This window comes from Phaenicophaeus curvirostris, chromosome 3 (assembly GCF_032191515.1).
Source record: "Phaenicophaeus curvirostris isolate KB17595 chromosome 3, BPBGC_Pcur_1.0, whole genome shotgun sequence".
In the NCBI taxonomy this organism is placed as follows: Eukaryota; Metazoa; Chordata; class Aves; order Cuculiformes; family Cuculidae; genus Phaenicophaeus; species Phaenicophaeus curvirostris.
Genome location: NC_091394.1, coordinates 74,635,074 through 74,778,299, shown reverse-complemented (window position 1 = coordinate 74,778,299; position 143,226 = coordinate 74,635,074). Strand labels below are relative to the sequence as shown.

General features: G+C 43.1%; 4 protein-coding genes across 10 annotated transcripts; 2 read left to right on the top strand and 2 right to left on the bottom strand.

The window, feature by feature from the left end:
• Positions 1–11,511: 11,511 nt before the first annotated feature.
• On the top strand, positions 11,512–21,563 carry TP53INP1 (tumor protein p53 inducible nuclear protein 1). 4 transcript variants are annotated; one of them, XM_069854398.1, is made up of 5 exons: positions 11,512–11,579; positions 14,221–14,527; positions 14,985–15,336; positions 17,432–17,465; positions 19,885–20,046. In XM_069854398.1, the coding sequence occupies exons 2-5, from the start codon at positions 14,416–14,418 to the stop codon at positions 19,900–19,902; spliced, it is 516 nt and encodes a 171-aa protein (XP_069710499.1). In that variant the 5' UTR covers positions 11,512–11,579; positions 14,221–14,415; the 3' UTR covers positions 19,903–20,046. The 4 variants fall into 4 exon arrangements, with proteins under 4 accessions (XP_069710499.1, XP_069710498.1, XP_069710496.1 ...); XM_069854397.1 differs by lacking the exon at positions 17,432–17,465 and having other exon boundaries at positions 14,988–15,336; positions 19,885–21,563; XM_069854395.1 differs by lacking the exon at positions 17,432–17,465 and having other exon boundaries at positions 19,885–21,563.
• Positions 21,564–38,721: 17,158 nt separating this feature from the next.
• Positions 38,722–51,015, top strand: CCNE2 (cyclin E2). 2 transcript variants are annotated; one of them, XM_069854388.1, is made up of 11 exons: positions 38,722–38,857; positions 38,963–39,068; positions 39,251–39,310; positions 41,248–41,399; positions 43,415–43,550; positions 45,837–45,983; positions 47,245–47,340; positions 48,046–48,180; positions 49,315–49,426; positions 49,929–50,083; positions 50,421–51,015. In XM_069854388.1, the coding sequence occupies exons 1-11, from the start codon at positions 38,784–38,786 to the stop codon at positions 50,520–50,522; spliced, it is 1,275 nt and encodes a 424-aa protein (XP_069710489.1). In that variant the 5' UTR covers positions 38,722–38,783; the 3' UTR covers positions 50,523–51,015. The 2 variants fall into 2 exon arrangements, with proteins under 2 accessions (XP_069710489.1, XP_069710490.1); XM_069854389.1 differs by having other exon boundaries at positions 38,800–38,857; positions 38,966–39,068.
• A 609-nt stretch (positions 51,016–51,624) lies between these two features.
• INTS8 (integrator complex subunit 8) lies at positions 51,625–77,979 on the bottom strand. Its single transcript, XM_069854387.1, has 27 exons — positions 77,802–77,979; positions 76,497–76,671; positions 72,883–73,023; positions 72,393–72,464; positions 71,173–71,224; positions 70,003–70,185; positions 69,396–69,503; positions 68,584–68,733; positions 68,015–68,115; positions 67,129–67,270; positions 66,099–66,169; positions 65,785–65,960; positions 64,779–64,912; positions 64,078–64,188; positions 63,192–63,393; positions 62,415–62,536; positions 61,218–61,402; positions 59,723–59,756; positions 58,986–59,042; positions 58,840–58,901; positions 57,440–57,558; positions 55,089–55,192; positions 53,154–53,204; positions 52,390–52,463; positions 52,250–52,314; positions 52,102–52,145; positions 51,625–51,838 (listed from the first exon to the last, which is right to left on the bottom strand). The coding sequence occupies exons 1-27, from the start codon at positions 77,929–77,931 to the stop codon at positions 51,722–51,724; spliced, it is 2,982 nt and encodes a 993-aa protein (XP_069710488.1). The 5' UTR covers positions 77,932–77,979; the 3' UTR covers positions 51,625–51,721.
• A 2,303-nt stretch (positions 77,980–80,282) lies between these two features.
• LOC138719267 (neural-cadherin-like) lies at positions 80,283–136,810 on the bottom strand. Of its 3 annotated transcripts, none has more exons than XM_069854364.1 (33): positions 136,582–136,810; positions 121,731–121,925; positions 121,046–121,271; positions 119,530–119,734; positions 119,163–119,274; positions 115,019–115,268; positions 113,934–114,076; positions 113,413–113,585; positions 112,900–113,068; positions 111,655–111,825; positions 107,906–108,078; positions 107,613–107,780; positions 106,458–106,707; positions 104,253–104,380; positions 102,969–103,155; positions 102,666–102,809; positions 100,667–100,950; positions 98,066–99,683; positions 96,190–96,283; positions 95,257–95,441; positions 94,428–94,660; positions 93,170–93,447; positions 91,503–91,717; positions 91,085–91,216; positions 90,154–90,277; positions 89,870–90,002; positions 89,607–89,787; positions 86,197–86,363; positions 85,264–85,528; positions 84,269–84,449; positions 82,701–82,954; positions 81,670–81,824; positions 80,283–81,235 (listed from the first exon to the last, which is right to left on the bottom strand). In XM_069854364.1, exons 2-33 carry the CDS (start codon positions 121,858–121,860, stop codon positions 80,834–80,836), a joined length of 7,530 nt encoding a protein of 2,509 aa, XP_069710465.1. In that variant the 5' UTR covers positions 121,861–121,925; positions 136,582–136,810; the 3' UTR covers positions 80,283–80,833. The 3 variants fall into 3 exon arrangements, with proteins under 3 accessions (XP_069710465.1, XP_069710468.1, XP_069710466.1); XM_069854365.1 differs by lacking the exon at positions 80,283–81,235 and adding an exon at positions 82,049–82,106 and having other exon boundaries at positions 81,686–81,824; positions 136,582–136,678; XM_069854367.1 differs by lacking the exons at positions 121,731–121,925; positions 136,582–136,810 and having other exon boundaries at positions 80,287–81,235; positions 119,530–119,703; positions 121,046–121,139.
• Between the last annotated feature and the right edge of the window lie 6,416 nt (positions 136,811–143,226).

The window sequence follows — 143,226 nt, the reverse complement described above, 5'->3', positions numbered from 1 at the left end:
GAGATGTATTTCCGAAGCCACCTGGTGTGCTCCTTGCCATTGGAGGCACAAGCAAGCCCACCCAGCTCAGTGAGCCACTGCACTGCTTCCTGCTCGCCCTGGCTAACACAATTACACCAGAAGGAGTTTCTAATAATTTGGTTAGCATTTGGAGCATGAGGTTTATCTTCGGCTGGACCTCAGACCACGTTTTCCACAGTGTTTGGATCACTGAAATACTCTTATATAAGCCTAATTGACACAATTAGAAGAATGACTCCATACAGATGTGTGTTGCTGTAGCAACACGGGGGGGAGGGCAGCCAAAGTGCCTTCCATACTTAGCAAAACAGTATTAATCATAATATGTAGAAGTACTTTATCTTTTTCATAAGGCACTTGCTCAGGAACCAAGTGCCTTAGCACGTCGCAACAAGGATCACTGTAATGGAGCTGAAATAATTGGAAGGCAAGCTAAAATCCTCTCAGTAATAACCAAAATTATATGGAGACACAAACAGTCAAATGTTGTCCAAATCTCCGAGAACACAGGCAGTCAGGTTAGCGGTTCAAAGCTTTGATTTTGCTGCCACAGGAATACTGAGGGAAGAAAAACACCAAGGTATCCATGGAAGCTGGACAAGGCCTAAATTGCTGAACTTGTCCCAAGCTTATCCTGCCAACGGACTTGGTCATCCAGTGAGAGCACCATGGGCAGACTTTAAATGCACCTGCCACCACGTTTGTGTGTTAGAGGGACTCCAAATGGCTCTGTGTTGTTGGCAGCAGGCATGGATATGTATGCGAGCATCAACGGGAACCAGCAGTGTGGTGAAATGGTAACAGGTCTCCTGCTTCCCCTGCAGCACACCAGCTGCTTTGCAGATTGGCCCTAATGGGTTTATTCCTGACTCTGTCCTGCCTGCCCCAATAAACATGCACATTTCATCCAGAAAGTACAGGCTTTTTGAAATGGCAAAGGGAACATGCAAATCACCCAAGACTCACAGCTGAAGATTTCTTTTCATGAAATCTTTTGACTTGAAGCCCATTTGAATTATTTTGACTGGTGTGATTGTTGCTTCAAAGTTATTGGTTTAATTAACACCAATTTAAACTTTGGCTTGCTGTCTTTCCAACTTGAACAGTTACATTGTGTTGCTACAAAGTGCAAGAAAAACCTCAGCTCAGTGCTGGCTGGTACTGAACAACGGGATTTCCATTTCCAAGATGAAGAAGCAAGTCAAGAACATGAATAAACAAGCAAATCTAGAAAAAAACCCACCGCTTATCTTATGGATGATTGTGGAAAATGCAGATGAAAAGAGATCTCAAGAAGTCATCTATTCCATCCCACTCTCTACAGAATTTATCTCTGCCGTTTCTGACTCAGTTTTATCTGATCTCTTTTAAAAAAGATTAACAATCCCCAGGCAATCTTAATGCATCACTAGCCTTATTTTTAGAAAATTTTTCCTAATGTCTAACCAAAGTCTATTTCTGCTGCAATGGAATGTCTTATTAATCTGCAATGTCTTTATTTTTGAAGACTGCTCTCATATTTCTGTCAGATTTCTCTTCACTAGGGCCAGCACCCCCTATTTCTCCAATCCTCCCATGTAAGTTGTGTTTTTCTAGAGCTCTGATCACACACGTTTCTCTCCTCTGTAGCCAATGAGTGTTTTATCTGTCTCAAGCATGGTACCCGAAGCCAGGCTTGCTGAGCTCCAGCTGAGTTTTGCCAATACCGAGAAAAGTGAAATAATTACTTCATCTATTTTATAGCCTTTATTTATATTTGTACCTCTCAGTATAGTTTGCTTTTTTTTTTGAAAGAGTATGCAACCTCCAGAATATGTCTTCAGGGCTGCTCCCTGCTCATTTGCTCCTCAGTCTGTGTTTTTTCAATGGATTGTTCTTGACCAGACATAAAACCTTGGATTTCCTGTTATTAAATAGCATCTTTCCCCCCCCCACTAACAATCACGGTTGTGCAGTTAATTAATATGACATTGCTCTGTTGAATAGCAAACTTGTATTCCTTCCAGCTTACTTTCAAAATTATTTAAGCTTTATCATGCTGTTTTGTGCCTGGGATCTATAAACCTTCAGCTTTGTTCTAATTACAGTTGCAAAGCTCAGGTACAATATGTTCATGTGCAGCCTGCACGTGGCCCCTTCACGTATCCTATTCCAGGTACAGTGTATGATTAGAGCTGTTTGACCTGTTGCACCACTGGAAGCTCAGCATGTCCTGATAATAGCACAGTTATGTTTACTGTCCTTGCAGCTCTGGCAATTACATCTCATTACACCACCTTAATTATTCAAGCACTGACATTTAAGTGATAACATGTCTAAAATTCAGGCACAGAGGAAAACAGTTCTTTCAACTTCAGTGTCTTTTATTTAGCTCTTCTTTTGAACTGCCTGTTTTCTCACAATACATTCCTCAGTCTGTCACAACTGGTCATGACATTTTTCCAAAAACCCTGGAATACATTCTAATTCCTTGCTTCTGCCACGAATTTAGCTATAAAGAACATTTGTAACACTTGATCACTTTCACCACAGCAGGATGAAAGATGTATCTTTAATATAAATTCAGTAGCATGCTTTGAAGGAGTGGCACAGGTGAGGCGAATGGTTCTTTGCACATCGGTTGTTGGAGAAGAACCCTGGGGGATGCGAGGTGGTTGGAGGCTGAGGGAATGACTGTCTAGTTGCCACATTCTGTCACACTGTCACTCATGGCCAGTAAGTGATGGTTTGGTGAATAAGTTTAAGAATTGAAGCACACTAACTTACTTTCTCTAGATATTGGACCTCACACCTACTGAACCACCATCTGGAATATTATCCCAGAAGCAGCTCTCTTTCATCTTAGCCAAAAAACCTTTCCAACAACTTGCAGCTATTTGAAAAGTTCTTAGACAGCCTATAGCAAAAAGGGTTAAGTGCAAACAACTCATTGCATCATACTGGTGGAGTGCCTGACTACCTGGCCACATCCTATGTATGAGGAACGTGGGCAGTTACCAACCCTGCCCAAAGCCACACAGGAGGTTAACAACTCAATCTGGACCTACAGGTCTCCTCCTGTGATGCCTGGATAAGATGTCGCTGGCAAATTTTACTTGAAATCACTGCTGTCATCTAAGGAGTTACACTGTTATGCAGGGAGGCTATACCTTACCTTGCTGTGAACACTAACTATTCCAGACTGGAAAGGCACGAGGCAGGATCTGTTTCTCGCCTGAAGGGATCATTAGCATAATTCTTGTAGAGGCTGAGACCTCATTGATTTGTTATTGCACAGAGCCAGTTTTAAAATGCTATCTGAAAAGAGCTCCTCAGCTGACTGTAATAGCAGATTCTGAGTTGCAACGATTCAGCGTGCAATGATGACTCTTGCACCTGGCTCCTATGAAATGCTTTGCCCAACAGACAAGACATCCCACCTTTTTTGTTCATTCCACAGAGCTCAGCTGGCACAGAGCACTGGTGTTCATCATGTCTCACCTAGATGAGAGAAATAACCTGTATTTATCAATGACCTGGATGAAGGCCTTGAGTGCACCCTTAGCAAGTTAGCAGATGACACTAAGCTGGGAGGTAGTATTGATCTGCTGGAGGGTAGGGAGGCTCTGCAAAGAGATCTGAACAGGCTGGACCGCTGGGCTGAGACCATGAGGTTCAACAAGGCCAAAAGTCATGTCCTGCACTTGGGGCACAACAACCCTGTGCAGGGCTACAGACTAGGGGAAGAGTGGCTAGAAAGCAGCCCGGAGGAGAAGGACCTGGGGGTGTTGGTTGACAGCCGACTGAATGTGAGCCAGCAGTGTGCCCAGGTGGCCAAGAAGGCCAATGGCGTCTTGGCTTGTGTCACAAATGGTGTGACCAGCAGGTCCAGGGAGGTGATTCTGCCCCTGTACTCGTCATTGGTGAGACCACACCTCGAATCCTGTGTTCGGTTCTGGGCCCCTCACCACAAGAAGGGTGTTGAGGCTCTGGAGCGAGTCCAGAGAAGAGCAACAAAGCTCGTGAAGGGGCTGGAGAACAGGCCTTATGAGGAATGGCTGAGAGAGCTGGGGTTGTTTAGCCTTGTGAAGAGGAGGCTGAGGGGAGACCTCATTGCTCTCTATAACTACCTGAAAGGAGGTTGTAGAGAGGAGGGAGCTAGCCTCTTCACCCAAATGACAGGTGATAGGACAAGGGGGAATGGCCTTAAGCTGCACCAGGGGAGGTTCAGACTGGATATTAGGAAAAAAGATTTCACAGAAAGGGTCATTGGGCACTGGCAGAGGCTGCCCAGGGAGGTGGTTGAGTCCCCATCCCTGGAGGTATTTAAAAGATGGGTAGACAAGGTGCTCAGGGACATGGTTTAGTGGCAGATAGAAATGGTTGGACTCAATGACCCAAGAGGTCTTTTCCAGCCTGGTGATTCTATGATTCTAAGTGCATGGGATTCCAAGTCAATTCCTCCATGTGTACACATACATACATGTGTACTGTGACACACTGTATAAATCATTTACGAAATACGTGAAGACACACATATATATTTGCATATATGCCATGCTAAAATTAGGTTTGAACACACAAGTTAAGGACATCTTGAAGTATTGATTGTCTTTGTTACCAATGCAGTGTCTGAGACCTGGGAACAGGAAAAGTCATGTCCTATCTATCCACCCTGGTCACCTCAGGCTCCATTGCAGTAGACATTATTTGATCCTCTCTCAGAAATGCCCAGCCTTTTTTTTAATCTATCGGGGCTGGTCTGAGCTACTGAGAAATGTTGGGCTTGCTATTTGCAAGGAACACCCATGTCTGAAAAGAATAACAATGCAGAATCACAGTGTGTGGCTTTATACCCTGAAAAGACTAAGAGATCTTTCAAAAATAATGGTAATTTGCAGTTGGTTGGAGTCTTACAGTTGAAATCCAAGTACATCCAAGCATATGATATGATTCATATTACTTGGTGCTAAACTGACATTGTTAATTCTTTTGTAACTCATCACAACAGAACAAAGATATTGCTCACTGTTTTAGGAAGCATATGAATCAGTGGGAGAGCTGAAAGGAAACAAATGGATCACTGGTGAGACTAAAAATGCCTCAGAGATATGAGCAGTGAGTATCTGCTGACTCTGTGGTTGTGCAGAAAAATTCAGGAAAGGGTTTTAAGCATGGTTAGCCACACAACAAAACACACTTTGGGCTGACAATTTAAGGAGGAAGCTCTCTTGCACTCTGTCTGTCATTCCCACGTGATCTAAAACACAGATATATTACAGAAAAACTTTCTTATTCTCTCACTGAACATTAACTGACATTCATTATGAAGATAAATCCAGCACAGGAAAATAAATCATGACATCAAGATAAGTTCCTCCTCAACTCAGCTTGTAGCAGTTGGTCAATCAGACTTGCCTATATGTTGACTGTGGGATGCTCATCATCCTAACAACACCACTGAAATAAAGAACAACAAAAAAAAGAAGGGTTAATAACCATGATAATAACTCATCAAACACCTGAAGTATGTAGGAATTTCATAAATGTAACAAATGCATGTTCAATGCCACAGACAAAAATTCACAGATCATTTCTCCTTTGGATGTTAAGAACACATCACTTGAACTTCTTGGGTGGGAGGTGTGCTTCTGGAAAGCCTCTCCAATCACAGAGCAAAGAAGAAAACAGTAGAAGAGCATGGCTCCTGATTGTACCCAGAGGAACAATACAGTCTTTTCTTACTGAATGCTGAAGGAGAGGACAGTTTCAGGCAAAAGCAGTGAAAAATGCTGGATGTTTTCTAGTACAAGAGACAAACATGAAAGAGGACAGACAATCCTGATGGAAAATGTTTGATGGATGCCTCTGGGCTCAGGAGAAAAATCATTCGCATAATGACACAAGAAGCATCTGCCTCTGGGACCCCGCTGGCTGGCACTGTGGCATTGCCACTACCTGCTGAGGTGCCCGACACACTCCAGCCCAAGCTAACAATTCAGATGCTGTCACTGAGGGTCTTCTAGAAATAAAACAGGGCTGTTTAGAACATAGAAATCTATAATGACTTCTGAGAGGATTTTTATTTTGATGGGATGGAGGAAAAGAGCTTGATGTGTAGCTAAAGCGTACCATAATTTTTTTTTAATCTGGCTATGATTTACAATGGCTTCCTGCCAATGGCAGTTTGAAGACAGAATTATACCCGGTTTTGCTCTTGGACAATATGAAAAGCAGGAACTGCATTTTGACAGTTTCTTAGGAAAAAGAGTTTTTTCTAAGCAAGGACTTCTTTCTGAAAAGGACAACAGGTTTAATGTTTTAAGGTAATAGTTCTTCCACAGAAAACCGAATCCTCCAACATTTTCAGTCTTGTTTACAGGATCATATCCAGTAATTTCTGCCTCCTTGGATCTTGCTCAGCCAAATCATGAGGCTCCTCATCATGTCAAAACTGGATTCTTTAATTTTGCTGAGTTTATGCTCTAGAAGTACAGAAACAGGACTCTAACACCTGTTTTGCATAAAAGTCTGGAAATGCCTGCTCTTTCTCAAAATTTTGACTTGCTGTTTGGGAAAAGAGCATTAGAAACTTACAACAGGAACAATCAATCTGGTATCTTTAAGCCAATGTTGCAGAAACCTTTGCACTAACTGAAGTCCAAGGAGGAAAAGCAGAAAAGGAAAGGCTCGTTTTAACTGAGATTGATGTTTAAATCCAGAAGCCCACTTTCAAAAAAGGGATTGACATTTGAGCAAGGACACAAATGTCAGACTGCTTTTTTTAAGCTTGGATATGTTCAGATTGCTCATGCTTTAAACAACAGGTTTGCAGTGTTTGGAACTAAATTTGGACAGAAAATCTCAGACTCTTGAACACCAGCTAGTATCATTTCCATAAGAAAACCAAAACAAAAACAAAAAAGAAAGAAAAAAGTATTCAATTGCAGTTAATCATAAACTGATGTGGTTTTTTAAAAATTATAATCCCCCATTATTTTTGCATATTGCATTCAGCAGGACAGGCCGTGACCTACTGACAGCGGTGATTTTGCAGAGTCACACAGAATCTCTTCCTCTAGAGCACAGGACTTTCTGCCACAGCCAAGCTATCTTCTGAGGAGCAGTAGGCATTAGACTTGGTTATAATCATGATGAGGTTTGAGGCATCAGCTTTTAATTGAACATTAATCTGAAATTTTGGGTTTGGTAGCTGGGCAGCCCTGACCTTTAACCAATGACACACATATCAGCAAACATAGATGGTGTGGAGGTTCCTGCACAGATACACCAGATTTGTAATGCATGTTTACGATAATTTTTGTTCATGCAAGTCACTCCGAGTGATATTAAGTGGTTTGTTACACATTGTTTGGAAAGCATTTTTCTCTTTGTCTGGAGGAGATACCTTTTTCAAAGTTTAGAAGGGAGCTTATTTTTTCAGTCTATGCAAGCTCTATTTGGCATCACTCTCCCCACTGCTCCTCAGCTTCTCTACCATGGAGATAGAGCTGCATTCTCACCTACCATTTAAACAGGCACGTCTGTGGTGTGGGGCCTCTCCAAGAGGCACAACACACGGCAGTGCTTTGTTGTAAGCTCAATGCCCTCATTGTAACTTGCAGGTCTTGTGGTAGGAAGGTCAGTGTTTCTGCACTCCATGGCTAGACATACATTGTGCCTGCTAAATACTGCTGTAGCATTTCATCGCAGCAGGAACCTTGGCAATAGATCATGCCTTGCAGTAATGCGTAGGATCATGAAAAATCAATACAGTTCAAATAACAGGGGACTGCTGCCCAGCCATTTACTATTTGTGTGAGACAGAGAGCACTCTGGATGCACAGGGGGATTTTTGCAGGCCATTAAGCTGCACCTGAGCACACAGAGAGTACAACGAACTCTCTGCTAACTCCTACCAACAGTCACGCAAAGGCATGTAATATTGGAAACACAAATGGTTCCTTTACTCCAGAGTTCTCTCCCCTTTATTTTTCTGTAATACATAAATAAAAGTCAAATTTCTCAAGGGAAAGCCAGTCCCTAAGCCAGCTTTTGTGTCCAGCAAGCTCCAGACCAAAGTGACTGTGTTTCTTTTGCTGTTTGAGGACCTGATCTGACAGCCATTAAAATTAGTAGAAACACTAATTGATATGAAAGACTTCGGCTAAAGCACATAAGGCCACAACCTACACCATTGCAATCACCAGAAAATTTATCAATGACCTCAGTGAGTGCATGATGAAATACCTGGGCTCTTGGTTAACAGGTATTTAAGTCCACATATGGAATTTATTTCACCTGAAACCATTCATATGCCTAAGCATTTGTCAGAAATGGAACAAAAGTGCACTGGTTGCCAGGATGAGAAGAGGGGCAGCTTTCAGGTCTGTGTCTCTCCTATCAACAGTGATGTGATTGGGAGGTAATAATGAGCAAGTCCATTGTTTCCACCATTTTGCGATGGGGAATGAAGAAATAATATAAATTAAATGAAGAGGAAAGAAATTGAGACTAACACTACAGAAAGAGGAGAGCTTCCATCCCCTTAATCACTTCTCAAGAGACTTTATAAACAATGGCCTTTTAACTTCATTATGAGTCTATATCTCAAATACAACCCCAGCCTTCTAAGGGCTTGTCTACACTGGAAAAATGCATTGTTAATTGATCAACACATAATGTGTAATATAACAGTCAATATAAATAAAGACTACTATATTTAATATTTTTTGTTGTTGTTGACCCAAGGTAACCCAGCTGCCAAGCATGACAGTTCTTGTCTACACTAAGTGTTTTATAAGGCCCTAATTAATGTGTTCTAATACAACGTAATTTTGCAATACAGATAAATCCTTCAGGGCATTTATTCTGTAAATTTAATTTTCTGTCTCGCCTATTTTGAATTCACAGACATGCGCTGCTTCTGCCATCTCCCCCTGGCTTCAGCCCTGGAGCCCCACTCTTTGAAAATCAAAGAGACTTTACAGGCTTTTTCCCAAGTTGCTTCAACTTATAAACCGAATGTTCAGTCAAATGTACAATCGGTTTATGCCCCTTGAAGTGCCAGTGTTATAAAAATAAAATTGATGCTATAATCCAGGAGACGTTAGTTCAGCCTAGAAAAGCAGCATTGAAAGCAAGAAAGACCCTGCCTACAGGAAAGCTGGAGAGGGTCTTTTTATCAGGGAGTGCAGCGACAGGATGAGCAGTAATGGTTTTAAGCTGCAAGAAGGGAGATTTAGATTAGATATTCTAAATACATTTTTTACTTTGAAGGTAGTGAGACAATGGAACAGGTTGCCCAGAGAAGTGCTGGATAGATGACCTATCCCCAGAGGTGTTCAAGGCCAGGTGAGTTGAGGATTTGAGCAACCTGATCCAGTGGGAAGTGTCCCTGTCCATGGCAGGGAAGTTGTAACTGCATGATCTTTAAGGTCCCTTCCAACCCAAACCATTCTATGATTCTGTGAATAATAGACATTTGAAGTTATTACAAAAACATTGCAAACCATATCAGTCAGGCAGTTTGCCACTCAAATCACACAGCCTGTGCCCAGCCACAGAAAGACAGTGTTTCTCCAAAATTTCCTTTCTTCATTTTGTTTTACACAGAAAAGCTTTGTCCTTAGAGGGAAAAAAAAAAGTGTAAAAAAAAAAGATTATTAAACACTGAGGTTAAAAGATCAAGACATTTATCTGGACTCCAGCAACTGTAAAACACGCACGTAACACATTTTGTGTTTTAGTAGATGTCCTTACTGCTTGTTACAAATTAAACTGCTACTAAAATCAGGAAAAATTCTGAAGTGTTAAGATGTGTTGCATGTAAAACAATTTTGCTAAACATCACCCATTTATTTTAGTATCTTCTGAATGATGTGTATATGTGTCCAGCTGGCATTCCCTCAGTCTGAAGCAACTGTAAACACTCTGCTATACTCTGAACTACATGAAGTGAACAAAGCATGGCTACACCAGCTCTCCTGAACCACAACTTCATTGCCTGGAATACCTTTTCTTTTAGCTGCTCATGGCTACAAACTGGAGAGAGGCAGATTTAGCCTAGACATAAAGAGGAATTTCCTCACGATGGTGGAACAGGTCGCCCAGGGAAGCTGTGGCTGCCCCATCCCTGGAGGTGTTCGAGGCCAGGTTGGATGGGGTCTTAGGCAGCCTGGTCTGGTGGGAGGCGTCCCTGCCCATGGCAGGGGGGTTGGAACTGGATGAACTAGGATCTTTTCCAACCCAAATTATTCTATGATTCTATGATCTCTCAGAAGAGCACTGCATTTATGTCCATTGCCTCTTCTTTTTGTCTTCCTTAAAGAAAAACAGGGAGTGGATGGGGTGAGTGACCTAATGCACAAGTTTTCTAGGGCACCATATATGTGACTTGGAAAATTTACAGCCCAGTTAAGGTGCTTCAGCCTAATTGTTGAGGGAAGCGATCCTCCCCTTCTACTCTGCTCCGGTGAGACTCCGCCTGAAGTTCTGCATCCAGCTCTGGGGTCCGCAGTACATGAAACACATGAATCTGTTGGGGTGGATCCAGAGGAGGGCCATGAAGGTGATCAAGGCTCTGGAGCACCTCTCCTTTGAGGAAAGAATTAGGCAGTTGATGTTGTTCCACCTGGAAGAGAGAGAGCTCCGGTGAGACCTTATTGCAACCTTCCAGTAATTAAAGGAGACTTACAAGAAAGAGGAGGACAGGTGTTTCAGGACGGCCTGCAGCTATAGGACGATGGGTAACGTTTTTAAACTAAAAGAGGGTAGATCCAGACTAGATATAAGGAAGAAGTATTTCACGATGAGGGTGGTGAGCCCCCAGAGCAGGCTGCCCCATCCCTGGCATCCTCCAAGGCCAGGCTGGTTGGGATTTTGGGCAACCTGACCTAGCGCAGGATGGGACCGGAGGCTCTTTGATGGCCCTGCCCACCTGCCTTATAAAGGTCCCTTCCAGCACAAAGCGCCCTATGAACCTAAACCCCACGAGCTGTCTGTGCATATTTAACGGTTCATTAAACACGTGTACTTCGTTGATAATCGATTTGCAGACTTAAATACGTTACTAATTACGACTGTCCATACTTCGTTACCTCTGTCCCTAACTACTCGCTTTGCCAGGTTAACCCTATGACGACCACTCAACGTAACCCGTTCAGGACCTTATTGACCCAAAATTAGGGGCGGGGGGGGCGGGGTGACTCCCTCCCAGTCACGTGCGTTAGCGACAGCCGCCGCGGGCGCTCATTGGCGAAGGGGAGGTAGTGGGCGTGGCTTCACCGGCAGGCCACGCCCACGGGTTGCGGCACCCCCCTTGGGGGCGTGGCCGAGGCGCCCCGAGCGTCTCCCATTGGTGAAGACGCGGCGGTGGGCGTGGCCGAGGAGTGTCCCGGGAGGCTCCCATTGGTGGAGGCGCGGCCGTGGGCGTGGCCTAGGCGGAGGTGGGGCCGCCCGGCGGTCACGTGCGTTGGCGACAGGCGGCGGCGGCGGCGCCCATTGGCCGGAGGGGCGGGCGCGGGGCGGCCCGGGCCGGGCAGCTGCGCCGCCGCTATAACAACAAAGGGCTCCGCAGGGTGGGGGGAAGGTGCGCGGCCGCGGAGCAGCGCGGGGCCGGTGAGTGCTGCTCGGCGGGGCCGGGGCTGGGCTCAGCGCCCGGGAGAGGCGGTGGGAGGCAGTGGCCGAGCTCCCGTTCTCCCCTTTCCCCCGCTAACCGCGTCCCTCCCGGCTGCTCGGAAAGCCCCGGGGCCGGTTTCCCGTGTTCCCGGCGGGGAGAGGCGTCGTGGAGCCTCCTGGCGGCGGCGGCGGCGCGGGGAAAGCGGTCAGGATGGGCTCCTTTTTCCCTTTTTCTTTTTAGTACGCGCCCCATCTGCTAGGGAGAAAAAGAAGGGGTTTATGCAACAATACAACACATCAACCGGTTTCTAAATGATTCAGATGGGGTTTGTTTGGAGGAGGGAGAAGGGGCAACCTGCTTTTGATCGCTCACAGGAGCTTCTCTTTCAGATTCCACCTCCTTTGGCTGCTCCTTGGTGACAGTGTCGCTTCTTGCTCCCCTTCTCACTCCCACGGTGCCATCCTTTGGGATAAGGACCTTTAAAAATGCCACACTCGCACAGGACTGTCCTCTGGGACAAGGGTCTTGAAAAATGCCGCAATCGCACGGTACCGTGCGATTGCGGCATTTTTCAAGACCCTTGTCCCAAAGGATGTCAAAACATCAACCATTCATATAGGGTTTTGGGGTCACTTTTAGTGGAGAAAGGGAAGGGGACAACCTGCTTTTGATCTACAGGAAAGTCACAAGTTGTAGCTTATGTTCTCTGGAACGGTGTTGCTCGTCAGAGGTTAATTATTTGGTGTTGCTGTGGATGCGTAATACAGGAGTGCACGCAGAACAAAGACAGCCCTTGCCTGAAAGTAATTCTCACTCCAGATCCAGCAAAGAGGCAGCGTGTGGTGGGGGGAGTATGGAGAAAGCCAGCACTGATCGTCAATTACACTATGGCTTGCTAGTTAGCCTAAATTAAAACTGAACTCTTTTGTTCCTAGGCCTTGTGCTAAATGAGGGTTAGGGATGGATGCGGAAGGTAACTGGAAAGCTACAAGCTTCACGCTTTCCCTTACAGTCTTTTTCTTCATCCTTGGCAAGGTCTGTCTATAATGGAAGTGATCAGATCCTGTGGGCATTCAGTGTTTTCTTGGGTAACCCGTCAAGGACTCGATAACCACTGAAAATTGAATTTTACTGCAATTAAAATACACCACTGCTTGCTATGAATGCAGAAGGAAGGAATAAGTGTTTGCCTATTTCTTCTACTGTTGTCAGTTTTTCCTTCCCTCTGTTAAGACTTTCCTTTGTTTACAGTTTTTTCATTTATCTTTAGAGTCCTGATCATTCTTGTAGTTGTCTTTAACAGAGCCCAGATGTGTCATTTTCGAGTGTGGTGCTAAAAAAACCAGACTTTTATCACTACTGCAGCTGGGCCATTTGTTTTTAGCCTTGTATTTTCCTGCAGCTGATGGTTCCCGGTGCAGTGTTGCGTGGAGGAGGTGCTTGTCCTTGCATTGAGCAAGCAGGTGATGAGGTCTGGTGTCCTGGGCTAAGATGAGGCCAGAAAGACCCTTTAGTGTGACCTGAGAGTTACAGGGTATGCTGGCCTTAAGTAATATTTTTTGAGTTGCATCTTCTTTTAATAGCTGGGTTTGTCTAGTCTAGTGTGTGTTACTCCCTTTCTCTTTCTGAATGCAGACACTCATACTCTCTTTACATGCGTATCTTCTTCCCTGTTTAATTATTAAACAGGTATTTAATCTGTGATAATTCTGACATGCTGTGATAATTCAAATCTGACTATGGTGAAATTAACTTGTAGTTGAACAGGTGAATATTTTTTATATGTAGTCTACTTATTCAGCTACTTCAGTTGCTTCTGTTTGTTAGCTCGTACCTAGATACCCAAAGGGTGTAAGCATGCTGATCTGGGGTGACAGAACATTCACCTTCTTGGTAGTAACAGGATTTTTTTAATCTTAACTGCTAAATGTACAGTTTGGGCATATGGTAACTAATTACACTAATTATGTTTAGGGAAGTGTAGTAAGAAATAAACATTTGTTTTACGTAAGTATACAAGTTACTTTTCCTTGTTACTTGCTATACCTGACTAGCTGGGCACTTTTAATGAAAGTGATCCCACCAGTAACTATGTAGTGCACTTTTAACCTGAGAAGGGACATATCTTCCTACCGTATTAACTCATCAGCATTGGACATGAACTGTATGTGATGGGAGAGAGAAACACTGCCTTGAGCACCCCTGGGAGTCTAGGAGAAGTGAGGCTATGTCAACAGACAAGATGTGGTGTCTGAAGCAGAAAATGCGCACTTGCCCTTCACGTATCTCTCTGACTAGGAGAAGGAAGACAGACAGGGAGCTGGGGGAGCACCTCGGTGAGCGTAGGCACAAGACTCCTGTACAAAAGCCCTCCCTTTGCATAGCGGATGGTGGGGAGTGACACCTGAATGCCTTTGCGAGCAGAGGAGGGTCTAGAGGAAGGTGCTGCTTCTGTGTGTATCTAGCTGAGAGGAATGGTGAATGCCAGTGAAGCTGCCTCTCCTCTTAGGGGAAGAGTGTTCACTGATGCCTCAGACTGCACTAATGAGAGGGTTTGTAACTTCTTGCTTAGGGATGTTACCTATTGTTTTATCACTAAGACCCCTGTGATAATTTTTTGCAGGTTTCACATAAGCTGTTTACAAGTCATGCCTCTGCATGTCCCGTACCTAAGCTGATAAAGCACCTATGCACTTTAATCTCAAGTCTATGCCACTCTACTAGTACAGTGTGAGCTGTGCCTTGAACCTTGAACATAAAGACCTACCAGCCAAAGTCTTGTTCCTGCCTTAGTAATGTTCCAGAGGTTAAATAACATGCTCATGGGAGAGATTAATAGCTTGTCCAGCCAAGAGCCAGAGTTCAGCGAGAAAGAAGACGACGAGTGGATTCTGGTTGACTTTATAGGTAAGACATCTGTCAAACTTAACTTTGGCATAGAAACTAGTAGCTTGGGAGAAACTTTAACAAAGTAAAATCAATGTGGATTAGAGTATAGGGTGTCTTTGAAAAAAATGTACCAAAACATGTTATGTAAACTTGAGAAAAATGATGTCAGGTTTAAGCCTGGCACAGGCTTCAGCAGAACCACTTGTTCAGATAGAATACGTTTGACTCATTGTGCAATTGTGTTGCTTTACTGATAACAGTTGTTTTACGTGTCTAGCATGGCTTGTCACAGAATTCCCTTTTCCCCTCCCCTTGCTTTTGAAATACCAGAAATTTGCATACATGCTGATAGGTATTTGTTTCTTTTTCTTTTTTTTTTTAATATCCCATTTCTGGCTGCATGTGACCTCATTGTTTTCAACCTCCTGCCATCAACAATGTACATGGGCTCCTCTCAACTAATGGCCACCTACAGCAGACACTTGCACTAATTGCTCTGTGGAGGAAGCAGACATCGCTGAAGAATCGGCTGGAGACAGCTCGCCTGTCTTCTCTTGTTTACCATCTCCCTTGGAACACTTGCCAGAGACCAGCGAGTCTTGCTTCATCCAGTTTGAGTCGTGTCCCATGGAGGAGAGCTGGTTTATCACCCCACCCCCGTGTTTTACTGCAGGTGGATTAACGACTATCAAAGTGGAAACCAGTCCAATGGAGAACCTCCTAATAGAGCATCCCAGCATGTCTGTGTATGCTGTCCATAATACCTGTCACAGCCTTAATGAGACTGGATGTGGAGATGAGGAGTTTTGCAGCCCAGGTAGTCCCAGGTACGTCTGACTTCTCTTCTCAAGGAGCTCTGTTGCTGAAAATATCTGGTTTCGACTTGATCAGCGTAGACACTTAATACTGAATTTTCCAGCTTATTTCAGAGCAAGTGAATAAGGCATGAATACTACACAAGGTGGGTAGGGTGGTCAGGGCTGCCTGCCTGCTTAGAAAAATGTTATACAAGATGACAGTGTCAGGAAGTAGTTGGGTATGGCTATTTTGACACTACAATGAATATTTATGGAGCCTAATTGTTCCCTCACAGCATATACCCCAGTCCTGTTGAAACCAGTGGCAGTTAACTGTATAGCTGATAACGTAGATTTGAAAGCACTTTGCCCTCTATGTGTATTTATCATAACTGCTAGTCACCTTGTGAGATGAAAAATATTTTCCTGTAACTATCCTGATGCCAAAGTCTATTTTGGTATTTTTTTGTTCTTCAACCTAGTGCTGGACTAGGACAGAATTAAGTCTTTCCACAAGTGGCTTGTAGAACAAAAGTGAACTGAAACATTGCATGGGATTTTTCCACCCCAAGGGAAAAAAATGCAGTGCAAACTTCTCGCGAGATAAGAAGATGTGCTGTTTGATTATTTCAGCAGGGAAAGTGTAGTAAAGATCCAGCCACATGGAATTATTGTAGGTGTTTGTTGTGCGCTGCTTCTTGGGTGGTCACTGCCCAGTGTATGCACCAATACTCATGTAGCGCTATGTGAAAAGTTATTTCAGTTGGACTAGATGATCACTGTACGTCCCTTCCAACTGCCTGACCTATACAGGGTTGACCAAACATTTGACTTTTCAAACGCTGACAGGCCTTGGGATGGAGACCACCTCACTAGGAAACCCGTTCCAGTGTTTGACCACCCTCTTGGTAATGAAATGTTTCTAATGTCCAGTCTGAACCTCCCCTGGCACAGCTTTGTGTTCTCATGTGTCCTATCACTGGATACCAGGGACAAGAGATCAGCATCTCCCTCTCTGCTTCCCCTCCTCAGGAAGCTGAAGAGAGCAATGAGGTGGTTGCCCCTCAGCCTTCTTTTCTCCAAACTGGACAGACCTGGAGTCCTTAGCCCCTCCTCATAAGACATTCCTTCCAGCCCTTTCACTAGTTTTGTTGCCCTTCTCTGGGCACATTCAGGGACCACATATGTAATCAAGTATACACAGATTTTTACAGGTAGAGTGTTTTTGCCACCATGACTCCACGCTTGCCCATGAGTCGATTGATCTGGAAATAATTGGATATTTTTTGAATCCTGGTTAATAACAAAGGCTGACTTATCATCCCATATGGTGCCTAAATTTAAAAAAAATTGGGAAAAAAATAATAATCATAGTATAGTGAGCTTTGTTACACAGGAAAAAATGTGTAATGGTAGAGTTGCTGTAGGTAGATGATCACTGACTTTTCTGATCATCTCCTTGCTGTGTTTAAAATTCTTAGCTCAAAGAAATGAGTGACACTGAGAACACACTGCTGTACTTTACTGAAGCACAGTGCTGATACCATTAATCTTGGAGAACAGGGAATTTGTGTAAATATTTGAGGAGGGCAGTTTGATGGAAGCATCAGGAGTCTGCCTAAGCTGGGGGGAAGCTATGAGCGCACAGCACCTTTTAAAATGAGGATCTGAATATGCAATGGAACTGTCAGCTCTGAGGCATACCTTACTATGTCGATCAGTTTACCTGATCTACGTACCTTAGATAGTAGATCAGTTTATCTAAAATACCATTTATAATGGGCTGTAAGATTGACTTCTCAGTGACTTGTGAACTAGGGATATTGGTATAAATTCTTCTGGAGAAGAATCTTGTGCTATGTTATGCTATACATTTAAGCTTCTTTAATGTGTTGGAAAGCTAGAGGTGTGATGATCCTTAAGTGGTGTGTAAGTTTCTTCACAATTCTGTGCAGTTGCTTTGTCAGAGGGTCTAGACTTTTGTGGGGGTTATTTTGGGTGGCAGAACTGGGAGCTGAGGTAAAGTACAGAAACTGGGGAAATCAATTACACTGATAATGCAGTAAGTTTCAAAAGCTGTTTTTAAGTCTTTAGTGGTTTAATGCTTGGCCATTTAACATTGTAGGGCCAAGAAAAGCTACTTAAGGCACGCTGGCACAGTAAGTACTACTGTTTTGGGACAGTGCTTTGTGTTTGATCAGGCTGCTAGCAATACTGCTTCCTCTAGAGCCTTGTCTGCCAAAACAATACTGGTTTTAGGACTAACCTTTGTGCCAAATGATGTTACTTGATCAAGCCTAACTACTTCTGCTTTAACAAACCAAAATGCTAAGTGCAGAGAAATTATGTAAATATTAATTGGGGTGGGGTCTGAAGCCTTTAATGTTTCTTGTGGGGTCTGGCTCTATAGCGCGACTAGCAGGACACTTGTGCTTTCTAGATAGAAGATAGATGCCAGGGTTGCAGCGGCAGATAGATGTAGTGGCAGCCTGGCTTTAAGCACAGCCCTTCTGAAATGACATTTTGACTGTTGGAGGCTCATCACTATTTTCTGTATCCAGGTCTCACCAGCATCAGGCTACCGAAGGCAGGTATTAAGATACCAAAATGCTATATTTTGGAAGAGTATGTGGCCTTTAGCTAATTTAAACTGCCTTTACTATCCCAGTTTCACCTCAAGTGGCAAGTAGAATAGTGTTGGTTTGCAAACCAGTATTTGAGAGGAGGGGGAGAAACCTTAAACATCTTCAACCAGCAATTTTGAACCATTTTTTCTCCTTTTGTGGAGAAAATCTATTTGCTCCTTTTCAATTCCTTTCAAAGCAAAAGGATGTTGTGTAAACTTCTCCCTGTTTGTCAGGTTAGTCGTATTTTTCTGTAACAAACTGCAAAACTTTGTATTAGCAGTTGATGCCCTTCGCAGGCTAATGACATGTAGCAAGGGCATGCTTAGGTAAAATGGGTTCTAATAACACAATTTGCTGTGGCTTCCCAGTCCCTTTCTGCTTTCCCTAGAAAGCCTTTGGTTGAAGTTCCACCTCTAGCACTGTTGAATGTATTAAGGCATTGCCCCGTATAGAAAAGACCATATTTGTAGGCACCCTAATGTAAATTAAAGTGGTGTCATCTGCGTGGAAAAAGCATTTACAAGGCACTGTGTATCGATTTGTGCTCTTCATTAATTTCTTGCTTTGTATTCCAAGTGCTAGGTTTAGGACAATAACCAGTGAGACAACAGTGGGGGGAAAAAAACCTATCACCCATGACTTCTGGAATCTGTAGGCTTCAGTCAGTCATCTCAAGCTAGCTGAGGAGCCAAAAGCAGGTGAACTTGGATATTTAGATGAAAAAAAAAAAAAAAAAAAAGATAGAGGAGAAAGGAGTACTCCCTTCCAGGCCAGGAGTACTTTCCTTCAGGATTGAGTAAGAGGAGGCAGAAGAACTCTTATTTCTACCAGGTACCTGTAAGACCCCAAGAGCAAGGCTACAAGGCTGTACTGTGGCACAGCAGACCAGACTTACATCTCCAGAGATGTCATAAAATAAATGCAATTTAAGCTCCTCTAGAAGAGATTTTGTTATAGAAGCATGCTAGTGCTGAAAAACAAACTTTGCAATGGACTTCTTGCTCATGCCTGAGCAAGCTCCTGGTTTTGCGCACACTGGGTTGACAACTTTATTGGGCCCTGGGAGAGGAGGGAAGAGACAAGCAGCTCCCATGCTGCTGGTCTCACAGCAGCTGTGGCACTCAGACTTGGTTTGCTTTGCTTTTTAAAGGGTCAGGCTATTTTTAGCCTTACTTTGGAAATTTCAGGAAACACCAGTGATTGTTCTGTGAAGTAGGGAAGTCCTTTTTCAACATGTCAGTCCCTGCTTGCATAGGCTGCTGGTTTGTTGAGGTGATTTTGTTTGGGTTTTGTTTTTTTGTTTTGGTTTGGGTTTTTTTCCACTAGTGCATGATGGAGTAAGGATTTGCCAAAACTGCTGACTCTCTGCTCATGAAACGTAGAGGGCTGGTTGAGGAACAGTCCTTCCAAGTTATTTCCCATATGTGTCGCAACTGGTCAATCTTTCCCGTTAATTTGCCTGAATGTTGTTTGGATTTACTTGTGTGGCTGGCAGTCCAAATGCACTTTGATCAGTGTGTTTCTGTTTTCAGGCAGAATCACCTGTGTTAGAGGGGTTTTTAAATGATACTTTTACCTGGTGGAGAACTCAAAGACTTCTAAATCTAGAGCAATGTGACATGCATTGCCTTATATGTCTGATCTATATGGCATCCTGGCCTTAGGGAGGTGGGGTGGGGAAGGAAGGGCACAATATTGTAATACATAAAAAGTCCAAAGTCTATTGTGGCGCCTTCATGCTAAAAGTGAGTCAGCAGCTCTATGCACTACTTAACAGTGTGGTTTTCCTAAACCAGATTGACCTCGCCTCCACCCAAATCTCTGCCCAGTAGAATAAAGATGTCCTTTTGAAATGCTGGATGTTGATGTCCTTGTTTTCCTGCCCTCTGTTACTTGTGTGTCTTTCCAATGTAACTCAGTAATGACTGATACCTGCCTGTTACATTTCTAGACTGGAGGCCCAAAATGAAATGGGACAGCGTGTTCACTGCTATGTCACAGCCCTTGCTACTCGTTTGGCTTTTCTGGAAAAAAACAAGAGCTTTCGTCCTACTCACTGGATAAAAGAACACAATGAAAGACACTATCTCAACAGGAACAGTCTCCGTCGCCAAAACCTTACCAGGGATTGCCATTCTCGGCAAATCAAGCACAACGGACTGTTTGTTCACCAGCCTTGCCAGCGTCAGTTCAATTACTGATGGCTCTTGTGGTTTTAATGTATAGTCTTAATTGTTTTTTTAGGTTGCTCTTGTTTTCCTGCATAGGTAAGTGTGGTCAATCTGAAGCTGATTGTCAATCTCTCAAACACAATCGTTAGCTAATGTTGAATTCGTTTGAAATGACACATAAATCTCCAAACATCTTGCAGTGAGTCCTAAACATTGATATTTAACGTCAACATCTAGGAAGCCTATCGGTATGATAGTTTGTGCTGGTTTTATAAACTATGATGTATAGGTGGGTTCTTAGTTGGTATTTTAAAGTAACTTAACTGAGATGGAAATCAGTTATGTTTTGCATTAATCAAAGTGGAGTTAGAAAATTTGAGGTTAGCTGTATGCTTTAATGACCAGTACTTGACAGCTTGTTTATCTGTCTGTATTCAGCATTTACGATTACTTTCTAACAAGGAAATACTACAGCTGCCAGTGGATATTATATAGCTATGCTGAACTGTTACAAGAAGGGCATCTAATCTAAATTGCCTAGTACCTACTTGTGTTAGCGGAGTCTGTGTAAGTATGTTGGATACTTAATATAGGTATCAGAAAAGGGTTGAATGTCCCCCAGTATTGTCACAGTATGATATGGCACTGGTGTTACAGATGTAGTACCTCACAGTGGAGTGGAAGGAAACGTGGACCTATGGGTTAAGTGCAGACGCACAACCTAGAGAGCTGAACTGTGTTTTACTCATTGCAGTTCAAGTTCTTACTCCCTTTCTCTAACTCTTCCTCTTTCTGTCTTTGAAAGATGTATTTCCCTACCCTATTTCATTTAGCCTCTAGTCTAGTTGAAGAAAAAAGATGGTGGATTGACCATTCTTTTAATCCTGTTAGTAGGTGACTGCTCTTTAAAGAAGTCAGGCTAATGGGATAGCTATTTCTGAGCTGCTAACTGCTGTTAGATTCTCATATTTACAGACTGAGAATAGCTGAAAAGTAGCTGGGATGGCTTTATCTAAAGTTCTCCTGATCTTTCTCTTTTTTTCTCTCTATGAAAATTAAGTCTGAGTTAATTGTGACTGGAAATGAAGGGCAGTGTGTGGCAGGGAGAGGAGTATGCTGAAAAACAGTCTTATAGAACTAAACACAGTGATAACAGGGTGTGTAAAAATAAAAAAATTGAGATGGGTGGGCAGTGGTTGTTCTAGCCCATGGGGGACAGAATCATATCCAGAAGAACTGGATAGCAATCCTGTGGGCCACCAGGGAAGAAAAGCCATTCAAAACTAACAAATAGTTTTCTTAAGAACACTGTGCAAGATGTTTTGGAAGTTGGCAGGCACTTTAAGTTCACCTGTTATTACACAGCAGCCGTATGGTGTGCTGAACCCTAGCACATCAATCTGGGAAGTAGGTTCAATGGCTATGGAGATGAGGAAGCAGAAATCTGCAGCAAAAGAAAGTGGGGGGGACGTATAAATAAGTTTATCCCCCTTTCTGTCAGTGCTTTAATGTGACCTACTGATTTTTAGCTTCTGTTTAGTGCCTAGGGCATTAAAATGTTAACATTACATTCAACCATGTCTTCCAGTAGTCTTTATACAGAAGTTGGTATAAGGACTCATGTGAGGAGTCTTTGAAATTGGGCAAGATCAATAATGTGAATTATGCCAGACCTATGAAGTATTTTAAAATCGGCCAAATGCTTCAGTTTCACTGAAGCAAAACCCCCGCAATTTGGATTGACCTTGATATAGTGGTACTGTTGCACATTCTGCAGCTGGAATTGTTGTGGAATGTATTTGGTGTACAGAAACCCGCATTTTTAACCTCTGTTTTACTGCAGATGTGCTGCTTCACTGGGATTAGTTAGGCAAAGGGATGTTGACAAATAGTTAAATGTATAAAAGCAAGTGGTGCTTTCCTGGATATGCTTTTTAAAGACACATTGGATTCACATAGACAGTGAAAGAAAACGAAGTTGGTCACATCATGAGTTTCCAAAACAGACTTTGTTACTACTTCTTTCAACAGTATGTGCCTGTGTCCATACAACAGATCTTTTGTGGTCCAAATACTCTGATTTATCTGCAAATCGCTGTAGTTTCACCAGTCTCTTATCTGTCAAATATTCTTACTTGCTTCAGGTTACCTACTTGTATCACTCCAACTTTTTGCCCGACTTAAACTTCCTTCTCCTCACTGCCAACTTTCTAGCTCAGGAAAATTCTTTGCTTTCTTGTATTATTCTTCTTTATATGAAAGTAACTACTTTCCTTCAGCTTTAATTTTCTTAAAAGTGAAATGAAGGAAGATGGGTCTCCACCTCCCCGTGTTGGAAGGAGAAAGTAACTCATTAACTCTTAATAGGGAGGTGGAGTAGAGAGTATAAGGCTCTCAGGCATTACAATGAGAGTCTTGGTCCGTTCTTCTCAGTAGGCAAGTAAATGCAACTTTAGACTGCTCCTAGAATTGGGAGATACTCATCTTTTTATACTGCATTACTAGGTGACTTTCTAGTGATGAAAACCTATATCTTTCAGGATATAAACTGGTTTGTTGCACAGAGCTGTGCTTCTCAATTTGTAATATTGGAAACCATGTTATTGTGTGAGATAGTACTGCATCAATGGCTTTTTGTTAACTTGTTTTACGTATTTATGTTGGTTTAGCCCTGTTTTGTGCCTGGAGCTATTGGGCAATTAGAATTGTTTTGGTTTTCTGTCTTTATAGTGAGCTGTTTGGCTTTTTATATGGTTTTTGAATTGTATTAGTGTGGGGGTTTTTTTCTTGTGAAAGTGGAGGCCTTGCACTGTCTCATACCAATTGATATTTGTGAATCTTGCTGAAACTGTATTTTCATATGTATTGGTCGATAGACAGATTCGCATTTTAAACTGTGCCTTCTACACAGCAAACTTGAATCTTCAAAAGGGACATTTCAGTTAGGATTAATACTGTACATCAGTCTATGCATATATGGCAGCTTCTCTCCAGAGCCACTTCTCTATTTGTAGCAGTCCTTTTGATACGGAAGAATGTCTGGCTCTTATTTTTAATAGTTTAACACAAGCTGAAAACCGACAAAATACAGCACTTTGCCAAAAAAAGTAGCATTGCTTAACCAGTGTGTATTTACTTAAAGTGATCTTCTGTATTTTGTTTCCATAGTGCATTCTGCACACCGTGGGGAGATGTGACCTTAGCTCTCAATAAAAAATGGCCTATTAAAAATTGCCAGTCTGTGTTCTTTTATGTTACAGGTCTGTTAAAATCCAAATGCCCAAGTATCTCATTCAGGTGTGGTAGGTACAAGATCTGAATGTCTCAGAATGTTTGTTCTAGTACAGAAGTTCCTCTGGGAAATGGTTTGCTTTGCCAACTAAGTGACGATGCCTGGGGTAAGGATGCTGTACATCTCTGCCCACTGCTGCGTTTCCGGATGAGGATGCAGAAGTGCCGCAGGTAAACTGGAGAGAGATAAAAACCATTGCAACTTTGAGCACGCACAGGGTAGGGAGAGGATCTAGATTGAACCTCTGGTTTCAACTCATATCCATTGCCTTTTATCCTTCTGCCATGCAGCACCATGAAGAATCTGTAGAGAAGGCTGTTGTTAGCGTTCAAGAGGTGGAAGCAGGGACAGGTAACCTGTGAGTGACACACAGACCCTGTGCAAATGGGGTTGGGAGAGCCAAAGCCAAACCATCTGTAGTTAAACCTGGCAAGGGATGTGGAAGTCAACAGGCCTTCCACAGGTGGAGTATCAGCCTCATAAAGAAGTTTAGAGAAAATGTGGGCCTGCTGCTAAATGGGGTGGGAGACCTCTTGATAAAGAACATGGAGAAAGCTGAGGAATGCCGTGCCACCTTTTGCTGTGGTCTCCGCTGGCAAAAATAGCCTTTGGGAATTGCAGGCTCCTGATGGGAGAGGCTAGAGCAAGGAGAATTGACCTTTGTTTTGAGTATTGAGTTAAGGAGAGCTTAAAGAGATGGGATCTATGGGACATACCCGTGACTGGTGAGCAGATGCTGTGAGAGCTGGCTGAACTGCTAGGAAATAAGGCAGAGAGGGAGGAGTGTGGCTGAGTCAAGACCTGCTGTTCAAACTCAAGAGCAAGAGGGAACTGCCCAGGCAGTGCAAGCAGGGATGGGTAACCTGGGAAGCGCTGCCTGGTTTTGTAGGGATAGGATCAGGAAGGCCAAGGTGCAGCTGGAGCTGAACTTGGTAAGGGGAGACTAACATGAAGGGCTTCTATGGGTACATCAATCAGAAGAGGAAGGTTAAAGAGAATTTACCCCCCACGGATGGTTGAAAATGTTGACCTCGTATCAACACATGGGAAGGCTGGAGTACTTAACAAGTATTTTGCCTCACTCTTCACTGACAGCCGCTCTCCTCAACCCTTCTGGGTCATGGAACAGCAAGATGGTGACCAGAGGGATAAACCCCCTCCCACTGTAGAGGAGGATGAGGTTCGTGGCCACCTGAGAAACCTGAACATTTGTAAGTCTATGGGACCTGATGAGGTGCATCCTGGAGTCCTGAGGGAATTGGCAGATGTGGTTGCCAAGCCACTCTCCATGACATTCGTAAAGTGATGGCAGTCAGGAGAAGTCCCTGGTGACTAGAAGAAGGGCAACATAGTGCCCATTTTTAAAAAGGGCAGAAAAAACAACCCTGAGAACTACTGACCTGTCAGCCTCACCTCTGTGCCTGGGAAGATCATGGAACAGATCCTCCTAGAAGGTGTGATAAAGCACATGGGGTGATGAGGTGATTAATGGCAGCCAGCATGGGCAAGTCCTGTATGACGAATATAGTGGCTTTCTGTGATGGGGTAATGACAGCAATGGACATGGGTAAACCAACAGATGTGATCTGTCTAGACTTCTGTAAAGCCTTTGGCATGGTCCCCCACAACATCCTTCTCTCTAAATTTGGGAGAATTGGATTTGATGGGTGGACTGTTTGGTGGATAAAAAATTAGTTGGATGGTTGTGTTCAGAGGGGAGTGGTCAGTGACAAGTGGTGTTCTTTAGGGGTCCATATGGGGACTAGTGCTGTTTAATATCTTCATCAGTGATATAGACAGCAAGATCAAGTGCACCCTCAGCAAGTTTGCAGATGACACCAAGCTGAGTGGTGCAGTTGGCACACTGGAAGCATGGGATGTCATCCAGAGGGACCTGGACAGGCTGGAGAAGTGGGCCTGTGAGAAGCTCGTGAGGTTCAACAAGGCCAAGTGCAAGGTCCTACACCTGAGTCGGGGCAATCCCAGATTTCAATACAGGATGGAGGATGATGTGATTGAGAGCAGCCCTGCAGAGAAGGACTTGGGGGTGCTGATGGATGAGAAGCTCAACATGAGCCGGCAATGAGAGCTCGCAGCCCAGAAGGCCAACCGTATCCTGGGCTGCATCAAAGGAAGCGTGGCTAGCAGGGCGAGGGAGGTGATTCTTCCCCTCTGTTCCTTTCTTGTGAGACCTCATCTGGAGTATTGTGTCCAATTCTGGAATCCTCAACATAAGAAGGATGTGGACCTGTTGGAACGGGTCCAGAGGTGGGCTGCAAGGATGATCAGAGGGATGGAGCACTTCCCATACAAGGACAGGCTGAGAGAGTTGGGGTTGTTCAGCCTGGAGAAGCGAAGGCTCCAAAGAGACCTTATAGTGACCTTCCAGTAGGTGAAGGGGCTACAAGAAAGCTGGGCAGGGACTTTTTACAAAGGCATGTAGTAATAGGATGAGGGGCAATGGGTATAAACTGGAGAGGGACAGATTTAGACTAGACACAAGGTAGAATTTCTTCACCATGAGAGCAGTGAGGCACTGGCACAGGTTGCCCAGGGAAGCTGTGGGTGCCCCATCCCCAGAGGTGTTCAAGGCCAGGTTGGATGTGTCTGGTGGGAGGTGTCCCTGCCCCTGGCAGGGTGGTTGGAACTGGATGATCATCAGGGTCCCTTCCAACCCAAACTATTATTCTATGATTCTTTGACTCAAAGGGTTGTGGTCAGTGGCACTAAGTCTGGTTGGAATACAGTTGCTGCTTGATACTGGGTCTTGGACTGTAAAACACATTCACCAGTTAGTGGGCTTGTGGAGGAGATTGCACAGTTGGGAAGCTTGCAGAAGACAGGAGGACCTATTTATACATCAGAGGGCTGTACTGCCATTCAGCAGGACCCCAGGAGACTGGAGAAATGGGCTGACAGGAGCCTCAGGAGAAAAATAACGCCTGGCACCAGTACAAGCTGAAGGCCAAATGGCTGGGAACCACTTAGGCAGAAAAGGCCCTGGGGGTCAAACTGACCGTGAGCCAGCAGTGCACCCTTGTGGCCTTGATAACTAAAAGCCTCCTGGGCAGCGTTAGGAAGTGTTGCCAGAAGGTGGAGGGAGGTGATCCTTCCTCTCCACTCAGCACTGGCAAGACACATCTGAATGCTGTCTCCGGTGCTCTGGTCCCCAGCGCAAGAGGGACATGGACATATTGGAGTAGATCCAGCAAGGGGCCAGGGAGATGATAGTGGTATTGAAGACTGTGAAATAACAGGAAGAGGCTGAGAGAGCTGTGATTGTTTAGGCTGGAGGAGGAAAGGGCCTGGGGGGATCTATCAAGGTGTATAGATGCCTGATGAGGGCAGTCAAGAAGACAGAGCCAAACTCTTTTCTAGGGATGCCCAGTGAAAGAACAAAAGACAACGGATGCAAGCTGGAATATGGGGAATTCCATTTAAATGTAAGAAAGGGGCTCATGGGTCTTCTCTAGGTTTTTCTTCTGGCTTTTTATGAAATTGTGTGTGAATACCTTTCTTTTTTTGTCCTCCAATCATCAGGGATCCTTGGTTTCCACGCCTTTTCAAAGATTGTAGGTAGTGGCCTTTCATGGGCATCAGCCAGCTCTCACCACGGCTGCAGGGCTCTGTGGACTTGAAAGGGCTGGGTTGTTACAGGTGGTCTCTGACTTGGTTCTCACTCACTGAGCAAAATGTGTGACAAAGCTACTTATTTCTATAGAAGAGGAGGCTGAGGAGAGACCTTGTTGCTCTCTACAACTACCTGAAAGGAGGTTGTGGAGAGGAGGATGCTGGCCTCGTCTTCCAAGTGACAGGGGACAGGACAAGAGGGAATGGCCTCAGGTTCCGCCAAGGCAGATTGAGGCTTGACATCAGGAAAAAAATATTTCACAGAAAGGGTCATTGGGCACTGGCAGAGGCTGCCCAGGGAGGTGGTTGAGTCCCCATCCCTGGAGGTGTTAAAAAGTCAGGTGGATGAGGTGCTGAGGGGCATGGTTTAGTGATTGATGGGAATGGTTGGGCTCGATGATCCTGTGGGTCCTTTCCAACCTGGTGATTCTATGATTCTATGATTTAACTGGCAGTGATGAAACAATTTGTGCAACGTAGCAGGAAGTACTGAATAAAACCCTTTTTTGTCAAATGTAGATTTTGTGACCCGTATGCTTCTCAAGGCAGAGAGCCTCTCCTGCAGAGAGCTATACAGCTATACAGCTCTCTGCAGGAGAAAGTTTGACTTATATCTATGTGGATATGATTATACATTATAACTTAATATAGCTATACTGATAGCGTTGCTTCTAAGGTTGTTTACTTCAGACTTAATGCAGCTTTTTAAATTTAGGCTGGAGACTTTCCAAAGCATCATAAGGAGGAATTCTAGGTGTAAGGAGGAATTTCTTCACTACGAGAGTGGTGAGGCACTGGCACAGGTTTCCCAGGGAAGCTGTGGCTGCCCCATCCCTGGAAGTGTTCAAGGCCAGGTTGGATGGGGCCTTGGGCAGCCTGGTCTGGTGGAAAGGTGTTCCTGCTCATGGCAAGGGGATTGGAACTAGATGATCTTTAAGGTTCCTTCCAATCCAAACTATGATCATGAACTAGTGTTACTTAAAAGTTATCTATAGCCAGAGCAAAAATGTTCATATAAAGGGTCATATTGATGTAACCACAGCAACTGAAGTTCTCACTTCACATTCTAGTTTTCCTTGTACATTGTAATTACTGTTTTCTGACATTTAACACTGATGGAGACACTCCATTTCCTCATCGAGTCATTCAGCATCTGTTTTCTTTGTCTCATCAACTTATTTTGGTGCATGTTTATAACCACAAAACTCTGTTACCTCCATTATTTGGTCATACTCACAAGATGGATTCAGGGGTTTTGACATGTGTAGAAATGACTCATCAGAAGAGCAGGCTGGTGCTGCTGCAGCACTTTTTCCAATGATGTGGTCATGATAGGTCAGTCTTAGAATAAATGGGTCTGAACTTAGACTTACAAAATTTGATGCACATCCTGCTATCTCAGCCAACCTTTTCCTTCATGAAAATACTGTCCTGTAGCTAGTGGTGTGTAACTAGTATTTCAGAAGTTAAAATCTCTTAACTTGTTTCACAGTTTTGTGTCAGATTTGATAGTTGAACACTCAAACAAGGCAGATAACTGTGTTGTAATTTCATGGGCAAGCTGAGGAAAAAGAATAATAGCCAAAAAAAGTAAACCTAGATAACAGAACTAGGCTAGTGGCCAGGAGAAGACTTCAGATCTCAGCTTGCAGACATAGGCTGTGCCATAAGTCCATGCTTTCTCCTAAAGTGCAGCCTTTGTGTTGTTGTGTATTCCAAGCCTGGCCTAGTCATTGTGTCCCAAAATTAGCCTATCTGACAGCTAAAAGAATGCCAGATTCCCTGGGTTCTGCAGAGTATTAGTAGAGGTAGAGAGGTAGGAATGAGGAAGGAGGCCTCAGGCTTTTGGGGTATGTGAGTAATGCCCAACATATGTCAATTTTTGCAATCTTTATAAAGATGATGAGATAATTATTAAAAAAGCAGGAGGAAGAGGCTTCCCACAAAGCCTGAGGTGCCCTTGCAGAACCACTTTACCACTCTGAGGACTGAAGAGGAAACACCCATCACATCTGGAGAGATGATGGAGCTGAGAAAGGCTGCCGGATCTGCTCCCAGGATAACAACCGGCACAATTAAGAAAAGGCAGTGAGTGATAGTAGTGGGAGACCATCTTCTGATAGGTATGGAGGCACCCGTTTGTGACCTGACCTGCTCTCTGGAGGGCTGTGCTGCTTGCATGAGGGGTGTCACCAAGAGGCTGCCAAGCCTAGTACAGCTCACTGACTTCTCTCTGCTCCTGTTGTTTCATGTGGGCACCAGTGATACAACCAGGGGCAGTCTGAGGGGGTGACAAGAGGGGTTACAAAGCTGTGGGAGCAGCAGTAAGGAACTCGAGAGCACAGGTATTTTTTTTAGCAGTCTTTCCAGTCAAAGGGATGTGGTTTGAAAGGGCCAGTTGAGTCTGGCAAATAAAAAAGACTAGTGCTGCAGCCAGGGTTTTAGCTATTTAAACCATGCGACTGGTTTTGAGAAACTTGGTATACTGGAGGCTAATGGCACCTTTCTGCTGGAGAAGGGGAAGACCATCCTGGGTCATAGGCTTGCCAACCTGGTGAAAAGGTCTTTAAAGTTGCTGGGGAAGGGGAACCCCAATCCATCCTACTCCTACCAGCTTGATGCCCATGCCAGCAATAGATGTCCAGAGCATGAGAAAGTAACACAATTCAGCAGGAGAGCACCCGAAGAACAACACAAAGGATTTCCAGCCAGTGAGTTAGCATTATCAGGGGCCCAAATTAAGTGCCTCTGTGCAAATGCGTGTATCATGGGGAATAAACAAGAGGGGTTAAATGTGCACACGCCTGCAGGGTGATCTAACTGACATCACTAAGATAAGGGGGGGGGCGGGGGGAGTGGGATCTTATGACTGGAGTGTTGGAATGGAAGGAAACAGGCTTTTTGGAAGGGGGGGCATGGAGGGAGTGTTGCCCTCTGTCAGTAACTTAATGGAGCACGTGGATCTCTACCTGCAGATAGATGAGGAGCCAACTAAGAGCTTATGGGTCAAGATGAAAGGGAAGGCAGGGACAAGTGACATTATAGTGGGGGACTGCTACAGACCACTGGACCAGGAAGAGCAAGTGGATGAGGTCCTCTATAGACAGATAGGATTGACTTTACGTTCACAAGCCCTGGTCCTCATGGGGTACTTCAACCACCCTGATATCTGTTGGAGGGGCAACACGGCAGAGCATAAACAATTCAGGAGGTCTCTGGAGTGTGTTGATGACAACTTACTTCTCCAAGTCATGGAGGTTCTGATGAGGAGAGGTGCTTTGCTGGACCTTGTTCTCACCAGCAAGGTGGGGCTGGTGGTGAATGTGAAGCTCAAGGGCAGCCTTGGCTGCAGTAACCATGAAATAGTGGAGTTCAAGACCCTCAGGGCAGCAAGGAGGATGCACAGCAAGCTCACAACCCTGGACATCAGGAGAGAAGAATTCAGTCTCTTCAGGGATCTTCTTGGTAGAGTATCATGGCGTAAAGCCATGGAGGAAAGAGGGGCCCAAGAAAAATGGTTAATATTCAAGGATCATCTTCTCCAAGCTAAGAGAAATGCATCCCAACACAGAAGAAAGCAGGCAAAAGGCCAGGAGGCCTGCACGGATGAAAAAGGAACTCCTGGACAATCATGAACACAAAAAGGAATCCTACAGAGGCTGGAAGCAAGGGCAGGTAGCCTGGGAGGAACACGGAGAATTTGTCTGAGCAGCCAATGACCAGCTTGGGAAGGCTAAAGCCAGAGAGAATTAAACCCAGCCAAGGATGTCAAGGACAACAAGAAAAGCTTCTATAGGTATGTCAGTGATGCAAGGAAGACTAGGAAGAATGTGGGCCCTCTACAGAAGGAAACTGGAGACCTGGTTACCCAGGAGATGGAGGAGGCTGAGGTACTTGAAGACTTTTAATTTTTGCCTCAGTCTTTACCAGCAAGTGCTCTAGCAACACCACTGCAGCAGAGGATCAGGTGTGAGACCATCTAACGAACCTGAAGGTATACAAGTCCATGGGACCTGATGAGATGCATCTGCGTGTCCTGAGGGACCTGGTGGATGAAAACACTCTTCACCGTGCATGCTTGGAAGAGAAAATCCAGAGCCCAGGGCCCAGCAGTCAGTGAGGTGAAACGAGTCATCTGAACAAGGAACTACATACACTCCTTAGTCAGAGGCTGAGCGAGGGAGAAGAGACCCTTCCCCTGCAGCCAGCTACCTGCTTTTCCTGGCAGCAGGAGGAAGTGGTGTCTCCTAACAGGCTGCCCACCCTAGGAGGTGAAGATGGAGGATAAGTTAATCTATATTGATTTTTAAAAAGGTACTGTAGTATTGTCCTGTTTACATTCTACATGGCTATTTTCTGTGACCTGAGATTCCTTCTTATCTCCTGGTCCAAAAGGAGGTAAGTTACACTTACAGCTCAGTCGTAAAGCAGCACTGGAAAACACGAGGAAGGTGGGTGTTATATTTTTGTGCTGTGGACAGGGGATCCAGCACAGAGGTTGGTGAAGATAGACCCAATGTTTGACTGTTATTTACAGGTGCTGCTTCTCATTGCAGAGATGGTGTCCTTACCAAGGTTTAACTGTGGTCTTTGTTCAAGACATCAGCCATAAGGATTGTACTTTAGAGGTGTTTCACCCTTGGTGTGTTCAAAATGAGAGTTTAAATGTTGAATGTACAGGAAAGGATATGGATCTCTGAGAGGACATGGATAAAACATCTCCTACATAAAAGGACTTGCAGGGCAAGATAATGCTTATTCCAAGCTTCTCACTGCTGAGACAAGTACATCATCTCAAGAAAAAAGAAAGAAAGAAGCTATTAATGAGAGCCGGACTGACAGAGTCCACTGGTTTGCTTTATGACTGCTGTGTAGTGATGGCATCTACTTCTGAATGTGGCTTTAAAAGGCTGGAAACTCACACTCTCTGCTCCCCACCCTCTTAAAAGCATGCCTGGAAAAAAATCAAGTCAAAGAGGAAATCCTTGTATCATGCTGTTGTAGGTCTCACCCAGCAAACTCTAAGGGAACGGCTAAATTGTTCTCAGTCTCTATTTGAGTTTTCTTCCCCTATTATAAAAATAACCCTTACTACTGGTCATCTTAAGCTGAACACGTTGTCATAGAGGCTTGTTATCGATAGCTGGTCATTGCCTACGGTCACTCTTGCTGCTATTGACCTTAGAAAGACATATTCACATGGTTATGAATAAAAGGCTTAGTCTGTGTTGTATTTTGGCTAACAGGTTCTTGATAACTGTAATATGGAATCTCTCCCCTCCAAATCAGATAAAAAAACAACGTAAGACAATCTTGAAAGGGCTTAAAAATATATAATATATATATATATAATATGCACCAAGGACTGGTGCATATTAAACTAGATTGTCCCTTGTTTAAAAAAATGGTCTTTGAAATTAAACAAGCAGCAAAGTAGTAGACTATTATGGTTCTAATAGAAAACAAGGGGTTTGAAACCTCAGGGTCTCAAGTTATCCCATGCTGTTCAACAGAAGGAAAAGATTTCGGTTTGGGAAGGGTGCAACTTCCTACTAAAGGATCCTTCTTTAGGAAGGATATAAAGCTTCAATGGTGTGTTTCTTAGGCTATGTAGCTGGAGCCATTCTCCCAGAAATAAGTTTAAAAGTCCTCTTAAAAACAGCGAAGTTCATCCATGCTTGCTGGAGCAAGCCTTTCCCTTAACTAAGTAATAGAATGTCTTTGACAACAAGCCTGTGACTCAAAAGGAAAAAGCCTAGCAGCACAAGTGAATGACCATAATAAAAGATTTACTGCAACAAGGTAGGAATACAGGGGTGGTTGTCTGTGTTTTGTGCTGGATCACAGTGGAACAGCATGCAAATGTTTATAATTAAATACTGCTCCCTTCCTTGGGAACAACCAGGTAGGTTCAGAAGTTCTAGAAGGGCAATATTCAGCACGCTTGGTAAATGGATTCAACCTCATAACTTTTTGTCTGTGCTTCATAGATCCCTAGTAGACTCTGGGCTCCTTCAAAGAGATCCATAATGGGATAACCAAGAAAAGCAGCTTCAACTGTGTAAGCTTGTAAGAAAGGTCCTGTAATTCCTGCCTTTCCTGTTGGGTTCACACTTACTGTGGAATATATCTAGAAGTGATAATTTTAATTAAAAAAACCCAAAAACAAACAACAAATACCACTGGACTAATCTAAGAGGACTTACCAGATCCTAGCACAAATACTGCTTAGCAGTTTTAATGTGGTTCTAGAAGATTAAAATACCTCCTCTCTTTTACACTCATCCCCCCTAAGGAGGCATCCACATAATGAAAGAAGACATACTGGTGTTAGCATGCTTGGAAATGTCCCAGTGTGGACTAAGTCACTTTGTTTTTATTGCCACATCAAAAGATCAATGTGTTAGCTTGCATTAAAATCATAATTTCATTGTCTGCAGCAGGATTTTATTACTTGCTAGCTTCTAAGGGTCTGTTTATGTACTGATGAAAATTCATGGGAAAAGGTGCTGGCAGAGTGGAGAGGGCTTATGGGACCTGGTACATTTGCCACTACTGAGGCAAAACCACAACTATGGTGGCACGCAACCTGCAGCAGCTCACATCAAAAGATGTGGAAAAATGAGCAGCATAGTCATTATAGTCTCTGTGCTGGCCAACCTGATCGGAGTTCTAGCTACTATTTACTCTGCTTTCACAATGTGCCATGGAATTTGTTCCTGATGGACCAAAATTGCTTCATTGCCTGGAGTCTGACTGTCTCCAAGCCCTAATTTGACATCTATGAGGCATGGAGGTTTTTTTAAGGAAAAATATTCTCTCCTTTCTTGCTAGTCCCTTCATGAAGTTCCAGTTCTTTTTAACAAGTCACCTGTGGTTGGGTTTAAACTTCAGCAAGTCAGTCAAAGGCCCAAGGTTAGAGCTAAGTCAGGTTTGCTCAAATTCAGGAGACCACCTGCTCTTTTTGGCTGGTGGAACAGGAGATGCACTTGGAGACAGCAGGATGTATCTTGCTCAAGGACTTTGGTGGAAATAACTAACAGAGGTACCTCCTGAAGGCTACGTCCAGTTTAGGCAACCTGAACTACGTTGTTGAACTAGGTATGTCAGTGACGAAAGGAAGAACTAGGGAGAATGTGGGCCCTCTACTGAAGGAAACAGGAGGCCTGACCTCAATGGTGAAGCAATGCTGGAAAACACAAGGAAGGTGGGTGTTGTTATATTTTTATGCTGCAGACAGGACATCCAGCACAGGGGTTGGTGAAGAAGGAAAATCAGTTAGACTTCTTGACATAAGCTAGTGCGATATTGACAGTTGACAAACATTGTTCCTAAATCCCAGTGGGCTTGAGCAGATTACAGTGGTTTGTGTTTTTTTATGTGCCTTTTGAGACACACCTAGCAGATTTCTTCATGATAAGGACTGGAAGGGGCATTTTTTTCAGAGCTGAGGAGGCTGAGTGACTACAACATCCATCTCACACACCTTTTATGCATGCTGCTTTACTTGAAGTCTGCGGGAATCATTGCTGTAGACACACACAGCTGAGACATGGCCTTTGCTGCCCAAAGCTCCTGACCTTCAAACTGCTCTTAGAGACCCTGGTGTAGCATCTCTGCCTTTGGTGGGCTGTGCTGCCTTTTATCTTGCCCTTTAAAATGTCAAAGCTCTAAGAAGGTGAACACTAAAACCGGGTTGTCACGCTTAATTACTATAATACATATTTGGAGTTGAAACTTGTGTTTACTCTTTAATAGCATTACACATGGGAAAAGAAAAAGCAGAAGCCAAAACAATGATGAGGTGGGTTTACTTGAAGGCAGCTGCAGCTTCTCTTTGCGCTGTTTTGTAGCTGGTGTGCTCTGTATTGCAGGAGAGGAGACGGAAAGGACCAATTCCCTCCTATCAGCAGAATGGCCGCAGATCCCCTGTGCTAAGGTGAGGGGCTGCCCCTGGCACGGGTGTTTTAAAGAACAGGGTGCACTCTGAGTATTTCTGTAACAAGCATGTAGTACTGAGGGGTCGGTTGCTTCTGGGGCAGTGTGGATTTTATTTCTTTTTTAAGGTTTCAATACAGAATGGGAGATGATGTGACTGAGAGCTGGCCAGCTGAGAAGGAGTTGGGGGTGCTGACTGATGAGAAGCTCGACATGAGCCTGCAATGAGAGCTTGCAGCCCAGAAGGCCAATCGTGTCCTGGGCTGCATCAAAAGAAGCATGGCCAGAAGGTCAAGGGACATGATGCTGCATCTCTATTCCTCTCTTGCGAGATCTCATCTGGAGCATTATGTCCAGTTCTGGAATCCTCAGCGTATGAAGGATATGGAGCTGTTGCAATGGCTCCAGAGGAGGGCTACAAGGATTATCAGAGGGCTGGAGCACCTCCCATACAAGGACAGGCTGAGGGAGTTGGGGTTGTTCAGCCTGGAGAAGAGAAGGCTCCAAGGAGACCTTAGAGTGACCTTCCAGTAGGTGAAGGGGCTACAAGAAAGCTGGGGAGGGACTGTTTACAAAGGCATGTAGTAATAGGATGAGGGGCAATGGGTATAAACTGGAGAGGGGCAGATTTAGACTAGACACAAGGTAGAATTTCTTCACCATGAGAGCAGTGAGGCCACTGGAACAAGTTTCCCAGGGAAGCCGTGGCTGCCCCATCCCTGGAGGTGTTCAAGGCCAGGCTGGATGGGGCCTTGGGCAGCCTGGGCTGGTGGGAGGTGTTGCTGCCCATGGCAGGGAGCGTGGAACTGGATGATCTTTAAGGTCCCTTTCACCCCAAACTGTTCTATGGTTCTGTGATACTTATTAATTAAGCTTCATGCAACCCTTGCTGTTCGGTGCTGTGCCTGGCAGGGAGTGCTCACGGCCTCCTGCCAGAGCAGTTTTTCTGCAGGGTGCTCATTCCCGCGGTGGGTCCGGCCCCCCCGGGGCTCCGCAGCCCCCGGGGGCGGTTGTGCCCGGCCGGCAGGCGAGGAAAGGTGCCGGTGCGGGGCCGCGGGAGCCTCGGAGGCTGCGCTCGAGCCGGGGAGGCCCCGCTGACAGGGCCGTGTTTACATTCGGCCGCCGCCGCACGCTGCCGGCGCGCCGCGCGCTCCCATTGGCCGCGGGGGCGGCCCCGCCCGGAGGGGAGGGATCCCGGCCGGCACGGGGGCTGCCGGCACCGGCGCCGCCGCTGCTGCTGCTGCTCATGCCGGCACTGACACCGGCACCGCTGCTGCTCATACCGGCACCGACACCGACACCGGCACCGCTGCTGCTCATACCGACACCGACACCGGCACCGCTGCTGCTCATACCGGCACCGACACCGGCACCGGCGCTGCTGCTGCTCATACCGGCACTGACACCGGCACCGGCGCTGCTGCTACCGACACTGACACCGGTACCGTTGCTGCTGCTGCTCATACCGACACTGACGCTGGCACCGGCGCTGCTGCTGCTGCTACTGACACCGGCACCGGCGCTGCTGCTGCTGCTGCTACTGACACTGGCACTGGCGCTGCTGCTGCCGACACCGGCACCGATACCGACACTGACACCGGCACGGGCGCTGCTGCTGATGCCGCTACCGCCGCTGCCGCTCTCGCTGCCGCTGCCGGGCCCGTGGCAGCCGGCGGGTGTCGGTGCGGGCGGCGGGATCCCGCGGGCGGGTGGGCGGCGCTGGGCGCGGGCGGGAGCGGGCGCTGCCGCCTCGCACATGCGCGGCGGGGCCGCTATATAGCGGGTTGGCGCCGGCGCCAGCTGAGCAGCGCGGCCCGGGCGGCGGAGGTGCGCGGGGCCGGGGCTGGCGGCGGGGTGGGGGGGACGCGGCGGGCGGCGCGGGGGGACTCGGCGGCGCTCGGTCTGAAGGGAGGCAGGGAGGGCGGCCGCCGCGGTTCGGTGTCCGGGCGCGGGGCGGCGTGCGGGGATCCCGCCATCACCGCCCGGTGCCGCGGGCGGGTGCGGGCTGCCGGGCTGCCGCGTTTTGGAGGGAGACGGGCGCGTGGGGGCGGGGAAGGCGCTTGGCGGGCTGACCCCGACCGGCGGCTCCCGCCAGCAGCGGCGGCGCTCAGCGGCTGCCCCCCTGGTGCGGGGGTCTTGTGTCCCCCCCCCCGCCTTGTCCCCTTGTGCTGGGATCCTGTGTCCCCTCCTTGTCCCCGTGTGCGGGGCTCCTGTCCTGTGTCCCCCCCACACCCCTCCCTTTGCCCTCATGTGCGGGGGTCCTGTCCTCTCCCCCTTGTCCCCTTGTGTGGGGATCCTCTGCCCCCCCCCCCCCCCGTCCCCTTGCGCTGGGATCCTATGTCCCCCCTTCTTGTCCCCGTGTGCGGGGATCCTGTCCTCTCTCCCCCCACCTCCCCGCCTTGTGTCCCCGTGTGCCGGGGTCCTGTGTCCCTGTCCCCTTATGCGGGGCTTCCATCTCCCCCCCTTGTCCCCTCGTGCACGGGTTCTGCCCCCCCTCCTCCCCCGTGTGGGGGGATCCTGTGTCCCCCTCTTTCTTCCCAGGGTCCTCTGTCGAGTGTGCCCCTCTTGTCCCCTTGCGCGGGGTTCCCTCCCCGTGTCCCCCCCGGGCAGGGCTGCCTGTCGCGGCTGCGGAGCCGCCGTCCCGCCAGGCTCCCTCCTCCCGCCTTCAGGTTTTGGAGGGAGCCCGGCGAGGCGGGAGCGCGGGGGAGGGTCCCGCGCCCCGCCACGGGGGTCGAGGAGGAGGAGGCGGCGGCGGAGGAGGAGGAGGAGGGGGTCTCGGTCCCTGGGGGCGGCGGGCGCCCCTTCCCGCCCATCCCGCTCCCCGCCCGCCGCGATTTGGCGCGGAACCGGCGCGGCGGGAGCGCGGCCCGGGGGGGGAGGGGGGGCGGTTGGGGGTCGCGGCCCCTCACGGCCTGAGCCCCGGCTCTGCTCCCGGCCGAACGCCGAGGGACCGTGGAAGGGGTCGGGTGGGAAGGGACCTTAAAGATCATCCAGTGCCGCCCCCCCTGCCGTGGGCAGGGACATCTCCCACCAGCCCAGGCTGCCCAAGGCCCCATCCAGCCCGGCCCCGAACACCTCCAGGGATGGGGCAGCCACAGCTTCCCTGGGCAACCTGTGCCAGTGCCTCACCACCTCCATCCTGAAGAAGTTCCTCCTTATGTCTAGTCTAAATCTTGCCCTCTCCAATTTATGTCATTCCTCCCTCATCCTGTCACCACAAGCCTTTGTAAAAAGTCCCTGCCCAGCTTTCTTGTAGCTCCTTCAGCTACTGGAAGGTCGCTCTAAGATCTCCTTGGAGCCTTCTCTTCTCCAGGCTGAAAAACCCGAACTCCCTCAGCCTGTCCTAGTATGGGAGGTGCTCCAGCCCTCTGATCATCCTTGTATCGCTCCTCTGGGCCCATGCCAACAGGTCCACATCCTTCTTATGTTGAGGATTCCAGAGCTGGACATAATGCTCCAGATGAGGTCTCACAAGAGAGGAATAAAGGGGCAAAATCATGTCCCTTGACCTGCCGGCCATGGTTCTTTTGATGCAGCCTAGGTTGTGGTTGGCCTTCTGGGCTGTGAGTGCACATTGCTGGCTCATGTTGAGCTTCTCACTAATGAGCACCCTCAAGTCCTTCTCTGCAGGGCTGCTCTCAATCACATCATCCCCTGTCCTGTATTGAAACCATGACATCCTTTGCTTGAGCGTTACTTGTACCAGCACCTCAACTCCCCAGCCCCCCCCCTCCCCGTTTCAGTTGTGTAAAGAAAACTCCTGCTTCTGATGCATCTTAGATTGTGAAGTATGGAACTTGGTCCCAGCTTCCTGAGAAGATGTTAACTAACCATGTGTTATTCCTTTGGTTCAGGTACAGATCCTGCAACCCAAAGAAGATGTCAAGACGCAGGTAAAGTGTTACCATTGTGTGCATTACCATAATGCACCAAGCTTATCCACATCCATCTAATAACTGCTGCTCTCCTAATATCTACATTTGTTTTGCTCTTCACAGCAGCCGATTGCAAGCCAAGCAGCAGCCACTGTCATGTCAAGGAGACTCTCCGAAAGAACTGCAGGCACCAGAACGTCTCCAGACCAGAAAAAGGAGAACAGCAGAGGTGATCAGTTTGGGCAGTTTGAACAGTTTAATAATATTGAAAGTTTTCCATTAAATTTGTATGGGAGAATCGTTATTCTGCTTCATTAGACAGCATGGCAAGAGTAGCAGTGATTCACTTTAGCTTTAGATGTGGGTGTGCTGACCGTTGTTGGTGTATTGATTGTGTGCTTCTGTTCCCAGGAGGAGACAAAGGAAAGAGAAGATGAGAAAATTGCTAGAAAGCACCAATATGAAATTAAGGTAATTCAATTCAATGATTACCAGTTCAAACTGGGTGAGGGAGTCCATCTTGTTTGTACAGTGGGTGAAAAATCATGTGTTCCACAACAGAAAGTATTAAAGAGGGTTGCTACTTCCAGATACTAAAAACTACAGGATCTCTGATCCTTAACATCTTCTTATACATTTTTGCTTCTTTACACATGGCTTTGTTGCAGATAAAGGGTCCTTCAGTGTAGAAACCACTGCAAGGTAAGGCTAGGTGTAAAAATGAAAATAAAATCAGATATTTCAGAATAATTCCGTGTGCAGAGCAGGTAAGGCCTAGAGGCAAGTCCAAACAAGATCATTGCACTTGTTTTAGCTTAAGGTGTGGTTTCATGGCCATTTAAATTAAGATGACTCATAACTGTGCAGGCCCACTTAACTTTGATTTAACAGTTCTTTTATATCAACCTAGGAATCTATTTTAACTAACATAGGCTCCTCCTAAACTAAATTCGGTGATTTACAGTTGTTTATTTTAAAGTGTGTTAGTAAAATAATGTCACTTTCTATTGCAAACAATGTTGTTTTCAGTTATTCTGTTTTTAAAGCGAATGAAACATTAACTATGGTGAAGCAAAACTCTTCTGATTGTGCAGTTGTCTTTGCAGAATGTCTGCATGTCAGCTGTATTTGGGGTGAAACTGGGTGCCACAACTTACTTTTGTTGAAAGGGGGGGTGAATCCTGCTCCTCTTTCTTTCCTTTCTTAGTAGCTGGCCACACACTCCATCCTCTGCCTTGCTTCTTTTTTGATACTCTTTAAATAAAGCAGTATCCATGTTCAGGTTGTTGTAATAATTTGGTACTACAGAATGGGTTAGTGTTCTCCTGGGTTAGTGAGTTTAATCAACCCAGCAGAGGGTCTCACAAGCATCAAACCCAATGAAAGAAGGAAGGCAGTGATGATTACATGAGCTGGTTCTCCCTTTTGTTGTGGCTCTGTCCTGTTAAGATCAGTTCTGCTGAAATACGTAAATTCACCCTTAGCGTACTTTAGTCTGGCTGTAGGTAGGTTTAGATATACTAAGAAAATCTTACATAGTTTACCTTGCAAAACAGCCGTATAGGAAAGGATACTGCATACAGGGGCAGGTGTTGCCATTCTTTTGGAACGGGATCTCCCCCAGCTCCACATAGTATAATTAAAGTTCTGTGTCACCATTTTGAAGGCTGTCAGCCATTACAGCACTGCATATGCTCCATGCATTTGGTATGTCCCTACTTGAAATGGTTATGTACAACCAAATAAGCGTTAGTGAAACAAGTTACAGAATTAAAGTAATCTAGAATTCTTTCTTTAAAGATTTCCGGTGAATAACTTTGGGTTCTTCTTCTTTTGAGTCATTGCATCCCATATTTGACACTGGCAGGCTGAGAGATAGTTCACAGCTGCTGCTGGCTGAGTGGGTATCTGGCTTTCTAGTGGAGATGGGTGGCTCCTCTCTGGAGTGCTTAATTGGAAAGATAACAAGTTGCTCAATTTCCACTGAGAGACAGTAGAACCTCCACCCTGTCCTTTCTTCCCCCCGCCTCCCCTAGTAGATAAGTAGATAGGACCAGCAACCTAATCTCCTGGGTTTCAGTAGCAGAGAGTACCTTTGCCTTATGTACTGCAGCTGAGCAGCTCAAACAATGGATATGTTACTTGTGGGTTTGTAAACTAAAGACAGTTTTCTTCCTCAAAGATGAGTTTCTGAAATATATCGGATTTGTTTATACATGTTCTGCCTTGACTACGAAGGGCTTCATTGGCATTAAATCTGTCTTTTCTTGGTTTCAGCACTTGAATTGATGCTGAGGTGTAAAAGACTAACATATGTTACCTATATTGTTGTTGTTACTGTAATCTTCTTGCCTTTCTTGCTCTCGTAGTAGAATCAGCATTTAAAAGTTACCTTGTTTATGTTGCAGAGCTGTTGGCCGCCCACAATAACAGGAGGCATCTCGCCTTGCATAATTATTGAAACGCCTCACAAAGAATCAGTAACCACTGACTTCTCAAGATTTAAAAAATACAGGTTCAGAAACCTCTTCATAAATCCGTCACCTTTGCCAGAGCTCAAGTAAGTTTACCACACATGGCAGCTGCTGATGTTCTATCAAATATGCTGAACTACTGTAGTTAAATCTGTTGTTGTGTTGTTTTGTTTGCATGATAGTGGGTGGTATTCGACCTGTACTTCAACTTGTCTTCTCATCCCACAGTCCAAAAAAAAGGCAGAAATTGTGTGGTTTCCCCCAGCCCCTCAACCTTATAAATGCACCAGACAGATAATTTTCACCTTTCAGAGTTGACTTTTTAAGAGGCATGTAATGCTTAAACTAAACTTCTTTCAGTGCTGCTGGAACTGAATGACCAAAATACTAAGCAAAGTTTTCTTTTAAGGACTTAAAAATGTACAAATAAACTTGTGGCGATGTCGCAGTGCAGGAAGCTTGCTTATCCAGTGCAGTATGCTTGGTGCAGTCAGAGCTCTAGATAAAATTTCCCTTCTGCAAAGGGATAGAGTAGCTGATTAAGTTGGATTTTTCAGCTTCTGAATTTCTTAGCCGTTCAGGTATGTTAGATAAGTGCACCGATTGTTTCTATTAGCCTGGTGCCTAATGAAAAGAGATGTTAAGTTTAGTGTAACGCATTAGGGAAAACTTAGGCTGAGGTGAATGAGAAGAGAAGCAGAACACAAAGTATTGCTCTCGGAGAACCTTACCCTCTAAACTGTTTCTTTTTTTTAGTTTTTCTGGCTAAAACTTGGTCAGGTCTGGGAGATGCTGCATGGTGGTGGTTTGCCTCAGTGCAAAACAATCGATATCTTACACTCCCTTTCACTGAATTTTAAACGCAACTGCTCTTCTCTTTCATTGTCACTCCCAAGCCTGCTGAATTCTTCTCTTCTCCGTTGCGTTTTTGTGTACATGTTGGAAAGCTTAGCGCAAAGTACTTTGTTTTCAGTATAATAAAAAAATGAAAGAGGATGATGAATAAGTGAATCTCACACACTCCTTTAGCATTTTTTTGGAAACTTCTGGACCCCAAAGATACATTCAGATATAGAATTCCATGTTAGGAGTTTAATTCTTGATATTCACCTCTTGTCAATAGGCACCTGGTAAAGCTGAGCTCCATCCTTTCCAATGAGGGTCATTTACACTCTCTCCCTTACTAATGTTTTCCTAACTGAGGCTCATAATAGGAGATTTATTGATGCCTGCCTGCTTAAATGGGGAGACTTGTGCATTAAACAAGCAAGTATCTCTCCAGCTTTTAACTTGTGATGGCTGCAGAATGGATCTGATCTAGGTTAGAATTTGCGGGTGATACCAGTGATCAGGCCTGTTTAGTCTCTGCTTCTGCTCAGGGAAAGGTAAATGTATAACTAAAAAAATTTCAGTAGGAAATCAGTGTTGTGTTGATTAACATGCTGTCCCCCTTAGGAACTGTAGGATGAGAAGTACGTCTAAGAAAAAAACACATCAATTCATAATAACAATAACTACAAATTAAAAGTTGTCCATATTAATGATATAAACATCTTCCCAGGCAGTCTTGAGTGCTAATAAACTATAAGTTGTCAATAAACAAGAACTCAGTTTGTCTCACAACAGACTGTTTCTGAGCCTCAAGGTAGGCATGGATGAGTGACTTTTAAACACCATCTGTAAATGTTTTTCTCAAACTGAACCGGACCACTTTGCGTGTGCTCTGAATTTCTCAGGGAGTGGGCTGGTTTCTTCCCTTTTTTTATGGGGAAGTTTTGATTTTTATCTTGGTCTCTGGATAGCCACATAACTCTGGCAAAATAGGAAACACTGTTTCCATGTGCAACTTTAGGGCGCCCACGTTCAGTTTTATTGATTGTTCTATGAAACTGGAATTGCTGGTCATCTTGGCCAAGTGCTGCTGCAGAGATAAAGTGTTCAAAATGTACCTGCAGTTTTCTAATTACCATAAGGATCTTTTAGTATGCGTGATGTTTCTTTTTGTTCCTCAATGTCTGTAAACAATAAATAATGTTTTTATGCTTCTTTTGTGGAGGTGTGTGTATATTTAACAATGCTTTGTGTAATTTCTTCTCTGTAGCTGGGGAAATTCCAAAGATGTCTGGCTGAACATCCTGAAGAAGGAGAACAGATACGTTCACTGCAAACATTTCACATCGCTACATTCTAGTTTGCAACCTCACATGAGATCAATACTGTTAGACTGGCTCTTAGAGGTGCGTTCCTTTATTTACTTTGCTATGTTATGACTATGAAGCAGGCAGATAAAAGTACAGCTGTAACATAAAGATCTAATAGCAGAATGTAAGGTATGGTAAATGCTAAAATAGGTTTCCAGCAAAGGAGTTATGAGCTAACTGTTTTTCATCCTCTTGATGGTCTTCCCTGGCAGGAGATGCTGAATCTTCCACACAGGACGGTGAGCAACAGTGCTTAATGTTTGCTCTTGCTGGGATAAGTCTTAGGAAGGGCAGAAATCTAGCTTTGAGAGACCGGTATTGAAGCTACTATAGACAAGTTAGTTACAAAACTCTGCCTTGACCATCTTAGACTGTATCTAAGCCATGAGACAACTACATCAGTGTTGAGAAGTTATCACACTGGCCCTTAGATGTCAGACCCTAACACTATTTTCTGACTTATTAGGGACTTTAATTCTGTCCTATCAAGAGAGCAGAAGAAAGTAGTGTGTTAGTGGTTGACATCTGAAGATTCATGTTATAGACAAGCACTTATTTGAAAAGGATTGCAAATAAATTGTATCTGTATTCCAGTCTAATTACTGTACTTCAGACTAGTCCAGTTGCCAAACAAAATGGAAGCTTTCTGTCTTGGCAGCCTGTGTGAAGGAATATTAGTGTTGCAAATAGAGAGCTTTACTCGGAAAGTGTTTCCAAGAGCTCCATATTGATTGTGTGCAAACACCACTGCCAAAAGCGGCCTCTGACTCATGCAATCCTTGACCATCTGCAGAAGAGACCTCAGGGGTTCACCAATTCCATATCAAGAGCTCCAGGGAAGCAGACATTAGTGGCACTCTTGCTGTCTTGGTGGAATAGTGCTAATAGCAGGAAAACGAAGGAGCATGTGGCACTCTTATGTAAAAAATACGGTCTGAATTGAAAAACTATTCCAGTTGTGTAGGTCACTACTTCCTGTGAGGTGTAATTTGCATACTGCTATTAGGTTGTGTTTTGTTGCTTCTTTTGGAAAATATTGAGCTCTTGGGAAATCATCCTATTTTGAAAAAAAAAATGTCAGCAAGGGCCTTGTTGTCCAGCTCAGTGGTTCTATACAGTGCAGTGGATTAAGATCCTAGCAACTTTCAGAGTCCACCAGTAGCTCCTAACATTGTCTGCGCTATCATTATAACTGGGATGTTAGCAGTTAATAATATCAGAGGAGCACATCACTTGGTAAATATTAGATCAGCTCTAAAAGAATGAGCTGCAGGGTCGTTGCCAACTACTTGCATTTCTGATGTTCAGGAAGGGTTTTAATTTGCAAATAGGCTTTTAATGCTGTCTCAGGAAACAGCCTGTAGTGAGATTTTATTGTGACTTTGTATCCAAGCGGAATAATGAAGCAGGGCAGGAAACTTGGATTTGTGGTCTGTTTCATGGATATTCTTTCCTGTTGACTGTACGTAGAATATAAGTTGTTTATAAATGCCTAACTAGTTTCTAGTTGTGGAAAGGAGACAGTTGGAGATAAGATGGAGCTGTAGGAGACCCACCTAAACTTAATTAGGGATTAGAGGAAAAATTAGGCCCCTACATAAGATCTCCAGGCCCTGGCAGTCTCCCTTCCTGTTTTGTTGAACTGACATTTGAACCACTTTGATACAATGCAAGTATTAAGAGTTCTCCCTGCCAGGGAAAGCCGCGACTATACGGAGCAGATGGCCGTTCCTGCAGTTTTGTTCCTGCTTAGTGAGGCTGTTGGTGTGCCTGAGGGGCTGCAGGCAGTGCTCCTGGCTTGCCAGCAGAGCCACCTTGGGCCAGAGCTTCTAAGCTTAATTGCTTCAAGTTCTCTAGCGATTCTAAAAAACCTGGGACAGCCCTGCTAGGAGTGCAGGGTGGATCTGCTCAATGACTTCAACTTGAGGTTTGAGCCCAGAGTATTCTTAAATCAAGCAAATTAATGGCTCTTTTTTGCTGCATTTTTTCTCCTGTATCTTTTTCTCCCCTCTCTTCATGAGGCTTCCTTTCAGCAGAAAAATGTTTGGACTTATTTTTAGGAGAACTGGATGCAACAGTACATTTCGCGAGTACATTAGTGCATCGTAGACAATCTGTGTTTAGGTGGGAGCATGGGGAATACTTTTCCCAGTCGCATACTAACCCCTGTGTCCTAACACATCGATGTACATGATGGTTTGTGTGTGCAAAAGATAAAGTTGTGCATACTGTGCTTTACTCATAAAGCTTGAATACTGCAATGTGTGTGCATAGAGTTTTATAGTGGAAAACTGAGTTGTCTGTGTGTTTTTCCTGTTGTAGGTATGCGAGGTGTATGCACTCCACAGGGAAACCTTCTACCTAGCTCAAGACTTTTTTGATAGATTCATGTTGACCCAGAAGAACATTAACAAGAGCATGCTTCAGCTCATAGGAATTACCTCATTATTCATTGCCTCCAAACTTGAGGTAAGACACTGTTATGGGGAGGAGGATGTAAAGTTTGGAATAACTAAACAGACTGATAACACTTCTATTTCTTCTGCCTGAACCTTTTTAAATTGGTGGAGTACATCCAACACTGAAGGTCAGAAGGGGAATTTTTTTTCTTTTCCTTTAATCCTGCCTGTGTCAATCTCTTGGAGTGTAGTCTTTGTCCTCCCTTTCCTCTGCAGGAAGGAGACCACATAACCTTAAAAAGTATGCAAATGTGCTAGGAGTAGTTTTGTTTTGTCTCTTTCCAAACTGGCAATTGGCAATCAGTCCCAGGAATGGATGTAGTACTGGAAAGAACCCAAGCTGAAGTCTCAAACTGCCTCTGCATCAAGTTGATATCCCTTTAAACCCATTTAGTGAAAGTTTTGAGTTTTTTTCTTTTCTTTTAAAAGTAACATAATCAATGCAGTGATGGTGATCTGTTACATTGCACACTACATCTGTGAGCCCAGAGTGTATTTTTGAATGCCTGCTTTATGTAGGTCACAGTAGGCTAGAGAATTGAGAGGAAGGTTTGGAATATTAAGTTTTTATATTTGGACACCTTCCCCCCCCAACACTCAGTCTAGCTGTTGTTCCAAAAGTCAAGGTAGCGCACTACAAGCAGCTGTCTTAAGGAAGCGCGTGGGGCATCAGGCCATGGAGCCAGCTGGTAGAGAAGCAGCTCTGCTGGCAAGTCCTCTTTTACTAACACACTCACCTACAAGTGTCCCCATCTTGCATAACTAGGTTGGCAAATGTCTTTTGTTGTCCATCTCTGTAGCGTGGATTTTGCTGCCTACAGTGGCTGTGGGATTTTCTCTCATCTTTTTCTAGGTTTTCAATTTAAATCGATGTGACTACATGGCACTGACATTAGCGCAGTCTGTGCACAGCAGGCCTTCTCTAGTACCACAGTGTGCTGTATGAGTGTAGGACAGTGTATGTTCGTACCCCAAGTGAAATAGCTGAGTATAAAGTGGGATAAATGAGACTGCTTGGTCAGGATTTAATTCCCCAAAAGCAAGAAATGTTGCAGTAAATTTTACAACAGATGTCATATAAACTACTTGTTTTTAGTTTCTCCTCACCCTGTAAGTTTCAAGTCACTTCCTATAACAAGAAAAACACAGTTCTGGTGTAAGAAATGTTAATATTACAATAGTACTCAAAAGTATTTGCCAGTACCTTCTCAAGCTTTCTTAGAATTGTAAGGCACTCTAATCTTTGCTTTCTCCCCTTCCTCTCTTTAAAGGAAATCTACGCTCCTAAAATACAGGAATTTGCTTATGTTACTGATGGTGCTTGCAGTGAAGATGATATTATAAGGATGGAACTCATTATGTTAAAGGTAATAACTTTGCTGTGTTTGATGCCTGTTCAGCTGAGCTTTGTATTTTATGTCATTTATCTGCTTAGAAAAGGATCATGTTTAGTATGTCCCTCTTTCTGCCAAACAACGAGGCCTTCGTAGATTGCTAAACCCCCAGCTGGAGTGAAATCTGTGTCTGTCAGAAAAAGACAGATTTCTCATGTTTGTGTGGAAGTAAAGATTCTGACCAGGTACGGCCAGGCATGAGACAGACCAGAAGGTCCTCGCTGTAACGTCATGCACTTACCAGCATCCTTTGCTGTCCAGGAGTGGAGCCCTCAAGGCCAGCCAGGCAAAGAACTGGCAGTACTTGGTGCTCCTCACCTTGGGAAGGGTCCATCTTTACCACCACAAAACTCTAGCCTGAAGGAAGCCTCAGGGAAATACTCTAATTTCCCAGCTTGTGAAGGGGGAAGATTCACAACATCCAGCTGCACAGGCATAGGAAAGTGCATTGAGATGATAGACACATATTTGTGCTGATTGCAATGCAGCCCGTTCAATAAGTAGTGAGAATGCAATCTAAAAAGAATATTTGTATTTGAAATAGTCCGTAGTCTTCACTGTCTTTTGAGGATCTGTGCAATAGGCTGAGCAAACTCAGGAGGTATGGGAAAAGAGATCAGAGCATAAAACTATCCTTGCACGGCTTGAGGTGCTTACCTATTTGTTTAACATTCACAGGCTTTAAAATGGGAACTCTGTCCGGTGACAATCATCTCTTGGCTAAATCTCTATCTTCAAGTGGATGCTCTGAAGGATGTTCCAAAAGTACTGCTACCTCAGTATTCTCAGGAAAAATTCATTCAGATCGCACAGGTAGGTACTAAACTGCATTGGAAAATGCTTTTTAGAGAGATTAAAGCGCAATTTTAATCTCCTGGGAGGAGGCTGAGGGGAGACCTCATTGCTCTCTACAACTACCTGAAAGGAGGTTGTAGGAGGGAGGGTGCTGGCCTCTTCTCCCAAGTGACGGGACAGGACAAGGGGGAATGGCCTCAAGCTCCGCCAGGGGAGATTTAGGCTGGACATTCAGAAAAATTTTTCACAGAAAGGGTCATTGAGCACTGGAACAGGCTGTCCGGAGGGGGTTGAGGTGTTTAAGGGACAGGTGGACTAGGTGCTGAGGGGCATCGTTTAGTGTTTGATAGGAATGGTTGGACTTGATCCGGTGGGTCTTTTCTAACCTTATGATTCTATGATTCTAACTGCACATTTGTGTCCCAAAAGCCATTAACGAATGCCTTCCCTTGTTTCACCTCTCCTGTTACTTTGTTAAGGAAAGTGTGATTTTGACTGCTACAGAACTTCATAGTCTGTTTTAAGGAGAAGCACCCATGTGTTTCTCGTCTCCCTGCTCTCACATATTTTAAGACTTATCTGTACATTGGAAAAATAGAAATACTTTTTTTTTTAATTGCTGCAGCGTTCTGCAAATAGCAAACAGTGGCAACAGCTCCAAGAGGAGGGTGGATAATTTAAGACAGTTTCATAGAGTTGTTTATTCCTGTATTGTCTGTAACAGTGTTTCCGTGGGTTCCCCTGGGAGGCACTAAGCGGTGTTCTGTCTTGAAACTACTGTTTCAATTTTATGGGCACGGTTGCGTCCAGCCTGAGCAGGGCTTGCAGAGCGGAGCTGCCCAAGTTACCGAGCTGCTAGGTAATATTTTAATGTAGGAAAATACCTTTTGTGCCAGGAGTTTAAAGGTGCACTTAAACTTGTGCAAGTGAAGTGTCTTGTGCATTACTGGTAAAAGTACAAATTGGTTGGCATCACAACTCCGAGAGATCCACTTTAACTGCAATTAGTGCCAAAAATAATAGTTGCATGTCAATCCATGCTAGAAAGCTGAGACACAGAGCACAGACTGTAGGCAGTGCAGTTTTTCAGAAAGGGTTATATGACAGTATCATCTTGTTGAGATTTGTAACTTCCACTCTTTGTTTCCTCAGGTTTTAGACCTGTGTATTCTGGATGTGAATTCTTTGGACTTCCAGTACCGAACACTAGCTGCTGCAGCGCTCTGCCACTATACCTCAATTGAAGTAGTCAAGAAAGCTTCAGGTAAGAAGCTCTGTTGGCTACACCTTATTTGGCTACTGTTTTCTTCTAAAATGTAGCCAGCCAGCCATCAGTCACCCTTAAGTTAGCCTTTGTGCCAATCCCTACAAGCCTGTCTCTTACAATGTGGAAAAAAAAAAAATCATTTAACTCAGCTCAGCACTTGGCACTCCACGGGCCTGTGAGCGCAGTGCATGTTTTTATCCTGTGAACCAAAGTCTTGTGCTCAAGCTGAGAAAGTCACTTCAGCCTCCCTAGGGAATCAACAAGAACCCTTGTGGCTGGAGAGCTGCTCTGCTCAGGAGCCCCTACTCACCATCCTCTGCCCCCCCCCCCCCCCCCCCCCTTTTAACTAACAAGCATAAGGAAAAGCTGGGAGTTTCTGGGAGGGTGTTCCTGAGTTTTTGTCTGCAGTGTTATTTGTTATTTAACATTTATGACTGTATTTGAACACTATGCAGCTCCTCCATGACTCCTCAATCCCTTGGTGTGTTTTACCCTCTAGGCCTAGAATGGGACAACATTTCAGAGTGTGTAGAATGGATGGTTCCCTTTGTGACTGTGGCCAAAAAATCCCCTGCAAAGCTGAAGAACTTCAAGAAAGTTGCAGTGGAAGATCGACACAACATCCAGACGCACACAAATTACTTGGACATGCTGGTAGGTGGTTTGGGGGTGTGCATTACACACTCAGCTCCTCTGAGGCAGCTACAAGGGGGCCAGATCTGTTCCTGCTTGCACCTGGCCTGGCTCACCTCAACCAGGGTGCTCAACTTGTTGTTTCTCACTCCTGCTTGATAATGCTAGAAACCAACGGTGTTTAACCACACCACGGGCAAACCAGGAGCAAACCTGGATTAGAGGTAGTGCTAAAGTGTTCAAACGATAATAATCTTTACACAGCCTTGTTTTTTTTATTTAGTATCTTAACTCTTACTGGTGAAACAAAAGCAGAGCTTGCCTGTTAATACCTGTGCCATCTTCTCCTAATACACAGGAAGAAGTTAACAGTGCAGTAGCATCTACTGCCCCAGGGCAGTTATCACCAGTGCCAACAGGAGGAATAATAACCCCTCCCAAAAGTACAGAGAAGAAATGAACTGTGGACAACCATGAAGAGTTTCAGCAATGGGAGCTTGGTGCTAAAGGCAACTCCTGCTTTACTGCTTCTCAAGACTTGGGCAGAAAAAGCATCAGAGCAGCAGATGGAAGAGGGACTAGCATCTTCCTACAGACTTGATAAAACAGACCACGCCTCCCTCCATGCTACCACAGGAGCCCAGGCTACTCTGGTCCATTCTCAAATATGACTTAATTCAACTCTGACCATTCCAACATTTCAAGAACTTCTTAAAGATGGGTGACTAGCAAAATCTGCACACTCAACTTGTATGTCAAATTTGCTTTAACTCGGGCCAGTCCTCCAGGGGAGTTTACAACAGCTTGTACATATTACCTCCTTGCTTCTCTTGTCTTGCCTTGTAAGGTCAGAGCTTAAGGCCCCTTGGTTAGAGACCCACAAGCTCAGGTGCAGTATTAGAGGTCAGTGGGTAAGCAGTTTACATTTGGGAAACCACTCTGCCCTTGCGTTATTACAGTGTTGCTAGCCCTGTATCCAATTCTAGCTCTATTTAAGGTGACTCTTGAGGGCTGCCACAAGCTTCAGTTCTAGTGTATTATCACCAACAAGGGTGCTACTTTACCAACCTTAACTGGAAGTACAGTCCGGGAAGGAAGAAGCCACCAACTTTCAACAAGAACAGGAGAGGGTATGGACACAAGTGAGCCACTAGGATGTTTGGAACAGCAGTTTAAGCTTTTGACTGTGCTTATAAACCAGTGCTTATAAACAGCATTAACTACTGTGTATTCCTTGGAATATTCACTACCTCTGCCAATGAGGTGCTTCACTCCTGTGATGAAGGGACACTCCGAGGACAGATGGGTATAGGTCCTCCTCCCTCTTTCCAGATGCTCCTAGCTGTGCCCTGCACCCAGGGACAAGTTCTACAGACACTGAGCATCAACTGCCCCCCACGTCCACATAAAACTCATGCTCTTTAGCAAACTTGAATTCACTTCTTCAAACAAGCCATGGTGGGACCAGCTGAAGTTGCTTCCAGCCTTCTGTATAGTTTGTAAAAATAAGGGGTTTATTATTAAAGATTTCACCTATTTCTAAAAAGAAAGATACTAGGCTGTAAATGTTGTATAAAAGTTTAAATGAGTTTAAAAAATAAAGTCTTGAAAGGTTTTTTTCACTTCTACACATATGACAGTAACTCTTTCAGCATTAGCCTAGAAGTAAAGTTTTGCCATTGCTTGCAGAAACTTCTTTTTCCTTCTCTGTGCAGCGAGCTGTAGGACTTCCTCGGGATTACTGGCATTCAGCTCTGTCTGGCCAATAGCTTTGATCTGCAAACAAAAGAGGAGACATTCCCAGCAAGGGTCACCCCTGCCAATCCCATTCAGTGCCACTGAACTAGGGCACTGCCAGCCCTAGTTCACAGGTGGGTTTTTCTGTAACACACTGTGCCACCCACCCCAGCACCAGCCTGGATCCATTAAGCGTTACATTACCCAACACCATTTAAATGGGAAGGGGCAATTCTTTCCAAAGATGGTTTCAGGGAGGGAAAGATACCAAGGGAATCTCCTTCCCCCCAGGGCTAACTTACTGCTATCTGCCGCTTGTCTGTCTCGCCTCGTTTGTGGTGCAGATCTGAGGGGGAGTCAAGAAAAGACACCTGGGTAAGAAATGGCCTTTTTCCAGCCTCCAAGGGCCAGCGTGAGGTTTCCGTAGGGGCAATTCCAGTGAAAGGATACATGTCAAATACTCCAAGATGGTGACATCCCAGATGTATTCATAATATGAATCCATGGCATCATGACTGGGAGAGAACACAGGTTAGAGCACCTAACACACGTTGTGTGTCCATATTTATACGCTTTGTTGTACCATTTACCTGTTCTGTTCCTGCAGGGCCTTAAACGCAGTTTTATAGTCTACTTCCCTTAGGAACTGGCACAAAATAGCTACCTGTAAGGGAAGACTCAGAGGTGACCAACAGCCTTGATTCCCCACAGCTGAAGTCTTCCACCCAAAGGCCTCAGTAATCCCACCCCATTTCTAGCCCCAACCAAGTGCTCCTTTCCCTAGGAAGGAAATTCTGAGCACCTGAACTTAGAGAGCATCTGCAACTTGTTTTGAAATACGACCAACAGGAGCTAAAGGGAAGGAAAAAGGTTTTTGACTCAAATCTGAAGGGACTGACCTGGCTTTCAGTTTTCCAAATACATTTCACAGCTCTAAAAGTCAGAGCCTAACATAAGCCTTGTTTCTTAGAGAATGAGCAACCCCACTGAGCACTACTGGCCACGTTCAGTCATCATGAAGAACAAGGCCAGGTTCCCAACACCACCCAACAGGTCCCTACACTCAAGTCTACAAAAAAAAAATATTATATATATAATCTAAGAGAAAAATGGGGCAAAGCCCCCACCCAAGATTATTTGTACCTTTTACAACATTTCCAAGTCTATATTTATTTACCCATTGATTTGGGTCCTTTTAGTGTCCTAGGAGCAATAAAAAAATCCATTTTATCACAGATTGCATTTACAAGGAAAGTTGGGTTCAGTTTTACTTTTTAGAAAGTTCTCCCTCTTCTTTTATCATCACAACATTTATAAATTAATGTTTCACCTAACACCATGCTTCACCTCTTACCTGGGTGTGACAGTTGAGTAAAGAACAACACTTGATCATTCTTTTTATCACCTGCAGAAGGGTTAAAAAACAAAACACCACTTTGGAAAATGAACAGCAATTTTTATTTTTAAATACAAGGGACCAGCTAACTGGCTACCTTCTTCTAAGCTCCCAGCGATTCCTGGGTTTTAACATATCCACAGATCAACTGAGCCCTCATCACTTCAGAAACTTCACACGCATCCAGTGTGCGCTGTGTTGCTGGCAAGAACCAGGCTGTGGCTTCAGAGCCAGCTTCGGAGGCTGAAGGGGAAACCCTGTCTCTCTCTGCAACTGCCTGAAAGGAGGTTGTAGTGAGGCGCGTGTTGGTGTCTTCACCCAAGTGACAGGAAGAAAGGGAATGACCTCAAACTGCACCAGGGCAGGTTCAGATTAGACATCAGGAAAAATTTCTTCACCAAAAGGGTTATCGGGCACTGGCAGAGGCTGCCCAGCAAGGTGGTTGAGTCACCATCCCTGGAGATGTTTAAAAGACGGGTAGATGAGGTGCTTAGAGATATGATTTAGTAGTGGACATATACGGTTGTGCTCCATGATCTCAAAGGTCTTTCCCAACCTAATGATTCTATTATTCACCTCTCTCGTGGCCTGGGTGGGAGTAGCACAGTGCACGGGCTCACAAGCAGAAGCTCTCACACCCAGGCAGACACACGCTTGGGAGCAGCAGTGCTGCTGTGCGGCAGTACTGAGGTCCCAACTGGCACTCCTGCACCATGGCACGAGGCACAGCTTAAAATAGGCTGTGAACATGAATGTATCCCAGACAATATCTGAAGCTTTCACTTGCGATATGAACAGGAACACGAAAGGAGCAGCATTTGGGCAGGGTACATAAATAACACCCTTCCCTGTGTCTAGACAGTCACGACAAGCAGCTACTTCCTATTGCCTATCAAAATGCAGTCTACAAGTAACACAGCGGTTTCCCAAAGAACAAGACAAATGCCTGGACAGAGGCTAAGGCGACCACAAGATTTCAGCGGAACATGCTCTGGCTGGGACTGAAAATTCCCACAACACGCAGTTATTCAGGGGTTCTCGCTCACAGGTCGCTTACCAGTGCTCAGGCACTTGTTACAGCAGCTTGCCAAGTACACAGCTACGAGCTGTTTCAGTGCCGTTCCTCGGGCACGCGCAGACAGAGGGTAAGTCACAATCCTACCCCTCTATGGACAACCTTGCACAGTGCTGCGAGGCAGCTCTGCTCGCTCTCAGAGTCTGGGAAGAATTACCAGTGTGGGCGTGAGAAGGGCCCACCGCTGTCTGGATCTCACTGCTGAGACCCACGCTCCCACCCCTCACACATGTTAGCTAGAGCAGATGTATTTCAGAAGCATTTAGGCAATATATTTATGCGCATCTGCACCACGGGTGGAAGCAAGCAGGCTCCATCCATGTGACACCAGTGGGAGCTGGGTGTTTCCAGTGGCCTCCAGCACAGCCAGCAAGGCAGCACAAGCGCTGCTGCACTGCCCTGAGCTGCTCTGCCCATCCCGCACTGCACAGCGTGGTGCAGCCCTGCAGGGGCGAGCCAGGGGGTCACCACACTGCATGGTGACCCACAGACCCTTGGCTTTTTCATCTGCTCACTACCATGCTGGGGTCCAACACTGCTGCTTTCCCAGCTGGTAGCTCTGCACACTCGGTCTCTATGAACTAGCAGAAAAGCTGTCTGTGCTTCAGCAAAGGAGAAGCTTCAGATTTTCTACAGCCTTCAAGCAACTAGCAAAGAAAAATGGATCTATGAATATTAATGTTCCTAAACGCATCAAAGATATAAAATCTTACAGGCTGCAAGAATATGTGTATGTTCAGCAGCTTTGTCTCTACAAAGAATTAGGATAACTGAATCCAAACAAATAGTTCTGTACATCTAAACCCATTTTAACTCACCTGGTCTGTGTACACGTCTGGTGGTACCATCTTATTGAAGAAGTCTGAACATACTGCCCCTGCCTGTAGATAATAGTGAAGGGCTGCTGAATACTGATTCGTTGCTGCAGTGGAGAAAAGCAAAATAAGGTCTTTAAAGTAAATAGCAGTTATTTCTAAGGCTCGGGATCAGGTGTTTATAGAATAACTCAGATACATATATCTCACAGCTGAATTCTACTGGGGAATCAACTTGCATATCGTTTAAAAAACACAGACACATGGGAGGGAGTAAAACAGCGATAGACAGAAAAATACACAATTAGGAAACCAGCGGTGCAGGCAAGGTTCTGCCTTTCGAGAATTACTTTTTGCTTTTCAGGTATCTGATCTTAAATCCATCAACCTTAGAGTGGAAAAGAAATTTGCCATCCCTGAGCCTAGCACGCAGGCCGTAGTGAAGGAGTTCAGTTGGTGAGAGTCAGAGGGCCAGCTGATGCCACCACATCTCATAGTTCAGCACTGGTTGTACTCCCAGTAAGTTTTTACTGAACTAATGTGAAGACAGCCTTCAGTGGCTCTGGGGTAAGACCAGTCTGCTTCACACAGTTTCTGAAATACAGACCTGACACGCTAGGAGTGCCCCAATCACTGCTCTTTCAGCTTCTGAGATTTCCTACATAAATATCCTCCTCCTGGGATGTTGTTCCACTTTGTACAAGCAGCAAACATGGCCAGTTTATAACCCTGAATCACTCCCATATCTGAGGTGACAGCCCTAAACACAGGATTAAGACCCTTCCTCTCATCCCAAGGGTTATCAAGCACCTTCTAGACAAATCTGTCTCCTTTGGAAGCAACAGGCTAGGATTTCTGCACTATGCCTTACTGCACACCACAGACATCCTTGCAGTCCAAAACTACAGATTTGGAAATGTGCACCTGATCTCCTGCAACAGCCCAAAGTACCAGCAAGCAGATGACAGAGGCACAGCAAATACCCTGTTTAGCGCCAGAAAAGAAAAATCTGGCTTAAATGCGAAATTTCACTGGTGTGGTCTCAACAGGTATTAAAGTGGAAGAAATGCCCAGCTACCTTTGAGGATGGTCATGGCCATGTCTGTCTCTAGCAAATACACCAAGTAATATCACGCTTGCCTGGCTGTCTTCTGAAAGCTCCCTCTTCAGCACCTACCTCTCTCCACTCTCTTTACACCCACTATAAAGGAGGCCCCAGAAACTGACCCTAGAGTGGGAAATAACAAAGCATAGTAACACATCAGCTGAGCAAGATTTCCCCAGGTAACTGCTGCCCTGGTACAGTCTGAGTGTGTGTCCTGGTGCCCTGAACTGGAAACGCTGTACGTCCTAAATCTGCTGGTTGCTCTCAGCTGAGGGGCAAGGATTAGTACCAAGAAAATGGTAGGTGAGGACAGAAGAACAGGAAAGAGCTTCACAACCAATATGCCAAGAGTTCACGTTTCTTTCAGATACTTCCCTATATATGACACAGATCCTCTCTACTTTGCTTGTCTTCTGCTCCAGTGAATCTCAGTTCCACATTAAAAACCAAGCACCATTCACACCTCTTTCCATTCACAGAGTCATAGAATGGTTTGAGTTGAAAGGGACCTTAAAGATCATCCAAGTTCCAACCCCCCTGCCATGGGCAGAAACACCTTCCCACTAGATCAGGCTGCTCAAGGCCTCATCCAACCTGGCCTTGAACACCTCCAGGGATGGGGCAGCCACAGCTTCCCTGGGCAACCTGTCCTAGTGCCTCACCACTCTCATGGTGAAGAATTTCCTCTTTATAGCCAGTTTAAACTTCCCCTCTTCTACTATAAAGCCACTCCCCCTAGTCCTATCACTGCATGGCCTTGTAAACAGTCCCTCCCCTGCTTTCTTGTAGCCCCTTCAGATACTGGAAGGTGGCTATAAGGTCTCCTCGTAGCCTCCTCTACTCCAGGCTGAAGAAGCCAAACTCCCTCAGCCTTTCCTCATACGGGAGGTGCTCCAGCCCTCTGACCACCTTTGTAGCCCTTCACTTAAAAGACTCAAATGTTAGGGGTCTGCGTAACGGTACCACTCAAGGATCTACTGAACCTGCTGAAAAAGTGAAGTCAATGACGACTCTTATAGTAAAGTTTCCTTTAACCTACAAGCAAGTACTCATTATCCATCAAAAGTTCGGTCTCTGTGGGCTTAGACAAACCTCCAAAATTCACCTACACTATTCATCTAAAGATTTTGAACACGTATCACTCAAGCTCCATTTCATTACAGGAAATACGAGGAGCGTTATGTCAGGCAAATCTCAGAAGCAAGGCACCCCTACATACATGCTAAATATAGACATCAGTTTCACTTACCAAAATAAATATCTGCCTGAATAATTAACCAGAAGTGGTTGTTTGCGTTGATAGTCAATGCATAGCTGACTAGCTCTTTGACTGTAATGGCCACAGCTTCAAAGTCCACTGACTGAAGACTAAAGGGAAAAAAAAGGAAGAAAAAATTCCTAAATGAGTTTTGGTTTTCCACACAGATTTACCATCTAATTTAAAGTCCAAGGCACCTTGCATGAAGCATCAAGCAGAAGTAATTACAGGAAAGACTTAGTGTTGAGCAAGACTACTGCTGAATTGTTTTGATCTGGTAAATCTGACAGAACAAACACACCCTTCACACACTTGGACGGAGACCTAGGATGCTCTGTGTCTGATACTTGAAAAGGGTTCTGTGTAGGAATTTATGTTCTCAGTTTCAAGAGGTTTGAAGACAACACCTGAAACTACTAGAGATATACCACACTATCTATATATATAATGGTCACAGCCAGCAACCTCTGGAAGCTTGTGGAACTAGCTTGGAAAGGAAGACTAGGAAAGGTTTGGGACATTCCTCGAGCAGCCTTTCCCAAAGCTCATGTGGAATTTCCATTTTTAAAAAGATTTCTCCTCAGCCTACAGGTAAGTTCTGATAAGAATGAAAACAACTTTCTGGAAGCTTGACAGATACACATTTAACTGTGTATGACTGTTCAATCAGAAGAATTAAAGACAGATTAACCACACTAAGCACATATATATGCACATATATATGCACTAAGCACATATATGTGCACACACGTATTCTCCATGTTTGCATCGAGAGAGGCAACTCGAGAGAGAATCTAGAACAGTGAGGTTCTAGAACAGTGAGGTTCTAGAACAGTGAGGTTCTAGAACAGTGAGGTTCTAGAACAGTGAGGTTCTAGAACAGTGAGGTTCTAGAACAGTGAGGTTCTAGAACAGTGAGGTTCTAGAACAGTGAGGTTCTAGAACAGTGAGCCTCTAAACATTATTGGAGAAATACAGTTCAACCCAACTAGAACAAAATCGATACACACCATGTGTCATTTGAATAATTGTCAAAATCCTAAACACACCTTAAAATTTTAAAAACACACCAGTTTGTATTAAGCCAGGCAACGCTGGCTCCTTCTCACACTATATAGCTCTATAGTTCACAGTAATACGGTTCACACAGCTATTCAGTTCAGTTACACACACCTCAGTAAAGCTCACGACCAAAACCCCCTCAGTTTCTTTTACTGGCATCTCCATCAGGATCATCAAATTAAGAACAAAAACCTCTACACAGAGCAGGAGAAGGTGATGCCCCCACATGGCAGAAATCACACTAAAACACAATAACTAATAAGTAACTGGAACCAATCCAATTACTTAAGCACATATTTTGAAAATTGTATTTTTAATTATTGTCTTACTTGGGGATGGATGAGGGCCAGATGGAAATGTGCTCTGCTGCAATATCATTCACAATGTCTTCCTAAGAGAAGAAAGATGGTAAGAAAAATTACAGAGAAACATTTCAAGAAAAAAAAAACCCAGGATGTTTATGATATATACTAACCCGAACATTGTGAAGCTTGACAAACAGGGACAATATAGTGGTCAAAACCAATGGTTCCTGTAAGAAAAAAAATAGTATTCCCATGAACTAACAGAACTTCACTTTCTCCCCTCAGCTCTAAAGCTACATAAGAAGTTCTGACATCACAATTTCCAATTAAAGCAGGTCAATACTTTAAGAATCCTGCAACACAGGAATACTGCGAGAATACTTTCCTATGGAAGTCTTTAATTACTTCAGATTTTCCTAATTAACTCCTTAGATACAAACTTTATTTAGGTTTTACACACCTTTGCTGTTTCTGTGGCTACTGCCTAGCCTTAAACTTCAGTGAGATTTAATGTAACTTTCCACGCATTTACAAACCCACAAGCTATAAAACAACTTCCTTTCCTCTTATTTCCGTGATTTAGTTACAATGCAAGTAGCAGCTTCCTTCTCCCTCCAAAAGGAATGCTTTGCTTTGCGATAACCAGAATAAAATTAACTTCATGATAGCTGTAATAAAATACACTTCTAATGTTAACAGATCTCCACTGTCAGAATTCAGGATCTTTTTTTTACAAGCCATTCCACATTGCTGTATGGCAGGTATAGCAGCAAAATGCAGAATTTCCTCAGCCCTATAAAAACCTGTATTCATTCAGAAAATCTGATAATTAACAGGAAAAGCTGGGAAAAAAATACGATACCCAAAGGAAGTTCTGATACACATTCTCAAGGCCACTACAACTTACCCGAAGCTTTTTGATGAAAGACAGCAATTCACTCCTACATTAGGGACACAAATACCCACATAAGTAATTGTCCACAGCAAAGAATACACGCAAACCTAACACACTGGAAACAAAAGTCAGTAAAGCAAACCCGCCAAAGTACTCCTTCACCTCTAAGATTACAAATGCAGGGTATATAAATGAAAACACTCAAGCAGGTCACTCACTTTTGATATAGTCACTGGCAAGTTTTATCTTTAAAATACCACTTAAATAAGTGGTATCTGGTATTCAAGCTATAAAAGGCAAGAAAAATCACTTTGTAGTAAGTCAGCCATTGTCTCTAAAAAGAAAAGCAATTGAACTGTTCTTTAATTCTCCAAAATGGAATTGCAACAAAGACTTACAGGTTTACAGAAGAGGATACACAGTGACCATTTATAACATACATCAATTTCCCTCTCATGCCACATCAGAAAGTGTCACCATAGGACAATACAGACAAGCACAGCCTGCTCAGGAAAGGTTTCACTTCCTTCCGTAAGAACAACAGGGTCATTGCCCTTCACTGTCTGAATCCAAGACATCAGAAAAGGTTCAGAATCCTGAAGTACACCTGTACCGCTTCCTTTTCCTTGCAGCATACACAACTGAAACCTACAGTGAGCACATAATCTCCTCTTCCATCCATCCCACAGCAGCAAAAACAGCTGACCTTTAGGTACACGTTAACCTCATTAGCTCAAGAATGGCAAAGAAACAGTCAATAGTTTGACAGGAACACCTTTTCCACTTTTTTAACATGGAAATCTGTTCAATATAACCATACATTACAGGATTCACTCTAATAAGCTACTTCAATTAGGCTTGGACTTAAGAATAGGCTGAAAACACTTCCTGAGTGGACAAACTAGAAGGCCCTGAATAAGTCAAACAGCTAAGGCTGACAGAATTTAGGTAACTGACAGTGAAATTACTCTAGTCAACAATACTGCCTTCCTTTCCTTCTCCTCTGTGGCTCACCTAGACCTAGAATTTAATTTCTAGATCAAGTAACATCTTGCTTTAGATTCAGAAACCTAAAGCTAAGCACAGACATCTATGCTGTGAGCTAGGTGTTCAGTACGGTTAACGGCTTTTATAATTGATACAGTCAATGGAATCAGCAGTGCATATCTATTCAATGTAGAACAGACACTATCCCATCAGCTAAACTGCCCTCTAGATGCCACAGACTTTACTGGAAGATCTACACTGATTGTAACTGGCACTCAGGTATACGTGCTTTGGTGTCTGCATGTTGACCTGAATCTCTCACAATCCTTTCCTCTGTGAAACAGAAAGTCACCACACCACCAGCAATACCCAACACCCCCAATACGCAGACTACTGACTTGGTAGAGAACTTTAGCCATTGTCTCCACTCTGATAATGAAATCCACGCAATTCTTGAAGGGAACATGGGGTCAGATATACAATTCAAACAATCTTCAAAAATAATGTAAGAAAAACACACCTGTACATAATTCCCAGCGTAGACTCCCTGTGTTTTATCAAACTCACTCTGCCATCGTTCCCCCGTTTGTGCTGGTTGGATACACTGCAGATTTGTACAACAACCTCCCAAAGATCTTTAGCTGTCCGCCTACTCTCTTTGGGACCTGGAAGTTCCTTGCAGGTAGCGGCCAGTAATTGTCCCAGCTATGCAACACAAGAGAAAAAATATAGTAACTACAGTTTCTCCAAGCATTGACTACAGCAAAGGAATTATTGGTATTTAAAATAGTAAAGCAAGTGATTTTAAGATACAAACAACACTGAAATGTGACTAAACTCTGTAGCAGAGGACACCAATGAGGAACCTGGAAGCCAGAAATCAAACAGAGGATTTTTCCCTTCATTAGCTCCCTTAGGGTATATTTCATTACTACAGTCTCCAGCAAACAAGCTTTGCACTCTACTTAAATATACTGCATAAAACCTAAACCCCATAAAATAGAGTTTTAAAGACTGGCTCCCTAGAACTCCCTTAGCTTTCATATAATAATTAATCTGAGCTGAACCTGGCACCCTCCACTATACAGAAAAAGCTGAAATCAGAGAACATCATAGGTAAGCAGAGCTGGCAAAAAATTGATCTGTCCTGTAATGTGATCTTCATTCAGCCCCACTGCCTGACTTTGGAGTAGGAATATTGCTGTAAAACCATTTAGAAAGCAAAGTTTAAAAAAAGGCAGTGCTTGAATTTCTCTAGAAATTCAACATTGGTGTTGGGCTCAAAAATTGAACCATTACAGTGTATTTTGAAAACAAGTGTCTTAGGAACAGGAAAGCAACCAGACAAAGCCCGAGATCTGCATAGCTCTCATCTCTCTTATGTGAATCTGGGCCAAGTTCCAGCTGAGAGAAGAGTCCATTATGGAAGCGCTATGGGTTTCAACCAGCTTATGGATGATAACCACACATGCTCAGTACTTAGACTGCCAGCTGAGATTGGTTCCACATGAGCTAAGATGCAATTTGTGTCCCTGTTCTTGCAGCGCAGCCTTCACATCTTTTGTCAACCTTCAAACACACGTATTGCCCTAATGCCTTCTATACTCTACTTCATTCACTCTAGCCACAAAACATGCAGAAGGGTACGTGCTTTTAAAAGTAAAAACAACATAGTTGATTACACACTGACAGGGCTTGAAGATCGAGACCTCATTACCTTCACATAAGGATTGGTTTGAACCAGAGGTAATGGAACTTGCATGGTCAAATACTCATTCTCACGCCAGTTTAACAGGAAGGCAACACATTCTTCAGCTATAACTTGTCGAAGAGGAATATCTGGAAGAAAAGGGGTTCTTTCCTTAAATAATTTTTTTGAGGTTTTTTTGAGAAAACTCAGCATTATATGAAAGTAAGAATAAAACCCATTCCTTCTAATTAGCTATTTCTCTTCCTTATCTTCTACCATAGAATCATAGAATAGTTTGGGTTGGAAGGGACCTTAAAGATCATCCAGTTTTAACCCCCCTGCCATAGGCAAGGGCACCTCCCCCTAGATCAGGCTGCCCAAGTAAAACAAAATGCTCAGCCCTACAAGAGACTTCACATCTGAAAACTAGGAGCTACAACAGCTTCCACCAATCTAAACAGTATCGAATTACTCCCTCAGTGTAAAACCATGTACGGTATTTTATTAAATAACAAAACTTTACAGGTAAAAATACAGACATGTTTACCCTGTTCAGGTCCTTTAAGTTGTGCTAAACAAACTGTGTTTACCAATATGTAGGCATGATGATGTCACTGTTCCCTTTTCCAGCTTCTAAGAACTGACCAAACTTCTAGAGAGTCACTAAAACTAGTGTCAAGCTTCATTGTCGTTTTTCCAGTTATACACCTAAATGGTAGGTCTACAACACAAAGATGCGTTTTTTTATATCTCTCTCAAGCTTTATGCTTTACTACATCCCAAGGAAGACAGTAATGTACTTACCAGGTACTCTCATTTCCAAATATCCTCGGACTCTGCTTATAAGATCAGAAGGAGGACGTTCTCCAGAAGCACCAGCTCCAGCTTCATGAGTGTAAATGTCCAAAAGTAGCATTTCATTCAGCATGACTTGACGGAGTTTTGGAGAAAACTCTGTCACAAGCTCCAAGCAAGCAGCAAAAAGCTGTTTTGCATGAACAAAATCCTGTAATAAAGAGGATGTGCATCAATGGTTCCCAATATATTTACATAAAGCAAAAGATTAAAGGTTAAAGCACTGTTTAGCTCTATCCTTGCTGAACAAGCCTTGCTATCCATTGTTAGCACTGCTTAAGCACCTCACTATTACTATTTACATTTGAGTCCTTTGTACTTGTTATTAAGCTTAAAAGTTCCAGCAATTCCAGATTTTTCAAACAGAACAAAAAGTTAGAGCAAAAACATATCAGAAGTAACTACTGGCATATTCAGTGCAGTTTGGTTTTACCTTGTAGCTTAGCAAACTACAGTATTGTCAATGACAAGTCAAATAAAACAGCATTCCAATAAATTCCTTATGTAAAGCAACTAGCCAAAAGAAGAAAACTTCATACCAGCAAGTCAAATCACTGCTGGCTTTAGATACAATGTGATTTAGTACACCAGAATCAAAACTTTGAATGAAATTATCTCCAGACCCAATTCGCTAGAAAGCCATCACCCTTGCTTTACTGATGGAACTTCGAGACAGAAATATTTAACCATTGTATGACACACAGCTTGTTACTAAATCTCCCTCAGCTCCCAATTTTTCAATTCTTTTACTCAAAAAGGGTTTTCCACATCTTCAGTTCTGTTAAAACTCAATTGTCCAAACTAACTTGCCAGGAGCTTCAGATGGTTTGCTCACCTCAATTGCACAGCAGTGTAATCCCTTCGCCATAAGGATGTAGACCAAATCCCTAGTCAGATTGTCTTTGATTCCTAAAATAACACTGCCGTAAACATTTGGAACTTCCCACTGGCAGAGAGATACATAGGACATTTGCACAGAAACAGGTTTTAGAATTCACATCAGTGCTTAAAACATTAAAATCAAAACTCAAACATTGAATATGATTGACATGTAAGTGCTAACTTTCATTTTTGCATGTAATCAAAAGTAGTGTACTGCTTATATGTAAGCACAATAAAAGTGTCACTACCTACTTTGTTCATACTTGAAACATACAATAATTGAGAGGGGGGAAAAAGCAAAAAAGACAAGAAATCCTTACAAGCTATTTCGGTGTTGCTAAGTATTTCCTGCTCTCAGCTTTTAATGACAGGAATTTAAACTAAAATAATATTGCTAACTAATCAGAACACTTAAAACCAAAGCTACAGAAATTTCTTTTCTCTCAAGGAAAGCTTATGATACAGCCAGTACCAACTTTTCGTAGAGAAGGAGATTTTAGGCATGCATCATCATTCTTGTTAAATCATCATTATGCAGGGAGTGAGGGGAATAAACCACACTGAAGACACAGGACAGAATTTTTATTGTTCATTGCAGCATGATACTTAACCAGCCCTCGAGAGCATAATTAATGAAGACATGAAACAACTTACCTTATTTGAAACTGTCCAGAATTGGCGTTCTGAAGTCATACCATGCAACTCAATTAAGATCTGGCGAATCCTCCAAGGATCTACCGACAATATGAGCTGATGCTCAAGCTGGCCAATATTGACACTGGCAGAGGCTGGAAGAAAAGCAATCAGGTCGCCAGTGCACTCCTTACATTTCTTTAGTATGTAAGATTTTAAACATATCACAGTAGGAACAGCAGATATATCAATCCCTTTGTAGGCCCCGTACATCTCTTTGTGCCCTTCTACAAACACTTCTGGTAGCCTCTCCCAGCTTCCCTGACTGAACGGGCTGCTTGCAATGCTCCTCTTCCTCACACCAGCAGCCCAGTATTCCCTTTTCCTTACTACAGTAAGGCAACAGGTTCAAGACCTGCACAAAAAGTGGCCCTATGCCTCCTTAGTGGAAATATGCATTTTCACAACAAGCTTAAGTCAACGGAAGACTGTATTAGAGCTGAAAAAGTAAGTTCTTTCCAGCTCCAACCGCCATCTGGCACCTCTTATGTTAGCTTCGACTTGTGCAGCTGCACAGCCAAACAACTATATCTGGGAAATGAACTGACTGAAGAGGTCTGGGTTTCACTTTGGTAGGTTTAAAACTTCATCCAGATGGTATGCCTGGTCCAGCTCACCACAAGCATTAGTACTGGTGTAAGTCCAGACACAGGGTGCCCTATCTGGGAATAGCTGCTACAGCCAGATTTGGTTCAACCCAACTGCTCCTCCTCTCTTTCACTTGGCCAGCTAGGGCACGCTCATTTGAGCACATCTGTAATACTCAGTTGAGATACAAACAAAATACAAGCAAATAGCAGAGAGCTCCTACAACAAGCAGTACATTTGCCAACTAAAAATGGAAAGTATTCTTTCCAAAAACATTCTGTCTGAACCTTTTCTGAGAACAGACTTGCACATGGTAACCTCAAGCATGGAAACAGGTAACTGCGTACGTATAAGTTAACAGAAATGCTGTGCAAATTACCTGGGATATCATAAAAAGAAGTCACGGGTTTTGTGCACAAGTTGATTCGAGGAGATCTCTTACGCATTTGATCAATGAGCAGCTTCCGTTCATCGTCTTTCAGCAGTTTTATGAACAGCTCATGAGATGAAATCATGAAGACAAGCTGAAGATCTTCCAAACCCAAACACAAGTTTCTAAAGAAACATAAAAGTTAATACATGAGCAGGAAGAAGCTGCATATTTTTTCAGTTTTAAGTTCTCAAAACATTTGTTGTGCTGTACAACATTGGTTAGGAAGTGTATATTCATGTTCTCTTAATATGGGTACATACTTGAGAAATGCTGCCATTTTTCTCTTCAGCATTTCAGAAGCATTTTCCAAGTCTATTGATCTTGAACAAACCTAGGAAAGAAAGCAGTAAATAATTAAGTAGCCCCTTAGAGCGCTTAAAATATTTAGTTACAGACAGCTTACTGTCTAGTTTTCTGCCTCACAATTAGTATCAGGCAGCAAACCTCTCTCTCAAGGGAGGCAACAAAGTTATCTGATAAACACTGTAGCCACCATAGATGGGTCACAGTTTCTTTCCACCTAAACACAAGACCTGCTGTTTCAAACAACTGATCTTCCCTCAAGACACAATTTATATTCCTGCGATACTTAGATGTGCTAACACCCAGTGACACAGTATCAGACTCGCAAAATTATTAAGCACATAAAGCCCTTTTACACGAGTTTAAAAAAGAACCAACATTTCTAACTTCAAAAGCATGATTCACTAGGACTAACAGTTTTTTACCAAAAAAAAGCAGTAGCTGAAAGAGCAATAGTGTAATTTAATTGCCAGCTTGCAAGAAAAACATATTCCTCAAAAAAAAAAGTGGGAGACCCAGTACAAACAGTTGATAAAACCTCTTTTACTTGCTGTAAAGTATTAAGTATTGTCAGTCAATTTTTGACACATGCTTGAAGAGATAAGCAAAAGACAATGCTTAAATTAAGAAAAGAAAATAGGAAAATAACAGCAAAGCAACAAAAGAAATAAGTTTAGTTTGGGCAATAACAGTTTCCTAAAAAAGCTTCACTGAGGGCAACAGTTTAAGTCTCACACATACAGTAACTCTCAATCATTTCATGACAATGCTAACTTTTACAATAAGACCATTAAGGGAAAGTGGCATCTTCAACAGATACTAGAAAAAAGTATCTCTCTTTGAGTGGTTGAGTTTGAGGGGTTACCTTATAAAGTATTCTCTCTGCTTCAGAAATGTGAGAGTTACTTGCAACAATAACATGGTTATACAGGGAAAGATAACCTCACTAAATACCATTTCCCCTTCTAATTTCAGATTATTTCTTACCTCAAGAAGAAAGTCTATCTTCTCTTTGTTGGGTTTCAGGAACAGTTGGCAAAACTGAATATCAATTGTTAGACCCTGTAATACATCACACACCGTGTTGCACACACAGACTTTGAAACAAACTTCATCCAGAGCATCATTCCTGTATGAACACAAAAGCAAGGACTGGAACACCAACTAGAGCAGTATGACTGAAACATAGGCGCATCGCTTCTTGGCAAGCATGCCCTGAGCATGGCCAACAGCCAGAAGACTGCAGGATTATTTATGCATCTCAGAATACAAGATTACTGGGCAAAAATAAAATAAAAACAAATAATCGGAATCTATCGCTTCCTTCTCTTAACTCTTCTCAGTATACCTTAACTAGACTGCAAAATCATACTAATTCTTCTGCCCTGGGATAGTTCAGCAGTGCACAAGGCTCCCAGCCACAGGCAAGTACACTGCCAGTGTTCCCAATGAAGTTCATGTCTCCTACAATATTACTGCTTAGTATGGTTCGCCTGATTGGCTTCAACTTCAAGTTTCAGAACACCTCTAAAGAGGCATTAACTTTTAATCAATATATAAACACATACATATATGTACATACATATACACAGACACATAAGCAGATGTGTATGTATATACACACAATCAATTATGACTTTTACCACTCTACTGATTTATTTATGCAAGTGTTAATAGTCACTGACTTTTTCCCCTACGTTGCTACAGTGAGATACATTACAACACAGCTCCTTAGCTGGATGATGTAGTTTAGACTATTGCTAACAGAAATAAGGGCTGAAGTTTCCTGGACGTAAATATTGTTATTTTTTGTAGACCTTCCATGAAAAATGCTTTTCACCATAACTGAACAGAGCATTATTTAATGTCTCACCCTTGCTGAGCTTTTTGGAAGAGCTCTCTCAGCACCGATTGCCTGAACTGAACAGGTAAACTGAGGGTTAGATTATCTTCAAGGAATATCTTCACCAAGTCCTATAATAAAAATGCAGCTGGAATAGTCAATAGGTAACGCATCAGACACAGATAAAATGATTTTTTTATGTGGTAAAAACAATCAGCCTAAACAGAAATAGTTTGCACCCACAAATAATAAAAAAATCATTAAACAAACCAGAAAAGGACCAAACAAAAAAGTTCTCTGATGCCAAAGAAAACACCCAAACTTGTGCAAGCAACATTTCCTGAAACCCAAAGAATTAGATTCTACCTGAAATTCCTACTAGCTGATGTATGGAATTTATTTACTTCGTATGGAATCCAAGGTATTTTAATCTAATCTGTATCAGATTATGTTATATGCCTAAATACCTGTGTTCTGTAGCGGTATGTTTAACGGTTAACTGTAAAATTTATTGAAATTCCTATCAGTTCAGATGGAGTCATCCACATAGAATGATAAAGAAACGCTCAGATATATGTGGGCTTATTTTAGCACCCTACCTGATAGTTGCCAGATTTCATACAGCTATGGATTTGACTATAAGGAGTTGCCTGTTGAGATGCATCGTCAGAGGTAAGAACTCCACAAGCCTGGCAGTACCCAGCTAGCCGTTCTTCATCGATGGTGAAATGGAGCGATGACGAACCATTCTGAAAAGTAAAATTTAATCCAATCTTAGGAGCCAAAATATTATGAAACATAAGCTTGTTTCAGAAACTGAGACTATTTCCCCAAGTAACAGCAAAAAAACCAAAAGAATGTGTGCACACACTTCTTTAATAGCAAACTTTTATACGTGCTCTTTACAGCTTAATCATGCTTTGTTTAAATAAAACCCCAAGTTTTGCAGTTTTGAGAACATAAATATGATGTAAAATAAAGGACATTAAAATATCAGTTTTAAAAGGCCAAGGCATAAACAATCTGACTTCCAAGCAAAGGAAAGAATAGGAAATGCTGTATGGTTACTTTCCTCAAAAACACATCACCACAATCAAAGTACCACAATGGTCACAGAATGTATTGCTCAGTCAAGTTAATATTAGACCTGGAAATGCGATATTTGCATTTCCTTCATCAAGACAATTTGTGTAAGAAAATATTCATTACCAAAACGTAGAATAAAGTAGCAATACATTACAGCCAATTAATATAATTTCAAATAAGGCACGATGTGAAAAAAAACTGAAAATTGCTACCAAACTCCCAAGAAGTTTCTTTAAAGACCATGTGAACCATTAACAGGTATTACATTAATTTAGACAAGTGTTTCAGAAAAGCTGAACGTAAATGCTAATAAAACACTCATTACCTTTGCAATCAACTCCTTTGTCTTGAAAAACTTTTCTTTAGCATTTTCATGAACAGCTGCATTTGTAGATCCTTGTTGAAAATAGATGGCACCCAAATCATAGCAAACCTGCAAATGGCACTGATATCAATCACATAATCTTGGAAATGTATATAACATTTAAAATCAAGATTAAGTATTTCAGCTCAAATCTTAGACATACTTCAAACCATTCCTAATATTATCTAATGTACCAATATACACAACATTTTTCCCCATCTACTTCAGTTGTTTCCTCTTTAACTGCGATCTCAGTCTGAGTAATTCTGCACAAACATTAAATTACAGTATGATTTTCACACAAGTGCTAAGAACAATGCAATAAGCTGCCCTCACTACACATAATGGTTTACTCCACAGAGAAGTGGGGGGGAAGGGATGATGTATACAGCATTGAAAAAAAAGCTCCAATAATGTAAAAATGAAGTCGATATCTCATTGTATTAAAAAAGTACACAGGAAATGTTAATAGAGAAAATCTGCAATTTATCATCTAAAAAATATTACTTAACACTTTGTCTAAAGAAAGAGATATAAACTGAAAGCTTTGATACAGAATGCAATCTACCTGGCACTGTATCTCCTCTGCACTGATTTTCAGTCCAGCTGTGGAACTCTCTGTTTCTCCATTAACCATACCAGGCTCCATGGCTAATAAATCCAGAGTTCTTATTGTGTGGACATAAAGATCTTTATTTAATTTAAGTGCTCCTTCCAAGACCAGGATGGAATCAGCAGCCTGCTCTTTCAACTGTAATAGTTCAAATACAGTTAAAAGAAATTAACCTCTTTGTTTTGAGTTTAGCTCTGGGTATACATTAACACTAGAAACGTAACAGTACAGTAAAAGGATAATAAAAAAAATGTCCTTACACACCTGTCTTGCTACGGAGAAACTGCTCCTGTATTTTTTGTACAAACGAGAAATTTGTGACTTCAGTTTCAGGTACTTGGAAAAACCACATCAAACCCTTACTTCTAATTGAAACAAAACATTTCTCTTTGTTTCGCCTACATCTTTTTGTCTATTTTTTGAGTATTAAGTTATGCAACAGTGAGACTGTAAATTAAGTTATTTTTTTCACAGCTGAAACAAAACCAATTTCTAAGTGAACAGCAAGATTTTTTTAAAGAATTTTGAAATCTTAAAATAGCAAAACATTCATGCTTATGTATTTGAAAAAACATAAGTAAAAATTGTAAAAAACATGTCATAAAAAGTTCTTTAACTGATTGCAAGTAGTAGAAGAGTAGGAAAATGAGATAGGCTACTTCTGAAAGCAGAGGGTTTATTCCTCCTCCTTGCTTCTCTCAAAGGGAAACACTTCAGGCACAAGCAGCATTCTGTGGAAAGCTATGTACAGGAAACATTCAGCTATTAAAATGTTTTTTAAAAAGGCTTTAAGTGCCAAATTTTGCTGCCATAGGATTTTGCAGCTCAAGCATGGCATGGTCTTTATTACAGATTTTCAACTGATTTTGTATAGGCTTTCTCCATTCCTATGGCTCCAAGGATGGGCTGATCAAAGAACACTTCAGTCACACAAATTCTGTTCTATGTGCAGTGCAGAGACAACACGGTCTAAAATGGATGCGGTAGAACTTGTAGCAAATACTAAAATCGGTAAATATAATATAAATGTACTAAATTCAACAAAACTGATACGACTGTTTATTTCCTGTCTGATCATATTTACATGTAACTTCAAGCAAAAATAGGAGGGGGGGAAAGTCTTACCACTTTCAAAATATTTTCAGTCAGTTCCTTTTCTTGCTGCATCTGATTCATCCTGGAAAATATAAATAACAGGTTAAGATCTCAATTATAAAGCAAATCTGCATGTGATTCTACTTCATGTTCTAGACCACAACATTTCATTCACAGTAAGTTTTGCTTAATTACATTCTGAATATCATTATATTCTTATCTAAATTCTTATCTATGTAAATCTGAAATACAGAATTATATAACAAAAATATTTTGGGTGAGAATGTGGTTCAATAAAATGGAAGTTACAAACTTCTCATTGCTTTTTTCTTTAAAAATCAGATTGTTAACATTAGCAAAACTATCATGAAGAAATCAGCACCCACAGCCTCAAGTGTTCTGAAGCTTCACTATTTAAATCTCCTCAGGCATGTGTCAGGGGCAGAAGTGTGTTCATGTGTTTCTATAAAAATTAAAATATTTAATTATTTCCTCACATAGAATTATTTTAATCAGGACCAGACTCCGATACATACAGGACAATACAAGATCTACAGTAAAATGAGGAGGAGTATTTTTGATCAACGTACCTCACAGACCCTCTCAAACAAGTATGGCCTAATACTAGAGCATGAAATTAACACAAAACACAATAACAATACCACTGAGACACTCCCAACCTTATCAGAGAAATTTGTAACATAAAAATCAATTCCAAGAACAGGTTGTAACTAAAGCCATGCAACTTCTGGAATGCAAAATGAATACTGACTTTACAAATCACAACTTGCTGCCTCACAAAGCAAATGAAAATACTTCAGTATTTCTCAAGTTATCTCACACAATGTGGCAAATTGCTGTAATAAAACAACTGTATTAAGCAAGCTCCTGTAAGTTAAAATAGGATGCAAGAAATGAACCCTGTTCAAACTAAAGAATAAGCATTCTGCCTAGACAAACTGCCACCTCCCTTTGTCCCATGTTTTTTTCATGCCTCTACAAAGTCACAGAGGTAACGTGAGTGGAACGACAGACAAGTACATATCTATCTATCTATATATATATATATATCTATCTCAAACGTGCCTGACAGGAAAATAAGAACATACTCGAAACTAATGCAAGTTTTCCATGCTACAACTAGCCATCTTAAGCAACTGTATGTTACTAATGTGATTTAATGCACTTTGAAACTAAATTTCTGATTACAAAATACACACACAAAAATCTGAATTATAATTGTAACTTACACATTTAACTGAGGTGGACCCGGTTTTGCTTGCTTTACAGGAAAACTACTTTGAACAATGGTCCTTATGGCCCTACATGGGGGGAGAAATTTCACAAAGAATGGTATTAGCCCCAGAAAAGTAATAAGCAGATTACATATCTCTTAAAAACATCAATTTATCATTTCAGATAAATTAGACCATTATAATACATCCTCTACTCAAGAGCACACCTAGTATTTAAGAAATACTCTTATGTCCATATGAAAAGCTAAAAGACAGCGAGATTTTTATCTTTATAAGGTGACAGTTAAAACCACTACCTTGATTTTTTTTTCAGGGAACAAAGCAACTGCAGAACAGCTTTTAAGACTCAGCTCCTCACTACAACCTATAGATCCCAAAGTTATTACTTTGAGATTCTTTCTCCCGCTATGTACAAGTATATAGAGAGAACAAAACATTGGTTGTTCTATCACAATTTTAAGATTATTGCCTTAGTGTAGTTTACCATCTGTTGTACAGAAGTATTGCCATTGCAGTAGTTGGTGGTAAGCTGGACAGGTCTACATCCACGTGTTTAGTTCCTGGGGGAACTTTGCTGATACACAGAAGTTCATTCAGCAGCATGTTCAGCACAGGGACAGACAAGCTATTAAAAAAAAAACAAAGAGAATCAGATACATCATATAGTAAATCTGTTTCTGGAATGTTTAAATAACAAACAGTACTATTGTTATTACTTAACACCCCATACTAGTAAAGGTAGCGTGTTTATCTAGCACAAGGAAGAAGTGCTCTGTATTGGACGGCACTTAAGATCAGGTGTTAAAGCAGTCACCAGTACTAGCAGAATAAGTTAAGCCCAAGTGAAAGATCATCCTGACAGCTGAACTACTACTATGTATCACTGCTTTAGTCCACACAGACACATCCCAAGAATAATCCAGTCACCTATCACAGCAGGTCCCAAACAATCAGGAATTCTTTTCAAACTAATCTCGGATCATACTTCCAAAATGGCATTTCCTTTGCAATGGAATTTCACTCATGCAAAGGGAACGTTTCTCTCTGTTCTCATGGCATATCTCCCTTTCTGCAGCATCCAGCAGCAAACAGTGAAATTAAGACTAGGAACTGGAAGAGAGCACTGTAGAGCATTGTAAACTGTATTATGCAAAATACACACTAGCTTGTGCAGAACCTTCCTGAATAAAATGAGAAGGCATGCAAGCTGTACTGCAACACTACAAGCTTTTGAGGAATAACTTAACACAACTGAAACAGTACTACTAATTTAGACATTGTTTGAAATTAGAAGTGATCAGCTACTACCAAAAAGTAGCTTTGATCTTGTGAAGAATTTTCACATTCTTTGCAACCAGCACTGAAAACAACCAGTGAAACTACACTTTTAGCAAGCAAAGGCAGAATTCATGTTTAACAAATTTTAGATCTTGAGTTATCACATTCCAGACCTCTTATCAAACTGTCATTTTAAAATAACAATGTCGGTTTTACTATGCAAGATGAAGGAATCTTGTTTTCATTGGCAAAGTAAAACATCATTTAACAGTTTATAATGGCAGAAGTTTTAGAAAAAAACTGGGCTCAAGCTGTTATTCCTTTTTAACTACCATGACTTAAAATTTGGGGACAATCAGTTTAAAAATAAAAGCACGTTTCATAATTAAGAACAATCTTACGCTTCAAGAGCTAACAGAACAAGAACTCCAACTACTATTACATACAGAGATGCTAAATTGGTAGTTGAAATGACTTCAGATTGGTTCTCAAAACAAGCACCAGAAATGGACAACACAATCCTATCAAATCCCAGAATCAGCCCAACAGGGTCGTACAGTAGGGCTGATTCTTGAATCACGATCATAACGGTACTTTAAGAAGTAAAGGTACTAATTGACAGAAAATACACCATGAATAAACATCAGTATACATTCCTCCCACAAGAAAGGAAGCGGTCAAAAGAAATAACAAAATCCTCTTGTACACATAGATACACATCTGGTTTCAAAACTAATGTATACACATAAAAAATCTACTGTATACCAGATACTTTTGTCCAATATTTTCACAACTAACCACAATAAATGTTCCCCTTAACTCTCTGAAGACATGCAGTACCTCACAAAAGTACACTGTCATGCAGTAATCCCACCTCAGATGCTTCATGAGGCAGACAAATATGACATAGTTTAACAGGTGACAAAAAATATTACTGGGGGAGAAAAAAAGCAAGAGAAAATCATAGGTAAAAATCAAAAACATGTCATTCCAAGCCCTTTTACTGCTCATTATAGCACATTACAAAAAAAAAAAAAAAAAAACCACAAACCCCAAAATATTATAAAGCAAAAGAGAAATACACATAAAAGCATACAGGAAGAAACAAGCCCTACCAGTAATTTGAAGGAAAATAGTTTTTCCAAAATCCTTCCAAAATTAAAAGAATTCTATATAGCATCATAAAGAATATATAATTTTCAGATCAGCTCAAGATAAATAGGAAAATAACACATGGTTTACTTCTTTTCTTTTTAAAGAAACTAATACACTGAGAGGCAACGTTGACTTTCTTCTTCCAAGTTGTCTGCAAGCCAAATGTTTTGTTTAGTATCTTCATCAGTAATCCGGATGAGGGAATCAGAGGTGCCCTCAGTAATTCTGCAGATGACACCAAGAGGGGCAGAAAGGCTCTGCAAAGTGCACACGCTGGATCGATGGGCTGAGGTCAATTGTATGAGATTCAAAAAGGTCAAGCGCTGGGTCCAACACCTGAGACACAAAAATCCTGTGCAGTCCTACAGGCTCGGGGAAGAGTGGCTGGAAAGCTGCTTGGCAGAGAAGGACCCAGGGGTGTTGATTGAGAGCCAGCTAAATAGGAGCCAGCAGTGTGCCCACGTGGCCAAGAAGGCCAATGGCATCTTGGCTTGTATCAAAAGTGGGGTGGCCAGCAGGAATAGCGAATTGATCGTACCCCTGTACTTAGCACTGGTAATGCCACACCTCGAATATTGTGTTCAGTTTTGGACCTCTCACTACAAGAAAGACATTGAGGTGACGCATTGTATGCAAAGAAGAGCAACAAAGCTGGAGAAGGGTCTGGAGCACAAGCGTTACAAGAAACATCTGAGGGAACAGGTGTATTTTAGTCTGGAGAAAAGGAGGCTGAGGGGTGACTTTATTGGTCTCCACAACTACCTGAGAGAAGGTTGTAACATGGCAGGTGTTGGGTGTCTTCTCCCAGGTAACAAATGATAGGACAAGAAGAAATGGCCTCAAAAATGCATTAGAGGAGGTTTGGACTGCATATTAGGAAGAACATCATCATCAAAAAAGTTACCAAGCATTGGAACAGTCTGCCCAGGGAAGTGGTTGAGTCACCACTCCACAGATATTTAAAAGCCGTGTAGATGTGGTGCTGACGGACAGGGTTCAGTGGTTGACTTGGTAGCACTAGGTCAATACTTGGACTCAATGATCTTATAGGTCTTTTCCAACCTAAATGATTCCATGCAAGTTAAAACTGGGGCAAGTATTTCCTCCCTAAGATTTTACACTGCTAAGGTGCAGTTCCCCAATACGTTCAACTGTTCTGCCTAATCAGGCCATTCAGCAACCGAATTTACTCAGGTTAAAAAAAATTCAAAGGAAAAATGCAAAGGTGGAGCTTGTCTGTTTACAACCACAGTCCGTTCAGTGATCTAGTTCACAGATCTATGGAGTGCTTTACATCAACAAAGCTGGAGCAAGACCTCCAACTTCAGGCACATCAGAATAGGACAACTTAAGCTAGTTTTGCCTCTGTAGAAAATGTAATCTAAAAATTATCTTCATACAGTTTAGATATGCTCATCTGAATGGCTAAGATCCACTATTTTTCCTCTCTGAATGATGAACACCATTGATTTCCTCGCAGTCATTGCCTTTACCAAAATCCTTTTCTAGCTCACAGAATAAATCAAACTCAGTTGCCACAACCAAAACTCATCTTAATGTAAGATACTGTTAGAAACAGGAGCAAGACAGATTTCAGTTTGTTAGAATAAAGATTTTGAGGCACTTCAATTTAGCAATTTCAGTGTGAAGATACATAGACTATACCTTTTCTCTAGTACATCCAAATCCCACTTCAGATGGGCAGCAACTTTAAGAGCAAGAAGTTTTAAAATGCGGTTTCTTTTGTTATCAGGTGGTGGCTGAACTTGGTTCTGTTCATTCACTGATGGTTTTGAAGCTTGTTCCAAGAACTGGACAATCAGCTGTACAGGTGGTGGATCTGCAAAAAAACAGTCATTCTTCAAATTCTTCATAAGTCCAGAAATTAATTTCTTGTTGCAGCTACAAATAGGGAGCTTATCTCCTTGTCAGTCACACAGTTGGCATTGTCACCTGATGGATTCTAATACCAAAAGGTATCTTGCTTATGCTGACTCAAACCAGACTACTAACATATATTTGTTTAATCTTCACTTTTACTTGACTAACGTAACCAAAGTCTCATACTTTTATTCATCTTCACTGCTTTGAATTATTTATATTTCAGTATTTACACCTACAGAAAATAAACGTTGCCTATGGAAATCACAAGTAAGCTGTTGTAAAAGTATAAGCCTACCTACAATTCTCCTCTGTATCTTAAGATGTATTTACTGCTGTTACCTCTGATTACATTTATAAGATATTTTTAGACTAATTAGAGAAAAAAAACTTATAATAAGACAGTCTCCTCGGTACCTTGAGCTATTTTGACAAATCAAAGCCAAATCATAGCTGTTACATTCTCACTGAACTTCACAAAAAATAAAACTTAAGATATGATTTTTAATTAAAAACCAGCAGTTTAAGATCTAAGCACAAAGACACAGCCCAACAACATTTAAATTTCCTTTTTATAAAGGCAGTACTGTCTCAAGTTTCCCTGTTTCCTCCGCCTGCTTGTAGAATTCAAGCACTGAAAAAGACATTGCCCACTTATGATCACCAAAAGATCAGCTATTTTTAAATATGGTCACTTTCTTAAAACGATATTAGACTAGGTTTCTGTTTACTCCAGGTCTAAGCAGACAAAACAACTTCGGCACTGAACCTTCAGGACCCCAGTTCTCGATGTGAGCAAGGCTTAATGGGAGGAAACCAGCTGCAAATTCTAATTACTTTTACAAACAGCACTTCACGTGGTAAAAATAACAGCTCTACAAACAAAATGCACATATGTGAAAGGAAAAGCGGTCTCCCTTGCACGAAAGATGGAGAAATTATTAAATAGGAAAGCCAATGTAAGAGAAGAACGCGTCCCTGTTTGCATAAACTAACGCTGCTGAGAGCGGCTGCAGACTCACTGCGCCTCCTCTCCAGCCCCGCAGGCACCACACCCCCCCGGGGAGGCGGCGGCCGCGGGGGACGCACCGGGCTGGGGCTTCTGCAGGTGCTGCTCCAGCAGCGACTCCTCCAGCAGGAACTCGAACCAGGACGTCTGCGGCGGCGTGCAGGGCCGGCTGGAGGTGGCGGCCTCGCGGTCCGCCGCTTCCGCGCTCATGGCTGCGGCCGAGCCCCGAGGGCGGCCCCGCCGGGAAGCGGAGGCGGCGAGAACAAGATGGCCGCCGGCCCCGCCCCCTCGCGCATGCGGTGGCCGCGCGCACCCCGCCCCTCGGCGCGGAGCCCCAATCAGAGTTGGCTCCGTCACTGAGGCCACGCCCACCGCGCAGCGAGGAGGCACGGCCACACCTTAGGCCCCGCCCCCGGCTCCGGGCTCCAATCGGGGGCGGTCCTGTGGGATAGGCCACGCCCGTCACACCGTGGGGGCGTGGTCACGTCTGCGGCCCCGCCCCCAGGCCCTGAGCGCCAATTGGGGAGTGGCCCGTGCTTAGGCCCCGCCCACCACACGAAGGGGCGACTAGTCCCAGCTGAAGGGGCGTGGCCCACGTGGCCCACGCCCCCTTTCCCTGGTGACCAATCAAGAACAGTTATGCGACGGGGCCCAGCCCACCCCGGCGAGGGGGCGGCTTCCAGTGCCCCCGCCCCTCGGCCGCAGCCCCTGGTTAATCAATGAACCTGGGAATCGTTTGGCTCGAAACAGATCTTTAAGGTCATTAATTGAACTATAAACCCAGCACTGCCAAGTTCACCACTAAACCACGTCGCTAAAGCCTCCCTAGCCTTACCTCTCCCTCGCCTTACCTCTCTTATATCTAGTCCAAATCTACCCCTCTCCACTTTATACCTATTGCCCCTAGTCCTACCACTACAGTCCCTCCCCACATTTCCTGTAGCTCCTTCAGGCACTAGAAGGTCACTGTAGGGTCTCCTTGGAGCCTTCTCTTCTCCAGGCTGAAGAACCCCAACTCTCTCAGCCTGCCCCCACAGCAGAGGTGCTCCAGCCCTCTGTTCATCTTTGTAGCCCTCCTCTGGACCTGTTCCAAGAGCTCCATATCCTCCTTATGTTGAGGATTCCAGAACCGGACACAATACTCCAGATGAGGTCTCACTAGAAAGGAATAGAGGGGTCAGAATCACCTCCCTCCACCTTCTGGCCATGCTTCTTTTGATGCAGCCCAGGATACAGTTGGCTTTCTGGGCTGCGAATGCACATTGCCGACTCACGTCAAGCTTGTCATCAACCAGCCCACTCAACTCCTTCTCTGCAGGGCAGCTCTCAATCACATCATTCCCCATCCTGTATTGAAATTGGGATGACTAGCAGGAGTTTGAGAAAATGTTTTAAGAGGTCAAGGCTCGGAACAGCCACCTTACTTAAGTTTTGGGGCTCAGCAGTTTTCATTTGCAGCAAATAGGCAATATCCCTGGATGGAAGAAGTTGTGTAGTTTTTACAAGACCATACATGTCCAGAAAGGAGGGGGAAAGTAAATTAAGCAAGATGTGGTGATATGTTAATATAGCTACAATATTTTTTATGACTTTGTATGAATAACCAATGCTGAGCCATGTGAGACTTTGGCATGAAGGAGTGGCTTACACTGACTCTTTGCTCTAAATCTCTTTAATAAATATTGCTGGGTTTGTGCCATTTATAGAAGTAGTTTTATGGAAATAATGTTTTATTTAGTTCACACAGTGATTTTGTTCAATCAATTTTCAGTGTAAATTGTACTTTTTCTAATAGTGTCAAAATCTTCCTCCTAGGTACAAAACTAATTTGCATTCTTTTATGTCAAGTAAAATAAAATGATGAAGAGTGATGAAAGACTCAATTTTAAACAATATTTGTATATTAAAGGAAGTGTCAAGACTTCAATAAAAAAAAAGTTGAGTATCCTGTTGTATTGGTAATTTAAAAATCCTTAGCTCTTCAGAGCTTTCTGTAAGCACCTATTAACACCCACACATCTCCCCAGGCATTGGGAGCTCCCTTTATTCCAGAGAGGCAAGAAAGAGAGAAAGGGAAAGAACAACCCATGTTCACAGAAGTGAGTGTTCAAGTCAAAGCTAGGTTTCAGAAGCTCCTGGCTCCTTTTCCACGCTCAAACCACAGTCCTTTCCTGGGGAGTGGGGGTAGAAGGAGACAAAGGGAAACACAGTAGGTTTCCCACACTTTCTGTTTTGAGGGTCCCAATTTTTACAATGACTTTCCCAGTTAAAAGTACAGTTTCAACTGTTGCCTGACTTCCCTTCTGGCTTCTCTTCACACCTGCTATCAGAATTTCTGTTTTCCATCGGCAGACTTTAAAGAAGGGTTCCATGAGGAAAGCAAGGTTGGAAATATAAGCTTACTTGAATATAAACTTTTCCCAGGTCTTACAACCACTTTTTTAAGAGTGTAAAATTGTCACACCAGCAAAGTGCTATTCACAGCTAGGATCTTCCCAGTGTTTTCCCTTCTTTACAGGTAATTAGAAAAAAGGTTAAACAGAAAAAGTCTCAGCTGCCTGTAATAGTGAGTGAGGCGGTGTGCGTGATGTCAAGGGAGATTGAAGATTAGGAGGATAAGACAAAAGCTGACAAGAAAACCAGAAATGTAAATGTTTTATATTTAATATTTGTAATAATTACTTCACAGTCTAAAATGAATGCAACTTAAAAAACCCCATACCCATGGCTCCCCACCTGATAGGAATCATACTATTACTAGGGAGAAAATAATTCAAGTTTTTGCATCCAGGACAATTCTAGTAAGTCACTGTCATCTGTACAAATAAAAAGGGATATTATAATGCTATTCAATACAAATGCTATGTTCCAAAGTTTTCAAGAAAATTCATGCTTTAAAAATCTTTGTACTTCTATAATTAAGTAACTGTGCAGTGCATATAAAAAACCCGTTCGGTTTGTCACTTCTGGGAGAAGTGAGTATATATCATACTACTGTAACTAAAAACTTGCAGCAAGTTAGTTACTTTATGTACCTGATGTATAAAAAGTGGCATTTTTTAAAAGTAGTGTCCATATGTCACGACAACGTGTCAAGTTCCTTTAACTCCACTCATAAATGTTTGTTTGAGATCTTATAGAGTTCTTTAAGCTTGTCAAACTTTGACCCCCACTCTTGGAGACAATCATAATTTATATCTTCAACACCACAAGCAGAGTCTAAGGAACTGAGGCTCTCTGCTAGAGAACATTGCCCTTCTAAGCAGTAAAAATGAATAGTGTCAGCTGGAACACACTGTAGGTCTTTGTCTGCATCCTGGATGATTTGAGAAACATATTCCTTGAAGTCTGGGACACTGGTAACAGCTGATGTCGATTGTTTCCGATGTGCATGTTTTGGGAGTGAGTCTCTTTTTGCGCCAGTGGGTGTCCTGAAGCGTGGGGCAGCTGCCCTCAAGGAGAAGCGGGGAATGGTACGGAGAGGTTTCTTCAGTTCATCTATATCATAAGCATTCTGGAAAAAAAAGAATGCAAATATCAGAGAGAAACAACGCAAAAGGAAGCAGGTTTGCATAAATGTTTTAAAACTCAGTGTAACACAAACTGGTTCTGTGAGTTTTCTACAAACTGAAGAAAAGAGAGGGCCTAGTTCAGAGGGTCAAGTGGGTCAAGTTCAGATTACACCAAAACCCTTTGCATAATGATATTCAGCTGAAGCAAGAAGGCTGCATCCAAAGTAGCCCCCTCAAAGGTGGCCACAGATGACTAGCATTATGAAAGGTACAGAGTGGGTTGAAATAGAAGCCTCCCACTCACAAGTCCTTAGGCTAAAAAAAAAAAACAAGCCAATTGGGTAAGGACAGCAAGTTTAATAGGAAGTCTGGGAAAGGAAGGTGAAGAAAGGTTGGATTTGCAAAGACAAAAGACATGATTGAAGCTGCATCATACCTGGTCACGTTCTCCACCTCCTTCTTCATTATAGTTGAAAACATTTTCTCTAACATCTTCCCAGCTTTCACGCTCTTCAGGAATGTGATAAATTCCTCCTTTACGAAACCCTGAACTTCCCCACTGACTCCACACCGTGTAAGAGACCAGGAGTGCTGCAAGAAATAAAGACACATATTAGTTATATGGCAAAGTATGATGCATGATAAACAAGCAGTTATATGATTCCTGAGATATTAAATCAACTCTTACTTTGACAACTAAGTTCCCAGGAAAGAAATGTGTAATTGTTAATATATAAACAACTTATATTCAGGGATGTAAAGAATCATCTATGTATATTACATTATAAACTTCATTAAAAGAGTATTTTACTTACCTAAAGGAATCCATCTAAATAGAAGGCATTTTGGCCAGTCTCTGGCCTTTCACCAATCCTGAGTAAATAAGATACCCAAAGTAAGTAAAACACTGTTTTAATGAAGGTTACAAGTGTAATATAATAATGGAGCCTTTACTATTCTGAAATGTGTATGCAGTTTCTTTATAAATATGTGAAACAATTTTATGGTGTTATTAACTTTTTAGCCAGAGTGTATCTGAAACTGGACGCACTGTGAACTCCTTCCGCCTCACAGTCTTACTGAGGCTTGATCATAAACTTTCTAGAGAAATAGCATGTACTAGCTGCAGGCCCTACATATTACAAATGCAAGAGCTCAGGACAGGGAGTTTCAGATGTATGTGACTGCACACATATTTGCATATGTAGATGGAAAGCTCTTATTTAAGAAGTATTGAAAATCAGTGATTATGAAAGACAAGTCCTAAATTTGCTTGAACTGGCTTCAAAGCAAGTAAACTGCAACTATGTGCTGACGCCTGTCTTTTAGCATCCTCAAATGAACTCCCAGCTGGTGATCTCAAGAAAAGTGAAACATCAATCACAACATACCAGAGTAAAACAGACTTGATTCAATGAAGCAACATACAAGATTAAAAGGAAAGACAAAAATTACTTGCTTTCCTACCTAGGAAGACAAGGAGGCACATGCTGATTGCCAGAATAGAGCCAGAACTGAGTCCAACAGGTCTTCCAGCTTTCACCTGGCTGATTTCACACCATCTCCCCTTGTAACCTTCAGGGCACTGGCAGATAGTCTTGTCTTGGGATTGAGCCACACAGGTACCCCCATTTCTACAGGTCCAGTGTCCACAAGGTGACGAGGTACAGTGTCTGAGCCCAGTAAGGTTGTCAGTCACTTCGACTTTCCCCGCTGGACACCTGAACAACAAAAGCAGAAGATATCTTTTAGGCCAGCAAAGCACCCGGAGCTGTATGTTGTTTTGTGCAAAGTTTGTTACTATTTCCTTTAAAAGCCAATAATTAAAGTCTTTTCAAACAAATCTTGAGTCCACATTGAGAGTATGAAACGTGTAAACTCTAACATAGTGAGATAGTAGGCTTATGAAAGCATCATCATATGTTCTGCTTTTGCTCTCCAGAAGACATGCAGAAGAGCTTTACTCCTTCTTTAAAAAGGGTATCTCACAGTTTCTGAACAAACTAATCCTTTTCCTACAGGTATGTTCAAAACCCCTAGAAGGAAATAGATAGCTGAGATCAACATGATTAACAAGTACTTTGTAATGCTCATTTGGGCCTTTGGAAAGAGATGCCATTGACCTCCTCAGAATCACCCAATCTGTCTTTTATTAGGACTTTAACCAGCAGAGAAAGCGATTTCTTCTGATATGTAATAGGAGAGACCACAAAGGAATGCTGTGAGGAGCACAGATCTGCAACCTGAAGAAGAAATACTAGTGAATAAATGGAAGAACCTTCATATTGTTCTTTCCCAAGAGGAATGAAAGAAGAAGTGTCCCAAGATACACTTAAGACTATCTCACAGCCCCTTTGGGAATGAATCAGCAGCCTCAGAAGTGCAATTTTTAGCAGAGCTGAAGGAAAGCAAGTGGTACCTTCTCCCAGTCCTGCATGTAAGTGTGTTTGGGTTTTTTAAGCAGAGATCTTGTATTTTGATTTGCATTTTTTTTAACATATGTTTTGAAAAATTTCTTTAAACAGTGGATCTTCTCCAAGAAACTAACTTTGTAGGATACCAGCTGATGGTCTTTGGTTCTGGTCCTGGGCAGCCAATTTTAGAATCCAGTTTTTTGACAGTCTAATTTTGAATGCCTCATTGCTTCACACAAAGTATGACTAATTTCACATTCTTTACAGAAAATGTATGTATGTATACATATAATATACTTGAAATATATATTTTATACAGATATATATATGCACAACGTATATAGGCTATATCGAAGCATATAATATTTTCACAAAGAGTAGTAGAGACCTTTTATGAAAGGGAATTTAATTTCCTCACTTTCCTGTGATCATCTCACCATGGGAAAAAGCAGTATAGTAAATAGGTTCCATATCGGACTTGCAAGAAAAGGCATGTTTGGCCCATGCTGGGATATGAGTTGGGGAGCAGGGATTTTCAGTGTTAAAGCAACCTGTATATCCTAGAGATGGAAAGAAAAAGCTTCCCAGCCACCCCTGACTGAAAACAAAAGCTTAATGTACCGGCATTCATATTTTCTCCACAGGTCTACACAAAGGAATGGGCTGTAACAGGGTTGGCTGCTGCAGGCACTGGAGTGGCATCCCATCGTGACACCTTGCCGCCTCAGAATTAAGCCAAACTCTGTGCTTTTGCCTTCCATGAGAAGTGGCTGACCATTCAGCTGGACATCACGCATACAACCTGCATCAAAGCAAGGGAACATACAGAGAAATACATTGAGTTATCAACTTCCCCACCTCAAACCCTGCCCCCAACACACATACAGGAGACTTTAGAGCATTGTAGAAAACTTCAAACATTTTTCAAAGAGATCCTTATACTACTTATCAGTTTTATTTTAAAGGAAGAGCTACAGGACATGGGCCTATGTGCCCTGGCCAACATACAGATCAATAATACTTCCCTAGACAGCTTGGTTCTACAATGCATGATTTAGCAGAACTGTGCTATGAATCAGAACAACTCCACTAAATAAAACTAGATTTAAAATGCATTTAATAAATTTAAATTAAAATAAATTTAAAGTGGGGCTGAACGAGAAGTAACAAGATGAAAAAAACTGTCTTCTCTTTAGACACAATCTCCAGTCCCAGCATCCCACCCCAGGAAATGGCAAGCACTCCATGGATTGTCTTGCAAATCCTTCTCCTCCTTCTAGGAGGTGTTGTGTCTGTTCCTTAAACCCTCCTGAGGCAAAAAGGGAGTGAGAGTCACAGCATCAATTCCCAGCTTCAGGCCTCTGGTATTGAAAATAAAAATCTGAAGTGCTATTTTTAACATCTACTGGAAATCTCATATTTTCATTAGGACTAGATACAATGGCCAATAGAGAGTTGAACATTGGCTCCTAATGTCCTTGTAGAGAAGGTGGGAATTCATGGGCACAGAAGTCTCCATGAGGATTCTTACCTGGGTTTTAGACTCACTAATACAGTCAAAGATGCCGCTTCCAGGCTTTAAATCCCTCCTTTAAGGAATCAGTCATATAACTTACCCTGGAAATCACTCTCTGAATGATTGGGAAGGCGGTTTCCTAGCACGACGCTTGTCCAATCCATTTCAAACCATCTGTCTGTACCCAAGACAGAAGTCACCTCTTGATCACCTTCACCACTGTTAATGCGCAGGGTAAACTCATTGTTGTAGCGCTCCATGGTCAGAAGAATCCATTGGCCATTGTTTATATGCAATGTCCTCAATCTGAGAGAGTAATTTCTGTCCCCCAAGCTGATGTTAACACTAAAAAAACCCTCGACCACCTAAAGGAAGATGATAAAGACCTTTAATACCAGAAATGCACTTCTAAACGTTTTTATGCAGTCCTGTCTCAAGAAATGAACGCAAGCATTTCAAATGAAAATGGCACTCTTGTTCTTAAGTGCTTCATTTCCAGATAAAAATTACCACAAAGAAACTGCAGGTCCAGGAGTTATCGACTCTTTTCTTTACAGGTCACTCTCCTACCTCAGACAAACCTTTTTTATCAGTCTTCTCCCTACTGATGTCTACCTGTAAGTTTTCCCAACTGATCCTCCTGTTACAATTGGAATAATTTGCCTCTGTCTAACTAATACAAAACAGCCAACTTTTTTCAATAGCAACAAAATGTAGAGACAAGTTTTACAGCCGGAGACAGATGGAAGCAAAGAGAAAATCCAAAGAAGATGAAAAAAAAGTCTTCCCCATTCATGTATATCACATGCACTCATCTGTACTTTTTGCAATGAAAAATCTAGAGATCTATGTTTTGAAAGGGTAATATTGAGGACAACACAAGTGACAGTAGTTTTTATTACATTAAGAATTTATTACTTTTTATTACATTAAGAATAGGTGTCCTTAATTGGAAACCGTATCTTTTTCTCTTATTGGGATACTCCATAACAAATTACGAGCACTGAAGTTGAACGGCTTTTGGGCTGCTCACCTCCAGCTGGATGTATCCATTCCCATCTGCAGAGGCCAAGCTGAGAAGGGTGCCATGGGACATACGGGTACGCACCATCAGCTTTATCTGAGTGCTGTGAGTGCTGAGGATGCTTCTTGGCTCAAAATGGATCCAACTGTCCCTTCCAAAGGCCCACTCTGGAAGAACTAAGCACAACATACACAAAATCAAAGTGAAAATATCAGAAATTACTACTCACTCAGATCTCCGCTGCTTAAGAATTAACCATTTGTGAATGTCAGAATGTTTAGTTCGTCAAAACTTTTGACAATATAATAAAGCATCACGGAAAGTATCCCCTTCCAGTGCCAAGGGAATTAAGAGACAAAGAACAGATCAAGGATACAAAGTCTAGTCAGGAAAAGGGCAATTAGATAATGTCTGTAATATTATGCCCGTCACAAGTTACACATTTTATCCAGTTATTCCTACACTGAGCCAAATAACTTTTTTTTTTAAGATCTGAAAATTTTTTTCCTATAAAGTAGTTGGTATTGACCTTATGACAGAAAAGGAGAATCTAATGTTTCTTTCAGTAGTTTAGTACTGCAGTTAGTAATCCTCATTGTTAGAAAATGTGCACTTTACTTCCCATTTCAGTTGGCACAAGAGAAAGCCTCAGGTCAGGCATAGTCAAAAGTCATAATACATAATTTCTTTTTTTTTTTTAATTACAAAGAGCTATGAAATCAGTGTTTATTATCTGAAATTGAGAAAATGCACTGAAATTAGTTCTTTCCCCATCACCCTGGGGAATCCATCTGAGAGCCACCCAGCAGAGCTGTACTGCACTTTTCTGGAAATGAAAACCCACTAAATCACCAGAACTGATGCTCTTATGCAGCAAGCAACCATTTCAGTCTCACTACCTGACAGCAATCCTTTATCTGCTTGTTCTGGGCACAGGTAGTGACTGGACAGGAGGAAGGCTGAGTCACCAAGAGCTGATCTATGGTCAGTGTCATGTAAATGTCACGTTGAATCACAGAATAATTTGGGTTGGAAGCGACCTTTAAAGGCCCATCTAGTTCAACACCCCCTACAATTAGAAGGGACATCTTGAACTACATCAGTTTGCTCAGAGCCCCATCCAACCCAAGCCTGAATGTTTCCAGGGATGGGGCATCTACCATGTCTCTGGGCAACCCATTCCAGGGTTTTACCACTTTCATTGTAAAAAATTTCTTCCTTTTATCTAGCCTATCTTTCCTGGACTTCAGTAAAGCCTTTGACAGAGTTTCTCACAGCATTCTGCTTGAGAAATTGTCAGCCTCTGGGCTGGACAGGCGCACACTCTCCTGGGTGGAAAACTGGTTGGATGGCCGGGCCCAGAGAGTGGTGGGAAATGGTGTGAAATCCAGCTGGAGGCCAGTGACAAGTGGGGTTCCCCAGGGCTCAGTGCTGGGTCCAGCCCTGTTCAATGTCTTTATCAATGACCTCGATGAAGGCATCGAGTGCACCCTTAGCAAGTTTGTGGACGACACTAAGCTGGGTGGAAGTGTTGATCTGCTGGAGGGTAGGGAGGCTCTGCAAAGGGATCTGAACAGGCTGGATCACTGGGCTGGGACCAATGGCATGAGGTTTAACAAGGCCAAATGCCGGGTCCTGCACTTGGGGCACAACAACCCTATGCAGTGCTACAGACTAGGAGAAGTCTGTCTGGAAAGCTGCCTGGAGGAGAGGGACCTGGGGGTGTTGGTTGACAGCTGACTGAATATGAGCCAGCAGTGTGCCCAGGTGGCCAAGAAGGCCAATGGCATCTTGGCTTGTATCAGAAACGGCGTGACCAGCAGGCCCAGGGAGGTTATTCTCCCTCTGTACTCGGCACTGGTGAGACCGCTCCTCGAATCCTGTGTTCAGTTCTGGGCCCCTCACCACAAGAAGGATGTTGAGGCTCTGGAGCGAGTCCAGAGAAGAGCAACAAAGCTGGTGAAGGGGCTGGAGAACAGGCCTTACGAGGAGCGGCTGAGAGAGCTGGGGTTGTTTAGCCTGGAGAAGAGGAGGCTGAGGGGAGACCTCATTGCTCTCTACAACTACCTGAAAGGATGTTGTAGAGAGGAGGGTGCTGGCCTCTTCTCCCAAGTGACAGGGGACAGGACAAGAGGGAATGGCCTCAAGCTCCGCCAGGGAAGGTTTAGGCTGGACATTAGGAAAAAATTCTTCACAGAAAGGGTCATTGGGCACTGGAACGGGCTGCCCAGGGAGGTGGTTGAGTCACCTTCCCTGGAGGTGTTTAAGGCACAGGTGGACGAGGTGCTAAGGGGCATGGTTTAGTGTTTGATAGGAATGGTTGGACTCGATGATCCGGTGGGTCTCTTCCAACCTGGTTGTTCTATGATTCTATGATTCTAAATCTACTCTCTTTCAGTTTAAAACCACCACCCCTTGTCCTAGCACAACAGGCCCTGCTAAAATGTCTGTCCCCATCTTTCTTATAAGCCCTCTTTAAGTACTGAAAGGCCACAATAAGGTCTTCCTGGAGCCTTTTCTTCTCCAAGCATAACAACTCCAACTCTCGCAGCCTTTCCTCACAAGAGAGGTGCTCCAGCCCCCTGATCATCTTTGTGGCCCTCCTGCGGACCTGCTTCAACGGGTCTGTATCTTTCCTGTGCTAAGAACTTCACAGCTGGATGCAGCAATGCATGTAAAGTCTCACCAGAATGGAGTAGAAGGGCAGAATCATCTCCTTTCACATGCTGGCCACGCTACAATATCTGTGGCGTTTTCATTATGCACTTTTGCATGTTTTATTCTCTGATAGATATTTCATGCTGATTTTGTACAAGATAATGCATTTTCTGGAGCCAGCCTGATATTATGTCTCCACACAAACCCACTGCTGTGGTCTAGGGGCATTCCACAAGCTTCAATTCATTCCACTGACAGAGGAAAGTGCAATTATCCTCACTTTATAGAAGGAAAATTGGGCCTGAAGACACGAGGGTTGTGCCCCTGGGTTTCAAAACAGAGAGGACATACCAAGCTAGAAACTTCATCACTCTTATAACTACTGCAAGGTGACAAACAGTATGATGTTCATTAAACTATTCTACATTTTATGATCAATATGATTAGAGGAAGAAGAGACAATGCAGAATGTTTTATCTTTCACCATCAAGAAATAAGATGTTGCGATAAAAAGGACAGAACGACCACCTGATCACTTGCCCCCTTGGAAAGCAGGTCCCACAAGACTCTCTTCTGTGACATTATCTTTATTAAACAAGAGTCAGAAGTATCTTTACATTGCTGCAGATCTCAATCATTCCTAGAGTAGAGCATGGTCTTATTAGGAAACTCAGTTCAAAGTCGTGGCAAATTTAAAGGAGCGCACTTGGTGGTGTTCCCACAGATCCTCACCATTTACTTCTCCCTAGAACTTGTGGTACCTTTTTCACACGCTGGTCCCGCATATCCTGGGGAACAGTCACAGCGAAAGAAATCCCAACCACCAACACACTTGCCATGGACACCACAGGGGGACACCCCACTGCTCTGACACATTTCATCTGTAAGGACACAGCCGGGAGCACTGTTCAAGGACTCTGCAGGGTGCTCTAAATCGTAGACCTGGAAAAGGACAGAAAAAGGTGTCACATCAGATGTCTACAGTTAACAACAGTAAACCCAGCAGTCATCTGAATAGCTCTACCTTACTATCAACGATGACATTGCGAATGCAGCCAACAAACCCTCTGAAGTGCCTTTGTGAATCATGGTAAGGCAAAGTCTTCTTAACACCACCCAGCTGCAGGGGCTGATGGCCACTGAAGAGCCTTGCCATGCTGAAGGGAGAGGAGGCAAAGAAACAATGAGTGGCACACAAAATACAGCAACTTGGCTCAATTTCAACCCCCTCTCCTCTTTTGTTTTCCCTTAGCTCTTTTGAGTAATTACGTTTCCAGTTTGTGGGTTTGGGTTGTGGGGTTTTTTTACCTCTGAAATCCCAGAGTCTCTTCAGAGGCTTCACAGGCAGACAGATCCATCTGGGAGATCTTCTTAATGCCACTGTCATTGTCTCTAACTGAGACATTTACACAGTGGTCAAGAATCAGCTTCACTTTCTAGAGAAAGACATTGTTTCAAATAACTGTACCCAGAGTCATGCATACATTTTAATTACACACTTTCTTTCACTTAGCAAAAGGGGGGATAGTAACTAGCAATTACAGTGCAGGAAACTTTATTAAAATAACAAAACCCTTCCACACACTAATCTGGAAGTTTACACATGGAGTGTAACCAAGAAGCCACACAAAAGAAAGATTTGACTCTATCATGACCATGCCATGTCACTGACATGGTAGAGGCAAGATGGGATTTTCTTGGAGTTTTCTGCCAAAATAGAATCCAGAGAGACAATTTAGCAGAGCAGGTGGTCTGCTGCCTTCCCCATCTCAGACCTGGATATGGCCCCCAGCTTGTCTATGGAGGAGGAAGGGGGAGCATAGCAAATGCCTTCACCAGTGTTACATCAGCAAGATGTTCCGAGATGCAAGATGTAACCTCACACAAAAGCATATCTATCTCCTTTGTGCTGCATATCTAAAATCACTTGGTAGGGCAGTTTCCCATTCAGAGAAATTAAGGATATTTTACTCCATCAGTCCAGGAAGCATTTAGCCCCTGGATAATCACAATTCTGTGGTCAAAGTGATAGACATGATCATTAAACAAAAAAAAAAATTGCATGGCCCATTTCAAAACTGGATTGGACTTCTCCAGGCCGTGTTCTGCTTCACTGCCTGCTGTTGCAGAGATGGTGGAAGACTGATTGAGGAAAGAGCTCTGCAGAAGGGAGGAAAGATTTGGGAGGGATGACTAGGTACAAGAATCAGTGCTTCCACAGCACTGTCCAAATTTACACTTGCCTTTCCATCATTTATAATTTTTATATTGTGCCAGCGACGATCTGCAACATTAACTTTTCGTGACAGCTGCAGAAAAAGTTCCCCAGAGCTGTGCCTGATGGTCAATGATGGGACGCCACCCGAGAGCTCTGCAAAGAAAGACTCTTATTGGATATACATGAACCGTGTTCGCTCTCACATCCAGTTGAACTGACTCTTACAGTTAGTTGGAGGAGTTCTTTACCCAGTTCCAAAAAATCCAACTTCTAACACAGGATACAAACTGGGCATGCTGGTGGGTTGTTTCACACTCTCCTTTTTCTCCAAAACTAACCTTCTGACTCTTTTCTAAAAAACCCATCAACTAGTACTTTCAACAAGTAGAATCTCACCTTTACACAAACACAAAGAATAAATACTCTTTACATTGCTAACCTAAGGCAATGAAATCTTCCCATTCTCCTGGCTGCCCTTGTGCCACTGGTCCATGGTACAACAGAAGGCCATCGGCAACTTCAGTGATAAACTCTAAGGAGATGCGGCTTTCAAAGCAAGGCTTAAGAGGAGGGAACCAGGCATAACCGTGGCCTCTGAAGGTGTGTTTTGTCTGCTGGCAGTCTGGTCCATGGAAGTTTGCAGAACATTTGCATCTATTAAAAAATAAAGAAAAGCAAAAATATACCACTCAAGCAGAAGCTGCAAAAGTCTTTTCCTAGAGCAGGACTCTCCACTTTAAACACAGGAGCCCATGGTGCCCAGGCCATTGTGTGTGTTAAGCACTAGCAAAACTGCCATCATAAAATGTTCCCTATTTACTTTTTTGTACAAACACAGATTAGTTTTGGTTCTAAATGATAACATGTCTATGCAAGAATATTCTGTAAATAAATGTCAGAGCTGCTGTAATATACAAAGCACATAAAACAGTCTAATCTTTTCAGCAAAAAAAACCCAAAACCCACTTTTCAGTAGGCTTAGTTATCAGCTTGTTTAAAGACTTTATAATGTTGACAGAGAAAGCAAAGGGAGGGTGTGGGAAGTTAATATCACCTAGAAAACGGGATAAGAAATGTGACAGTTGTAGATCTTGATATCTTCACTCTTATGGCAAGCTACTTTCTTGTTTATTTCCTTTAAGCTATCAGAAAGAGATGCTTGGGGGTCTTCCCTTAATACTCTGGGGATTCTGTATGAAAGAGTAATCACAGCATGACAATAACAAAACCTGTAAGGGAGAAATCAAAGGAGTAACAGAAATGGGCAGGAGGACAGGGGGGGAGATGAGCTTGGCCCCTATTTCTTAGCTTCGAGAAGGCTAGAACCTAATGAAAGCAGAATGACAGGAATAGGATGCAGAAAGAAATTATCCAAAAAAATACTGAAAATGGAGTAGAAGCAGAGAAACCTCTGAGCCAAGCAAATGACAGGCGATAGAGCCTACCAAGGGGTCCTAGGCAGCAAAATTTCCCTGGTTGATAACACTTTAGTAGCAAAGTCAGACTCAGATCTTTACTAAGACTAGGGCTTCTGCAGCTTCAGCCTGAGTCTTGTCACCCCTATCAAGGGTGCTCAGAAGAGTCTGGCCAGTTGTTTCTGCTTTCTTATGTAGGGAGGACCATTTCTAAGCGAACATGCTTAAGGCTTGCCTTCTGGAAGGGGACCAGGTTCATTCTGAGCTAGTATAGTCTCATCATTTCTTCTTTCATCTTTATACTCTCTTTATCTATGAGATGTCATTTTTGGAGAAAAATTGAAGCAAGGAATGCTAAGAAGAGGTTATTAAGTGACACAAGTGACATGATTTAAATGTTTAACATCATTAAGATAGGCTGCATAAAATAAGAACATTTTGCAGGATGACATTAAAGAAACCAGTGCAGCGTGCAAACTTCCCAAGGTTTTCCTGGAGACTATGCCAAACCTAAGTACATACCTGAAAACAGAGGCTTGTTTGCAAGACCTGTGTGTGAAGTATAACAAAACTCAGATCCGCTACAGTGAGAAGAGACACAGTGATGCCTCCTCAAACTTCTAGTTTTCCTCCTTACTGACTGACTGAGCTAGAAACATTTTGCTTGCACGGCAGACAAAGCTTTACCAACCTGTAGCCCAGATCGGTATCCACACAGGTGCCACCATTGAGACACGGGTTTGTCTGGTATGAGGAGCAGGAGAGATGAGGACTCTCCCGAGCTGCACAGCCACAGAGGGCAAGACTCAGGACTGTCACAGACAGCAGTGAAACACTTCCAGCCGTGGTTATTGTAGGCAGGTGACTCTGTTCATGCTTGCTGATGCATCCAGTGCTATGAGTGCAGTTTGCTGTCACACATTCATCAATGCCAATCTGGGTGATATTTATATCCAAGATGTCTTCCAGCTGTGGAAAACAATCAGTTGCATTCATCTGGCTTTTCCACAGAGAGGAAGCTCACTAATGACTGCTGCGATAAGCCCAAGTCTTATTTATACTCAAAACTGGTTTTGTGCTACTTACTTCCAATGTTTTCTTCACTCTATACAGCCAAAAGCAGCTCTGCCTAGCATCTGTTAAAGCTAAAGCCTTGGTATAAGTCAATTATAGTGTGAGCAAGCACTTAGAAGACAAAAATATTGTCATACTCATCATAAACTGAGAGGCAACATTGTAATCATTTATAGTTCTGACAGATTATTTGCATAGAATCTGAGCTGTATTTTTAATTTGGACTTCCGTCTTAAAAATATTGGGAAGGGTGGACAAGCATTGTACAATGAAGAAATCCCTTTTCTGGCAAGGGTGAGTGAGTACTGCAGCACTGACTCTAAACATAACTCTTGTTTCAGCCTCTGCATCAACAGACACATTGCCAACAGAGTGAGCCATTTAACTTTTATAGATACTTTTTTTGCAGGAGGAGCAGGAGCTTTACTAAATTGACAGTGCACATTTCCAACTTCGTTTTCTACTGAAAAATAGTTATTTTACTGTTGGAACTTTTGACTGGTTTGTGAGTTTCAGCTATAGAACCTTTCTGTTTAAAAGACTAAAAATTGAAACTTTAAGCCACCGTGTAGAAAGATAACAGCCAAACACATACACAGTTTTTCAATAGGAAAAAACATGTTCACACTCCTAAAAGCTCATTGTGTTTGGGTGACTTCATATGTATTTATAGGCTGGCTTTTGAAATATTCACATTGGAAAAGTTTAATATAAGTGCTAAAGGACTGTTTGACTTCACTGGTTAAAAGTATCCATTTTTCTCACACATCACTCCCTCAGTCATTCTAAGTACATGGATTCACTGGGCAATGGGCATTATCTGAACAGACACAATGAGAAGATGCTGTGGTTTCATACATGGTATGGATACTTACCCACAATCTGGAGGCTGCTACATTGCCATTAAGTTTTTCTGCTTTATAATAGGGTGGACCATAAACAGCAAACCAAATATCAACTCCTTGGGTTTGATTTGGGCTATTTAATACACTGAAAATGTGAACGTTTTCAAGTTGGACTGATATAATTTCTGAAAGCAGCTTCTTCATCTGGTAGTATTTACTCTGTTCGCCAGGTGATTGGGATATGAACTCCTCTGGAGTGATGCCTGTAACAGAGTTAAAAACCTGAGAAAGACTTATCTTGCAACTGTTGTAGCAATAAAAGAGAGGAGCACTACAGAATAAGTACTGCAGTTGCAGAAAATGCACTCAACTTCAAAATCAGGGATATTTTCATTTTAGGCTGTGAAATTTTCCACACTGGTTTCTGCTCAGGGTTTGTGTTCCAAGGCTTTTTGACTTTTCTATTTATTTTTTTATTATTATTCTTTTAAATCAGATACATATTTAAGAATATTTTACTTTTCCACAAAGGTGGAAAAAAATTAGTAAATTTCAGGCAGACACTTGTTCAAATAGTTTTTCTCTGAAATATAAATCGCTGTTTTGTCAAAAAGTTGGTGTAGAAGTCTTTCATCTTTGTCTTCGGCATCAGACAAGCATTTCTTGCTGTTTTTTCCTCCATAGATGATCTTCACATGTAGCATCAGAGGACAATGCAAAGAGATGCATTTTCAAACCTGGAAGACTATTAACTCACATCTCATGTCTAGGAGAATTAGAATTCCAAGCAACACAGCAGTAACATTTGAGATGTAGATTTCAGTGCTATGATCCTAAAATACTTGATCACATTGCTTACCTTTCAATCGTATAGAACCAGCATTACGGAGGGCATCATCTTTGATCTCTTTCACTATGACTTTTACGGTTGAGACAACATCTGGCCAGACTCCATCAATGACTCTAACTTTTATGTTGTATGTTCCTGGTGGAGTTCCTTCTTTAATAGTCAGCAAACCTGAGTTATCATTGAGGATAAAGTACCTGTAATGAGAGTTAAGCCAAAGAACAATCTATGAGAAATTCAAAAGCTAAGTAGTAATTATAATCACTGATGTATTTTTCTGATCCACTTTATTTTAGGAAAGCTATGAAAGAAAGCAGATGTTTTCTCCCATGAAGGGACAGGGCAGAACAGAACGTTCTTGCATTGCCATCTGTTGTAACCCAGTGACTCTTCACCAGTATATCAAAAAGGTTTCTTCCTGCTCCATGCCATATTAACTGTGCAGGAAGACTCAGGTTACTATAGCAGTGACACTGGAAACAGTGAAAACTCCTAGTTTAGACACATTGAGAGTGACACCTCTGTCAAAACCTCCACATGGTACATGTACATCTCAGCCCTGTCACAAACCTTGTTGTGAACACATCCAATACAAATAAGGTCCTAAAATCAGTGACAACACAGGAACAGCAATTCTCCAGGAGCCTGGATGAATGAAGATGAAAATTTGTAGGTATTTTTTCTGTAGCAGCTCATCAATACTGATTATAGGTATGACTGTGAACAGGAATTCAGAATGGTGTTCTAGCCCATCGGGTAACACAAAGCAGACTGGTTTGGCACGCAGTATTAATTACTGTGCCCTCACAGTCTGAAGAGCTACACACATGTGTCTAACCAACCAAATGCTTTTACACACTTGTTTTCAAAATAAGGCCATTTAAATACTTCTTATGTTTTTTGAGGGCAAGTTTTCCATACATTTCCCATTTGTCTCTCAAATACCTTGATGTTTTCCCTTCAAACTGGTAGATTTTGTGATCCCAGTCGTCATCATCAGGGGCAGGGACCTGGCCCAGCACAGTCGTGGGGAGGATACCTAAACCAACGTAGTATAAGTGACACAGTCAGACCCTTCACACGTACACAAACAGGTTTGCTATTCAAATTGTTGCCATGTATCTTAAGTCTAAAACTTCTAAAAAAATAGTTGTGATGGTTCCTTAGAGAAGATGTGCACCAGTCTTCAAATGCCACATGCTGCCCTTCTTATCAGGTGCTTGCTCAATGGCTATATAAACTTAATCCAACAGATGGCTACAACAAAAAGCAACTGGAAGGAAAAAAGGCAAGACACCTGTGAGAACAGTTTTAAGAGATATTCAGCAACAACAACAGAATTACTCATTTTCATTATTTTTGCTGCAGTACCCGATCAACTTACAGAGTTGTTTAGACTGGGATCAGGGTCTGGCAGGATAAACACTCAAAATGCTGAACCCAGTAGGAATTTGGAGGAAGTTACAGGAAGGTAGAGAGGATGTCCAAAATACAACAATCAAGCTTATATTGAGTAGATGGTAAGACTTCAGGATGAGATGGAAAGCAGCATATATTCTGGTGGTTTTGCACCCACTCAGCAAGGCTCACAAATTAGTATTTTTTTTGTTCGTTTTAGAAAAGCTAATTCTGAAGGACAGATCCACAGGTATGTGAATTCATATATCTACCGAGTAAAGAAACAAGGGAACGTGAAGAGGAGGAAAATATATGTGACTTCACCTTGTGAAAGGGAACAGCACAAACCCTGACAACTGAGGGACCGTATGAAAAAAAGGAGAGAAAAGTGTAACTCTTCTGCAACTGTGGCAACATTCATTGGATATTTTTGCAGAAGGCAGAATACAGGTACTCGATTTCCACCTTACATGATAGTAATATGCAACATGATAGTAGTCTTCTGATTGTCTCTCCTTAACCTTTTAAATAACCAAAGATCTGAAGACTTGAATGGTCCCTCTCAAAAATAAACAGTACAGATGAGTTTAACCTTTAAAGAGGCAACTAGAAGGGAATTCGGGCTTCAAGAAAAGATCTGGTACTCAGGCTACAAGCAGAGCTTCTCAGCAACCAAACTTGTTTTCAACTTCACAATAACTGAACTTAAGAGTGAATACACAATAGGCAGAACAACATTTCAGTACAAATAAACAGTTGACAGCACCTACACAGAAGTAGTTTCTAGTGTGCCCACAACAGACAATCTATTTAATGTTGTATCAAACCATAGCAAAGTAGAAGAGGAAGGAACAACCTGAGCCTACATGGATGCAAACAACCTAAAATATTTTTGTCTGTGTGCTTTACTTTACTGTTGGGCTTAATATGTGGGGACCTTGGATCACAAGAGAACTGCTAGCTAATTGCCAAAGCAAGAGGGAAAAGTAGCTGCTCTTGCACTGCCTGCAGTAAACATTCATAGAAATCTTCCCCATAACAGCACTTGTCAGCTGAAGGTTTATACGAACGTCTCAGGCAGTTTACACAAGTTCAGCTTAAAAGTAATCACTAAAACTGAATACAGTCTGGAGGAGGAAAAAGGTTTAAAGAGAAGAAAGAAGATACATTACTCAAGTTTTATAGAAACATGAATGGAATAGCAGTCAGCAATGCCCTTCCTTCAAGGCTGGTTCAGTTCCTTCCTCAAACCAGGTGGCCCAGAGTCCTGTGCCCCACACACCTACAGCTTAAGCAAATTTCAGTAGCACCTCTACTAGGACCTTAGCTTATGTGAAACAGGCCAGATTCCTCTTGTGAATCTCACAACTGCTCCTTTGGCCTTACTGTCACACTTGGAAGCAAGCATCAGAGAGTGATTTACCATCATAGCTGTAAATGAGACATTCCATGTAGCCAGCAGCATGCGGGTGGTCATTTTGGTCCCCAATATTCACAGTCAGTGTGTTGGTGGAGCTCATTGGTGGGATCCCACTGTCTGTGATCAGGATGGGCAGGTAGAACACCTTGTGCACTTCTCTGTCAAAGGTACGCAGCGCCGTGAGCAAGGCACTTCCATTGTGGAAGTCCTGCAACTTGAAGTTAGTCAGACTATCAAAATCACTGAGAAGGTGAAAGGAGAAAGGTGCTCCATTAGCAGCAGTGTCTCGGTCCTTAGCGTACAACAAAGTAGAGGTCTCATTCATTTGGATGATCTGTGGAGAAGCTGTGTTTTCCCAGACCACTGGGTTATAATGAGCCTCAAACTCTGGTCCATTGTCATTTACATCCTTCAGAGTCACTAAAACAGTGCCACTGCCAGTCAGAGGAGGCTGCCCCATATCAGTGGCAATGACAATGAGCTGGTACTGTGTCACTGTCTCATGATCCAGCAGTCCTGCAACCATCACCCACCCATCACCAGCTACAGAGAACTGGCCACCTGGGTCAGACTTGTTTAGCAAGTGGAAAGAAAACCTTCCGTTCAGGCCAGAATCCAAGTCAACAGCAGAAACCTGGACAACTTTGGTGCCAACAGGTGCATCTTCCCCCAGCGCAGACACTTCATAGAACTGGGGGTAGAAGACAGGAGCATGGTCATTGGAGTCCTCCACATAGATCACGCAGTGAGCGATGCTGAAGAAATCCATGTCCTCTGCTTTCACAGTCAAATTGAACACCCTTTCATGAGGCTTCTCAAAGTCAATCCGCTTTCGTAGCCGGATAAAGCCACAGTTGTTCACTTCATCTGTCTCTATAGAGAACTTGTGGTCACTGTCACCATCAAGGATGCTGAATGTCACCATGGCATTTTCTCCCTCATCTCTGTCCACAGCAGACACCACCGCGACCTCAGTGTTAATACTTGCATTCTCAGAGACAAATGCAGTGTAGATCCTTTGCAGGAAAACTGGAGCATGATCATTTACATCAGTCACCAAAATAGTGGCAGTGCCTGTCCCAGTCAGCCCTCCTCCATCTCTGGCCTCAACCACTACAATGTATTTGTCTTCCTTCTCCCGATCCAGGGACCCGAGCACTGTAGAGATGGTGCCGCTGACCGTGTCAATTGAGAACAAGTTCAGATTAATTTCATTTTGGACATTCTGAATGATGCTGTATGTTAGCACAGCATTCACCCCAGCCTTTGGGTCATCAAGGTCCACTGCTGTCACTTCCATGACAGAACTGTCTGCTGGAGAATCCTCAGGGATGTGGCCCATGAAACAGCCATCTAGCACACAGAGGAAAAGAGGTGCATTGTCGTTCACATCACTCACTTCTATGATCACATCTGCAAAGCCAGTCAGTCCCTCTCCACCTTCATCTGTTGCAAGAACCAGAAAGCGCCACGTTGATCGCTTCTCACGGTCTAATCTTTTATTTGCGCTGATCTCGCCTGTGTTCTCATTGATGCTGAACTCACTACCGGCCCCCTGTCCATGCAGGGAATAGTTAATGGCATTTTGATCAGCTGCTTGGTCGGGGTCTGTTGCAGAAACCTGGAATAAGCCACAGCAGGTAAATGTTTATGTAGAAGAAAAGGGGAAATCATTCTTCTTCTATTGATGGCAGTTGGTATTGTGCATGCTAAATTAATAGCACGCATTTCAACAGCAAACATCTATTGGTTTGAGTCACTCAGATCAAGTACTCTTTCAATAAACATCATGCACAGCCTAGGGAAACAAAAAGATCATGTTTAGACAGACTAACATATTTTACTTCCCAGTATGTTTTGGAAAGGGGAAATAACTGCAGGAAGAACCAAACGGAAGCAATAGCAGATCTGCTGAGCAAATGTTTCTTGTGAAATTCTTTGGAGCTGGAATACACAGGCAAAGAGGGGCAACTTTCTCCTGAGTGAGCAGAAGGTTGCTAAAACAGGGTGGCCATACATCCAAGCTGATTATCAGCACAGGCCAAAGAGAACTCCCAGCTCCTGATTTGCATCCAGGGACTGTTTAGGAGACTGCCTGTTGGGCCAGCCAGGCAATCCTCATGCCAGGGACTGCTCTGACAACAAAAAATTGAAAATTTTTAAGTTCCAGAGTCAAAGAACAAACCCTGGTAATGTTTATTAGGTAGTATAAATGTAGCCAAAGAGTCTGTGACTTAAAGACAGTAGGTACACATGCCAACCATGCTATGCTTATACAGTTACTCAAAATACACTAACTCTGCTTTGAAAAGGAAAGCCATCACATTTTTCAACATTTAGAATCATAAAATCATTTAGGTTGGAAAAGACCCTTAAGACCATCAAGCCCAACCATTATTCATACTGGTCAAGAGAGCAAGATAATCATGCAAATTCAACCAGGCTTTTTTCACTCTTTCACACTTCTAGGGAAAATTGCTAGCTAAGTCCTAAGACCAGGGCTCACCCACCCTACAGAAACTATCTTTTTGGATTTGTGTGAATGGATGGGATTGAGCTGAACAAAAAGTCAGGTCTTCCCCTGCTTTGTGCAAGTTGCTTTACCTTTAGGACAAGCACAGGCAGATCTGTGAGCTCCTCCAAGACACTGCCCTGATACTCGTTCTGGGTGAAGACTGGTGCTTCATCATTCATATTGACAACATTGATGATGATAAGAGTGTGGTTTTCCCATTTTCCATCAGAAGCTACAAGCCGGAGCTCAAAACGTTGTTCTTGTTCGTAATCCAGAGGCTGAGCAATGAAGACAGTTCCAGTCTCAGGTTCCACATCAAAAACTCCTTTCACATTTCCTGATGTGATCTGATACCTTAGTTTGGCATTTGCACCTACAAGAGAAAGTAAATGACTGGATGCTCAGTCCAGCTACACACAGTGGACGTGTATCCAAGAGAAATCTTAGGTGCCCAGACTCTTAAAGTGTGTGTGGGAGATAAAACATAGACATAGCCACGAACAGAATGATCCATGTATGTAATTTGAAAGATTTATGTATGGTAGATTGTAAATATAGATGCAGACCTACCCCCCAAATATAAATTGCAGTCACAGACAAGCACCTGTTTATTGATAATGAAGGAATTGTGTGATTCTAACTTATTGCACATTCATCTGCTAATAATAAAAAACCCCATACTATTAAAATATTAGAAGCTATTTTTGTTCAATGTTTCCTAAGCCTCCCATTTCAAATGCCAATATTCCTTAACTTTTCCTTTTGTTAACCACTGGATGGTGCTAAAATACAACAGAAATCCTCTATTTTGAGCAAGAATTCATCTCAGAAGAACATTTCAGCTGTACAACAGCAGTTGTTTGATTGCTGCAAAATGGTCAGGAACAAGAGAAATACAGTTATTTGGTGCTTCATGTTTCATTATATGAAAATGAAAAAAAAAAATACACAACTGCATTCCAGAACAGAAAATAATTTCCCAAATTAAACAGGTGAACTACTAGAGGTAGAATGAACATTCTGCATTTTTAGTTTTGAGTCAACTGCACATGAGAAGACTAGAGCAACATGAATGGCAAGAAAGAGAAAAGGCTGTTCTCGACACTAGTGCTTGGAACAGCTTGGCTGCCTTTGCAGCATGAGTTTGAGCATCACTTGCTAATTGCTTTTGCCAAGTTCTCTCAAGTGCAGCAGCTGGTTTTCAATTGCCTCTTTACTTCTCCATCCTGGGCACTGAGAGACAGGCATTACAGCACTGCTACCAAAAGGAATAATCAGCTCCCACCTGCTCCCAGCAACATGTTCCTCTGGTGCTCAGTTGCATTCTGTCACCAATGCGCCAGCTTCCTTTCTTTTTTTCAATAGGTTTGGTTTACTCCAGGAAGTTGAGCTAGACCAATTTATGAAAGAAGCAAAAAAAGCCACAGCAGAAGCAAAGACAGGAACTCACTGGTGGTGCACCCTGTTGGGCTGGCGTGGCCCATCTGGTCTAACACATGAAGGGGCGGTTTCATACCACCAGAGCTGATGTAAGTGTGAGCCCCAGAAGGAAGGTCTGGCTTTCCCTTTATTTTCCTTTATTATTCCTGCCTTCTCCCTGCCTTCACTTCTGGCCACTCATCCTATATTTTACACTATTTGTCAGATTCTTCCACAAGCACATTCAACCTGCTAACTCACCAAAGAAAAGGACAAAGGTTTGGTTTTCTGGCAATAGTAAAAGGTAAAACTGCCTCCCAGGGATATCTGGAAAGCACAAGAGTCAGAAAAAAGCAAGCACATGCTCAGGAGTGAGGGAGGTTTTATGCTTCTTCTTGTGAAGTTACACCAGGGTGGGCTACAGGTGATTTCATTCTTTCTCAAGTGGATTGTCAGCTAGCTTAATCTTTGCACTGAGAACCTGAGCACCTAATAAAAGAAAATGCTCCTGAGTGCCCAGAAATTCTCTCCTCACTTTTACAAAGGCTTGCAAAGTTTAATCATCTCCTGAATTCAGAGATTTGTTTGTCTGTCTGTGAAGGAAGTAGCCCCATACACAACACATAGTAACACCAAGAGGACTCAGAAAGACATGCAGGGTCCACTCACCCTCATCTTCATCATCTGCTGTTGCTGTCACAACAAGACTTCCAACATCCCTGTCCTCATCTATGCTGACCTCATACAATGACTGAGGAAATACGGGAGCATTGTCATTCACATCACTGACAAAAATCCTCACGTAGGCTGTGTCTAAGATGGAGATGCAAGAAGAACATGCAGAGTAGAAATGGCAGAGGTGGAACACCTTGTTGTATTACAAACAGCTCACAAATCTCCCAAATCTAGAAAAGCTAAGGAAGCCAATCCCTGGTATCTTTTATCCAATAAATAATTTCCTACTAGTTTTACCTGTGTTGGGCTGCCCACGAACACCAGGTCTAGCAGATTCTGAAGAGTCCTGAGACTGAACTTCAATCAAGTAAGAGGCTCTTTTTTCTCTGTCAAAAGATGCATAGGTGGAAATAATTCCTGTCTCAGGCTCAATGGTGAAGAACTGGTAATCCTTGCTAGCATCTTTCAATATGAAGTAGTGAACCTAAAAAGCAGATAGTTGAGAGGTTGCATTTTCCATTCTCATTTGTATGTCCAGGTGTTGTGATCTGCCTGCAAAGCAGCAACACTGAAGAAAGACAGTTCATCTGGACATAATTTTTCAGTCTTTTGCCCATTTTGGTAAAAAAAACCCAGATTTTTCAAACAGAAGAACGAGTGGCCCATCAAGCCCAGTATCTGATCTCCAACAGTGACCAATAAGAGCATTTAAGAAAGATTGTGAATAACAGATGGACAGACAGCACATGGAATGACATCTTCCCTAGTGCCTCCTCAGCTTTAGCAACCCACTCTCCTTCTGATTGCAAAAAAAGTGGGGCTGAGAGTTTGGGTCCTGTTCAACAGGTCTCAAAAAATTAAAACCTCTGCTGATGAAAGCTCTTCACATTTTATCCTTTAACAAAGGTTTGCCCTCCTCCTTGGAAGCAAATGTTTTCATCTCCATCCCCAAGTCATGACCACAGCTCTGCCAGGCAGTTCTGCCACACAGATTGCACTTCAGAAGTTGCAGAATGAACTTGAAGTTACAGAACAGCAGATCTCTACTAGCCAGGGTTCCATCCAAGAAGAGCTAGCAGGATTTTTGAAAAGGGCTCAGGAAAATGCACACAAAATGAGAAGTTTCCTTCATAACATTGTTTTTTCCTGGGGTTCACTAATGATGGTGAAAGGAAATGTTATGTAATTGACCATACTGAAAGGGCCATGTTTGACTGAACAAAATCACTGATGGTCAATTAAATAACGAGCTGAAGAGACAAGAGTTTGGAAACATGTTCTACACTCATCTCCACTTGTCTCATCATGGGAGCAATCATGAGAATCAAACAGCAATGCTTTGTCATGGTTGCTGGATCAGGATGAGCTGCTATGATGCAGGATCCCAAGACTATGAACAGCATCTTCTCTGCTTGCATCCCATATGCCTGCACATCAGGCATATGCCAGACAAGTGTTTGACAAGTGCCGTAAGAAGTGTTTGTGGCTCATTACCCTGTCACCTGCTGTCTGTGCACTCTCACTAATTACAATACTAAAACTCGCCTATTGGGAGCAAAAGAATTGGATATAAGGTCAAACCTCTCCATGTAGGCCAGAATCCAAGTCCATAGCTAACACCTGGACCACAGATGTGCCAACATCAGCTCCTTCTGGCACAGACACCTCGTAGTTAGAAGACACGAAGAATGGAACATTATCATTGACATCTGTAAAAGGAGGTGATGGGGACCACAGTGAGAAAACGTCTGAAGACTTTTTTACTATGTTTTTTCCCACAGTCTTAATTTTGCTTGGAGAAAGAACTCACGGTGTTCATAGGAAGAAGCAATCCTGCTTTGGGTTTTCCCATTTTCCTGGCAGCTGTCAGGAGGCATTTTATAGACACTGAGCAGTTTCTGGGAGACAGTGTCCTGATCTCAGCTAAGTTAGTAGCTAAGAACTTGACCAGCAATGATCTTACAGTAAGTCCATGAATGCCAGAACCAGGAGGCCCTTCATCCACAGACTGTAAAGAGCTGGTTATCTACAGCAGTAGCTGATTTCAGTATTTTATTAAGGCCTGATTAAAATAAATTGGAATGTCTGTAAACAGTCTTCCCTGGCCTTTGTAAGGTTACGTTAGGCTGTGGGACCTAATGATTACTTAAGATGCAGTTGGACATCAGCCTCCCATCATCTAACTACTGGCCAATGTCCAAAGGAAGCATGCTGATCATCCCACTCTTGTTATCCTGCTGTAAGCCATGGCATCCCCTCTCCTATGAGCTGGATCACACAGCCCCATGTCAACAGCACTTTTTTTGTTGTTCTGAGAGAGACTGACTCTCTGGAGAGAAAAGAGCTAGCTGTGATCTGACACACTCTGCAGCTGTGTAATTGCCAGATCCAACACAAGGGATATGGTAAGATTGTGCAGGTGACAGAAAGTAAGAGCTGCCCTGTAGTGGCTGTCTGCAGTCAGGTCAGATTAGGCAACACATAAATCCACATTAAGCTTGTACCCGTGCTAGTCTTGCTTGTCTTCCTTACCTGGCCTCTGTAGAGACCTAAACTCGGAAAAAATATGTCCAGTGTTTTGAAGGGCCAGTTTCTGACACATTTTTCTCCCTAAAATTGCCTTTTTTTCCCCAAGTTTCCAGTGTGGGCTTCCATCAATCCCACTTTCTTTCTTATATGCATATCAAGTTCAAAAACTTCTTTTCTAACAGGCTTTTTTTTTTTTGCATGTTTCATAGAAAAGAACATGTCTCGTTAGAGATAAGTTTCAGCAAATTCACTGTGTTCTTGTGCATAAATAAAGGACAATTCTGCATATGAAACTTTTTATTTGCTATTTCTCTCTTAAAGGTGTTTAACTTGCTTTTCTAAAACTAATGCATATGTGTGTGCAAAACTACTTTTTTTGTATTAAATACTAAGTTATTAAAAAAGGATTTTTGCTTGTGAGTAAAATTAAGTTTCTACCAAATTCTGATACCAATAACTACACTGTAGGAAAAAACTTCTGGGACACAGTCCATAATCTACAACGAGGCAGAGACACTGACTTGAAGCACTCCTGCTGTACAAACCTGAACGGGTTTTGCAGTGGTGGACTGTGGAAGATAGGACAACACTGTGGTAAAGTGAAGCAGGCAAGTTGGATTCCCACTGAAATTACCACTTGGTAGTAATTATTATTCATATTTTAATCTAAATGACTAGCTATCAAAAGTTACTCCACTAATGCTTCAAAACGCAGGGATTAAAATCAGATTTGTAGTTCTATGCGGATTTATAGTACCTTATATAGCCTTACAAAAAGATCCCACTATTAGGAGGGTTGGATCAAATCTTTGAAAACTGTACCTTCCATTTTCATTTTTAACTTCAATGTTAAACAGAAAATTCAGAATGTAACAATAAACCCCGAAACAGAGTGGGTTTCCGTTTGATATCTATCTGGGCTGTTTCTCTTTCTATAACATACAACATTTCCAGTAATACTCATTTCCTTTCAATAGCTTGGGGACAGTTACTAGATTTTTTCTTCTATCAAAAAAAACCCCTTTGCTATTAGCAAAAGCATTTACATAGCCCATTTTTGCATTATCACATTTTATAGTTGAACTCAGAAATTGTCTCGAACAGACCTTTTTAATGACAGTACAACTAACTTTTACAGTATAGAAACACACAATGCACTCTTAGATGGCTTGCCATTTCACGGATGGTACCTTAATACATGATGTTATACTAAAAATAACAAGAATTTTGAGGTGTTCTAACAGCAGCAAAGCTTACCTGTTATGTTCACACAAACAGTGGCAAAGGAAGCTAAAGGAGTCATTGCTACATTTTGTGCCCGGACTGTCAAGGTGAAAAACTTAGTTGTCTCAAAGTCAAGTGGTTCAGCGACTAGAAGAGAAGCAGATCCATCAGCTCTGTTTGGCTTCAGATAGAAACGAACTGGCATGTTAGTCTCTGGAACTTGACCCTCCTCCAGATTATATGTAACCCTGGGATCACCAAGAGGGGATGTGGCTTTGATAGTCTGAAGAAGAAAAGAGCCACCACATACGTTCATGAAGCACAGTGCGGGAAGTGTTAGATGTTCAGCTTGATGGCAAAACCATACATGCACACGTTATCCAAGAACATACATGCCTGTATGACTCACATCACAGACAAAAGAGAAACCATTCACAGAGCCGAGTTTCATTTTACAACACTTAGGTTTGATGCAGGTCTTTAATCAGCAGTAAATACACCTGCCTGCAAATAGGCCAAATAAGAACTGCATCACAGACTAAAGGAAATTCATCAATTCCTCCTCTCTCCCCCTTCTGGAGAAAAAAAAAAAAGCAATCCAAAAGGATACTGTTTCTCCACTGAGTGACGCTTTTTTACCAGGCAAGATACAGGCAAAACCTAAATTGTTTCTAAATGCTTGGATATTATATGCAGAAGGAGGAAGGCAGGAATTATCTCACAATTTACAAAGAGACTATCCTTAAAGAATAAATCTGTACAGGTTAAAAAGGAATTGATTTGGGTTAGAAGAGCCCACAGCAAACTACAGCCAATGAATTCAGCTAAACTGAGAAAAGCTGTAGGAAAGATGCAGGTGCACTGAGGATGGAGGAGTGAGGGGCTGGCGCTTGGTGGTAACACCCAAGGATTCCTCACATAAACAGGGCATGAGCCTTGCTTCTGTGGGAACACATCCTGACAGTTATTGGTGCAAGAAGTCACTGGGAAAACTGCTGCCAGCTGAATTGCTAGCCTATTCTGCAACAGGTACTCCCAACAAACACTAATGGGGTGCACAGCTGTGAAGGCTGGTAAGGAAACAGCACAGCGGGCATCCGCATACTTTTGACATGGAGACAGAGCACAACAGAAGAAGCAGCTGAAATGAAAAGAAGAGGAAGGGAAGTAATTGCACTTTTAACATACCACTATCTTAGTGTCACGAATGGTGTTTTCAGGGATGGTTACCCAGTATCTGCTCTGCTCCCACTGGGGCGGCTGGCTGAGGGCATTAGTGATGGTTACCATTAGCTCCACAGTGCTGCTTCTGTTCCCTCCATCTGTTGCTACAATATAACGACTAATGCGAGTAGTCTATGAAAGGAAGAAGATCAAGGATATTTGCAAACCATTTTGTACAAATCAAGGGATTGCAATTAACCCTCTGCAATAAATTTGAGAGGTTGGAGGTTGCTTTCTTCCAAGCAGAGTTGCATTACCTGGGATAACGGGCGGTTCACATATACCCAGCCTGTGCTGGGGTTGATCTGGAAGTATTCCAGTTGATGTTCTATCATTGAGTATGTGACAGCAGCATTCACACCTTGGTCACTGTCACGAGCAGCAACGCGGAGGAAACTCATCCCCACCGGAGTGTCTTCACTGAGAAAGTCTTTGAAAAGACAAAAGTATTGTCAGCAGGTCTCACTCTGGTTTACCAGGCTGTGTGTAATAGGAATCCTCACGTAAAACCTCTGTGCCCTTTATAGGAGATTAAATCTGTCTGTAATGAGGCAGGTTATAAAGTATCACCACTAACAGAGCATCTACAGTCCTCTTTTAGCTTCCCCTTCCCTTTTCCCTGACATGCTGGGTTGTTAAGCCAGCTGCCAGTGAAGCAGGTCTACTGACTACACCACTGCCAGCACTCACGCTTCTCCACGGTGGCGTTGGCAAACCCTGCAGCTGCCTGCACACGTGCTGCTTCAGATCACAGCCCAGGCTGCTGGGCTCAGCTGCTAATAAGAGCAGGTTGGCATCAAAAAGAATTCCATGTAGATTGAATTAATCCTGATTGTGAGTAATGGCAGCAGCATCGTCAGCAAAAGGCAGTAGGTAATCACCAAGCATGAAGACTCAGGTCATAGTGAAGATCCCTCCCAGCATCCCAGGGTTTTGGAGAAGCTGCCCAGGGTAAGGGTACAATCATCTTTTTATATGTGTTCTTTTCCTTAGGTCTCACTCCCTGAACCCAGCAAACCACCTGAGAGAGAGGCCGTGTCTTTGTGTCTGAAGTCCTAGACGGACTTTGAACCTGCTTTTATAAACATCATCTAAAAATCTGATGGGAAAGAGTCATACAGTTGAAGTACCCGTTGCACAGAAGAGTAATTCATTTTGTCTTCTGAAAGCCTGAATCCTGGCCGGGACACCAATAAGATTACGCAAAACGTTGAGCAGTCATTTCCTACTCCCCTCCTCCCTGCATGATTATGTATAAAGCGATCAGTATTCCTGCCACCTGCCTCTCTTCCACATCCCAGTCTTTAGATTGCTCTGATCTGACATTGGTCCTGTTCCTCCCTCCATCCTCAGCCATCCAGTCCCAATTCCTCCTCCAAGCAGCCACTAGTGCTTGCCTGGTCAGGTTTTTGAGCCGTTTCCATGCACCAAGACTCCATCAACTCAGTGTATTGAAACAGCCCCTGGCAGTGGGAAGGCTGTTGCAGTTAGGTTTAGACAATCCAGTCAGTCTAGTTAATGACCCCTTGTCCAGAAACTGTCCAGAAATGTTTTTTTATATTTTATGTCCCTTGTATGTGTCTCCTTTAGCATTTCTGAGGTGGGACAATCAGATTTACATGCCATAATGTGAAGTGGCCACGTTTTCTGTTTTGATTTTGTTCCTTAATACCTACAGTCTGTGGCAGTGGGGCACTAAAATCTTAAACCACCAAAACCACTTGCTCCATGAACACAAATTTGAGCTTTAATTAGCTTACATCATCCTCCAGGGTATTTAATTGGCCTAAGATTCACGTCCCTGGTATGTCAGTAACAGCCAAAGCCAGTCCCAGAAGACATTTACTGGCACTAAAATAGATTAATGAAAATGGAATTTATTGCTAAGAAACACTGTAAAATCTTTTTTTTTTGTGGTTTTCCTGTGCCTATGATTCTAGGAAATTTATGCTTTCATAGTCCAATCCTGTTAAATTGCATAAGAAACAATACAAGAAACTGCAAAATTACTTGGAAGGGCTGAACTCTCATTTCATGTACTTCTGCCTGCTGCTGGCACAACTCTAATACCATTCCTGCTGCACAGAGTTAAGCATTTCTTTAATGTCTGTTTTACAGCCAGATGATCAGATGCATAGCTTAAATCAGGAATTTGACCAACATCCGAATGCAGATGAACAAAGAACTTGGAGTTTACAGGAGGAGCAGAAACATATGACTAATGGCATTTGGTCTTGTCAGAGAAAAAGCTATTTTTAATTCTATGACATGAAACAGTGATTACTTATGTATAGTTGTTAGAAAAGTGCTCTGCATAAGGTGACCTCATTATTTGCAGTTTCCCCATCCCAAAGGGCTGCCTTTGCTTCAGGACCACTGCTGGTTCCCTGTGTTCATGAAAAAAGAAAAAAAACCTGCCCGTTCCTCAGAAGTGCTGAAGTCACCATGATTACCAAACAGAATCATAGAATCATAGAATAGTTTGGGTTGGAAGGGACCTTAAAGATCATCCCATTCCAACCCCCCTGCCATGGGCAGGGACACCTCCCACCGTATCAGGCTGCCCAAGGCCCCATCAAACCTGGCCTTGAACACCTCCAGGGATGGGGCATTCAGAACTTCCCTGGGAAACCTGTGCCAGTGCCTCACCACTCTCACAGTGAAGAAGCTCTTCCTTATGTCTAGTCTACATTTGGCCCTCTCCAGTTTATATTATTGACCCTAGTCCTATCACTACAAGCCCTTGTAAACAGTCCCTCCCCAGCTTTCTTGTAGCCCCTTCAGGTACTGGAAGGTCGCTGTAAGGTCTCCTCAGAGCCTTCTTTTCTCCAGGCTGAACAACTCAAACTCTCTCAGCCTGTCCTTGCATGGGAGGTGATCCTGCCTCTCACCTTCACTACCTGGGCAATTTCACCTGAAGGACATGTTTGAAGGTAGAGTAGAAAGGTTCACATTTGCACAAATATTATCTTTACCTCAAGGACTTCTCTGCTCTGTCCGAGAATATTTCTCTCCAGTGAGATCACTCCCACCTCATTTCTCATTGCTGCTTTAGCCAGGTTTGCACAAAGCACTGGTAGAAATGCAGAAATGGGTATTCCCAGTCTGCACTGATTTGTGATTTGGTACTTGGAGTTGCTCTATGATACTCTAAATGGTGCAACACAATCTTCTGTCTTTGTGCATGACTCTGAAGTGTCGAGATAGATATGTAGACTATTTCCTAACAGATTACTTCTCATTGTTAAGGATGACTTATTTATGAGCCATCTTCATTTTAATAAGTCACTGGTCACTGCTTGACATTTCTGCAGAACGTCTCCAACACAGAGTTGTTGATATATTTTTTGCCATTCTTGGCAAGGCAATTACACAAGGGTGGGCCTGTCCTAGTCCAGCATCTAAGGAGTACGCTTGTCACTTGTGAGTGACATCATGTGTAGAGGGTCTGAGTGTACTGAAGTGCAGGATTTGACTGGAGAAGTATCAAGTAAAACTAAATGAAAGACTGATGAAAAGCACGTCATATGGGGATGAAAAAGGGAATGGCATCAAGGCAAATGGGAAAAGCAAGCTCAGCAGCACAGTTACAAGAGGCATAGGGGCTCACAGCCAATCGCAGGATACAAGAAAATAATTTTGTTCTGCTGACAGTTGCTCTTCATTAGGGTTGATGACTTTTCAGCTCAGATGTTGTGTTTTGTTTCGGGACATCAAATAAAAACTCAGTGTGCAGAAAAACTGGGTAAGGAAAAAGACACAAAGGGAAGGGATCACATCTGCCTTATCTGTAGCACTGAAGACTGACAATGTTTTTAAGAGTACTGCAATGAATAAGCCACAAGGATAGCAATAAATTCTGCATATTTCCACTGACAATGGATTAAGAGGTAACTAACTTAGTGGACAGCAAAGGAAAACTCGTCACCTAAAAACCTGACCATTGTTATAATTACTGACTAGGTTCATGTCACAGTATTAGGACAGGCAGTTAAGAAACACTCACACTGATAGCGGCTGTTTTCAAACTTGGGATCGTTGTCATTGACGTCAGCAATAAAGATGGTGACTTGACACACACCAATCAGTGGTTCCTGTGCTTGGTCGGTAGCAGTAACAGACAGAGTGTACTCCCTCTGCTTCTCCCGGTCAAAACTCTGCGTGGTTGTGATGACTCCTGGGAACACAGACACCCCCTGTTCTGTGTGTTACAGCCTTGGGACTAAATTTGCAGAAAAGGACCAGCACGCCTTCCACACAAAAGGAAGCTCTGACTCTCTGACTGCTCATAGTACAACTGTCAAGCTTAATCCACAGCACCTCAGCAATGTGTCTCTTGGACAAGACCAACTCCAGTTCCCCTGTCTCTCCTCTTCTCACATGCCATATACTGCCAGGGGTCAACAGCTTTCTCTCCTGCCCTGATAAGGAGCTTCAGTCTGAGTACCTTGTTACCTCACTCCTCATGGAGCAGAGATGAACTTTCTCCTCCTCACTGAGAGGCATCTTTCAGGTTTACTCCAGTGACACTCCAGGTAACTGAATATTTCAAAACCAGCCTGTTATTACTCTGGGGAAGAGTCACTCTACAGAAAGCACAAGTGATGAGACCAAAGTCATCTCTACTATAGGGGCTGGAGGCTGCTTTGTTGAACAGATTAAAATAGGGTAGAATCACATAGCTCAGTTAATAAATCAAACAATTTTCCCCAGTATACAGTTCTTCCTCTCTACTGACTATGTCTCTCACTACCTCGGCTCTTCTCCTCTGTCTGGGAGACTTTAAACTGGCCTTGTGGAGGCCAGTTCCAGACCTATGTCTCTGCTATGCTAAGGACTCCTCCTATTTGTGCATGAGATGAGAAATAAATCATTTAAAAGAACTGTCAGGCCACACTGAAGGGAAGAACAAACTCAAGCTGTTAAGTCATGCTTTCTGCTCTGCTTTTTTATAGCTACACTCAAAACAATAGGAAGATAACTGATACAGAATAGCTTTGTAACTTCTTATCAAACTGGTTTGTTTCCCTACTTGATTTTTCATTTAAATCACTGTCCTCTTAATTTAATCTATTTTCACAGCTATCTGTATAGTTTGAAATTTTTCAATGTTTATTCTACAAGCTGCTATAACTAACCCTGCAGTATCACTGTTAAAACATGAGCCCACACGGACGTGCTCATACAGTGTCACTCTCACTACAATGCAACAGCATTTTAATTTTATCTCTGTAACCTGAAAGCTACTTACCTGTGTCTGGGTCAATGCTGAAGCCTAGGGAAGCTCCATCTCTGTGCATGAGCCCATACTTCACTTCTCCGTTGACACCAAGGTCTGCATCGTAGGCTTCCACCTGTAGCACGTACGTGCCTGGAGGCTGATTCTCCAGAACCCAGGTGCTGTCACTGTAGTAAGCGCACTAAAAATACACACAAACATCCAACTCTATATATTACACAGAGCGACCTGAATTCACTGCACAGTGTCAGTATTTCTTCCAGCACACGCGAAAAGAACTCAGAAGAAAATCAATTCTATTACTTATACTCACAAAGAAATCAAGCTCAAAAGAGAGGAAATTAAAAAAAAAAAAAGCAGAATGAAGACTTTACAATTTAAGTACAAAGAAAGCTATTTAAGTGTTCACTTACAGATTCATTCTGCTCTGCAAACAGTCCAGCCACCAGCTACCATCAATGGCCAAAAAGAGTCTATAACCCTAGTTATGAATGGGAAAAGAATATCTGTAGAAGGACATCTTACCTCTCTGAAGACAGGCTTATTGTTATTAATGTCGTTAACTCCTACAATAACTTCAGCAAAACTGCGGAGAGGGGTGGGTCCCCCTGAGGCATTATCATCTATTGCGGTGATGTTCAGTGTGTATTGGGGTCCTTTCAGGGTCGGTGGTGGGTTTCTGCGTAGTTTAATGATACCTAAATTTGGAAGCATAGAGTGTCATTTTATTTTACCATGTAAACAAACACAGCCAAGCAAGCATCACATTTCTCTGCTGCTGTGATTTTGGTTCAGTTTGTCTTTTGGTTGTAAAGCACAGGATTTAGCCACCTCAGACCACACAGTCCTAGGATCAGGACCCCAGATTTTGTTTTCTATTTGGAGAATGACCATTATATCAAAGAGCTAAAATTCATTGATTCAAAGCATCCCTGTTTGCAGATTATATTAATATGGTGCTTTGTTCTGAGTTTTGTCACACAGGTGAAGCAGAGCCAGTACAGATTAGACAGTAAGTAACTGTGTTCTAAACCTTCTTTCCTTACCTTTCTGGCTGTCCAGTTCAAAGTTACCCTCCTCATTCCCTCCTGTAATTAGATATAGCAATCCATCTCCATCAGGGTCCTTTGCCCGAACAGTAGCCACTAAGGTACTGGGACCAGCATCTTCCGAAAGGAAAGTTCTGTAACTGATGCACACAAGGGAGCAATGGCAGCACATTCAGTATCAGAATAACCATCATTATGTCATCAGTCAAGAACTGTAAATTCACTATGAACATTCTTTTTAAGCTTTGGGCATGCAATCATGCAATCTTTAATCATTTTAAGCTGAGACTTTGATCATCTCTGTTCAGCATATATTTTAGGATTGTAATCCTGCATTTTTGGTACATGTAATTCCAAGGATGTTTTGGAAGATATTAATACGTACCATACTACATTGCATCACAAACCAGGATCACTTATCTCCTAAACATGAGACAAAGCACTACTATCTGTCATGCAGTGCTTCTTCTGTCTGTATCTACTAAGGCAAAGCATCAGATACTACAGAGATGATGTAAACCAGTATATAATTTTGTGATTGAATGTACTCATGTTTTGTATTTAAAATGCATCCATACTTTAAACTTATGCAAAAAAAATAGAAATAAGGGAAGGAGAGGGAAGGGGAGGGGAAAAGAGGGGAAGGGAGGGATTTTAAACTAACAGGGACTTGTGAAGTTAGCTCGTTATACAATCTGCTGATGATAACATTAAGTTCTAATGTTTGCTAACTACTATCTTAATCTGTCATGTATTCATACAAGGACAAATCCCTTTGAGACACAGAAGTCAACACAGTCATATTAATTTCCCATAGAGTTAAATCATTTATTCATGCTGTTCCCTCTCTCTAAAACAGTTGCTCCATAAGGTCAATACGCCAGTATCACAACTGGTGGATTTTTTGGATACAATCTAGAAATAACAGGCTAGCTTCTACGTCTTTCTTCATTCAAACTACTCCTGGATTTCACTGGTACTTATAGCTGCACAAAATAAGTGACCATTTAGCCAAGTGTTATTAAGGTTACACATAAGAACAACATCTTTAAAAACCAAAGCAGGCATTCAAGCTGGCTTACACAGACTGGGAGAACACAGGAGCCTCGTCATTCACATTGGCCATTCGAATCCGCACAGACGCTGTCCCTGTCCGAGCGGGATGTCCTTTATCGACAGCTATCACCACGAACTCATACATATGGTTTGCTCGCTCAAAGTTCAGCCTCTGGTTAGAATTGATGACCCCATGACGTGTGATGGAAAAATCAGTGCTCTGGATGAAGTAAATGATCTCAGAGTTGGAGCCAGAGTCACAGTCTGTTGCAAGCACTATTAAAGCACACATTTAACAGAATGATCATGCTGCATAAGAGGTTTGGTTACACTATTTTCTACCAAGTAAATTTCAGATTTTTTTTTTTTCCATAACAGACATCACCTAAATCTGTTTTATCCATAAAAGCCTTATTTTTGTGGTAAGAGTCTGGGAACTCCACAGGAGGCCGGAAGTGAAAAAAGCAAAACAACTCTTCCCCTCCTCCAAGCCAGCCCGAGTGATCACAGCAAGGCGAGTTTGCAAGAGAGCCGTGATCCCAATACTGCTCAACATGCTTTGTACAAATAGCAGTCAACACTGGTAATTACCGCACAATAAATATGCACGTTAGTAGAGCATTATCAGTCATAAACTGTGTCCTCTCACTCTCTCCGGGGATGCTGTTCAAATTTAATTAGCTCCCAGCTACGTTATAGCTAAAGTACTTTTTAATTACCTGGCACTTCAAGGTACAAAGAGTGATTAAACATTCCTCCCCAGCAAGTGTTTATTCAGTAGGTCGGGTGTCCCATCTGCTCAGAAGCAGAAAATCAGCAGAACAAAAAGAGCTAGAGTTCTCAGTGTTTTATCAAAAATGATTTTTAAGAGCAGAGGCTCATCTCTTTGATTACCCTGCCAAAGAATGAGGCTTCACATCATACGCACTACCCACACTGATATTAAGTGAACTCCTTATTCTACCAGGAGGATACAGATGCAGACATCATGGTAGCACACAGACTTTTGGAAGTGATTTCAGTGCTTGTAACAAGCACACAGACACCCTGGCAGACAGCTACATCATCATCCAAAAATGAGATGAAGAAACTACAACTCATCGCTATCAGAATATTAATTCAAGCCATGAAAGGGGAAGAGAAGAATTTTAAACAGCACAGCGAAATGCTGTGCTCATCAGTTGCAAAAACGCTCAACCACCTCTGCCTGCAGAAAAATTACTCATCTGGGTTTAAAAGGACATTTAGGGTGGCTGTAACTTTTTTATCATCTCTCAAAATCCTGCTGTGAATAACTTTTGGGTGTTTTACAGATTACAAAAGCAAGGGCTTTGGAGTTAATCACTCTCTTGCTGTACTGAAAGATGAAATATATTAAAACCTCAAGATTAAGATTCAAATGAAAGTGACTTAAAACTGTTAAAGTTGGTGGTCAATTATAGTTTTCGGAAAGACATGTAGAAAGTGATAAACATATTTGATTTAATCTGCAGTTCTTACCAAGACACAGTAACCATTCACAAAAATACATTGTATGTGCTTAATGATCATACCAGGTGTTTTCTGGCAAACAGGGAGCATGATGTACATGACAAAGACATGCCTTACTTCCCAATAACAACTGGGAATTCCATTCCCCTTCCATTTCACTCCATCCTACAAACTGATCTGCACTGCAAAGGTATTTTAAGGATCGTACAGCAACCACAAACAGGTCTGTGTGGGCACCGCCCATGCTCTGAGGTAGCTTAGAGCCTAGTACGTTAGCACAAAGTTGCCAACTACAACTCTAAGCCTTATTCTGCTGGCACAGTGAAGCTGAAGGAGCTTACTAACTTCTGCTGAAAGCATGCTTCCGTGCTTTTCAAATCATAGCTTATTTAGAATCATAGAATTATAGAATAGTTAGGGTTGGGAGGGACCTCAAAGATCATTCAGCTCCAACTCCCCTGCCATGGGCAGGGACATACAGACATCCTAAAGCACACGCAGTGTGTATAAAGCTCATAATGAGCAAGGAGACAGACTTAACTAGTGTAGCATCAGCACTACAAGCATGATGGAAGCCAGACTTTGAGTAGGTTAAAATAAAAATGGCTGATGACTAAAACCTACATTTACATCATCCATTTTTAATAAATGGCATATATCATGGTTTCCTTTTCACCACCATCAATACCAACCCAGTCAGTCACAGAATGACAAAGGTTGTCTTAAATTTGCATTTCCTTTTGTTTGTGGGACATCCAGAAGCTACAAACATCCCACCCCTAAGGAGCTAGAGCCAGGGTAACAGCTGCTTTTTTTTTTCTCTCCCTGAGATGACCCTTGCTTTGGCAATCAGAGTCAGTGGCACAGCACTCATCTGGCACAGCATACAGGTGGCTGCATATATGGCTTCTTTGCAGCCACTACGAACACCAATCTACCCTTCAGGACCAAGTGAGTGTTCACTCACTCATTTTTACTGACTGTTACTATACTGTCACCTCACAGGTTTTTTTAAGAAGTCTCTTTCTCTTGAAATGTACCCTGTGTAGCAAGAAAACCAAATGGGATGCAACTGCAAACCAAAATGCACAGCTTTGCTGTTCCGCTTGCTTTGGACATGGGATGTAATTTTCTTCCCCACACCTGGGTGAATTTTGATCAGCTTTACAAGTCTCCTGGAGAGAAGAGAACTCATCTCTTTAACAAAAATCACATGCTTAGGAATTTTTAGGAGTTGATCATTCCAATAAATTTATTTCTTCACAAGAGTCGTTAAACCATAAAAATGAGCCACAGCAAGCTCTGAACTTTCTTGGTAAGTGTTTAGAGAAAGCAGTCCCTGCAGCCCTGTTACCAGCATGTGGCTATGTAAGGGAAGCTAAACTGCTTATTACCACTGTGACTGGCACACATTCAGCTTTGCACTCAGGAAATATACATCACTGTCTTCAAAAGACACGTCCTAGACATGTAAATTTTTGCTAAGTTTTGCCTTGGCACTTACCCATTTCTCACACGGTTCATAACCCTGCTGAGGCCTCAGCCCGTGTTCCCATTACCTCCCCCAGTACCTGCCCCTGCTACCAGTCTGAATACTGACAGTGAGCCTGCAAGCGTTCTCCCTTTTAGGCAGAACATATCTATGGCATGTATTACATCATGTCAGACTACATCAGATCTTGAGACATCTTTGAAGGCATTCAACTGACACCAGTAAAACAGGTAGATGAATGGACTTCAATTCCATGTCTGTTGGACTGTAGACTGAGACAAAAAAATGCAGCAGAAGCCAAGTTCAATCCCTATTTATGCAACCACGGTATTTTGAGAGTGATCCTGAAGTTCTGGTTGGAATTTGGGGCTTAAAATTGTTTCCAGCAGCTCTAATCTTTCAAAAGGGTACTATTCTAACCTCTAAAAATGTCACCTGTGCACTCAGGGTTTACGTGCAAGTAAACTATAAACTGGAGAGGGGCAGATTTAGACTAGACATAAGGAAGAACTTCTTCACTATGAGAGTGGTGAGGCACTGGCACAGGTTGCCCAGGGAAGCCGTGGCTGCCCCATCCCTAGAGGTGTTCAAGGCCAGGTTGGACGGGGCCTTGGGCAGCCTGGTCTGGTTGGAGGTGTCCCTGCCCATGGCAGGGGGGTTGGAATGGGATGATCTTTAAGGTCCCTTCCAACCCAAACCATTCTATGATTCTATGATTCTATGATTCTAAGTGATATGTGGCCATCTCAAACACAACAAACTTGAAATAATGACTGGTAAGCCACACCTATAAACATTCACAGATTTTCCAAAGGTTTCTCCTTTAACACATTGTAAGTCAATTACACCACATTGATATCAATTAGGCAAAACTAGTTGGCCATTTTAAAAATCCTTTTTTTTCTTAACGCATTAAGAAAAGTAAACCTAGTTACTGTTGCTGCCAGGATACCCTCCTTGGGCATGGTTGTGCGACCCAGCATGGTGGTCCTCACCTGAAGACACTCCCAACTCTAATTACAGGGTACCTAAAAGCCATCTTCAGACCTCCAGGAAGGCTATCATCCACATCTTACAAAGGCATTCCCACCACGAAAGAGCTGCCGCTTCCTCACAGTAAGAACATGAAACCCAAATTGACAGGCCCATGGCAAGTCTGAAATGAAAGGTACCAGGATGGTCCTGACCTTGCAGTAGAGACGTGCCGACAGGAATGGTTTCAGGAATGTTGTCTCTGCTGTAAATGGAGTGCTGGAATTCAGGAGAACAGTCATTTTCGTCGGTGATGTGGACCATAACCTGAGACAAAAGGATATGCTGAGAGGGGATTTTAGTTTTCTAGCAGATGGGAGGCAAAATCAAAGAGAAATAACAAGAGGCAGAGCCTAGATCTGAACCCAGATCAGAGCCCAGCCTTCTGCCTGTACTGCAAGGCATCCTCCCTCCCAGGCATCTACATAAGTATTTGAGGCAATCCCTGTATGTGACTGGTCCAACTACTGGGGTTACAAAGATTTCAGAGACAGTGGGCAGGCAGTGAAGTGATCCACATACCTCAGTCACACTGCTAAGAGTGCTCTCAACTTCCATAGCTTTCAGCAAGAGGTGATAGAGGTGGTGCTCACTCTCAAAGTCCACAGAATGGGTCAAGCTGAGCTCTCCGCTCTCCTGTCTCACCTTGAAGAGCCCACTGGGGTTCGTCAACAGAGTGTACGAAAGAGGCTGGCTCTGGAAAGAAACAGCCTCAACAACTGCTACTCTGTAAAGAACGAGAGAATAACCCTTTGCTTCAAAACAACAACAAAAGCTGTTTCCTGAGCACATTGAAGAAGAAGATGAGGATGACAAAAGGTGAATCGCTCACTCTGTCAGTGCTGGGATGGACTTTGTAGCCAGACTGGAAATCCCCATGCTACAGGAGCCCACCCACCCTCTTTTCCCTCACCAAACTGATCCCCTGACATAGCAAGGCTAGGATAACAACCCATTTCAAAACTACTAACACAAAACCATCTTTTTCTTTCCTTTTGTGGCCTTCCAAATACTAGACAGCAGTTACTGGTTTAGCTTCAGTTACAGAGGTAACTGAGATACTATACTTTTGATTTTCTTTGAAGCTGTATATTCAGAAACAGAACTAGTTCAGAGACAGACAAGAAACCCACAAAACACATGGTCTTTCCAGATACTGCTGCCCGCCTTGTCAGGACATGAAAGAATGTTTGCCTCCCTACTGTGACTTATGTTTTGATGCTCCATCCCTCACAGCAGTCAATGGCCAGCATGACAATATATTTTAAGACCATTTCAGTGAAAGCTCCAGGGAAGAAGACAAATTTCCCTCCTCCTCCTCATTCAATCTCTTTTAAAGAGTAAGTGGCACATCTCCAGCAATTTTTCCTACTTCACCAGCTTATTTTGAGGCTTCCTACTTCTTAAAGGCCCCATGGAACTGCTTCACCTGCTACTCAGTGACTTAAAAGCCCATGGTGCTTTCAAGCAGCTGAACAGTGATAGAACCAGAGCCAGCTTGGCAGCATCTCCTCATTGTGGCTTGGATTAGCTACTCTTCACTCAATGGGAGAGCCCCTTGGAGTCTTAGCTGTATTGGTTTGCACTTCACATGGGCATTGTAATCTCGAGAGTCTGGCAATGACTTGCTTTTCTAAAAAAATATATATAAGTCAAACAGGATACAAACAACTACAAATCTGGTTAATTTAAAGACAGTATTTTTCAAGCACTCATCTACATCCAAAGTATTCCAGGAGATGCATAGTCTGGCTGTTTTGATTCGTGATGTAATGCAGTAAGACCCCAACCACACTAAAATAACAATTTCAGCAGAATTCCAGCCTCCCAGACTACACCATGTGCCACACCAGAGACTCTAAAACACTAGAAAAGCCATCATTTCTTTTAGAAAACACAACACTATTTCTAAAGAGTAATAGGCAAACACATATGCATAGAATTGAGAAGCAACAATACAAAAATTTCACTTTATTGTGCTCTGTGAAGTTCCTCTCAGATTGCAGGGAGGGAGCTTACCTAACGAAGTACAACTTACTTTTCTCCTGCTGGAGTATTTTCAGGGACAAACACAGTGTAGGACATGTTAGTGAACTGTGGAGGTCGGGAGCCTGCAAGGATGGAAATGGAAGCGTAGGGGCTTTTGCTGCCATACTCATCGGTGGCTTCCACAGTAACCACATACTCCTTGTTCCATATCAAAGGCAAGCCAGTTGTCATAATAATGCCAGTACTCTTATCTACTTGGAATCGTTCTTCACCACCTATGAACACATGCACAATACTGGTCTGAAAAATGCCCTATAGCAAGAACACTTTCAACGTCACTATTTTAAGGTAAGCTATCCTTAAATCATCCACCTATGTCCTTGCATGCACTTCTTTTTTCCTCCCTGGTTTTGCACCTTATCTTTCACTCACACCGTGCTCTGTTGACCGATGTGGTGTAAAAGAGATGAGAACAGGTGAGAAATGCAGCCTTAAGCTAACAGTAACGCTGTAATTGATTTTGAAATAGAAGTAAAGCAAAGAGAGCAGCAGCAAGAAAAATTACCATCCACACAACTTTTTCACTTAAAGCACCTCCAGCTTCTACTTGCTCCACCTTTTGTATCTTTAAGGATTCCCCAAGGGAAAAATCGATCGATAAAATGGGAAATTGTTAAGAAATATCTGTAACTTAACAGAATGTTACCATTATTTTTTTTTCAGAACAGACCTACCTGCAATGAGTGAGTAAGTTATTCCAGCACTGGTGTTTTCATTGTTACTGTAATATGCAACAAGCTGGTAGACGAAAGTGCCTTTTCGAGCGTCTGGATCGACACGTGCCAGGTAGGGGTATGGGTACATGCCCCAAGACAGAAGTTCCTCTTCAGGGGCAAGGAGTGTCACGTGGCAGAGGTACCAGTCATTATCTACAAGAGATGCATGGACTTCTAGACAGCTTGCTCACAAATTTTAATTGGGAACGTTTAAGATCTTATCCATTACTATCTATAAACAAACTGAATTGCCCACCACATTCATCCTATTGCATGCACAAAAAATGCAGTACAGATTTGGACTTTGGCAGCTTGATGTGCATTAAGTGCAGTTAACAACTAATTAAAAACACTTCCCATAATAGCTTTTAATTAGTTTGATATGTATATTAAATACTGTCAGTTACAACACTTGCCATGACACAGTTTTAAGTGCGTACATATTCAGACTTCGGTGAAATTTCTCCTTTTCATTTTCAATAAATAGTGCCAGTTTTACCAAATCAGATTTAGGGTTTATTAAAATGTTTCTCTTAAAAATCAGTGGAAGTAGTAAGCAGTCAAAACTCCCTAAAATTCTTCAAGCTCAAACACTAATTTCTTTAATTTTCTCAAACCATTGGATATTCAAGGAAAAGCAGACATGCCTTCCCCTCCTGCTCCAGCATCCCATTTGGTTCCATCTGAGTGAAAAAATGGCTTTGAAACCGATTCTCCCCAGGGCAAAACCTTGGGCTTTGCTTCTGCGGCGAGAGGAGCAAAGAAGCGGGTCAGCCCGCAGCTTTATCCAGTACCAGGGAGAGAACAAGCCCCAGGTACTGGCAGGGAAGCACAGACAAACTCCTCTTTACCGGGCAAGGAGGATCTGGGGTTTACAGCAAGCACCTCTACCTGAAACCCTGGACAAATATGGCACATACATTGACTGCACCTCCATCACTTCTGTGGCTAGGTGACCTCTGAAACAATGGGTGCCGACAATTGCATCTGCCCAACCTCAGATTGTCAGACTTGGAAGCAGCCTGGAAGGATCACACCACGGAGCACCTGACCAAGATTCTCATCTGATCTCCAACCAGAAGCATGGTCTCAGGGCTTTGGGTAGCAGAGTTAACAGTCAGTGGCACAACTCCTTGGATCACCCAGATCTGCTCCCGAGGTGGCAGTGCCACTGCTACTGCCAGCTCAAGAAAAGGGTGAACCCCTTACGTGCAGAAGAGAAGAAAGAGAAGGAGCCTCCTACTGCAAAGAACTTGTAGAGATTTACTCACAGTATTTGAGTAGAGGTCTTGAGATTGACTTAAAATTAAAATGAATATATTATTGAATATACAAAATACATTCTAATAAAAAAAAGAAACTAAATGTAGAAAGAGAGAGAAATAGAAAAGCACATATATGTCTGCCTGATAAAATATGATCACATACTTTAACAAACTCACTGAGGTTGCACGTCTGTTAAGGGCTACATCACTACCATAAGAAACACCCACATGGGTGCATGTTTGTCTCATACAAGAAACCTTTGATCTCTGCCTTCAGGAAGGCCACATGTCAAATAGAAAGGAAGAGGACAACAGCATGTGGCTGTTGCCTTTGGCAAGGAATAAGCTAGAAATTCCAAACAAATTCTAACTTTAGACCTCAGAGATCCAATAGCAAACAGAAGTCTACCCATAGATAGAGACATGTACTGACACACGAAGCCTGTAGTTATGAGCAGCCTTATCCCACAATAAAAATACGTGCTGGACAAATTTTCCAGAGATAATCATTCCCAGGAGGGAAAAGACTTCATTGAAGTTTTGTGGGCTTTAAAAAGTGTTTAAAATAATTTAAGACACAGTTTCTTTAGCTAGAGGAATTTCTTAGATTACACAATTTCTGTTTTTATAATGTACCAACATTGCACACATGGGAATATTTAGTAAACACGCTCTTCTAAGATTTTTTTTCTTTATATTCCTTGGTGTAACACAAGGCACAACCCTCAGCAACAGCTGAGGCTGTGGCTCACAAGAGCAGCTGTAGTATCAATATTTTATCCATAACCAAGAGGGAGAGCAGAGAAATACATGTCCTAATTCACCCAGCTATAGGCAGTGTCATTTTGCTAGGGCCAAGTAACTGAATGAAAACTTCTCGGCACAGGGCATTAAAAAATATATTTGTTCATCCACTGGTCTAATTCAGGCACTTCTAATTTCTCTGGAAATTAACCTTTAGTTGAGCATTTTTCCCATGTAGTAAACCTAGAAAATTATTTCAAAAAATTATATTTATATGGCTTATTCCTTGGTATTGTTCCACATACATGATTCAGGTGTTAAGTGTCAATCAATAACAAAGTCAGAATCATGCTGTGAGAGTTGTAAAATCCACCACCATGTCAAAATGTCAGCCCTAAACCAGAGCTTTATGCTTTAAAAAAGACAAACAAGGGAATAAATCTAACTGGGTTTAGGGGAAATATTCATGTTGTTCAAATTAATCATAAATTTCTGGGCTTTTAAAAATATTTCACCACTACCCCTCCTCTGAAATGTATATTTAAATAGACTTACAGAATTATTGAATCATGTAGGTTGGAAAAGACCTTTAAGATCATCTGTCCAACAGTTAACATAACATTACAAAGATCATCACTAAACCATGTCCCTAAGCACCACATCTACACAGCTTTTAAATACATCCAAGGATGGTGATTCCACCACTTCCCTGGGCAGCATGTTGCAATGCTTGACAACATCTTCCGTGATGTAATATCTCCCAGTACCTAGTTTAAACCTCCCCTGGCGTAACTTGAGGTCTTTTCCTCTTCTGCTTGGTAGAAGAGACCAACACTCACCTCGCTACAACCTCCTTTCAGGTACCTGTAGAGAGAAATTAGGTCTTCCTTCAGCCTCTTTCTCTCCAGATTGAACAACTCCAGTTCCCTCGATTGCTCCTCATAACACTCGTGCTCCAGACCCTTCACTGGCTCCGTTGCTCTTCTTTGCACGTGACCCAGCAGCTCAATGTCCTTCTTGCAGTGAGGGGCCCAAAACTGAATACAGGATTTGAGGTGTAGCTTCATCAGCACCAAGTATAGGGACATGATCCCTAGTCCTGCTGGCCATGCTATTTCTGATACAAGCCAGGATGCTATTGGCCTTCTTGGCCACCTGGGCACACTGCTGGCTCATATTCAGCCCTCACTGAACCTTGGTAAAACTGTGACACCAGCAAAGTCTCAGATGACAGGACCACAGGATGACTGAGGTCAGCAGAGACCTCTGGAAGTCATCTGCTCCAACTGTCCTGCTCAAGTAGCCCGAGCCAGAGTCAGTCGCCCAGGACTGTATCCATGCGGCTTTTGAATATCTCCAAGGAGGAAGGCTCCACAATGTCCATCATTAACCTGTTCCAGTGGTCTAAAGTTCTGGGAACTGGGTTTCAAAAAAGATGTGGACCAGCTGGCAAGTATTTAGAGAAGAGCAAAGAACACAATCAGAAAATGTGGCCTGTCCAGAAAGGTGGACATGCTAACAGGGCTATAAGTCGCATAAGGACTGACGTGTGGTCAGACAGCCATTGCCTACTCCATGAAGCAAGAAGTAACAAACTCACATTCCCAAGGGAAAGATTTGCATCAGAAGTTGGGACCAGGGTAGAGGGGCAGAATCCCCCAGCAGTTTTTGAATTATAAGGATAATGGAGCACTTGATAGTGGCTGGAAAGGTGAGAAATCATCCATCAATGAGACCTGACTGGACAAATTTCTGCCAGCAATCACTTTGTTAGGGCAAAGCCTGCCTCTAGGCAGAGGCACAGTACCAGCAGGACTGTTAAATCCTTTCCATCACACTTTAATCCCCTTGCCCTTCAACTGTTGCATCTCACTGATTTCTAAAACTTACATGCTCGTGTGTCACTCATTCCTCCGCAGCCTGAGGGAATTTCTAGCATACACAGTCTTAGGATCTTGTGTTTTTCTTTGCTGTTCGTTTAAAGGTAAGAAGGGAGGGAAGGAGTGAGCACTAGAAACAGACGGCACGACACACAAAAGGAAGAACACAGGATAAGGCCAAACCTGGAGGGCTGCAATACAGCAGCAGGTGGCAATAAACTTATAAACTTAAACAAGAGGTGGAACATCTTTCTGTGGATGAGACCTGGCTCACTCCTTCAGCCCCTTACTTCTGCTTGCAAGGCTTAAAGAAGCAGAGCTGCTCTCTCTGTGCAAGTAAGTGAAACTTAAATGAAGCAACCTGCAAGCATGCTGACAAAAAAGCCCAGGTTATCTGCATACAGACATCGGAGCTTTAATTCCGGCAGGGAGTGAATGGAAGTAATGAGGTGGGTGGTCGTCTCTTCTCCCAAATAAAAAGTGATAAGACAAGAGGAAATGGCCTCAAGTTGCACCAGAGGGGGTTTGGATTGGATATTAGGAAAAATTTCTTCACCAAAAAGGATTATTAAGCATTGGAACAGGCTGCCCAGGGAAGTGCTTGAGTCATCCTCCCTGGAGGTATTAAAAGACAGGTAGACAAGCTGCTTCGGGACATGGTTTAGTCGTGAACTTGGCAGTGTTAGGTTTATGGTTGGATTTGATCATCTTAAGAGTCTTTTCAAACCTAAAGGATTCTCTGAAGAAAAGATTGTTACAAAGGTCAGGTTTAAGTTGGAGCAAGTCCCAGACTCTAAAAAAAGCAATGCTGAACACGCACTGGGGACTAACTGGAAGCCAGTGAAACAGCACTATTCTACCCTGCCATTCAGGAAAAGCTATCCAGAAGCAGAATGTTGAGCTTTCAGTACCCAGCAGTAGGAACAATTCTGTTCTGGTAGTTGTCTCCTCTTTGCACAGACACCAGACATGAGAAACTTAAGGATTTGAAGGTGTTACAGACACACAGCAATCAAATCCTATGGAAAACTATTGCATTCACCTGAAACAAGTCAGTGAAACAAAAATAGTTTGATAAATCAGGGTTTTTTTCCAGCAATCCGTTGGTTTTTCAACTGCCATAACTGCAAAAGCATTAACAGATCAAGCCTCTGAAATCAATAGTGTTTTATTTTGTTCCACTGACACAACTGCAGTACCCTATTAAATCAAAATGCAACATCATCCAGTGATGTTACAGCTTACCCACTCACTCAATATGAATCATCCACTGAAAAGAAGGAAATAATCAGGCAACGAGGATCTACAGCATGTGAAAAAAGACTATCAACTGGATAAAATACCTGCCCTCTGCACCACACATTTGAAGAAGAGTCTTGGTATGATCAGTGCAGAAAAGAACACTAAGTGGCTGGTTTTGCTTGAGATACTAGTACATGCCCAAGGCTTCAGCCCTACCCGTTGTTTACATATAAGAAAGGCACCTCAGGGATGGCACGAAAGGGATGTCAACCAACCACCAACCAAGAGGAACCTAAGTAAAAGGGTTTGGGTGTAACAAGTGCAAGATGAGGGAACTCACGATGTGGCCATTAAAAAGCTGCAATAAAATGCTGCTAACTTTCTGTCTTTGAGGGCTAAAGACACTTAGCAAATCAGAGCAGATATACCTGTGCCACCCTTGGACTAGTGCATGAAAGCAAAGAAAGAATTGGAAAAGGATTTTAAACTGCAAGTGGCTACTCTTGCCAGCTTGTATCAGTTCTGCGTTCCTTTAATCATGTATTTTCCTCCCTTAAGGTAAGGAGGAGGTGTGATTAGAAGTCACTTTCTTTTCCTGAGAAGAGGATCAGAGCTGCACTGACTGATGTGCGTTTGACAGGAACAATGCTGGGAAGTAAAAAATGTGCATTAAAAATGTACTTTATATTTTGCTTATATTCCCCCTCTGTCAGTTATGTGTCACTTGAATGTAAAAGAGACAGCACAGTATGCGAAGATGTTTCTGAAGCACTTAGTTTGAAGTAGGACATCAAGGCAGGGAGTCTACACAGCCCCTCATTGTGCCGTCAGGCCACGCTGTCACCCCTCACTGACAGGGCAAGACAACAGGAGCATTGGCTCACTATTGAACCCTCACCTGGAAATCCACACTTGAGAAATGGTCACTATCACAGCTAAGAAACCCTTGTCTCCTTTAGGAATAAACCACAAAATTAGTTTCAACTGACCTGTTTTTCCTCAAATTAAAAAACTGCAATTGCTAGAAAACAACCTGACACACTGAATAAGAATAAATTTCTATCTCAAATATCAAACTAAATTAGATTTGAGACAGAAAATATCTTGTCTGTTTGTATATATACATATAAATATAGAATCATAGAATAGTTTGGGTCGGAAGGGACCTTAAAGATCATCCAGTTCCAATGCCCCCTGTGATGGGTAGCAACACCTCCCACTAGATCAGGGGGGATCTTGTCCTAGTAGTCCTATAACTGGTCGTTCCATAAATTTGCAATTTTCTTTATAAATTAGAATTTTCAAGAGTGATTCTTTAGAGAGGTAATCGGTTTTACTGAAGACTATGAAAAGATCAGTGTGTTTTGGTAGAAGCAAAAAGGAAAAATAAAAAAAAAGGACTCATTTATGCAGGCTTAAGTTGCCTTCAGTCTCCAGAGCCCCCTGCAGACAGGGCAGGCATGGAGGCAGCAGGGTAAAATGCTTTGCAGGCAGTAGCTTGCACTAAACAGGACAGCAGGCAGCAGCCACCCCAATGAGCCCATTAGACATGATGTTCCCACGGTAATACAGCATTTCAGTGTGAATACGGGGTAATCATCACCTGTTTCTGAGACCTACAGCAGAGACTGGACCCTCTGCTTGCCACAGGAAATGTTTCTCAATTTTCTTATGTTTAATGTTACAGTTTCCAGGGGTTTCAAGGTGCAGCTCACGTTGCAACTTCCCAAACACACGACAGATACGAGGAGCCTCGGGAAAGATCAAGGGAAGGAAAACAAAAGGGATTTGTGCAGGAAGACAAGAGAAAACACAAGACTAATGGGCAACTGCAGTCCTTTAGAGTTTAAGGATACTATACTTAACACTCCTCCCCAACACAGTATGATATAAAGATAAGCTTCTGACAACAATTACTATATCTGTACAAGTCAGCAGGGCTAGAATTGGGTTGAAACTCCCCAAAGGAGTTATTTAAACCACAGGCATGATGCCTGAAGCACTGAGAAGCAACCTTAATGCCCTTCAAAAACTATCAGGCAACCAAATCCCAGCTATTGTCACCTAGTACTGGCATGATAAGATGAAAATATCTCCTTGTTTTGGTTGTTGTTGGGTTTTTTTTCTTGGGTTTTGGTTTTGTTTCCTTTTGTTTTCTTTCAAGCACCCTGCAAATTATAAATACCAGTTCATCAGTCTTTTCATAAGTAAAAGCTCTATGGTTGCAAGTCACACTGGTGCCCCAGTTCCTAACCACTATCCTTGACTAGCAACTGATATTTTTAAAATTCAAGCTGCTTCGAACATTCCAGTCATTATCTTGTAGTTATGGTAGTCACATACCCCAGTGCCACCTGAGGATCAGACAAGATTGGGTCACTGTGTTAAGTATCTCATAAACTAACCCTATGACATCCCTGTCCTCAAAGCACCCGCAATCCAGTCTCATCCACTATGCAGTCTCCTACAAACACTGAAGTACTGAATCTGAGTAAAATCAAAATACATATGGACGTGCCTCATGGAAACTCTTCCATGTGTATTTTTGTGCCCTTCAGAAGTTTTCCCAAAACTAAAGTATACATAGGAATAATCTATTTAAGAGTATTTAATTTTTAAACAAAATGTCTTACAGCAGTGATCAATCTTTTACTAGAGTTCATCATCACTTTCAGAAATGCTTTTCAGCCTAAAGAAGTGCCCCTCTCTCCTGCCCAAGTGGCTTTTTGAATCTACCTGCAGACTTCTCCAGCAGGACCACCACAATTGCCATCAGGAAAGGCAACTGCAGGTGTTACATGGGCAGCAAAGATAAATGCTTGGCCAATTTTTCACTTTTTGTAGGAATGCAAAGCTCCAACGGATACCTCCATATCACTGGGTATCTGAGACAACTAAGGCATTTGTTGGGCAGTAAAGACATCTCTATAGGCATATGTCCATACATCACTGGAAAAGCTTCAGGCAGATGCAGGAACAGGACTGCAAAATCCTTTGTGTCTTTTCTGCCACCTGCCCTGGCTTTTAAAGCTTGACTGTGGTGCCATCCTCTGGTTTTTGAAATGTTTTGGGGTTTTTTGTTTGTGGCCAGAGGAAGGCTCTGAAGCGCTGTCAGGCCTGTGATTACAGAAGCGGTGGCTTTGCCTTGGCCCTTCGATCTACTGTCTCTGCAAACAGCTGTCCACTACTGCTCAAGAGGATTACGAACCCTTCACAGCACTGCAGAGAAGGTGATAAGTACAATTATTTACAGGACCTCAAAAGCTTCCACATGACAGGGTTCTTCATAAAACAAGTATTTTACTACAGCATGGCATGTTAATAGCCTACTAATCACCATTAAATGATGCTATTAAATACTACACAATCTATAATTATTTGCAGGCACATCTACTGGTGAGGATGTCAGACCATACCGACACAGTAACAACACCTGAGGAATCAGTAGCACAGAGGACTTCTGGGGGATTTTTTAATCTTTTTTTTTCTGAAGCGAAGCGCTGTAAGACACAGCTGCAATCTTGGCATTTAAAAGTTGCTTCTCTTTGCAGATCATTCAGCTTTTACTGTTGATAGGAGAGGCATGTTCCTTGTGTTTGTTTTCATCCCTCACAACTTCATCTTTCACTCTCTGGACAGTATTTCCCAAAACAGGTGAAACAATACAGACAAAATAGGCATTTGTGTAGTACAGCACACTCCAAGACTGTACTTATATCACTGAAATGAAATTACCTGCAAGGTCTCTTGCCTGCCAACAAAAAGAAAAGAGGCTCAAAACATATAATCTCAGATTCTAGGAAGATTCCTAAACATTTTTATAGGAGTAGCATCACAACATCCTTTGAGGAGCCTGTGACTAGGCAAGCTCCCAACTGCTGCCTCTGCCTTCCCCTCATCCCACACAACACAGCACCTAATCTTCCTCATGAAAGTGGCATTTCTTAAGTTTAAAGTAGTAAGTGTGGGGCATAAAAGATCCTCTTCCTGAGAGGCAGAATCCGACTGCTGCAATGGTGAGGAATCACTCTGCTTCCAGTCTCAGTCTTTCTGCAGAAAAGTTACAGGCATTTGCTCTTGTGTCAGCATTGTCCTTTAACATAAGTAATTTTCTTCTTGAGCTTTTTTCGAATGGTTTTAAAATAAAGTGCTGCTTGCTGAGACCTTATGCAATATGAGCTGTTCCTGTGACCATACTTTGGGTGCATTAACTTCTTTCCAAACACCTAAAAAGTTATCGTCACCAACAAAATATCAGTATTGTTTTCCACCAGTAGTGTATTTTATATGTTCCAAGAGATGCCACGAAAAGTTGTAGCACTATTTCTTGTTAATACCACTGTATGCGACTGTAAGAGATGCACCTCAAACTCAGCAGCACATGCACCTTTGGTAAAGGTGGACAGCAGCATTTAGAGGTGCATTGGGATTAACCAGAGCAGCAGCCTCCAAATGAGCAGTGTGCTGGTTCCTGTGCTGTGTCCTAAGAAATGAAAAGGTAGAGCTGATAACCTACATTCCAGTCCTCCTTATATATTGGATTTCTAAACGAATGCATCTGCAGTTGTATGCACAAACCACTCCTTACTCTGCTGTCACCAAGGCCCTTATATCAGGAACACGCAAGACAGCGAGGAGCGTACAATTACAGGAGCAGAACCCCAAGTCTTTGCCATCAGCCCGTTTCCTCAGGACAAGTTTTTAAAGGATTTTCTTAAACTTTCGGCTTTACTTTCTCTTAAATTTTGGTCCGTTTCCACTGGCACGGCAACCTCACTGCTGAGGCTATATCTCCAGTAGTACATGCACAAGTATGCACTAGCCAGGGTCTGACTGCCTTAGCAAGGAAACACTAAGGAGTTTAACTCAGTTTAAGGAGTTTAACTGGGGAGCTACCAACTATTCTCCCGAGAAGACAGCTTTCAAAACCTATCAGAGATGCATCAATGGGAGCAAGTTCTGTTCCACTTCAGGATCTTATTCCCAAACAAGAAGGATACATGCACATCTGCCTAGGGATATTTATATGAACAAACTGCCTGTGCAAACATGGTAGGGATGTATTTTGAGCCTCCCATGTGTAATGCAGGTGTGTGAAGGCAGCCGCAGGTCAGTCAGCTCCTGCTGGTACACAAAAATTAAACCCGGCCACGAATTGCACAGTGTTCTTGCAGTGTGAGACAGGGCTGAGGGCATGCAGGTATTTCTGGTACAGTATAGCTTTGATCTGGGTCTGAAAGAGATTTTTAAGTGCCTTCCTGCTGTTGTAATGTAATGAAAACTCAGCAATATTATATCATAAACTGTATAAAAAGATGTAAGATGTTAACATTAAGAATAAAGGGCAAAACAGTCTATTTTCAAGGTCTCCTATTGCTTTTATCTTTAACTTGCTACGATAAAGGATTTCCCATAATTTAAGTAGCTTCTTATGTACCTTATTAAGAATATTCTAACATTAACCTTACATTTACCTCTGCAGTTTTCAAGCCTTTTGTTGGTTTCCCAGCTACAGACTTTATCAGACATTCTCAACACTTTTTTTTATTGCCTCTGGGTCATTATAGATTTTAACTCTACTTTTCTTTCAAAAGATTCTTCCAAAGATACATACAGGCTGGGTAACACAATAACCTTCACCCTGGAGCTTGCTGTTTTGTCTAATGATCCATGGCCACGAAAATGGTATCACCGTTTAAGTGAAGCAAGGTTTTTCTCCATCAGCAACTGAATTCAAAGGCATAGCAATGGTACCTACAGATGGTTTTAATCAGCCTGATGGGAAAAAAACTCAAACCAGCACATTATATGACCTCTAATCCCGATCGCCAGGTCAGATTTCTGTTCCCAAAGTCACGTTTATTTTGTTCTAAAAATGTCAAGGGGTGCCAGCAAGCAGTGGGCCAATTCTGGCTCCATTAAAAAAATCTATCAAACCCTAAGCTATATTTTGGTTTGAAATCACAGCCAGCAACACGTATGGATTACTTTTTAGTCTTTGCAGAAGCTGTGGCTTTCTCATCCCAGTAGGCATCCTGGTGGAAGTTATGTAAGACAGTGCAAGGGACTCAAACCAAATAATGTTTCCATGTGCAGTCTAGGCTGCATTTTCAGCAATTTCAAAACTTGACAGATGCCTTTTTAAAATGTAGTTTGCTCCCAGTGAGCCATAAGGCTTTAATACTGGTAGTATTTTACCAGAAGACACTATAGCAGAGGAACAGCATTATGGTTCAGCCTCCTTAGCTAGGTTTAAGGACTGTCTCCTTGGAATTCAGTTACAGTAGTAAATAATTATTATCCTACCTGAAACAGAACAGGGGATAAGACCCATCTCAATTCCAAAACATGAAAATACTGAACAGCCTTGCAAATGTTTCATTAATTTCCATCATAAACTAACTGCTGGTGTTTATCTCGCTTTGATGTCTTGAGACACCCCAGATTAAAAAGGGTTGCTAGCCTCAAGCTTACTCTTCAGATCACAGCAGACATGTCAGGGGGGAGAAATTTGTCTTGCTGAACTTTCCAGCCTCCCTTGTTGTTAAAGAAAAATAACATTTGCAGATTATGGAGTGACTTCTTAGCACGAGTGTTTTCAGTTTGATAGCATGTGGCCTGTAGCTGCAATGTTGGGCTGTGCAGGAGCGTGGAAATCACTGGGTGGAGGACCATATTTTCACAGTGCAAGCTCTGATGCCCCCACAGAACAGAGGACAGACCCATACACATCACTGGTCTGAGTACTACAGAGCAACAGGTACCATTCAGAATTATTGTTCTCCACATTCAGTTTGTTTCACTTTTTCAACCGTATAACGTTTTCTTCCTAGGACTACAGTTGCAAGAGGCAGTGTTCTCAGTTATTATCTGACCTCTTCTTCTTCTTCTTCTTTTTTTCTCATGTGCTAGAAAAAAGCTTTGCTTTCCTTGCAAAAAAACCAAAACCCCAAGACACACGCTTCACTTGGAGAAGCGGCGCCTGTGAAGTGCCCAAACCCATTCACACTTTTTACATAAGAGATGGCAATTAATAAGACTCCAACAGTTTTGGATTTTAATTAATGAGATGATTAAAAGTCTGGACATACTATTGATTTCTATGCAAGGCATGATGAGAAATGAGGAACAAACAAAAGTTAATTCCTTTGAGCTTTAGACAATTCACCAAGTTTCTCCTGATAAAAAAACAGATGCTTAAAGCCTCCCACTATTATATCATCTTCCTGTAAAATAAGCAGCCAGAAAACGATCCCAAGTTTGTTACTGTACAGTTATGAGATAGTTTTGATTTTAAAAGTAGCTTAAAGGAGGGTCTAAATGACCTTGTCCCACTTGATCATTGAATTCCTTTCTCCCTCAGGCTTATCTCTTGTCAATACATTATTTGTGCACAGACAGTGGTAAAAACATGTTGTACAGCACCAGATCAGAGAGGACAACACAATTAGTCATTTGTACAGTGCTGCTCACAAGGTTATTTGCTTTCATTATAAATAAGCAAGAGAATCAAGCAATATGTCACCTTTCTGACTCCATCTTTAGCTTGAATGACAAATGACACTTGCAGTGTCAGATGATTTGTTTAAAGTTAGTATCTAGAAATACTGTGCAGCATTTTTATTATGCTAAATGTTTCTCACTCGCATGTCACAGCCCATTCCTGCAAGAATAAGTCTCTGGGACAGGAGACTCTTGAGATTCTAAGCCTGCACATAGTGGAGGATGGTAAAGGTCGCAGCCCCCAGTACACTCCAACATGTTTGTTTTCCTCCCAGCTCTACGTTTCATATCTCCTGAGCATTAGGCTCATTTACAGAAAACTGTAAATATTCCCTCTACAGTGAAGTTGTAAGCATCTAAGAACAAAGAAACAAACAAATGATAATCAGTAATGTCACAAGGCGCTACAGTTACAAATATACTATAGAACTTACTCTGAATAAGATGAAAATAACAGGTGGAAATGACAGCTCTCATAGCCATAACGCACCTCAAGCTTAAAATGGTTTGAGCAGTTTAACAAGTCTAGCCATTCTCTTTTCTGTATTATTAGGAGAACCGTATGGAGTACGCAAGCTGTGGATGTACAAACGATTTACACAGTGGTATAAGAATATCTCAATTTAATTCTCTACACTAATTCCTAGTGCTGCAGGTTCAGATAATTTTCATTCCTTTGCTCGGGCACTGCTCTGCCGCTGTGGGAGCTGCCTCCCAGCACCATCCCAGTGCAGTTCAGTGAATCCTCGCAGAAGAATCACCAAGGATGTCCGAGCGCAGGGGGCTGCTGCTGTAGCTGCAGGACTGTTGCATCCCCAGGGCAACATCACCCCTCCCTTCCCAGCTCACACAGGACCGCAGTGATGAGGAGGGACTCTGGTAACTCCTCCTGTGATAAGACAACCTGTGTGTTTTAATGTGCTCCCCCCTTTAACCGCTTGTTAACTCATGAGCAGACCCCTCAGGTCCTACAGAAGTCAATATGTTGTGACAGGAATTCCTTGCAAAACAACATCCAAAACACTAACCACTGTCCATGTTTCCCTTGTTCCTTCAAAGGCATGAGGTGAAAGCTTCTCTCCACCAAACCCAGCCCGGGGGGCAGCTCCCACACCCACCACTCCCCACACCTGCAGAGGGTGCGATCCCATCTCCTCAAGGGACGAGTGCCCAGCACAGCGTCCCCCATCCCACAGGGATGTGTAACCCACCAGGAGATGGAACCCTCCATCCCCAGCGGGCTTTCTGGCTGCCGTTCCACCCCACCCAGGGCAGCGCTGTTGGGAGACCTGATGCAAAAAGTAGTTACTATTACCAAAAAGTGCAATATTTTTGATTCAAGCTGAAGTAGCGTTACGTTTCATCTAAGTAATTGCACTTCTTTTTGAAAGTTAGGCAGAATGTCCCTCTGATAGCATGTTTTCTTTCAAACAATGTTTTTCCAGACATTGTTCATCCTTTGGAGATGATAACACCTTGTGTTCACTATGATCTGTGGTGAACACATGACTCTTCTTCTGTAATCACCCCTGTTTGCAGCCTTTCTCTACTTCAAATGCAAGGTCAGGCACAGAGATGGCTCCAAAGCTCCAAATTAGCAAGAGTTGTGACAGTTGTAAGGTTCATAATAACATCAAAATCAGTCCTTGGAAAGTACCAGAATTTGCATAAGAGTTGTGGGAAAATTTATAGATATGTGTGCAAGAGGGCAGGGAAAGGAAGGTAATAATTTGGGTCGGAAGGGACCTTAAAGATCATCCAGTTCCAACCCCCCTGCCCTGGGCAGGGACAACTCCCACCGGCCCAGGCTGCCCAAGGCCCCATCCAACCTGGCCTTGAACACCTCCAGGGATGGGGCAGCCACAGCTTCCCTGGGAAACCTGTGCCAGTGCCTCTCCACTCTCATGGTGAAGGAATTCCTCCTTATGTCTAGTCTAAATCTGTCCCCCTCCAGTTTACACCTGTTCCCCCTCATCTTATCACTACAAGCCTTTGTGGACAGTCCCTCCCCAGGTTTCTCCTAGTCCCTTTGGCTCCTGGACGGTCGCTCTAAGGTCTCCCTGGGGTTTCCTCCCAGCTCTCACCCGCCCTCGGACGGGAGGCAGCCCCGCTGAAGGTCGCTAACATCTTTCTAAACCCCCCGAAGGAGCCCTAGAGAGGTCCCCAGCCCCGTACCTCGTCCTCCGCGATGCACCTTGACGAGCACCTCGGCGCGGCCCCCGGCGCGGAGCTCCCGCCGCAGGAGGAGCCGCCCCGACGCCCTCTCGACGGCCACGGGCGCGGCCGGGGGAGCCGCCAGCTCGAACCAGGCGCCGGGCGGCCGCTCCCGGCCCCGCGGGACGGTGAACACGGCGTCGCCCACCCGCGCCCCGCGGGGCAGCCGGGCCGTGTAGCGCCGAGCCCCGCGCCCCGACGGCACCGACCGCGGCTCCCGCCGGGCCCCGGCGCCGCGCGGAGCCCCCGGGCGGGGAGAGAGCGCGGGGAGCGGCGGCGGCGGCCCCCACGGAGCCCGGGGGCATCGCCGCGCACCGCGCTCGGGCAGCCGCGGCGAGCGGGAGGCCGGGCGGGGGGCGGCGGCCGCGCTCAGGAGCGGCGGCAGCAGCGGCAGCAGCAGCAGCGCCGGGAGCCGCGCGCCGAGCATCCCGGCACCGCACGGCCCGGCACCCGGCACCGCAGCGCGCTCCGCAGCACCTGTCACCGCTCCGCCCCGCACCCCGCGGCACCCAGCACCGCCCCGCAGCCCCGCAGCCGCCCCCGCAGCCCGCGGCACCCACCGCCGCGCCGCCCCCGCCCCGCCCCGCGCGGCCCCCGCTGCCCGCTCCGAGCCGGGGGGGCTCGGGCCGCCCCGCCCCTGCGAGAGCGCCCGGCGGCTCCCGGCCGGTCCCGCCTGCCGCAGCCTCACCGTCCTCACCGTGAAGTTCTTCCTTATGTCTAGTCTAAATCTGACGCTCTCCAGTTTATAGCCGCTGCCCCAAGTCCTGTCACCACAAGCCTTTGTAAAAAGTCCCTGCCCAGCCCTCCTCTGGTCCCGTTCCAACAGTTCCATTCATAGAATCATAGAATCATAGAATCCTAGAATAACCAGGTTGGAAGAGACCCACCAGATCATCGAGTCCAACCATTCCTACCAAACACTAAACCATATCCCTCAGCATCTCATCCACCCGTGCCTTAAACACCTCCAGGGAAGGGGACTCAACCACCTCCCTGGGCAGCCTGTTCCAGTGCCCAATGACCCTTTCTGTGAAACATTTTTTCCTAATGTCCAGCCTAAAGTTCCCCTGGCAGAGCTTGAGGCCATTCCCTCTTGTCCCGTCCCCTGTCACTTGGGAGAAGAGGCCAGCACCCTCCTCTCTACAACGTCCTTTCAGGTAGTTATAGAGAGCAATGAGGTCTCCCCTTAGCCTCCTCTTCTCCAGGCTAAACAACCCCAGCTCTCTCAGCCACTCCTCGTAAGACTTGTAGACTTGAAGAATTCCTTCTTATATTGAAGATTCCAGGACTAGACACAATACTCTGGGTGCTAATCCAGATTTAGGTCTAGGAGATCAGTGGAGACACCTTTTAAAACCATCTGGACTATCATCAAACTTTATTTAGAGACATGAAATGGAGAGAGAGCTGCACCCGGTAAAGCTTGTTGTTTCATTCAGGTCCATGAGGTGTTGAAAGAGCTAGTCTCTTCCTCTCCTCTTCTGCAAACAAAGCAATACCAAGCAGCCAGTAAAGCTAACTCAGAGGAGCTGCAAAGAAGAAGTAAGTTTACAAGCATTCCTGTAAACTTTGGGGAGTTCAGGGAGACTTCAAAGAAAACAGGCAACCTCCTGCTTTCCTGAGTGTGCATGGAAAACCCCTGCTCAGCCAAAAGACCAAACAGTAAAAGAAATACAGGAGAAAACACTCTTGCATAAAGGATAAAGGCATAATTAGAATCATAGAACCACAGAATAACCAGGTTGGAAGAGACCCACCAGATCATCGAGTCCAACCATTCCTATCAAACACTAAACCATGCCCCTTAGCACCTCGTCCACCCGTGCCTTAAACACCTCCAAGGAAGGTGAATCAACCACCTCCCTGGGCAGCCTGTTCCAGTGCCCAATGACCCTTTCTGTGAAACATTTTTTCCTAATGTCCAGCCTAAAGTTCCCCTGGCAGAGCTTGAGGCCATTCCCTCTTGTCCTGTCCCCTGTCACTTGGGAGAAGAGGCCAGCACCCTCCTCTCTACAAAAATAGTTGTGACCTAGCAGACATACGTGTGTGATGTGAGCTGGGCTTGTCTGGAGTGTGGCCTCTCAGGAGCGTGTATACAGGTTGCTGCCCCCTCAGGAAAGATGCATTTTTGGCAGAAGGGGGAAGAGAAAACCATGGCTTGGCAGAGTACATGAACAGCAGCATCAATTATCGCATTTAAATGACTCTGGGGAGAAGAACAGCGTGTCCTGCTCTTACTGAAATGCTCCTTCTGAATTAAGCAAGCAGACACATCAGTCTTGCTAAACATGCATCAAACAGCCTGGGCGTGGGAATCATCGCACCGGTTGTAATGTGATCAATGAAAACGTGAATCCAAGCCAGACCACTCCATGCCTATCACTCCCCACTACTCGTCAAACCAAACATCACACATTTTCTCATCGCTGCAAGCGCAAGCCCCAGCAGGATCTCCTATTCCTGCTAGTAAACAAGAACAGCAATATCTCCCTTCACATAATGATGGCAAGAGCTTAGGAACAGCCTTTTTTTGAGCCTCCGCGTCCAGCTGGTCAAACTGTGCGGGTTTGTTCCCATCAGAAATGCTCCCACTTGCTGTTCCGAACACAGGTTTGCTAGCTCTACTCGAAGGCTGGCGAGAAGGCAGGGCTGTTTGTTGCCAGCTGTGTTGTAACTTCAGCAATAACACGTGGGCTGGAAATGAAGCTTTGCTCAAGAAAGCAGGAAACCATTTCAATCAGCTTTAGTCAAATATAACGGGCAGCAGTGAAAGGTGGCAAACGACTGCTACATCTGCACCTCTGCCTCCCGGGAATTACCAGCTTTGAGGAGAGGTGAGCACTGTGGGATCACATCACCTTATTACAGGCTGTCAGCCTGTATTTTCAACCTAGGATGGTGAAGGGATGATAAGTTGCTAAAAACCAGTGCAATATGAGAGCTCAGACTGGGAAGGCAAAAAGCAAAACCAAATATTTTTTATGAAATGGTTCACCACTAACAACAGGAAAGTAACCATCAAGATCCACCCATGGTTAATTTGCTGTAGCAACCTTTGAGCATGTTATCTTTACTCTTCATGCCCAAATAATAAAATGTGCATAATTCCCTGCCTCACAAAGGCACTAGAAAGCTCATTAACCTATGACACTTAACAAGCCAGGCAGACCACCCCAGTAAGTGTTCAGTTTAGGATGAGCTTAGATCAGTACTGAGACACAGGGCAACACACCCTCCCTCTTCTGAAGCGGGCTGTGTCCTGCTGGCCTCACACAAACTTCCAACAGGTAAATTAAACCCTCTCAAAATTAAGAGCCCAATTTGAAGCTACATTGCTAGATGCGCTGTCCCTTCTTTTCTCTTATATTCATGCATTTACAGATATACAGTTTTGTCTCCAGCCTATCAAGACATGAGCTGTACTTCACTCACAGTCCTCTCTCCCACCTCTGAATCCATGCACTGTTAATACATTCATTTACACCTCATTTTGGTGATGTAAATGTAGGCTTTTGCTGCACTGACAGATCTTAGGGTGCACCCCAAAGAGAAAAACCAGCGACAGCCTTGCCACCGTGGATACTTACTGGCACAACTGCACTATTTTCCATGTCCAGTTGCACCAAAACATGTGCTATGACAAAACACATATATATATAATCACAGAATCGCAGAATCATAGAACAACCAGGTTGGAAGAGACCCACCGGATCATCGTGTCCAAACATACCTATCAAACACTAAACCATGCCCCTTAGCACCTCGTCCACCCGTCCCTTAAACACCTCCAGGGAATGTGACTCATCCACCTCCCTGGGCAGCCTGTTCCAGTGTTCAATGACCCTTTCTGTGAAAATTTTTTTCCTAATGTCCAGCCATAACCTCCCCTGGTGGAGCTTGAGGCCATATATATACTTGTAGGAGCAAACCCTACCCTACAATTTAAAGAGACGCAAACACACTTGAGGTGCATTTGGCTCTGGTTACCAGCTCTAAAATGATGCGACTTCATCCCTGCTAGGCACCGCTGAAATATTGTCTGTACTGGTAACAGGCAGTTACATACGTGCTCAACACATTTCGGAACAGTAAAGTTATTTATAGAGGGCAGTTATAACAAAAGGACCAACCAGACTGCATTATTTTGTTGGAAAGAGGAAAGTGTTGATGAAAAGACTGCACATCTCAATCAGACTTTTCAATGAAAACCATTTTTCTTTGGAGCTGAGGGGTGGGAAGGGAGGTCCAGTCCAGCTGGCGCAGGCTGGGGAAGGCGAGGCACAGGCTCATGTCTGGGTCTCTTTAGGGTCAGTGGGTGATATTCTGTCCTAGTAACCACTTCGAAAACTAGGGAAAAAAAATCCCATTGTTCAGTTGACCATACGTGCTCATCAGGGATCAACAGGCAGCCAGACCGTTTAAGGAATGGTAAGCAATCCCCCAAAGCTGTATTATGCATGAATATGCATGTATAGCATTTACTGAAATGCTAAAAGGCTGACCATTCTGGAGTAAACTCATTTCCTTCTAAGGGCACTGCCAAGAAAACAGTACGGCTCTTCCCCTGTAGCTGTACCTTCCAAAGGAACTTGAACTCCTCCTGGGAAACTGAAGCAGAAACCACAGAGAGACCAATACGACATTCTCAGGAGAGGGAGGTGACTCTGCCCCCCTATTCCTCTCTTGCGAGACCTCATCTGGACTATTGTGTCCAGTTCTGGAATCCTCAACATAAGGATATGGAGCTGTTGGAATGGGACCAGAGGAGGGCTGCAAGGATGATCAGAGGGCTGGAGCACCTCCCATATGAGGACAGGCTGAGAGAGTTGGGCTTGTTCAGCCTGGAGAAGAGAAGGCTCCGAGGAGACCTTATAGTGACCTTCCAGTTCCTGAAGGGACTACGAGAAAGCTGGGGAGGGACTGTTCACAAAGGCTTGTAGTGACAGGATGACAGGGAATGGCTTTAAATTGGAGAGGGGTAGATTTAGACCAGACATAAGGAAGAACTTCTTCACTATGAGAGTGATGAGGCACTGGCACAGGTTGCCCAGGGAAGCTGTGGCTGCCCCATCCCTGAAGGTGTTCAAGGCCAGGTTGGATGGGGCCTTGGGCAGCCTGGGCTGGTGGGAGGTGTCCCTGCCCATGGCAGGGGGGTTGGAACTGGATGATCTTTAAGATCCCTTCCCACACAAATTATTTTATGATTCTAATCAGAGGTGACCTGAGTAAGGGTAGCAAAGGTGGCTCTTGGCCCTGACAAGAAACAACACAGAGAAGAAATAAGTATAAATAAATTAAATAAGTTCCCTGGGTATCTTCAGGCCACAGTCAGCTCCTGTTGCTGAAGAATCATAGTGAAATTTATTTTTAGGATTCTTCTCTAGCAAATGTTGTCTGGTGAACTGAGGACTGTGAAATTTAGGAGTCGCTCTTCAGCGGCCAAACTATCAGCAAGCCCAGCAGCCTTCCTCTGGCGCCTTCTCGCAGCTGGAACATGTCCCTAGAATACAACCAGCAGTTCAGACTACAGCTCAGATAAATCATAAAATGGGCCAAAAAAAAAAAGAAAAAGCAGCAGCTTTTACCCAGGTGTTAACAATGCAGAAACAGAGGCAGAATACATCATCAGTGTATGTTTCAGAAATAAGTTTTCACGATGAAATTAAAACAAAACTTGATTTTAATGTACCTTTATAAAAATTGCATAAACAGGTCAATCTCTTCTGCAGCACCGATTTTGTATCACTGTCCAGAGTTGAAAAGAAACCACAGGCGCCCTTTCCAGCACCCAGCAATTCCTGTGGGGAGACCACAGCTTCTGTGCTCAGGGTCTCACAGACAACATTGACAGAAAGCAGTGAAGAGAAGGCAGTTGCACTCTTGCTCAACCTTTGTTAACCTTCTTCAGAGGGGAGAATGGCTTAGGGCATCATTTTATGTTCACCCTCATCTTATAGAATCTGCTGGCATTTATTGCAACAGTGCAAAAAAAGTCAGTCTAACATGTTTTCTCTCCTTTTCCAACAAGCCAGTACAGAATCACCAAGAGCTAAGGCTCGACAGCAGACATTACAGTCAAAACTTTGAACCAAGAAGTAATTCCAAGCCATTATAAAGCTGCTCAAGATTCTGAAGGTAAGCAAATACACTGGTGACTATATGCTGAATATACTTCAGTAGGTTACAACCTATAGAATAGTTCATTATTATTCCACATTGCTTCATGTTTGTTTATGCAATTTAATTCATAATGAGATGCATCTCATCAGTATTAAAAAATGCCTCACATTCGTTAACTAAGAAATCTGAAAGCATGTGGGAACTGACAGATGCTAGGCTGGGTCACAGCAAAAACTGGAAAATCTGGGAAATGAGCTCCTAGAAACAGATTTTAGAGCTGCCATTTAGGGAGGGAAACCCAAACCAACAGTAATTTTACCTAACACCTCTCAAACATTGATTATAATCAGAATATATATTTTATCCATACATATATACACACACACGCAAAATACATATACAACTATTTATATACACATATACATACAAATACTATTGTATAGAATAGAATATTCTGTATTTCACAGCTGGTAACCATGGTCTTGG

Excerpts from the sequence above, each read along its gene's own strand:
- LOC138719267 (XM_069854364.1), bottom strand. The coding sequence starts at position 121,860 with ATGTACCCATACCCCTACCTGGCACGTGTCGATCCAGACGCTCGAAAA. Across the intron at positions 119,275-119,529 it reads CTCTTAGCAGTGTGACTGAG|GTTATGGTCCACATCACCGA; the intron begins GTATGTGGATCA and ends CTTTTGTCTCAG. Across the intron at positions 95,442-96,189 it reads TTTGAAGGGAAAACATCAAG|GTACTTTATCCTCAATGATA; the intron begins GTATTTGAGAGA and ends CTCTCATTACAG.
- TP53INP1 (XM_069854395.1), top strand. The coding sequence starts at position 14,416 with ATGTTCCAGAGGTTAAATAACATGCTCATGGGAGAGATTAATAGCTTG. Across the intron at positions 14,528-14,984 it reads GATTCTGGTTGACTTTATAG|CAGACACTTGCACTAATTGC; the intron begins GTAAGACATCTG and ends GGCCACCTACAG. Across the intron at positions 15,337-19,884 it reads TGCAGCCCAGGTAGTCCCAG|ACTGGAGGCCCAAAATGAAA; the intron begins GTACGTCTGACT and ends TTACATTTCTAG.
- CCNE2 (XM_069854388.1), top strand. The coding sequence starts at position 38,784 with ATGTTAACTAACCATGTGTTATTCCTTTGGTTCAGGTACAGATCCTGC. Across the intron at positions 38,858-38,962 it reads AAGAAGATGTCAAGACGCAG|CAGCCGATTGCAAGCCAAGC; the intron begins GTAAAGTGTTAC and ends TGCTCTTCACAG. Across the intron at positions 39,069-39,250 it reads GAAAAAGGAGAACAGCAGAG|GAGGAGACAAAGGAAAGAGA; the intron begins GTGATCAGTTTG and ends TTCTGTTCCCAG.
- INTS8 (XM_069854387.1), bottom strand. The coding sequence starts at position 77,931 with ATGAGCGCGGAAGCGGCGGACCGCGAGGCCGCCACCTCCAGCCGGCCC. Across the intron at positions 70,186-71,172 it reads CTGAAAATATTTTGAAAGTG|TTGAAAGAGCAGGCTGCTGA; the intron begins GTAAGACTTTCC and ends GAACTATTACAG. Across the intron at positions 63,394-64,077 it reads TACACTGCTGTGCAATTGAG|GATTTTGTTCATGCAAAACA; the intron begins GTGAGCAAACCA and ends TCTTTATTACAG.